General features: G+C 41.2%; 1 protein-coding gene across 1 annotated transcript; it reads right to left on the bottom strand.

Annotated features, from left to right (window-relative positions):
- Nucleotides 1-12961: 12961 nt before the first annotated feature.
- stard8 (StAR related lipid transfer domain containing 8) lies at nt 12962-104531 on the bottom strand. Its single transcript, XM_073058124.1, has 14 exons — nt 104161-104531; nt 60955-61026; nt 57952-58033; nt 49464-49527; nt 44606-45921; nt 40614-40787; nt 34409-34568; nt 33027-33225; nt 27436-27646; nt 25902-26016; nt 23153-23374; nt 20350-20567; nt 18426-18602; nt 12962-17401 (listed from the first exon to the last, which is right to left on the bottom strand). Exons 1-14 carry the CDS (start codon nt 104261-104263, stop codon nt 17305-17307), a joined length of 3210 nt encoding a protein of 1069 aa, XP_072914225.1. The 5' UTR covers nt 104264-104531; the 3' UTR covers nt 12962-17304.
- Between the last annotated feature and the right edge of the window lie 17365 nt (nt 104532-121896).

The following is a 121896-nucleotide window of genomic DNA, read 5'->3' as shown; positions in this document are numbered from 1 at the left end:
CATTTGCGCCAGGGACTGATGCTCTTGTTGCTGTTTCTGCAATTTGTTCTTTTTGCCCATGTGGGAGCAGCATGTTTGATGTTTTTTTCTTTGAATGGGCTGCATGGTTTTCTTTGTTTTGTGACTGTCTGTGGGAAGATGAATCTCGGGGTTGTTTACTGCATAGATACTTTGATAATAAATGTACTTTGTACTTTATAGACCAATCTACAACTTTGTACCATGACTAACCCTGTCAATAGACAATAGGTGCAGGAGCAGGCCATTCGGCCCTTCGAGCCAGCACTGTCATTCACTGTGATCATGGCTGATCATCCACAATCAGTAACCCGTTCCTGCCTTCTCCCCATATTCCTTGACACCGCTATCTTTAAGAACTCTATCTAACTCTTTCTTGAAAGTATCCAGAGAACTGGCCTCCACTGCCTTCTGAGGCAGAACATTCCACAGATCCACAACTCTCTGAGTGAAAAAGTTTTTCCTCAACTCCATTCTAAATGGCTTACAACTTATTCTTAAACTGTGGCCTCTGGTTCTGGACTCCCCCCAACACTGGGAACATGTTTCCTGCCTCTAGCGTGTCCAATCCCTTGATAATCTTATATGTTTTAATCAGATCCCCTCTCATCCTTCTAAATTCTAGTGTATACAAGGCCAGTCACTCCAATCTTTCAACATATAACAGTCCTGCCATCCCAGGAATTAACCTTGTGAACCTACGCTGCACTCCCTTAATAGCAAGAATGTCCTTCCTCAAATTTGGAGAACAAAACTGCGCACAATACTCCAGGTGTGGTCTCACCGGGGCCCTGTACAACTGCAGAAGGACCTCTTTGCTCCTATACTCAACTCCCCTTGTTATGAAGGCCAACACGCCATTAGCTTTCTTCACTGCCTGCTGTACCTGCATGCTTACTTTCAGTGACTGATGTACAAGGACACCTAGATCTCATTGTACTTTCCCTTTTCCTAACTTGGCACCATTCCGATAGTAATCTGCCTTCCTGTTCTTGCCACCAAAGTGGATAACCTCACATTTATCCACATTAAACTGCATCTGTGATGCATCTGCCCACTCACCCAACCTGTCCAAGTCACCCTGCATTCTCATAACATCCTCCTGATATTTCACACTGCCACCCAGCTTTGTGTCATCAGCAAATTTACTAATGTTACTTTTAATCCCTTCATCTAAATCATTAATGTATATTGTAAACAGCTGTGGTCCCAGCACCGAGCCTTGCGGTACCCCACTAGTCACTGCCTGCCATTCCGAAAGGGACCCGTTAATCCCTACTCTTTGCTTCTTGTCTGCCAACCAACTTTCTATCCATGTCAGTACACTACCCCCAATACCATGTGCTCTAACTTTGCCCACTAATCTCCTATGTGGGACCTTATCAAAGGCTTTCTGAAAGTCCAGGTACACTACATCCACTGGCTCTTCCTTGTCCATTTTCATAGTTACATCCTCAAAAAATTCCAGAAGATTAGTCAAGCATGATTTCCCCTTTGTAAATCCATGCTGACTGGACTGATCCTGTTACTGCTATCCAAATGTGCCGCTATTTCATCTTTTATAATTGACTCCAGCATCTTCCCCACCACTGATGTAAGGCTAACTGGTCTATAATTCCCTGTTTTCTCTCTCCATCCTTTCTTAAGAAGTGGGATGACATTAGCTACCCTCCAATCCTCAGGAACTGATCCTGAATCTATAGAACATTGGAAAATGATTACCAATGCGTCCACGATTTTTAGAGCCACTTCCTTAAGTACCCTGGGTTGCAGACCATCAGGCCCTGGGGATTTATCAGCCTTCAGTCCATCCAACATCATTTTCTGCCTAATGTGAATTTCCTTCAGTTCTTCCGTGACCCTAGGTCCTCTGATCACTATTACATCTGGGAGATTGTTTGTGTCTTTCCTGGTGAAGACAGATCAAAAGTACCTGTTCAACTCATCTGCCATTTCCTTGTTCCCCATAATAAATTCACTCGTTTCTGTCTTCAAGGGCCCAACTTTGGTCGTAACTAATTTTTTCCTCTTAACATATCTAAAGAAGCTTTTAGTATCCTCCTTTATATTCTTGGCTAGCTTACCTTTGTACCTCATCTTTTCTCCCCGTATTGCCTTTTTAGTTATCTTCTGTTGCTCTTTAAAAGTTTCCCAATCCTCTGGCTTCCCGCTCATCTTTGCTATGTTGTACTTCTTCTCTTTTATTTTTATACTGTCCTTGACTTCCTTTGTCAGCCATTGTCGCCCCCTACTCCTCTTAGAATCTTTCTTCCTCTTTGGAATGAACTGATCCTGCAGCTTCTATATTATTCCCAGAAATATCTGCCATTGTTGTTCCACTGTCATCCCTGCTAGGGTATCCTTCCAGTCAACTTTAGCTAGTTCCTCCCTCATGGCTCCATAGTCCCCCTTGTTCAACTGTAATACTGATACTTCCGGTTTTCCCTTCTCCCTCTCAAATTGTAGATTAAAACTTATCATATTATGGTCACTACCTCCTAATGGCTCCTTTACCTCGAGTTGCATTATAAAATCCAGTTCATTACACAATACTAGATCCAGAATTGCCTTCTCCCTGGTAGGCTCCAGTACAAGCTGGTCTAAGAATCCAGCTCGGAGGCACTCCACAAACTCCCTTTCTTGGGGTCCGGTACCAACCTGATTTTCCCAGTCTACCTGCATGTTGAAACCCCCCATAACAAACATACCATTACCTTTGCGACATGCTCATTTTAACTCTTGATTCAACTTGCACCCTATAATAGGCTACTATTTGGGGGCCTGTAGATAACTCCCATTAGGGTCTTTTTGCCCTTACAATTTCTCAGTTCTATCCATACTGACTCTACATCTCCTGATTCTATGTCACCCCTCATAAGGGACTGAATTTCATTCCTCACCAGCAGAGCCACCCCACCCCCTTTGCCCACCTGTCTGTCCTTTCGATAGGACGTATACCCTTGAATATTCATTTCCCAGCCCTGGTCCTCTTGCAGCCATGTCTCTGTTATTCCTACAACATCATACTTGCCAATTTCCAACTGAGCCTCAAGCTCATCCACTTTATTTCTTATACTTCGTGCATTCATATATAATACTTTTAATCCATTACTCCCCTCACCTCTCACATCGATTCCTATTGCACTTGGCCATACTCTCTGATCCCTTCCTGAGCTTTCTGCCCCGTTAATTCTGTTGTCTTTCTTAACTTTTCTTATTCTCTCTTTCCCTTTAACTCCATCCTTATATTTCCAGTTCATCTCCTCCCCCCCCACCCCCCCACTACTTAGTTTAAACATACCCATGTAGCAGTGGCAAATCTGCCTGCCAGAATGCTGGTCCCCCACCTGTTAAGGTGCAACCCGTCCCTTTTGTACAATTCATCCTTACCCCAAAACAGATCCCAGTGGTCTAAGAATCTAAATCCCTGCTTCACGCACCAGCAACTCAGCCACACATTCAGATCCCCTACCTCCCTGTTCCTGCCCTCACCAGCAGGAGGAACTGGAAGCAAACCGGAGATAACCACCCTGGAGGTCCCGCTTTTCAGCTGTCTTCCGAGTTCTCTGAAGTCACGCTGCAGAATTTCTTTCCTCTTTCCTCTAAAGCATTTTCAAATGTTTTACTAGCATTCCCTACCCTACCCTCGCCAATCACCTTCAGCACTTCCTCAGAAAACTCAGTCAAATTAGTGAGACAGGACCACCCCCACACAACTGCAAGTAAACCTTATCCCTAAGAATCTTCTCGAGTAATTTCTCTACCACTGATATAAGGCTTATCAGCCTATAATTTCCTGGCTTGTTCCTGTGGTCCTTCTTAAACAAAGAAACACCTTTGGCTTTTCTCCACTCTTCTGAAACCTTGCTTGTGGCTTAAGAGGATACAAAGAATTCTGTCAAGGCCCAATCAATCACTCCCCTTGCCTCATTTAGTATTCTGAGATAGATCTCATCAGGGCCTGTGTATTTATCCACCTTAATGTTTGTCAATACACACAACATCCTTCTTAATACCAACATATCCTATCAACATACCCCTCTCTTAGCTTATTATAATACATGTCCTTCTCGGTGAATACTAATGTGAAGTACTCATTAAGGACTTCACCCACTATCTCTAGATCTATGTATAAACTCCCTTCAATGTCTTTAAGTAAACCTAAACTATTTCCCAAGCTACTTTCTTGCTCCTAATATACGGATAACATGTCTTGGGACTCTCCTTAGTCCTACTTGCTGGTCATTGCTCTTGTCTACATCAACAGCGCTGAGGTTGGGAGGGTTGAGTGCTTCAGTTTTCAAGGAGTGAGCATCACCTATACCTAACCTGGGCCAACCGCATAGATGCCGAAGCCAAGAAAGCTCACCAAGGTGCCTTCTTGCTCAGGAGGCGAAAGAAATCTGGCACGCCTTCATTGATTCACCCCATCTTTTACCAATAACCACAGAAAGCATCTGATCTGGATACAGATAGCTTGGTACAGCAACTGCACTGCCAGTGACTACAAGAAACTTCAGAAAATTGTGCACACATCTCAGTCTCCCCTCCATGGACTCTACCTGCACTTCTTGCTGCCTCAGCAAAACGGCAATATAATTGAAGACTCCAACACCCCAACGATTCTCATACCACCCGTCTCAAGGGCAACTTCTATCCCGCTGTAATAAGGCTATTACAAGGTTTTCCATATAAGATAGACTCTTGATATCACAATCTACCTCATTATGATCTTGAAATTATTGTTTTCCTGAACTGCCCTTTCTCTGTAGCTGTCTGCATTGTGATTGTTTTACGTTGGTCTATCTCAATGCACTGTGTGAATGATCTGATCTGCATGAATGGTATGGAAAACAAGCTTTTCACTGCACCTTGGTACCTGTACCAATAATAAACCACTTACAATTCCAAGGACATTTCCTGGCCTCTTTCAGCCTTCCTAATTCCTTCCTTAGCTTGTTTCCTGCTTCTTTTATATTCCTCAGGTGCTTTGTCTGATTTCAGCTTCCTAAACCTTGTATGTGCTTCCTTTTTCTATCCACAGCTGGTATTTTCAGTTCATATGAATGGTATACAGATCAGATAATTATAACTAAATTGGGAGTACACTGTCCACAAATAGAAACACACAACTGCAGAATGACACATCACCAAGCTAACAATACAACTTTACTACTCTAGTATAAATGCACAAGAAGTTTTATGTATCTGTACCAAATGAATGCAGGATATTGGCAGCTAATACCATTAACTTGCTGAAAATAAAAATCTTTAAAAAAGAAAAACAAGTTTTAAATATTGGTGGTGTTTCTTGTCTGGTAGGTTCACTTACTCTCCTTGTGGACTGTAGCATTCTAACTGATGGCAGACTGAATATTCCCATTTCCATATCTAATAAACTACTATTTATCTAGTAAACTAAGTAGATGGCAGAGCAAACTTGATGAGGTGTTTGACCTAATTCTGCTCCTGTGTCTTAAGGTTTAAAATAAATTGTACTGGCCAGTTATTCCAGTTAGCAATGATGAACCAAGAGTCTCCTTGTGAGGAGATGTCAATGATGCCTCATTAAGCAAGTGGCCAACATGCAGGATGGTGCAGCTTGTGGAATTCTAGTGACCCCAGCTTCACTTTCACTTCTAGTTCTCCCTGTGAGTTTTCTCGGGTGCTTCAGATTCGTCCCATGCCCCTAATACATGGGTCAAATAGTTTCTCTATTTGCCCCTTCTGTAGGTGAGTGGCAGGAGAATGTGGGCAGAAGAACGTGAGAGAGAATAGATTACCAGGACATAAGTAAGGGTTTGAGAGACTGCTGGGAGTTCTGACAGACGGCATTGGCTTGTTGTACTGAATGGCTTCCTTTTTTTGCCTTGAGAATCTCAAAATCCACTTGATTTTACCATTCCTCTGCTTAATAGTTTTGCCTGCATGCTCTTACTATGATGTATGTTTTTAGGGGTCCACACAGTCCACAGAGTTTATACCCAAGTTTATATCTTATATCCATTGGTGCTTTTACACGTACGCCCCATCACCATCACATCTCGGCATTCTGCAGTCCAGGTACATCAACAAACTCATTACTGCCTGACTTACCAGCAACAGAGGCCATCTGCTTGCACAAAGGCTGCGAGATTCTGATAACTATTGGCGCAGGGTTTGAATATCACACTATGTAACATTTGTGTGTATGTAAAATTGTTTAGTGCCATTTTAAGAATTAAATCAGGTAACTTGATAACAAATTAGCAAAGCCCAACAATAATGGCAGAACATTCCAGCTAAACTTCCTGCCTACACTGAGAAGATGTCATCTCGGGAGAGTAGACAAACTTTGCCTTGTCTTGAACACTTGTTAGTTAAATCAGATAATTTCCTATCTTCCATCATCTTACTGAGTAAGTGAGAAAAATATACTGACACATACAGGGTGGTCAGAGACACATACAGGGTGGTCAGAAGCTCAACTGTTCAGCAGACAGTGAGTGCCTCCACTAAGACAATCAGTTGGGAAGTCAAAATGCAGCTAAGTAGGTTCAGAGGTTCCATCCAGCCAATAATGTTCACTTGATTGCTGTTACTGTGTTCTACATCAGGTGGCAGTAGAGGACCATTAGTTCAAGGATTGGGCATCAAGAAGCAAACAGAAGCCATTGAGTAGAAAAACTGAAAGAAAATACTGTAAGATAAAGGAACAGAATTAGGCCAGTTGGCCTGTTGAGGCTGCTCTGACATTTCATCGTGGCTGATCGGTTTCCCTCTCAGACCGTCTCCTGCCTTCTCCTCAACCTTTCATGCCCTGACTAATCAAGAACCTATCAACCTCTGCCTTAAATATACCCAGTGACGTGGCCTCCAAAGCCGCCTTTAGCAACAAATTCCACAGATTCACCCCTCACTGGCTAAAGAAATTGTTCTTCATCAATCTAAATGGATGTTCCACAATTCTGAAGTTGTGTCTGCTGGTCTTAGACACCCCCAACACAGGAAGCATCCTCTCCACATCCACTCCATTGAGACCTTTCAACATTCAATGGGTGTCAATGAGATCCCACCTCATTCTTCTGAATTCCAGAGTGTACAGGTCCAGAGCCATCAAACTCTCCTCATATGATAAGCCTTACAATCCTGGAATCATTTTCATGAACCTCCTTTGAACTCTCTCTAAAGTCAGCACGTCCTTTCTTAGATAAGGGGCCCAAAACCTGCTTACAATACTCTAAATGTGGTCTGACCAATACCTTATAAAGCCCCAGCATTACATCCTTGATCTTATATTCTAGTCCTCTCTCGTTTGTATGCTAATATTGCATTTGCCTTCCTCACCACCACCTCAACCTGCAAATTAACATTTAGGGAATTGTACACAAAGAATCCCAAGTCTTTTTGCACCTTAGATTTTTGAATTTTCTCTCTATTTGGAAAATAGTCTACATTTCTATTTCTTCTACCAAAGTGCCTGACCATACCCTTCCCTACACTATATTCCATCTGCCACTTCTTTGCCCATTCTCCTAATCCAAGCGTCTCTGCTTCCTCAACACTACCTACCCCTCTACGTATCTTCGTATCATCCGCGAATTTTGTGAGGGAATAGGTTGCAAGTAAGAGCACAATTCCTTTTCTCTCTTTCTGTTTTCTACAATCTCCCAAATGAAACCTTCAAGATAAAAATTAAAGAGAAAACTGCTGGAAATACACAGCCTAACAGTTATCTTCATCTAATTTTGGAAAATGTGCCAGATCTTTCTTCACCTGTTGTGACCTCTGTAATATCAGCCCCTCAGAAAATTTGTCTTCTCAGAACAATTTTGACCCTCTTCTGCAGTACAAATCCATCTTTATATTTTATGCAGAGGCTATTAATATTTTAATGAAAATCTTCCAGGTCATTTGAGATGCAGTGTAGTGTTCTAAATATGGAAAAATGAGTTGCAGATGAAGCCAATCCTTTTTGACAAACTATAGAGTGTACAGGCAACATCAGTCGGCTTGGTGATATAGCAGTTAGCATTAACACTATTACAGTGCCAGTGACCTGGGTTCAATTCCCACTGCTGTCCTTAAGGAGTTTGTACATTCTCCCCATGAATGTGGGGTTTCCTTCAGGATCTCTCGTTTCCTCCTGCATTCCAAAGACATACAGCTTAGGAGGTTAATTGATCACATGCTTGTAAATGGGCAATCCAGGTTCATTGGGCCTGTTGCTGTACTGTATTTCAAAAAAAAAGAACATTTCCCAGATCTGGAGCATCTACTGGGAAATGCCGATGTAAAAACTTTTTCCCAATGTTTCATTGTCAACTGATTACCTGCGTCAGCCTTCAGTCAGAGCAATGGAAAGTCCTGGCTGCAAGCTTTGTTTCATTTCATATGAAAAACACATGCATAAGTTCCTCTTCTTTGGGATAATCTGGAAAGCCCCCAGAAAGAGATCTGGCATAAACAAACTTGGAGATGGGGAATGAGGAAGGTGGGGGTACAGAGCATAAGAAACTCTTAAAGAATGCCCAAAGTCTTTTATTTTGATTTTCATGGGAAATGCAGAATGACAGACCAAACCTGGGTGCAGTAGCCTAGAAAGAAGCTGTGTGTACAAAGATGTAAAATGATTGATGCTGAATCACACAGAAAGTCAAGTTTAGAGGCTAGTGGCACAGGCTTATGCTTTAGAAAGAATGATTTAAGAACATACCAGGAATGGGAAGAATAAGCAAGACACACAAAATGCTAGAGGAACTCTACAGGTCAGGCAGCATCTGTGAAAATGAACAGTCAACATTTCAGGCCGAGACCCTTCTTTAGGACTGAGAAGGAAGGGGTAAGAACAGAAAGAATAAGACTGTTCTGCCAATCAGTGTGAGTAGAATTGATATTTTATCTTCACATTTGGTTTATTGTATCATGCATCAAGCAACAGCAAAAAGCTTTTGTTGTATGCCAGCTAGAGAGATCATTCCAGGCATAACTACATCAAGGTAGTAAGAAAAACGGGGATAAGTGAACTGAGGACATGATGGTAGATTTACAGATCAAGAATTCACCTAAATTACATAAAATGTCTGTTCAAGAGTGAGAGAGAAGCTGCCCTTGAGATGAGTAGTACGTGTTCAAGTCTTTGTATCATCTGCTCAATTAGAGGGAAGTGAAAAGATCTGAATGTCATTTTCCAGCCATTTCAATGCTATTTCTCAATGTTATTTTCTAGCACTAATCATGTTTGTTGATAGAATCGAAGTTGTAATTTGTGATGGATTTGTAATTTTTGATATTGATTGTAAATACTGTACCCTGAGTATGCAGGGAGAAGGAACAGTATCAGCCTTCTCAGGGTTCGTATCGACCTGTGCAGCAACATACAAGTGGCGTCATGTTGCTACTTGAAGAAAAGCAGCGATAACAGAGAAAGTTAATTTTAGAGATGACACAAAATCTTTTTTAAACGGTGTGGGCTTTAATAAGCTTTCCTGGCTAGTTGTCAGAGATAACCATTAAATGGAATTCTGGTAAGCTCCTGGGGGGAATCAGTCACTAGGTATCCATGGTTTCACTTTAGTCTGCTGGCAGAAGTCAGAGAGGAGACTCCAATCATATTTCGATCCTCCTTAAACGTGTGAACTGAACTGAGGAAATTCAGATCAGTTTAAGAGCAAACTGAAATCAGCCAGGTTAAAATCGGGGACAACTAACCGAGTGAATCAATGACTGGCTTTAGTACAGGAGGCAGAGTCTGTCAGTGAAGAGTAGCTAGTCACTGCGGAGGAAGATGGACAAGGGGGAAATGGTATTGGTTTGATCTTGTGGTAAGAAGGTGGCTGACACAAATCAGTACAAATGCATTAAATCACCATTGTTAGCAATACAACAATCCCATAAGAAATTATTTTCTCCCTTAATGGGGGGCAATAGTTTTCCACATATAGTATACGCTGTACATAGGTAGACATATATACATTTTGATAAACGTACTTTGACAAGAATCAGTATGGGGACCATCAAAATTCACATAAGCAATTGAGACTCTGGAATCAAAATAAGTTTCTGGTAAGATGGCAGCACACTTGGTCGTGGGAGCCTCTCCAGGTCCAACAAATGGTGCAAATATTTGTCCTAAACATTTTTCTTGTGATTGCAAGACTCTGTAGGATATTGGAAATACAAAATACTCCAAAGTCTGGTTGATTGGCAAGACCAACGTCGGGGGAGCTGTATGGCTTCGATTGTTGGGCAGAGCAGGTACTCAAACCGCAGCCTTGCCTGGTACAGCCACGCAAGGGAGGAGGGGCCGGAGGAAACAGAGGTAACGGGCTTGCTGGAATCCACATTGTGTTGGGAGCTGGCCCCAACAGGCTGCCTCTCCTGTTACAGCTGGTCTTAAGTGTTTGCCTCCTGGAAGACAAGCTGGTTTGCCTTTGTTTGCAGCTGACCCAGTGCAAGGTGAAGGCCTGTCATATGCTTGTTCTTGAAGAAACATGGCTCCACGACAACATCCCATGCACCAGCAATCTTCAAGACACTGAAGGACTTGTGCTACAATTATTTTGTGACTGTATGAGTTACATGTGCGTATAGGTACTGTGTTTTAAACCACGGACCTGGAGGAACGCTGTTTCATTTAGTTGTATACATGTGTATGGTTAAATGACAATTAAACTTGAAAACCCCTGATTTTCCAATTTCCAAATGATTCTCATTGTAGTGGAGATGCTCCATACTGGGGAGCACTGCAGCAAATTACAGAAATACATTAATAACCTCACAGAATGGGGAAATAGAATTAGCAAATTAAGTTCAGCACTGAAAAGCAGGAGACTACACTTTGGTCAAAAAGAGTTCAAATACACCAATCACTAGAAGTTGCAACAGATATACTAGGATAAGATTAAAAATGTGAGGGAAGCCAGAGCAGAAAGAGATGGACTGAGCCTATTAACAAAAATCTTAAAAATTATGTAAAGTTTTGCCAGAATTGAGTCAAAGGGAAAGGATCCACTTGGGGAGAACAACATAACTACCATCATCATTTAAAAAAACATAGAAATGTAGAAAACCTACAGCACAATACAGGCCCTTCAGCCCACAATGCTGTGCCAAACACATCCTTACCTTAGAAATTACCTAGGCTTACCCATAGCCCTCTATTTTTCTAAGCTCCATGTATCCATCCAGGAGTCTCTTAAAAGACCCTATTGTATCCGCCTCCACCACCATCGCCAGCAGCCCATTCCACACGCTTACTACTCTTTGCGTAAAAAAACTTACTCCTGACATCTCCTCTGTACCTACTTTCGAGCACCTTAAATCTGTGCCCTCTCATGCTAGCCATTTCAGCCCTGGGAAAAAGCCTCTGACTATCCACACAATCAGTGCCTTTCCTCATCTTATACAACTCTATCAGGTCACCTCTCATCCTTCATCGCTCCAAGGAGAAAAGGCTGAGCTCACTCAACCTGTTCTCATAAGGCATGCTCCCCAATCCAGGCAACATCCTTGTAAATCTCCTCTGCACTCTTTCTATGGTTTCCATGTCCTTCCTGTAGTGAGGTGGCCAGAACTGAGCACAGTACTCCAAGTGGGGTCTGACCAGGGTCTTATATAGCTGTAACACTACCTCTCGGCTCCTAAATTCAATCCCAAGAGGAGGCACAAGAGACTGCAGATAATGTAATCTGGAGCAACACACAAAAAATGGTGGAAAAGTTCAGCGTGTGATGCAACCATCATTATAAAGGTAGCTTCTAAGAAATCCAGCAAGTAGAGAAGAATATTTATTTAAGCGGAGCAACACACACAAAATGCTGGAGTAACTCAGCAGATCAGGCAGTATCTACAGAGGGAAATTAACTGTTGACATTTTAGGTGACTCGTCAGAATTATGAAGGATCCTGATGAAAGGTTTCAGCCCGTTACATCCGTTTCTCCACTTCCCTCTGTAAAAGCTGCCTGACCTGGCGAGTTCCTCCAGCAATTTGGGTGCGTAGCTCAAGATTGCCAGAGCATTTAAAAGGAGAGAGGAGAAAAAGACTGTTGCATTTACAGTAAAAAGGGGAAGACAGAAGGACATTCAAGTGGAGCATAAATGCCAGAATGATCTGTTTGGGTTGAATGCTGTTTCTGTTTCCTGTGGCAAGGTCTGAAGCCCCAAAAGAACTCGGGCTTTACAGAGAACTCCATGTGAGCAAGCAGGTTGTGGGAGACCAATGAGTCTCCCTCTTTCAGTGGCCCAAACACATACAGCGTTTTTGCCGCTTGGCTCCCTAATTTTTTTTTACACCAACCGCTGTCTTATTGAACTTAGAGGGGAGGAACAGAACAGAACTATCCATCAGCTCCACATAACTTGGCTCAGCTGGTGGCACAATGACAGCAGCGCTGGACTCCGAAACGGAGGTTCCCGGATTCGAATCTAGTCGGCTCGTTCCCGAGTACACTTTCCATCCGTGCCGGGTCGAGTGCTGAGCATGCAACTCGACCTCGTAAGATTAAAAAAAGAGAAAATACTGCAAAATGTCTGTGTGAGGAGTGGCGCGTCACACAGTCTTTCATTCCGCGCCTTGTAAGGCATGAAATTGCCCGACGCTGGCCTCTCAGGCCTGAGTCGACGTCGTCGTCATCATCCACATAACTTGCGTGCGTGCAAAGTGTAATACTAATGTACACTTTTGTCCATGTGCTATCTTTATGAAATGTGAGGGGGGCAGTGAGGAGGTGTTGACAAAATTACTGCCTTTAATACAACGGATAAGCAGTACAATTTCTTTTCATGTACCACAACTTCTCACACATATTAAATGTTCCAGCAGGCATCTTTAGATTAGAATTTTTGCCTGATATCTCATGCAGAGATCACTTGGAGCCACCCTCCTGAACTTACTTCGCTCCACAGGGATCAAAATACTAAGATGTTGCAAAACCAAGAACATTACTCAGAGTAAAGGAAGACTTTTGAGTCAGAAGCAAAATTTATTAAAATGACCTGTACATTTCTGAGCAGACTGTTGAGAAAAAATATATTTTTCATATATGACAATATAAAAAAAACTTTCCATACAATTATTTCTCATGGGTGCACATATTTTGCAGGAATACAACATATGTACAGTTGGCAACAAAACTCATACATTTAAATACCTGAGATCAGACATATTCTCAATATTAAATAGCTATCTGTGCCATTATGAGTTCTTACAGACGTGCCATTCCCTGAATACTCTCTCTCGCACACACACTCCTCACTGATACAATACCCCACTTTATTCAATATCTCCAAGGAGAACATACATGAGTTCACGCAAGAGCATTCCGTATGTCCATTTTGCTTCCCCGCATGTGAATTCAATACTGTAATAGTAATGCTGGAATTATACTAACTGTGGATACTCTCTGTATATTTTCTATCTGTTAGCTGCAATGAACAAAAGAGCATGCAAACTGCACTTGTGATATATCTCTACGCTACGCCAGCTCTCTGCTGAGAGCACAGTTCTGTACAGTTCACTCATGGAATGCCAGTTAAATAAAAAACAACTTTACAATGTCCCTTTTACATAATGCCCTTTGCATTTCTTCATTTTATGAGCAGTTGGTAATGTCAGAGTTCAAAAAGAACTGAGGCTGAAAAAAGCCCTTGTTAGATCCACTAGGTCATGAACTCATGATCAGGCACATGATGATGTGCATATATAGTTCCTAAAATCATTCAGTGAAATCTCCAGTAAATCTTACCATATTTCTTTGAGAGCTGCCTTCCTTTGTCTGATATTTCCATAAATATAGAGATTCATTGTTACATTATTTCACATTTCTTTAATGCAAACTTTAAATACCTATTCACAGGATGAAGACATTTACTTTGAGAAGCGGTTCAGATCTAATCAGGAGGCTACAAATAAATTTTCCATGTTATCACAGTTTCTCATTAATAAAAAGAGCTCTTGTGAATGCCGTTGTTCCTAATGACCTGAGATTGTAAATCTACTCACTCATCCTCCCTCTTCAAGCCTCCTTTAAATAGTTGGCCTCGCTTTTACTTTGAACCAATTAATTTATCTTCATTGTGCTTAAAAGTTCAACCTATCTATCCTGAGGTCTTTTAGATCATCTTTTGGCTCTTAGTTGCACGAACAAATAAATTTGGGAACTGCAATAAAGAACTATCAGTCAAGCTCACGGTTCTTGTCATTTTGTAACCTGAGGGCCAAGCCAAGGATTTGAACCTGGAGCATGTGCACTTAAAAGTGAGGGGTAAAAACCTGACAAACTATTTTGGCTCTGAACAGCTGCTCAGTTTAATTGAATTGAAGTGAAAGTAAAATTTCCAGGTGCTAAAAGAACCAGAGAGGCAATCACAGAGGGTAATTAAAACAGTTTGTAATTACCACCTCACTGAAAATGATCACTACTCAGTAGGTTCATAGCCAAGGATCACAAGATGCTCTGTCTTAAAGCAGCAACACTATTAAATATTACAAGCACAACTGCAAATTACATTCCCAACGATGGTGGAATTAACATGAATCCATTGTGATGTTAACTCTGCTCTCAAGTCTTACATAATGAAATTTTACTTTATGCCCATCACAAAAAGGCCAACCTGTGAAATTCGGTCTCTAAGAGCTGTGCCTCAGTCCTGGAAGTGGTATCAACATAATCATTGGGTTAAGCCAAGGCAAAAATACCTCAATAACTGATTTATGAAAGAAAATTGAAAATTAAATGTGAAGGCAATGCATGAAAAATAAAATCATATTGGGGTGGTGGGTGGGGGAGCACATTCTCTGCATAATCTGACAATTCAAATGCAGGTGAAAAGCTCTTCAAGCTCTCAAGCAGCAGATCTTTTCTAGTCCTTAAAAAGGCAGCATTAAAATATTTATTACAGAAGATCTAACCTTCTGGGGTTCACGAAGAATTCACCCACCTGGTCGAGGATATCGTCAAAGCCAGGGCAAAGCAACATGGAATTATTTACAACACCAAACTAACCAGTGGCAAAAACAACTAAAAATATTCACAGAATCTTTGGAATGGTAGGATTGAGAAATCCAGTACAAAGTTTCTCTCCTCCAGTCATAATATCATTTAAACAAAAAAAAACAGCAAAATAAATAACTGGAATAGGATAAGTAGCAACAACAGGAAAATACCACTGAATTCCGCTATTGGGACTCAAAATACCCAACTCTGTGGCCTGTGTTATTTCTTCTCTTTAAAGATACAGGGTGGGATGGTCTGCCTACGGCAAGTTAAAATAAACAGAAACTTGGCAAATTTTAAAAGTTAAGTCAAGCAAAATGTAAAAGAATGTCAACAAACTTCCAGCAATACTCTCCCATTATGAAAGACATCCAAAAGCAGAGGGAGCAACAGGATTTTAAGTGCCAGGGAAAAGTTGAGGAAATCCTTCTGTTTTCATTGGATGAGGAAGGCTAGGGGTCCCATAGTTTCAGGCAGTTAAGGGCTTAGATAAGCTGTTTATCTCCAGCGAGTTGGATGGAGGGTGGAAGGCCTATGCGGAGATCCAAGAGGGAAGGGGACATTAGACATCCCTTAGTGTTTGGGTTTAAAATCGCAAGGACCTGAAGTCTTAATTGCCTGCCCCAAAGCATAGAAATATCAGTTTAGATATAATCAAAAAGTTATATACCTGATACTCTATGTTAAGGTACCCTGTGTCTAGAAAGGCCAAGGTAAAATATTAGTGCAGTACTTTATAGAAATAGTAAAATATAAGCTTGAGGTTAAAAATAACCTCAAATAGTTTAAATATCCAGATTTACTACAGCGAACAGCTTGTGTCACTTCAACTGGTATTTGCTCACAGCAAATGCTCTAAACCAGTGGTTCCCAACGTGGGGCATACGCCCCACAGGGGGTTAATTTGATTTTTAAGGGGGGCAATTCGAGAATGAGTTATTAACAGTGAATTTTTTCTAGTAAGTCTGTGTGAGTATGAGTGTGTGTGCGAGTTAATACATATGTGTATATACAGTATGCATACATAAAAATACTTGTGTGTATGTACATGTGTAATTGCGTATGTACTGTATATATAGTGTATCACCATCATTACAACCATCAAATGGCTTTCATAATTAAATTAATGAATTGACTGATGTAGGAAGGAACGAATGAACAAGTCCAAACGCGTAAGAAACTCGTATGAGTTCGCGCCAATGCTGCTTTTTGCAGTAGCTTTCGGTTCTTGGTGGTGTGAAGGTGTGTACATTGTGTCATCTCTTTTAAACGGTGTATCTGTCTTTGTATGCTGTAGAAACGAATCGGCATTGTTTTATTTATTTATTATTATTTTAATATCACTTAATGTTCTTTTTTTTACAATTTCTTAGTAATTTCTTCCTCAGAACTTTAACAGTCCTTTGGTTCTTTTATTTTTCTCTTTCATGAATGCCATGTTCTTTGGAAGCTTGTTTAAACCAAGTTAATGGTCTTTTAGGCTTCCTCCAGGTGAATAGGAGATCACTTTTTGAATAATAAGAATTATAAATCACCACAAGGGGCATCAGGATTTTAGAGGTGATTAGGTGGGGCATGGCCAAAAAAAGGTTGGGAACCACTGCTCTAAGCATACTCCATTTCCGCTTAGCAACTTTTCACATAGCCCACAACATATTTTAGCCAACATCTCCTCACATATACTGTAAATAAAAAAAATCCTGAACATTAAATCTTATATCACTTTCATATTTCCTTTTTCCCCCATTGTTTAAAGGCCTCAGCTGCATTTCAAGCCTTTTCCTTTCACGTATATCTTTTTACCAGATGAATATGTTGCAAGCAATATCACTGTTTTCAGATTTACAACAATTCATACCAAACCAAGAGGGATAATAAAGTTAGAGCAACTCTGAACTCAATTTATGATGCTCAACTTCTTTGTTCCAAATGCATGGGTGCAAGAAATGCCAGGAGTTACGGGGTCACATGAACAGACAAGAAAATTAAACCAAGATACTCCACAGAAGAACCCTTTCTTCTTCTGGGGATGTCACCATCATAAGAACTATTATGTTGATACAATAATGACTAAACAGTCAAGGAGAAGTTCAAAGATGATGGTTGTTGTCAGGATACTCAGCATCTTAAATAAACAGTAAGAAATGGGTCGCAGAGCCACCTTCATCTGAACCAGTGCTATAACTTGTCTGGTCGCTATAGGTTGAAAACCAATCACTATTCAATGACAGCTGCCACTATGCACACTCAAATAAAACAGCTTTCTTCTGTCTGAAGTGTCAGTTCAAGTCCGATTTTGATCTTTAATCCTTATGAATTTGATGGCCGAAAGGAGTCCCGTATCCTAGCAACCTCTACAGCACAAAGGTATCCAGAGACCTTGTTGTACCACTCAGGAGTCCTTCCCCTGGAAAATACATAGAAAGGAAGAATACAAGAAACAATGAGTACAAGACTCACAAGTAGCCTAATTTTCCCATATTATGTCCATCTATATTTCAAACACACTCCTAAAGTTTCTCCTAACATAACTCCATTCACCCGATTATTCCAGACAGTCATCATTCTCCAGGTAAAGTTATCTTCAGAACAGTTGTCTTAAAATTAGTTGGCACTATGTCTTCTGTATCTTACATATGTGGGAGCAATGTTCTATGGTATCAATGTTTTGAAGTGAGTACAATCTGCATTTTTCTTCAGAATATCTCCATAGTCATGGTTGGAAAAAAATCAGAAGTCCAATCCCAACATATTAAGAATGACAAGGACAGTCCTGCATGGTGATCAAACACCAACATTTTGTACAGCAAACATGACCCAAAGGTACAGGGCATTTCACAAACTATTTCAGTAGTGTTTGCTTGCACTATTAGGGCTGTAACAATTCATCATTTATTTATACAATTCGGTTTTGAGCATCAGAAGACACATTGGGTGCTGAGCATTAGGCTTTATTGACAGGCTTTATCTTCATGTCAATAAAGATTACCATGAAATAAGTCCCCACTACCTTAACCAAGGAAGAAACTTTGCTCTACAGGACAAGAGGTAGCTATTCTAAGAGTGTATCTCAGACACGTTGATTCGAAGCTGAGTAAGCTCTATTTCTCTTCTATTGCAGTACTTGACCCTCAACATTAACGAACAAAAAATTCTAATGAGTAAAATGTTTTGAAAAGTATATGCACATTGTTATCTGACACAGGGATAGACCTCACACAGGTCGCTTATCATTCTTCGATATAGAAGTAACTTCACTGAATCAAGTGAACTGAATGTGAAGTGCTGATACTTTGTCAGCAATGGTTCTAACTGACAGGTGACCCCATTCACTAAAACCTCCTGCAGCCAGCACCCACTGCCCGGGTTCACAAGGAGAAGTTCCCTGTAATTCATGAAGGCAAAAGGAAGAGGAAGCACATAACACATACCTTAAGTCAGTTCGGGAGATGTACGTGAGCCGGGATCTACCTGAACCACAAGGCTCCACCAGGTACTGAGAGTTCAGTACTACAGCTCTTACACCTCCTTCCAAGTGCACTGAGTCATGCTCAACGGAGACTGCTACCATAACGCACATGTCCTTTGGCAAATCAGCTCGCCAGGTCCTGAAACAGAAGCAAACGATTCAAATATTGTAGTGGATTTAAACTGCATAATCAATTCAATTTTATAAAATGCAAGCATCTCTATTTACTGATAACAAAGGAATGTGTGAATTCAATCAGATGCCACTTGGCCCTTTTCAAAGACAGTTGGTGGATACCTTGGACAAACAGTGAGGCACATTGTACTTGGACATGAAATGTACATGAACAAGGCAACATCAGTTCATTAGTACTTAAAAAGTACTTAGATACATAGCTGTTATGGTGTAACCTTTAAGGCTAAACACAGTAAAAGGAATTAGATTAAATAAATCTCTCCAGGGCATCTTCTGATGTTGTCAGTGCTGGAAAAACAGGTTTGCACTCCAGGTTTTTATTGTACATGTTCACTGCAGAGATTTTCGACATTTTTAAATTATATTTCAAGTTTTTTGCAATGCTGAGGTTTAGATGAATTCCTCCAAATGAGATCTCATTTGTAAAATATTGACTTTAATTCTTTGTAGGTTTATAAATTTCCTTTATGATAACTGATGAGGTGCCACAACATACTAAGTAATAACTTACAATCGAATTGCATAGAGGGAGAGAGCGTTCAAAAGAAGTGAGCACCACATTTTACACGCCACAGTTCCTGAGGAGACATTGGATTGTGCATAATTAGGCACTTGGCAAGGACCAGTTAAAAAAAATTTGGGTTAAAGCAAACAGCCATTGTGTGAGAGGGCCAGTACTGGAGTGGGGAGGTGAGGATTTGGCATATTGAGGCTTCAGTGAGAAGAGGCATAGGGCATAGGTAGATTTTTTTCTTCTATTTATTCTTTCTTTTTGCACATCTAGAACATTGGGGGCGCCAGGCAGGATGCTGGAATGCTCGTCTTGCGGGATATGGGAAGGCAGGAAGACCTCCAGTACCCCTGATGATTACACCTGCAAGAACTGCATCCAGCTGCAGCTTCTAACAGACCTTGTTAAGGAGTTGGAGCTGGAACTGGATGAACACATGGATGTGGTCAACTGAATCAGAAAATTTGCAGGTGACACCAAGATTGGGGGTGTAGTGGACTTCGTGGCTTGCAGAGGGATCTGCACCAGCTGGAAAAATGGGCTGACAAAAATGATAGAAGGAATTTAATGTAAACAAGTGCAAGATTTTGCACTTTGGTAGGACCAACCAGGACAGGTCTTACACAGTGAACAGTAGGGCACTGAAGAGTGTCGCAGAACAAAGGAATCTGAGAACACAGGTACATAATTCATTGACAATGGTATCACAGGTAGATAGGGTCTTAAAGAAAGCTTTTGGCACTTTGTCCATAAATCAATGTATTGAGTACAGGAGATGGATGTTATGTTGAAGTTATACAATACATTGGTGAGGCATAATTTGAGTATTGTGTGCAATAACTAGAGGGAAATTACGCAATTGCTTATCAAGAAAACACGGAACAGGTAAGCCATTCATTTAGCCTGAAGCCCAAACCTAATTACTCACAATCAAATAAGGGACATGCAAACACAACTATACCAACTGATTTTTCTTGCAGTGGCATGTATAGCAAACTACTCATTAGCACAAAATGAAACTGCTCAACAGTCTTGTTCAACCATTACTTGTGGTAAGTGAATGTCAGTGACGTCAATCACAAGGTTCCTCAGTTTGGTCAGCTATGAATCAGGAGTGCAGTGTGACACACTTGAAGGGAATACAAAATTGCAATGTTGCCAATGCGTTAGCTCATTGTACCTCAGAACAACAAAGTCCCTCCTGGGATGTGGCGCCATGCTGTCCAGGACATAATGGTAAATCTCAGTATTTTTGTCCAAATGCTCCACAATTTTTCCCATCAACACATCATCATCCCAGAGATGTCGCTCCCGGAGCAGACGGTGTAACACCGAGCTCGGGGCTGCTTCTACTTCCGTTGTCACTTTCCACAAGCGGATGGGATATCCGTCACCAACCTGTCAGAACAAGGAAAACCAGAATATGGTCACCGTACTTCACATATAAATAACCCAATAAACAAAAGACAAGAGTCACATCAGTGACTGGAGAATATCACTGCTAAGAGCTACTATGCAAAACAAATTTTGATTTAATTGGATTCAGTCTTCCCTCATTTCCTTCTCTCAAGATTTGACTCGGGCTCTCCTGGAAAGGTCCAGATTGTGAGACTTGCCTTTTCTCTTCTAGCAAAATTGCTCTTTAAAATAAAGGATCAGTGTCCTAAATCATGACAATTATTATTGAACAATTTAAATAAATACTTCAGAGCATGATCATATTTAATGAATTTCTTGGATCTTCTCCATTTGCACACTTTGAGTAATTCTATGTTTATTTCACTGTCTGTCCCATTAAAACTTATCAAGAATCTCTACTACACAACCCCAAGGAATGTGGAACATTTTTCTCTAATGGACTCATATATAAATATAGAAGGGCACTGGACAGAAGACATCAACCACATAACTGCTAATTATATAAGTTTTCTTCCAATGTCTGAAGATAAGCACCCTTAGTCGCTACAGCAGTGGTACAACAATCAAAATCAGTGAAGTACGGTAAATAGATAATGAGAAGGCTATATCAATATATATCAGTAATACAGTCCTGTTAAAAGATGTCACCGTGACAGACACAAGGCACAAATAGCATAAAAATTGGGCCTCTTTAAACTTCATTTGTTGGATTTGTCTACAAAATTACATCAAATTACTAAAATTGGTTTCCAGTTTGTCAATGAACCCGAGTTAAATGTTGGGGAGATAAGGACATAATGGAATCTTTTATAAAACAAACTTTAAACAGAAGGGTCATATTTAAATAGGGAATATCAGATATTACTACTGTTCTTTGCATCAACCTATTATACAGAGTTTATATAAATTGAAATAGCTACTGTTACTAACATGTTAACGCTCGGGCAATTTTGAATTTTAGCTGGATTTGATCTTTGCCATTCTCCTTCTCTCATTTTCCTTACAATCTTCTTTATAAAACAGGGCCCACACCGGGGGAAGACACTCTTAATTGTGAAAACTTAACTTTAGACATTTACTGAAACTCCTCACCAAGATGGTATAAATTTGGCTAAAGAGTGATGAGTAATCATTAATCAATAGCTGGGCAATAGAAATATTGTGAATATGTGGAAATAGGATTGTTCTGCTTGGTTAAAGTCCTGCATGCAACCCACCAGAATCATTACAGTCGGTAATGACGCAGAGAGACTGCTCTTTTAAGAGCTCAGTATCTGCAGACAATTTCACTTTGTTATGGTCAGTGATTTTATCTGATTTTCACAATCAAAATGTCTGAGATCACCCAATGTCTTCCCAGAGAAAATAACAAGATAAAAGGAAAACTGCAAATGATTCAAACACAGTGGGATTTTCCCAGTGAGTAAGAAATGGAGAATTTTATTATTTACTAAAGAGACAAAGGCTTTTACTGATTCCCCATTTTTTGATAGTTTTCATGTAGTGGATCATTCATCCCAAAGCTCAGTGGCTGTTTGGACAACACACATCCATTAGAACACTCAGCAAAATCCAGCATTTGTACAGTAAATACATATGATGAATGATCAAAGACGCATTCGAAGACCCAGTCTGTGACAGACAGGGTGGTTCTGGTTCGTTACTATTGCCTTGAACTTGGGACAGATTAAATTCCGTGACAAGGATTCCTGATCCTGATCTCTATCCATTGAAACCAGATGAAATGGAATGCAGATGATACAGTGTGAGTAAAAGACGAAGCACTTAACAAAGAGGAAGAGAACTGAGATTGAGAGCAGAGAACTGGATGATAAATTGGCACAATTCATAGCATCATTCCAGTACTACTCTGGTTAACAGTCCAGACGCGAGCAGGAAGGGAAAATATTATAAACAACTTTGATACATTTTAGAACCAGTTCAGAGCGAGACTGATAAAGAGCTATGTGAAATTAGCCTTTCATTTTCATTGGAGCTAACAGGCAGCATAGTGGAGCAGTCAACAAAAAGAAAACGAAAATGCTGCAACCCAGCACCTTTTTCTGATTTGCACAATCTGGAAAAAGTTCTTAAATACACGTGGTAGTAGATAACTTGTGAGTATTTTTATTCAGTGTGAATTAAAACATAGCTTGATGACCCAACACACTCATACTAAGTTTTAAGAAAACAGGCCCAGATGTTTAATCATAAAATAAAAACAGAAAATGCCAGAGAAGCTCAACAAGTCAGGCAACATCAGTTAAAAGAGAAGCAGTTCACATTTCAGGTCTGAACTGAAGTGTGATAGTCATTTTCAATCATTTCCTGAAATGATACCCTAGATGCTAAGCATGTAAAATAAAGTTACAAATGCATACACAAACATGTAAAATGTCAAATCAAGATTTAAGTGGGATGTTTAACTTTCTTTTAAACCTGTAAATTCCAATAAGGATGGAAAAGCAGACAACAAAATATTGGCCTGAAATAGCCTAAAATAAAGCAAAAGTAATAATTATGGCAATGAAAGACATCTTATCATGCAAAACTCAGTTTAATACCTTTTTGTAAGAAAGTTCTGTGTTCACAGGTCCTACGGTGCTGGTCCAGCCTTTAAACTTATCTCCCACCTCTTTTAGTAGAGCCTGGATTGTATCCTCCATGTGGGCCATATAATCCTTGACAATGCCTCCAGCATGTCTCCTGAAGCCCTCTGTAGATAACGGGTGAGCATCAGCTGCAATATAGGAGTTCCGAGACTGCACCATTATATCATGGGGGATCTAATGGAAAGAAGAACTATAATGTAAAATCATCTTAAATTTCAGAAACTCATTCGACATTCTTTCAAGTCGAAAGTTGCAGGTCACTTCTTTAAACATTTTGAATACTTTCTATTTAAAGTGTACTCATATCTGACTACAACACCACATAAAATAGCTAGAAATTCCATCCAGAGTGGTTATTACTGAATACAGTAATACCCTTTGTACATTTTTCAATCACAGTGAAGGCAAATGAAACACAGGGTCACACAAACACAGGCCCAAATCCTGAATAAAACACAGGGTCACTCAAATGCAGGCCCAAATCCTGAATAAAACACAGGGTCACTCAAACACAGGCCCAAATCCTGAATGAAACACAGGGTCACACAAACACAGGCCCAAATCCTGAATGAAACACAGGGTCACTCAAAGACAGGCACAAACCCTGAATAAAACACAGTGTCACTCAAAGACAGGCCCAAATCCTGAATGAAACATAGGGAACACAGGGTCAATGGAACACTGGTACAAATCCTGAATGAGGATCAAGGTCACTCAAACACGCACAAATCTTAAGGCTGCTTTAGTATTGTAAAAGAAAATCAAAAATCTGCGGATGTTGACAGGTGAAAAACAAAACAGTAAATGCTGCGAAAACTTGCCAGGTTAAGCAGAATCTGCGGAAAGGGAAACAGTTAATGTTTTAGGGTAATGTTAACCGTTAACTATAAACCGTTCCTCTTGCTGCCTGATCTGCTGAGTTTTTTTAGCTTCCTCTGTTTTTATACTACCTGTAGCAAGCAGAGTGAGAGGTAATGAAATCAGGGTCTTCATTTAAATCCAACCTGCCCAAGTCCTAACTTTCTCCTTCAACTTTATCAGGTTCTTCCCACACCTCGAAATATTGAACAAAATTCCTAAGCACTTCATTGTTATTCCCTTAAGTCTGTGAGCACCCTGGTGGATAATGAGGTAGAAAGCTTAATATCATTATTCAACTAGAGCACAACAGACCAGTTGTTCTGATATCAGCTGTAACGAAGGTCTAATAGAGTATTTGATTATGTTCTAGCCAAAATCAGTAAGAGGGAATCTGCAGGAGTAGTATTTCTGAATTTTTGAAAGGATGGTACACAATAGGCCATTAAATCAAATACAGCCTAAACAGTTAATGTGAGCGGAAGATTATTAAACCTGTTTTAAAAGAAAATAGAATATCCAGATGAATGGACCAATTTGAGCTTGGCAAATTGTTACACAAGGGATGCCACAGGATCAATGCATGTACTCAGATATTTACACTCAAATGTAATGTGTCCACATTTCCAGGCAACACAAAGATGGAGAGCAAATTGTGCAAATAACTTGGACAGAACATATCCAAATTAAGTGAGTGAATGGGAAGGTATGTGGGAAAATGTGATGTTACTAAGTTTGCTGAATAGAACAGCAAAACAGAAATGGAGATAAACGAGAGTGCAGAAACTGGAGTCTGAGTAAAGAACAAGCTAATGGAGAAACTCAGCAGACAGAGAGGGAGAAGGAATTGTCAAAGCTTTGGATCAAGCCCTGCATCAGGACTCAGTGTGGAGAGGGAGGAAAGCTGGTATAAAGAGAGGAAGATGGATGAGACAGAGGCTGGGAGGTGATAGGTGAACCAACAGTGGGCGAAGGATATTGGGCAGACGGAGTCCAACTCCAATTGTCTTTTATTATTTCCTTTCCTTGTCTGCTTCCACTTTGACACCGAGTTGCCTACCTTTCCCAATTCCGCTCCTTCCCCTCCCCATTCTACCCATCATCCTTTGTCCCGGCAACAGAGAGAGCCAAGCACGGATATTTTGGTATGGAAACTGGGAGCTCAGGAAGGCCACCGTGGACAGAGTGCTGGTGGCCTGCAAGTCAGTTGCTTTGTCTGTGCTTGGTCTCACTGATACAAAAGAGGCCACATTGGGAGCACCAAATAAGTCAACGAAGTTGGAGGAGGTGCACTTAACTTTATCCTCACCTGGAAGGACTATTTATGCTCCTGGTTCGAAGTGAGGGAGGAGGCATAGGAATTTAGAGAAGGAACAACAGAATAGAAGCTGAAACAGTATTTCATATTGACTCCAGGATTAGGGCCAATTTATATAGAATGTTGTGAATCTTTGTAATTCTCTACAAATAAGTGTAATGGAGGCCAGTTATTGGATGTAGTTATCAGCCGTAACCTTACTGATCGGTGACTTAAGCTCATGGGACTGCATGGAGGTATCCTTGTTTCCAAGTTCCCATGGTGGATAGCCTAAAAGATAGTTAGAACCAGAGAAGAAACAAGGCAGCAACTGCGAGAGCCTACGTAACTAAAACACACAGCACGTACTGGTGTTTAAAACTGCAGAGAAGAAGTAATAACCACAAAAGGCCTTAACTAAATCACATAAGTACAGTAATGTATTCTTTACTAACATCACTCAATTCATATCGAAATATTTCTTTACTGTTAATCCTTCACTGTAGAAATGCCAAGGTCTGAGCCCTAAAATTTGTTTTGAGGTACCTGGAAAAGTTTCTTGCACTCTGTGATCATGTGACCCAATCCTTCAGTTGCTGCCAGATTCTCACTGAGGTCCCTCTGATCAGGTTTACTTAGAACAACTCTCTTTCGGATCATCCTATAACAAGGCCAGAAAAAAAAAGGTAAGAATTTTCACAAAACATAGCACATACATAGAACTAAAATGTACCAGTTACACAAATGATCACAGTAATACGCAGCTTCGACTTTTTACATCTATGTGCACAGAGATGCAGGCCGACTTTCCGTGATTGATACTTTTCTTTGTATAATGATACAAATTTTATCAACCTTGGTCTGTTACTTCTAAATTTCTTAATCAACAGCAATCATGAGAGGAAGGTAAAGTTTTATGTTAAGCCACAATTTTTATCTTCTCACCACATATCTGACTGACTTCCCTTTAGTCTACTCTTATTTCACTGTTTTCCCTCTCCCCACTCCATATCACTGTCTATCCCACTGTTCTTGTGAACTAGAAACAATTAAGTTCAGTCCAGACATGGATAATGAAGGTTATCTTTCAAGAAGGAAAACTCTGATACCTAACCTCTGCTGCCTTGCAGCTATTACCACTCATGGGGACGGCTTCAGGAGTAAACCCCAAGGAAGCAAGGAGCTGGAGTCCCTAAAGCAGTCCTACGTTGAGTTCAGTGCTGACTAGCAACTCCTGTGACGCTGCTAGCGCAAAACTGTACCAGTCTCTGCCGTTCCTTTGGATTCATCAGCTGGGTGGAGAGGGGGCACCTGTTGCACGGTCAACAGCTCGTTCTCCATATCACACTTCCTGGCTTGCGACTCACGTAGACAGGTATGACGCCACATCCAATGGTCAACCCCGACCAACAGAAGGCCTCATATGATGCCCTTCTCCATTAATGTCCTTCTTGATTTTGAGGCCAGAACCAGTGGACAAAACCACAATGCTCACAATGTTATAAATGTTGTAGGTAGATTGAATTATCCATTTTTGTATTTACTTCATTTAGCAGCGTTCTCCCTTGCCAATTTTAAAATTACGTATTTGAACCTAGAACTCACGGTCAAGGATGACTCTCCAATGAAGCATTGAATTACTAATTTCATAAAGTCCTCATTTTTATTTCATTTTTGTGGGTAGCAATATGTAACTCCTCTCTGAGCTTTTAAGCAAGCACATTGCAAAGCACTCACTATCAAGCCCAAGAGAGTGAAGCAAATCAAGACTTAGCACACCACACTGGTTCACTTTCCTAAAACTTAAACATTTTGGAATTCCTTGCTATCTACAGGCTTTTAGAAATCTAGTAAGATGTCAGCTAATTACTGCATGATTTATTTTAACTTCATTCTTATTCTTTACAAACTCAGGAACTGTAAGATGCCCTTTGACCCACCAACTGGATTTCTTAATAGCCAAGAAAATGGAGTCAATGATGATGGTATAAGGTTTTGTGGTAAGAACTTCTTTCCTTCAGAGTATAGCAGGACTATAGTAAGCTATCAACCACAGAGTTTCAGTCGACATGGAGCTCACCTTGGAGAGGAAGTTTCTTTCTTCAACACGTTAAGGTGAAACAGTGAGGGTGCAAGGCACACAGCCAGATTTCCAGCAGTCATCTGGTTTTGCTGCACAGATGCAATGTCACTTAGGAAGTACAATAGGGACTGAAGAACCTCACGGTTCTGATCTGGCATCAGCAAAATGGCAGCCTGAACGGCTTGGAGACGTTGATCCATTGGCACATCTGAGGAAGGGAAAGAAGAATTTATATCAATCTCCACATCATTATTACTTTAGCGTTTGAAATCAGGACAACTCCATCAATTAACTACTTCCAAGTATGGGGTGAAACTACAAGATGAACTTTCAAACCCAGCAAGGGCCCCTCCATGCAGTTCCCAAACCCAAACCCTCTACTGCTCAGACTGACAAAGGTCAGATGTATGAGAATACCACCACTTCCAAATGACCCAAACTATGTACAATGCCCAACTTGAAAATAATCACCCTTTCTCTCACAATTCTTGGGACTTCACCAAATGTGCTGTAGCAGTTTCAGATTGTGACTCACTTCTACATACAAAGAATCAGTGACGGGCCAACGAATGCTGGCCTTGTGAACACTCATGAATGAATAAATACATAGGGAAGTAACTGTCAGAAATCATCTAAATAACCATGAACTTTACTCAAATCTAAGACCATAGCAATGCTTGGGACACAGGGAATGACAAAACAATATTCTGCACATGGATAATGTGGCTGAACCTGCAAACAAGGACTTCATCTCTAGTGGCATTGATTCACTACTGCCCTCTGTATCATAAACTATAAAACACTGGTTAGCTTTGGGAATTTTAAAAAGTCTCGGGCACTGAGTCTGGCTCTACAGCTCAGAAGGGAAGGAGGGAGAAGAGGTGAGTTGAAGAGATAGGTGATTTGTTGGTAGGGGAACAGAAAGGAAGCTCTGTGAACAAGAATGAGAATCCTGGATGCTACATTGTCACCTGGGTGCCAGAGTCAGGGACATCTCGAATTGAGTCCACAGCATTCTTAAGTCGGAGGGAGAGCAGCTAGAGGTCATATTCCACGTCAGTAACAATGATACAGGTGGGAAGGATGACAAGGTTCTGCAAAGTGAGTTCAGGAAGTTAATGGACAGAACCTCCAGGGTTTCCAGGGTGTGACTTCAGGATTGCTACCCGTGTCATGAGCTAGTGAGGCCAGAAAAAGGAAGACAATACAGTTTAACATGTGGCTAAAGAGATGGCACAAGGAGGGCTTCAGGATTTTGGATCTTTAATCTCTCTTCCAGGGATCTGTACAGAAGAGGCAGTTTGCATCAGAACTGGAGGAGGACTAATATTCAAGTGGGAAGGATTGCTAATGAGGCACAGGGGGTTTTAAGTTAGGATTTCAGGGAGATGGAAACCAGAGCACCAGAACATATAGTGGAGTGGTTGGGTTTTGGAGAAGAATGTTGTTAAACTTCATACAAAGTCAGGAATCAAAACGTTGAGCATGGTGGGACTAATGTTCTAAGATGTGTATATTTCAATGCAAGGAGACTGTTGGAAAGGTAGATGAGCTTAGGACATGGATCAGCATGGGGAATTATGACACTGTGGCCATTAGTGAGACTTCATTGAAAGAGGGGCAGGACTGGCTGCTCAGTGTTCCAGGATTCTGTTGTTTTTGACATGATAGAGCAAGAGGGATTAAAGGGAAGCATTACCAGTCACGGAAAATGTCACAGTGGTGCTCAGTCAGGACAGACTGGAGAGCTTGTCTAATGAGGCTTTATAGATAGAACTGAGGAATAAGAAAGGTCCGGCCACATTAATTATATTATAGATCACCCAACAGTCTGTGAGACAAGTGCAGCAAATTTGTAGAGAGATCGCAGACTGTTGCAAGAAACACAAGGTTGTGATTGTAGGTGATTTTAACTATCCATAGAGATGTCCCAACTAGAGAGAGAGAGATACTAAATCTCCTATTAGGGAATGAGTCAGGGCAGGTGACAGAAGTTTCTGTTGGAAAACACTTTGCATCTAGTGATCACAGTGCTATTAGTTTCAAGGTAATTGCAGAAAAGGGCAAGTCTGATCCTCGAGTGGAGATTCTAAATTGGAGACGGCACAGTTTTGATGGTATCAGAAAGGGTCTGGCAAGTGTGGATTGGGACAAGTTGTTTTGTGGCAGAGGTGTACTTGGTAAGTGGGAGGCCTTCAACAGTGAAATTTTTGATAACAGGTTTAGGGAACTTTGGTTTTGAGAGATATTGTGGCCCTGTTTAAAAAAAGAGTGCATAGTTTGATGCACCATCAATAACTCACTCTGAGACGTAAGAAGCGAGGTATCGGCTTTTATTGACTGGAAGAATGAACAACACTACATCCTGGAGAATGAGGCCAGACTCAGGCCTCAATCGCCTTTATACAGGGGTCTGTGGGAGGGGCCACAGGAGCAGTCAGCGGGGGGTCTGTGGGAGGAGCCACAGGAGCAGTCAGCGGGGGGTCTGTGGGAGGAGCCACAGGAGCAGTCAGCAGGGGGTCTGTGGGAGGAGCCACAGGAGCAGTCAGCGGGGGTCTGTGGGAGGAGCCACAGGAGCAGTCAGCAGGGGTCTGTGGGAGGAGCCACAGGAGCAGTCAGCAGGGGTCTGTGGGAGGAGCCACAGGAGCAGTCAGCGGGGGTCTGTGGGAGGAGCCACAGGAGCAGTCAGCGGGGGTCTGTGGGAGGAGCCACAGGAGCAGTCAGCAGGGGTCTGTGGGAGGAGCCACAGGAGCAGTCAGCAGGGGTCTGTGGGAGGAGCCACAGGAGCAGTCAGCAGGGGTCTGTGGGAGGAGCCACAGGAGCAGTCAGCAGGGGGTCTGTGGGAGGAGCCACAGGAGCAGTCAGCGGGGGTCTGTGGGAGGAGCCACAGGAGCAGTCAGCGGGGGTCTGTGGGAGGAGCCACAGGAGCAGTCAGCGGGGGGTCTGTGGGAGGAGCCACAGGAGCAGTCAGCGGGGGTCTGTGGGAGGAGCCACAGGAGCAGTCAGCGGGGGTCTGTGGGAGGAGCCACAGGAGCAGTCAGCGGGGGGTCTGTGGGAGGAGTCACAGGGGTCTGTGGGAGGAGCCACAGGAGCAGTCAGCAGGGGGTCTGTGGGAGGAGCCACAGGAGCAGTCAGCAGGGGTCTGTGGGAGGAGCCACAGGAGCAGTCAGCGGGGGGGTCTGTGGGAGGAGCCACAGGAGCAGTCAGCAGGGTCTGTGGGAGGAGTGACAGGAGCAGTCAGCGGGGGTATGTGGGAGGAGCCAGAGGAGCAGTCAGCAGGGGTATGTGGGAGGAGCCACAGGAGCAGTCAGCAGGGGTATGTGGGAGGAGCCACAGGAGCAGTCAGCAGGGGTATGTGGGAGGAGCCACAGGAGCAGTCAGCAGGGGTCAGTGGGAGGAGCCACAGGAGCAGTCAGCAGGGGGGGGGTCTGTGGGAGGAGCCACAGGAGCAGTCAGCGGGGGTCTGTGGGAGGAGCCACAGGAGCAGTCAGCAGGGGTCTGTGGGAGGAGCCACAGGAGCAGTCAGCAGGGGTCCGTGGGAGGAGCCACAGGAGCAGTCAGCAGGGGTCTGTGGGAGGAGCCACAGGAGCAGTCAGCAGGGGTATGTGGGAGGGGCCACAGGAGCAGTCAGCGGGGGGTCTGTGGGAGGAGCCACAGGAGCAGTCAGCGGGGGGTCTGTGGGAGGAGCCACAGGAGCAGTCAGCAGGGGTATGTGGGAGGAGCCACAGGAGCAGTCAGCAGGGGTCTGTGGGAGGAGCCACAGGAGCAGTCAGCAGGGGTCAGTGGGAGGAGCCACAGGAGCAGTCAGCAGGGGGGGGTCTGTGGGAGGAGCCACAGGAGCAGTCAGCAGGGGTCTGTGGGAGGAGCCACAGGAGCAGTCAGCAGGGGTCTGTGGGAGGAGCCACAGGAGCAGTCAGCAGGGGTCCGTGGGAGGAGCCACAGGAGCAGTCAGCAGGGGGGTCTGTGGGAGGAGCCACAGGAGCAGTCAGCAGGGGGTCTGTGGGAGGAGCCACAGGAGCAGTCAGCAGGGGGTCTGTGGGAGGAGCCACAGGAGCAGTCAGCGGGGGTCTGTGGGAGGAGCCACAGGAGCAGTCAGCAGGGGGTCCGTGGGAGGAGCCACAGGAGCAGTCAGCAGGGGGTCTGTGGGAGGAGCCACAGGAGCAGTCAGCAGGGGTCTGTGGGAGGAGCCACAGGAGCAGTCAGCAGGGGGGGGTCTGTGGGAGGAGCCACAGGAGCAGTCAGCAGGGGTCTGTGGGAGGAGCCACAGGAGCAGTCAGCAGGGGGTCAGTGGGAGGAGCCACAGGAGCAGTCAGCGGGGGTCCGTGGGAGGAGCCACAGGAGCAGTCCAGACAGGTATATGTAGTTCACCACAAGTAGGTAAATGCAGGCAGGATAATTGAGGTACTTGAGGACTATAAGAAATGCAAGAAGGAAATTAGGAAGGCTCAAAGAAGGCTTGAGGTTGCTGTAGCAGATAAAGTGAAGAAGAATCTTAAGGGTTTCTACAGATATATTAAGGGTAAAGAACAATAAAGGACAAAATTAGTCCTCTGAAAGATCAGAGTGGCAATCTATGTGTGGAGCCAAAAGAGATGTGCAAGATCCTAAATGGAATTTTTGCATCTGTATTTACACAGGAGACAGACAGAGTCCATACAGGTAACGCAGAGGAGGTGGTGCTTTCTGGCTTGAGGCAAATTAGGGTGGGTAAAGTCACAGGGTTTGACAAGATGTCTCCCTGGAACCTGTGGTAAGGTAGTGCAGAAATCGCAGGGGCCCCAGCAGAAAAATTTAAAACATCCTTAGCCACAGGTGAGGGGCCAGCAGATTGGTGGATAGCAACTGCACATTGTCCTGCTATTTAAGATAGGCTCCAAGAATAAGCCAGCAAATAATAGGCCTGTGAGCCTGACATCTGTAGTGGGGAAGTTATTGGAAGGTGTTCTAAGGTACCAGGTGTATAAGTATTTGTATAGACAGAGACTGACTGACCAGGGATAGTCAACATGATAGGCTGTATCTAAAATAGAGAGTTTCAAGGAAGTTGCTGTACCAGGAAAGTAGTGGATGAGACTAGTTCAGCACTGACTAAATGGACCAAAGGGTCTGTTTCTATGTTGTAATCTTCTATGACTCTATAAAAACTGGAATTGCATCTCTAAGGCATACAGTAATAACCAATGAAGCTGACACAAGTGAAATCCTGTCCATTGGTTGTGTGGGATCTATGAGATCTGTGTGCACGACAGCCTTAATCCAGTCCCCAGTGGGCGTACCCCACTGTAAAATTTAGTACAAAAATAACAGTTATGGAAGTGGAAAGTTCACAATGGCAGCATAGAACACCGATACTTCAAAGAAGAGGGAATTTCCAAGCCAACCACAACATAACTGTTTTTACTGGTTCAAAGTACTTACTTGGAAAGCATTTTTCAAGCTCACAAACCCCCCCATCTTGATACAACTCAATTACACAGAGAACAGTCCTCTGTGGGTTCTTCAGAATGCATGACTCAGATACACAAGTTATATTATAACTTATTTTTAAATCAAAGTAGTAAAAAAAACATTTTCGCTATTACACTCACATTGATAGATCTGTAGAAAGGTTTCTGTCAGCTTGCTGGTAAAAATCGGCTCTGGAAGATCTCGGAAATACTGTTTTAACAAGTCTGCTACATCAAATGCTGATTGACCCTGATAATTGACATTGTCAGGATTGTTTTCATTCATCTGTCTGAGGACCTGGATTCGCGATTTCACCCCCGACTTCCTGAAGATACCGACCTGTGTACAAATTAATAAAATTAGACATCCTCATTCTCTAATCAATGCAACTTTCTTACTGAAGAAAACCTTTGTAAATATACAACACTGGTAACAGGCAAGTGGACAATGCCCTCACTTGCTGGTAGTTCATTATGAGAAGTTAATGGACATCCAAATACTCAACAGTAAGTACATGAATGCACAGTTCCAACAATGCTAGAGAGGTTATCACACTTTTTCAGAATTTGTCTTTGGGAACCATAACCAAAAAACAGCAGTTTATACACGCAACATCCTCTCCTGTGACTGGACATATGTAGAAGGCATGAATTAATATAGAGCCTTATCAACATATGCAAGGGGCTGATGAGTTAGCTGAAACATGTTGCCTATGAGTTGTAATGGTTCATAGCTGGCTATTGTTTTCTATTCAATTTCTCCCAATGCTTTTTTTTCTGGTCTTCCCTAATCAATCACCAGCTACAATCAATTAGGAAATGTTCATGAAAGGCCTTTACCCCAACTTCAGTCTCTGTCATCCAGGACTTGGGCACTATGAGATTTATGACACCACTTAGTTTTCACCCTTGCTTTCCTGCTTCCAAAATTAGCTAACGGCTGACCACTGGAGCCTCAAACTCATCCCATGGGAGCTCGTACCTGTATACCGCAAACCCAAGTACAGTCCCTCCCAACTACCTCACTATTGCACTGCGATGCAGTGAACTCTCACAGGTGCTGTAAAAAAAAAGAACATACTAGCAGTATAAGCTTATTGTTTGTTGGTGGTTAATGAACATGTACATGAGGCACCACCTCCAACTATAGATGTACTTCCCAAAGTCTTAATAATTATTCATATTCCCTTGATGAACGGAAGGAATACAATAGGCTCCTGGGCACACCATGCAAACACTGAAACATTCTTAAAGTTCTGTTGTTCAATGGCTTATAAAATCATTAACTAAACAGCCAGCCTCTATTGAGCAAAAAATTATTTTTGGTAGATATATTCATAACTCAACGACCCAGAAGACATCTAATGACCTGAAAGATCACAGGCTCTTTACAGACCTTCGACAACATAGTGAAAACAATGTAATATATATATGTAACTGCTGAGATTAACCAAATCTAAAGAGAAAGCCTATTGAAAAACAACGCAATTGGTTCTGATTTGTAACAGAACACAGAAACACACCTGGCCCATGCACTGACTACGCAGGTAGCGCATGGCTTGTTGAATACTTTGAGGTAGTGGCTGCCCCGACCTCTTGACATTTACTAATGGTGGAACACCAAATACATTTTTGCCTCGGTAATCTGGTTCCTTGCTTCTTTTCATGAATTTGGGAACACCCCTGCAGGAGCAAATAAAAGCATATAAATTAATAAAACACTAAAATCCTGTGAAGTGATTGAAAACAATAAACTTAACTGCTGACAATATACCCCCTTTTATATTACTTTTCCATTCATTCTTGTTCCTGTAACCCGTCGCTTTCTAAAATTGCTTCTCACGATTCTTTCCAGTGTTTTTATTCTTCTCAAGTTCTCATCATACGCCATGTGTGGAATTGGCTTATTTGCCAGTCGAAAGCCATTTCTGCCATATCTGTCGCTGATCAGTTAAAGGATGCAGCCTTTGGTTGATTTGTGTGGCACAGCACCAGCTTCCGGTTCCAGGTGCCTTGGAGTTATAAGAATAGCAAGTGTGGGAGGCTTGGCCTCTTTCCTCTCCTGGGCTCACATCAGGCTGAAGACATGATTCATACTGAAGGACCATTGAGAAAGAGCATTACAGGAAGATTCAGGCCCCCTGCATTTGTTCAGTTAAACATTTGTCTGTAGCATGTTTAGGTCTTCAGTCTTATAATTCAGTGAGATTTAATGCAGTACCCATTAAGTTAATGGGTGACTGAATGTTCAGTATTGTAGTTTTGTGTAGTTTAGATGAGCACCTGTTAAGCATTCCATTGTTCACTTAAATAAATAATGCACCCATTCGCAATCTGTGTCTTTTGTTCCACTCTTTGGATCCTTGAATCTGCCTCAACATTACATCATAGGAAGCGTGTACAAAATGAATTTCGGCAGCAGTTTCCTCAGGGAGAGCATCGCACAGCATTGGACGTTACTGATTTTCTCCGATATGCTTTCTGCTCCAGGCAGCATGGGTAAGATTCCTACATCAGGCAGAGTACGGACCAAGTAAAGCACACGGGCCCACCCGTGCTCCCAATGTTCCTCCAGCAAAGACTGGTACTGACAGGTGGTACGGAAGGTAGAAGGTCTGTGAGACCCCAAAGTCTAAAGACTAATGGGAGATCAAACATAAATGTATCATCTCCCTTTGGGGGTCCACTTAATCTCGTAGCCGGACACAATCTCCATCTTTAAGGGCTCCTGTGCAAGGCCCACCACTAAAGGTGGATGAAACTTCAAGGATGCCAATGTCCCCTCCCACCTATCTAACATCAGAGCACAAACTGTGCAATAGGGATTTAGGCCCACCGCCAACAGATTTTCTTTTTCAGACACCAAGCAACAAGATAACGTGGCCAGGTACTGACTGCAACCTCAGCCCATTTTGTAGCTGTGACAGAGTTGAATTTCGAGACTGCCAGCCATCTGATTTCTAGGCTGTGTCCCGTGGTTGTGGACCAACCCATTCCTTTCTCACAGGCTGCTCGCCTTTGTTTACAATGCACCCTTCTGACTGCTTTAACACAAAGAATTCCTTTCCAAGATGTTTCCACCCTTTGTGAGCTTTCAAACAATTTAACTCCCTACCTCAACACTCCCAGCTACTGCCGTGTTTCCACATTTCCCCCCCTCACACAGCTGTGATTTGACACAACCTCTATCCTTTCACGGAGGAAGCCATCTGTAAAATTCCAAGGGTCAAAGGCCATGCTTGGACTGACTCCAAGTTCTGTGGATTCCTGTTATTGTACGCTCTCTGCCTGGTTGCAGTAAATGCAAAGAGACACAATAGCAGGGCTCATATCCAATTGGATGCTTTTTTATCCTCAAGGAAGCACAAGGGATGAGTCCTCTCAAATCGCCAGGACACAGGCCAGTGACACTATGCGTGGCTGGTTCCTGTAAGCACTGTGGAGATTTGAGCAATCAAACGAGCAAGGAAGGGACGGTTCCGGCAATTGCACAAATAATCTGATTGTACTGTCACTCTGAGGCCACACAGGTTCAAATTTTACCAATCACCAACGGGCTACTTCTCACAATAATAAAACATGGAGTAAGCCCCCAAGATCCATGTCTCTCATACATTTCCTGGAGGTGAGGTTCACATCCTAAGTGAAAGACGTCTGGCTGCAGAACCGTCCCATCTCCTAACAACCAAAGCAATCATCATTCACAGTGCTCTAGGGAAGGACTTCCAGGATTTAGACACAGTGATTATGAATAAACAGGGATACATTTCCAATCCAGATTGGACTTAGAGAGGAACCTATGGCAGATGGTGTTCCCATGATCCTGTTGCCCTTGGCCTTAGTCGTACAGGTCACAGGTTAGGGAGCACATTTCAGAATAGCCTTTAAAAAACCATTTGTTATTATGTAATCTATCCAATTAATGAATCAGATTCTTGTGTGTCTGTATAAATGATTTATATCTCTTTTTCAAATCTCTCTGGCCTTCTGTTGCACTGCATGTGATTCTTTCAATGATCCATATAGGTTTCGTGTTACTTTTATAACAATTTCATAGAGAGCGTATTTGAATGGTACAGTGTAGAAATAAGCTCTTCACCCATCAATCCACGCTGACCATCAAGCATCTATTCACCCAAATCCCATAAGATCATGTGACATGGGAGCAGAACTAGGCCACTCAGCCCATCGAGTCTGTTCTGCCATTCCATCATGGCTGATTTGTTATCCCAATGCTCCAAGTGCAGTCTGACCAATGCATTATAAAGACTCAGCACAAGATCCTTGCTCCTATATTCTACTCCTCTCAATGTGAATGCCAACAGTGCATTTGCCTTCATTACTACTGACTCACAAGCAAGTTAATCTTTAAAGAATCCTGCACAAATACTCCCAAGTCCTTTTGCACTGTTTTTTTTTAATTTTCTCTCCATTTAGAAAATAGTCTATACCTTTATTTTTTCACAAAAGTTCATGACCATACACTTCCCTATACTATATTCCATCTGCCACTTCTTTGCCCATTCTTCAATCTGTTGAAGTTCTTCTGCAGACTGCCTGCTTCTTCAATATTATCTGCCACTCCACCTATCTATCTACCATCTGCAAACTTAGGAACAAAGCTATCAACTTTGTCATCCAAATCATTAACAAATAACATGAAAAGGAGTGGTCCCAATACCAACCATTGCAGAACGCCACCCATCACTGGCAGTCAACCATAATAGGCCATCTTTATTCTGACTCTTTGCCCCTTGCTAATAAACCAATCTTCTTTCCATGCCTGCATCTTTCTTGTAATACCACAGGCTCTTATTTTAATAAGTGCACTCATGTGTGGTACCTTGTCAAAGCCCTTCTGGAAGTCCAAGTAAATCTCAACCACTGACTCTCCTTTGTCTATCCTGCCTGTTATTTCCTCAAAGACTTCCAACAGATTTGTCATGCAAGATTTCTCCTTAAGGAAACCATGCTGACTTTGGCCTAGTTTATCATGCAGCTCCAAGAACCCCAAACCTCTTCCTTAATAATCTTCCCAAACACTAAAGTCAGGCTAATTTCCTTTCCTCTGCTTCCCTCCTTTCTTTGTGACATTTTCAATTTTCCAAACCTTTAGATCCAAACCAGAATCTAATGATTCTTGAACAAATGTTACTAATGCATCCACAATCTCTTCAACTACCTCTTTCAGAACCCTAGGCGATAGTCCTTCTGGTCCAGGTCACTTACCAACCTTCAGACTTTCAGCTTCCCAAGCATCTTCTCCTTTGTAATAACAACTACACTCACTTCTGCCCCCTGACACTCATGAAGTTCTGGCATACTGCGAGTGTCTTCCACAGTGATGACTGCTGCAAAAGATTTATTAATTTAAGTACCCACTACTACTTCCCCAGCATCATTTTTCAGCAGTCCAACATCTCACCTCTTTTTTTAGTCTTTATATATCTGAAAAAGCTTCTGGAATCCTTGCTACTTTTAGCTGGCTTAACTTCATACTTCATCTTTTGTCTCCTTATGTTTTTTTTTAGTTGCATTCTGTTGGTTATTAAAAGCTTTCCTATCCTCTATCATCCCACTTTTTTTGCTATATAATATGCCCTCACTTTTGCTTTTATGTTGGCTTTATTTTCCCTTATCACCCATGGTTGCCTCACCCTCCTTTTAAAATACTTCTTCATTGTTAGGGTGTATCTATCCTGCACCTTCCAAATTGCCCCAGAAACTCCAGCCACTGCAGTTTTGCCATCATCCCTGCTAGTGTTCCCTTCCAGTCCACTTTGGCCAGCTCCACTCTCATGCCTGTGTAACTTCCTATAACTCCACTGTAATATTGATACATCCAATTTTATCTTCACCTTCTCAAACTTGATCTTTTACCTTAGACTCCTTAATCAATTTGGTTCATTACACAACACCCAATCCAGAATTGTTTTTCCCCTCGTGAGCACCTCCACACGCAACTCTTTTAAAAAAACATTTCACAGATATTCTACAAATTCCTTCTCTTGGGATCCAGCACGAACTTGATTTCCAGCACGAACTTGATTTCCCTAATCTACCTGCATATTGAAATCCCCATGACTATCACAACATTGTCCCTCTTACATGGCTTCTCTATTTCCTGTTGAAAATTATATCTCATATCCTAGCCTACTGTTCAGAGGGTTGCATATAATTCCCATCAAGGTCTTTTTATCCTTGCAGTTTCTTCACTCCACCACAATGATTCTCTATCTTCCAGTCCAATGTCACCTCTTTCTAAGGATTTAGTTTATTTTTTTTTAAACCAATAGAGCTATGCCAACCCCTCTGCCTACCTGCCTGTCCTTTTGGTACGACGTGTATCCTTGGATGTTAAACTCTCAACTATGAGCTTCTTTCAGCTAACTCTCAGTGATGCCCACAACATCATAACTGCCAATCTCCAACTGCACTAACAATCATCGACCTTTTTCCATATTACGTGTGCATTCAAACACTTTCCATCCAGTATTCATCACCCTTTTCGATTTTTGTCCCCATGTTATACTTCACCTCATCCTGCTGAATGCAGTTTTGCCCCATCGTCTGCCTGATCTTCCTCACAGTATTACTACAGACTGCACCAATTTGTATGCCAATTAATCCATCCTCAGCCCTATTATTCCAGTTGACATCCCCTTTCCAACTTAGTTTTAAAATCTCCCCGATAGCTCCAGCAAACCTCTCCTGAAGGATATTGGTCCCCTCACGTTCAGGTATAACTCTAGCCTTTTGCACAGGTCATACCTTCCCCAGAAGAGATCCCAAAGATTCAGAAATCTGAAACCCTGCCCCCTGCACCACTTCCTTAGCCACTCATTCATCTGTACTATCATCCAATTCCTGCCCAGACTATGATGCAGTACTGGGAGTAATCCAGAGATTAGTACCTTGGAGCCCTGCTCTTCAGCCTCTTCACTTACTCCCTATATACACTGCGCAGGACCTCTTCCCCCTTTCTACCGATGTTCACCACAACCTCTGGCTGCTCACCCTCCCCCTTGAGAATCTTCTGCAGCCGCTCTGAGACACCTGGACACTAGCACCTGGGAGGCAACACACTATCCTGGTTTCTCTTTCGCAGCCACAGACCCCCTGTCCATCCCCCTATCGAGAGTCCTAACAGTACCGCCCTGCCTAACTTTACCCTTCCCTGCTGAGCCGGCCTCACTGCCACTGCCCCGATAGGTCACCACCCCCCCCCCCCAACCCCAGCAGTATCAAAAGGGGCACACTTGTTGCTAAGGGGTACACCATTTTTATTTCCTGCACATTACCCCAACCCCCTCCAGATTCTACCATTCAGTTACACTTAATGGGCAATTTTACAAAGGCTAATTAACCTATCAAATCCTGTGCCTTTGCAACGTAGGGGAAAGCCAAGAGTCACAGGGAGAACATACAAACTCCACAGAGACTGCACTGGAGTTCAGGATTGAACCCAGGCCACTGGACTGTGGGACAGCAGCTGTAGTAGCTGTGCTGCCACCTACCCTACGATGAGCTCTACCTGCTGCTTTCCTCAGATGGCATTCACTTAATTTCCATTATTGGTCATTGCAAGTCTGACTTAGCCACACAAAAAAATTCAGACAAATGTAGAACATTCGAAAGTCTCCCTCAGCTCTGTTGCCTGAATTCATGCGCCTGGCCGATGCAGCAAATAAGACCCCTACCCACCCTGTCGGAATCCTAGCTACTGACCAGTTCCAGCCCTGCTTGCTGCGGACGCTGTATTTCTCCATGATGGCAGTCAAACGCAGCAAGGAGAATCGCTGCAGGAGGTTGAGCTGAGCTGCCGACTGTCTGTTGATTTCCATCGAGGCAGAATTCAGGCTGGGGCGGTGAGAGTTCTGGAAACTGTGCCAGCGCAGCTTCCTGAGGAAAGAAAATGCAAAGAATAGTGAACATCAAGCACCATAACCGAAACAACATGTGGCATCCCTGCACAGATACCACAAAGGACCCCAGTTTCAATATTCCTACCAACCACCTTTGACATCACATTTGTATCCTGGTGGGTGACACAGCAAGTTGCAAATTTTCCCTGCCACCTTAGGCCTCAGTTTGATTTCCAGAACATCTTTTGCTACTCTTGTAATGGAATCGCAATTTTTTCTCTTCAAAGTGACCTCCTACACAGGCTAGGATATTATTAATGTGAGTTCCAGCCTAATTTTGTCTCCATATGACAGGCCGCCAGCTATCTTCAACAATGTCTGTGCGAGAATAGCGTGTCTTTGTTACAATTGATTTTTGGAGTAATAGATTATCTGCTACGAATGTCCACTGAGTTAATGAGGTGCCTTTCTGCCAGGTAATTGACCGAGGAGGCGAATCTGTGGAATTTATTGCCATAGATAGCTGTGTAAGTCAAGTCCTTAGATATATTTAAAGTGAAGGTTTATAGGTTCTTGATTAGTAAAGGCACCAAAAATTATGGGGAGAAGACATGAGAATGGGATAGTGAGGGAATAATAAGTCAGCCACAATGTAATGGCGGTGCAGATTCAATAGGCCAAATAGCCCAGTTCTGCTTATGTCTTATGATATTGGTTATGATATTAGTAAGGTTACAATGCATCCCTTAGACTTTCTACCTGCACTTTCAGTGTAAGGAAAGGTACCTGTTAGAAGAACATTATAAAGTACAGGATATAATGCAAAGGGCTACAAAGTGTTGCATGCCATCCAGGAACAAATGAATTGTCATCTGCTTATCAGTAACGTCACTAAGCACAAGGTACTTACTAACATACGAGTGATCCTGGTGAATCGCAATCTCTTGAATAAACACACACTACAGGACAACTCTTCTACTGACTCTTATCATTTTCCTTTTAATAAATAACATTTAAAAAAAAGGAAATATTATATTCAACCAGCACCAGTGAATCATTGAAACCCATATGCAGAAAAAAACAATAATAATACAAACTATGAAATGTATCCTAATGGAAAGTTGCTGTTCTGTTTTTAATTCTCTTCACAGCTATCACTGTGTTCTTCTGGAAGCTGACTTACACTGGGATACCTCGCCCAATTTTATCTTTCCAAAGTGTGAATACTGGGATAGGAGACCACCAGGACACCCAGACAAAATCTGTTCTTGTCTCTCTATTCACTGTCCACACGGGTAGAGTTTCAAAGAGGCATCAATGGGCCGTGACCAAGGATAGGAATCCTGACTCATTTTCCTTCCCGTCATGCCCACTGCAGCAATAAGATCTGGGAATAACTATGGCTGCTCCCATCTAAAATGAGCCAGTTAACACTGACTACATGCAAGCCATCTTCAAAGCACTTTTGAATCAAACATTGTTGAATTAGACAATTACATGAACCAGCCAGAAAGAACAAGTGAATTATACAAAAGGAACAACACAAAACGTTGATGGAACTCAGCAGGTCAGGCAGCATCTATGGAGGTGCATAAAGAGCTGATGTCTCAGGCCGAGATCCATCCTGATGAAGGATCTCAGCCCAAAACGTTAGCTCTTCATTCCCCTCCATAGATGCTACCTAACTGTTGAGTTCCTCCAGCATTTTGTGGGTTACTCTGGATTTCCAGCATCTACAGAATCTCTTGAGTTTATGAATTATATAAATTTTACATTTTACAGCATTTATCCCCAAGCACTTCAGAAATATAGGATTACTCTCAGACACACACTGCCATTATAAGCCATTTTGCACACAGGAAAGTACCAAAAACTAAACCAAAATTATCTCTGGTGGTGTTTACCTGCTGGAATTCTAGCCAGGGCAGTCTGTCAAATAGTCATAGAATCATACTACAGAGAAATAGGCCCATTGTCTAGTCTAACCATCAAGTACCATCTCTACAGCTGTTATTTAGTAGTACTTGGTCCGAAACCGTCTCTGCCCTGACAATTCAAGTTGTTGCCCAGTATTTGAGTACCTTCCTCCTCACCACCTGCTCAAATCATGTGTTCCAGACCAACCAACAAATACATGGGATCTTTAATATTGATATGAAGGCTGTAAACAGAGCTCATATGCAACACAGTGTTGCCAAACAGTAACAGTCTACACTCACTTGTATTAGAAAATACTTAAGATACTTATGACTTGTGTGGATTCATTATTAAGCTACAACTTGCTGGGATTTTCTATACTGCACTGTCAACGTACAATTCCCATTGACTACCAGGGAATTGACTCTTCTACCCAACATCATCAGATCTTTCTCAGCTTCTGCCCAACACCGAGCTTCTCAGGGAGCCTTGTAGAAGAACACAAAAGTGCTGGAGTTCTCTACAAGTCCACTGGGTTTCTTGCCCTTGCCTGCTCTGATCTAGCTTAGAAATAGGAGTCCATTCATTTAAATGAGGTGAAACATCCGGCAGTAAGGCTCGTGAATGAATATGATTTACACATTTCTGAGTTATTAGTTGCTTAAAATATTGTTAACTTTTGGTGGATTTTATACATTTTTATTTTTGATTATTTTAAGATGTTATTTGGTACACTTTTTTCTGTTATTGATTGGACTGTTTCAAGTATTCACAGACCTTGCCAGGTTTGAAAGCTGGCAAGTCCAGGGGTCATGTTTGGCTTGTTTCGTGCTTGACTTTTTCCTCAGCTCTATTGTGGACAGAGCTGTGGCTTGTTCCCACAGCAACACTGTACCACATGACGCCCTGCTGGTTTGCCAGTTTGAATTGCAAGAGCTTCTGCAAGCATGTTCACAAGATAAACCCTCAAAAAGCAAGCCATGTGTCTAAGTGGCAAATGTGGCCGGCTTGCCAGAGGAGAATCAGTTTGGCGCCCTAATTGTACAATACTTGAAAGGAAGGAAACTCGAGCTGTTTCTGTTACAGCAGGGAAACTTCCCTCCAGATTTTCCTTTCTGCTGCCTTTCCGTAAGGGCTGCCTGAGCTGAGCTAATGTTGTGTAACACCCAGATAGAACAGATAAAATCTATTCTATTTTAATACTCGAGCACTATATCATGAGCGGCATGAGCAATGACACACTGAATTAAGCTCCCGTCAGCTAAAGAGTAGGGTGTGGAATCACTTGAACAACGTTTCACCGAGTGGTAACTCTTCACACAAAAGCTTCAATTAGTTGGTCAACTTGTTAGTTAACTTTGACTCTCTTCATACGGGGATCAGAAGGCAACTCAAGCAGGAATGAGTAACCAGAGATAAGAAGGAGAAAAGATTGCTAAGCCACAATTTGACCAGTTCACAGTTCAATGAGAAGCTATGCTGAACAATAGAGTCACACACACACACACACACACACACACACACACACACACACACACACACACACACACACACACACACACACACACACACACACACACACACACACACACACACACACACACACACACACACACACACACACACACACACACACACACACACACAGCTACAGGATCTCAGCAGGTCTGGCAGCATCCATGGAGAGGATTAAACAGACCCATCTCAAGCCGAGACCCTTTACCAAGACTCTGATGAAGGTTTCGGTCCAAAACATCAACTGTTTATTCCTCACCGTAGATACTGCCTGACTTGCTGAGTTCTTCCAGCATTTGGTGTGTGATACTCTGGACTTACAACATTTGCAGAGTCTTTTGTGTTTCTGAATAACAGAAATAGTCTACAAAATGGCCTGTGTTTGATTTTTGTGACTATCAACAGAAGTTCAGAAGTCTTTACCTGCTTGGTCTGGTTAATGAAGCCCCTACTCCAGAATCTCTCCGTTCCCTCATCTCCATTTCTTCCACTTCATTCAGTGAATTCCCAGTGCTATCAAAATCACTTGCAGTTGTCCCCACATCAGACATTGAGCGGTCTTCAAAGTTCAAACCTGGCAAAGGAAAAACTGTTTCTCCAGTAGAGTCAGACTCAGTGTCGTTGTAATCAGTGCATATCATTTTTGACCAACTATCTACTCTCTGCTGTAATCCATTAACATGCTTCAAAACATCATCTAGTTGTTTAAAATAGTATTCTTGTCCACTAACACTGTTATATGGATGGGTTTCAGGCACATTGTCATAAAAACTTTGCCTGCTGTCCATGGAGCTGCAAGAATCTCTTCGTCCCTGTAGACTCAATCGTTGAACATTGTTGGCACTCCCACACAAAGACATCCCAAAGGAGCTGTTTCCTGATCTCCATTTTACCAAATGGTTATCAGCACCAGGACACAAGCTTTCAATGGAGAGAGCTTTGGGAAAGGTTCCTAATTTGTGATTTGTTGGGACACGAACAACATAATCTTGATGAGAACATGGATCATCATTTCTATTATAACTGGAAGAAGCTGCAAAGCCCATTTCATAGTCTTCCAAGTAGAGTCCACAATGGCTCCTCCTAGATTTACCTGAACAATGTTCTAGACATCCGCAATCAGCCAGTGAAGGAATGTCAGATGGAGATACATTATTCACCAAGCCCTTGGGGCTCTTGCTCCCAGTTTTCAGAGGACTAGAGCAGTCTAATGGATCATGGTATTGCTGTAATACTGTTATGATACTTTTTGTCTCTTTGTTCTTTGAAGCCACTTTGGATTTATTCCGAAGCGTTTTAAACCGAAGGGATTCAATTCGTCTGAGAAAGCTCTTGGTCCGATGCTTTCTGGGGCTTTCGGTAACGTCTGGAGTGGTCTGATCGTCAATGAAAACACTGCTATCGAGTGTGCAGTTGCGAGCCTGTTCTGCTGCTTGGGAATGAGCCAACAGGACTGTCTCAGGATTTTCACTCGTTGCCAGCTGACTGTTTGAAGAGTGACCCCCCAAAACTTCCTGGATGCTCCCAACACTGCTGTTGCTGCGCGCGGAGCTGGCTTCGCGATCACTGAGCTCGGAGAGAACACTCTCACGACTGGCAGACTCCTTCATTACCGAGCTTAGGACCTCGGCTCGGCTCATCCGGAAGTCAGCAACTGTCAGGCGAGACCATCTCCTGCTCTCCCGCTGAAATGCCCAACGGTCACTGATAGCACAGGCATCTTCATCAGAATCATCCCCCTGGAATGATAACAGAGAGTTAAAAGGGCTACATCACGAGGATAAAAATAATGAAACAGAGGTGGTGAATATGATCCTAAATAGCATCTGATAACTGAATGTTACTCCTCCATTGTAAAAGGCAGTGCCCTTAATCACCTACCATGTCTTTACTGGCATACTTATCCAATCAGACTCTTAAATGCTTTGACAGATCATGAAGGCTTTATTCAGTAGCTTGCTACCAACCCCACTATCCCCCATCCCATCCGCTTTTGCGACATGGTTTATGTAAGCCAAGTATGGAAAATTACCACAGTCATCTTAAAAGGAGATAAAGTCATTCAACTCTTGGTCAAAATAACTTCCCATACCAGATTACTGGAGATCCCCTCCCTCCTCCTGACTATACCACTGCTCTATGACTAAAAAGAGAAGCCTTGCACTCAAGAAGCATAACATTTCCCATGTGGCAATCTTGCCACCCATTTATAGTTTCTGATTCCTTAACCAACTGTCTAGCAACACTAGACCACAGCAGTGCTGAACCATACCTTTAGATACACAAGAAAATAGAAACCACTTGGACCCTCAGGCCTGCCTCATCATTCAATGTGATCATGATTGATCGATACTTGTCTCAATTATTCTTCTGTGTCAAATCCATGTAACCCTCAATTTGATGATCTTTCAAATATTTATCTCTGTTTTAAATACATCTAATTCTCTGGCCTCACAATGCTCAGGGTCAGAGAATTCCACAGATTCACTGACTTCTGTAAGAAGAAATTTTTCTGCACCTCCATTTTAAATGACCAGACCCTTATTTTGTACTTATGACCCTTGTTCATGACTCTCCCACCACTGGAAAATCTCCACCATGTCAAACTTATATGTTTGAAATAATACTATAATATTACAATGTTGGCACGTGGCCAAGTGGTTAAGGCATTGGTCTAGTGATCGGAAGGTCACTAGTTCAAGCCTCAGCTGAGGCAGCACGTTGTGTCCTTAAGTAAGACACTCAACCACACATTGCTCTGTGACGACACCGGTGCCAAGCTGAATCGGTCTAGTGCCCTTCCCTTGGACAACATTGGTGGCATGGAGAGGGGAAACCTGTAGCATGGCAACTGCCGGTCTTCCATACAACCTTGCCCAGGCCGTAATCGACATTGAAATCGATGGACAGCCGAAGAGGAGGATAATAATATAATAATATTGAGATTGTGATGGACCTTAGGAAGACTAAGCCCACACTGCTCCCTGCTACTATTGATGGTGAGGACATGGATGTGGTGAGGACCTACAAGTACCTGGTGGTGCACCTGAATGATAGGCTTGAGTGGAGCACCAACACAGAGGATCTGCACATGAAGTGGCACAGTCGTCTCCACTTCCTGAGGAATATGCTGGCATCTCCTTCACACGTTCTACCAGTCTGTTGTTGCCAGTTCAGTCTTCTATACTGTGGCATGCTGGGGCAATGGCATCAACACGGGTGATGCCAACAGGCTCAATAAACTGATTAGAAAGGCTGCCTCTGTTACAGGAGTCAAACTGGACTTACTGGAGGCTGTGGTAGAACAAAGGACCTTACGGAAAATCCTGGCAGTTCTGGACAATGTTTCTTACCCTCTGCATGCCACACTGGCTGAACAGAGGGGCACTTTTAATAACAGACCAAGACAACTGTGCTGCTCCAAAGAGCACTACATGAGGTCATTCTTACCCTTGGCCATTAGGCTCTATAATGAGTCAACCTATAGCTGGAGAAGTGATGACCCCCCCCCCCCCTCCTGTTAGACTGTTTGAGGCAACTTATTTTTTTTTTTATTTCTTACTTCTCTTCAAATTTTTGTATATCTGTGCACTTGTAATGTTATTGTGACACTGTAATTTCCTTTGGGATCAGTAAAATATCTATCTATCCATCCAGAGTAATCATTTCCTACTACCCCCCCCCCCCCCATTCACCTAAACTTTATAATCCAAACTTCTCGTCTATTTTGATAGGACAACCCTCTCATCCCAGGAACCAGCCTGCTCAGGTTTCTTCAGACTGTTACATTTTTATACATTTATACATTTTTAGGTAATGGGACAGAAACAGAGAGACAGTACACTGACAATGGGCAAGATGCTTGTGTTGATGAGCAAAGGGTTCTAGGGGTCAAAGTTCACAGAGTGGCTACACAGGTTGATAGGATGGTTAAGGTGGTATATGGTGTGCTTGTCTTTATTGATTTCAAAAGTCAGGAAGTTACTGCATGTTGCAGCTCTATAAAACGCTAGTTGGGCCATATCTGGAGTACTACATACAGTTCAGGTCATCCCATTATAGGGAGGATATTGAGGCCCTGGAGAGGGTGCAGAAGTGGTTTACCAGGAGAGGGGGTAATTTCAAAGGAGATGTGAGGGGCAAATTTTTAAAAATTATACAGAGATTGGTGGGTGCCTGAAATGCACTGCCAGAGGCTGTGGTAGAGTCAGGAGCACTAGAGACTGATAAGAGATGTTATCAGACACACGAACTTGATGAAAATGGAAGGATATAGACATTGTGAGGGCAGTAGAGATTAGTTTAGTTAGCCATTCGATTACTAATGTAACCGGTTCAGCATAACATCGTTAGCTGAAGGACCTGATCTTGTGCAGAACTGCTCTATGTTCAATGGGACCAAAGCAACACTGAGCATTCAGCTGTGGTCTCAACAGTACCCTGTACAGATGTAGCAAAACCTCCCTATTCTTAAATTCTAACCTCCTTAAGGTAACAGAGAACTTGCCATTTGCCCTCCTGCTTACTAGTTGGACCTGCCTACTAACTTTTTTCATCCATATACCAGAAGTTCCCTCTGAACTTCTCTCATCTGTGTTCTCTATTTATGTACTAGCAGCCAAAGCTGAAGGGTCTTAGCCATGTACCACGCTGGGGGCGGACAGAATTAAGACTACAAAATTAACCACAGGGCTTGCCATTCTGCTGTGGTGGAAAAGATCGTGGCTGTGCTTAATTTTTCAAGGATTGCCAACTTCACCATTACAACATTGTGGTTGTACATATACAAAATCCAAGCACAGAGATGCTAATCCATCCAGGCATAGACAAGTAATGGGAGACCATTTCTTTAAAATCTTGAATGTCGACAGGGAGTAGCTGCATTGGCAAAACAAATTGAGAATGGGATGGAAAATATATCATTTCCTTCACAGGTGTAATACTGGAAAGGGTGGAACAGGATCTCAATGTTGTTTAGGACCCAAAAGGGTCTCAATTCTTTGTCAAGATTCAAAAGGTATGATGGTGATCCCCGTTATGATACACTGCCTACAGAGATGAATAGTTATTGGTAGTCTGATAATTCAATTCCAAATGTTGCTCTGGACTCAACAACTTCATATAGATTCTGTTCCCATAACTGTGATTTTAACCAATTCAGCAATGTTTAATATATAGAAAGTTTCTAAAAGAATTTTAAAATTATCAGTTTTAGATTTTGAACACTTAGATAATCGGAAAATAGAGCCGTGAATCAGTGCAGTCATTCATGTTTGCTTACCAATTTCCTGGTAGTGTTGGTATCAGACTTTATAAAGGTATATTTATTCAGAATTACCAGCCGTCTGTGGAAAAAAAATAAAGTCAAGTTAAATGAAGGATACCTCATCATAAACTGCTTTACAGCAATGACTTCAGAGGCACACAAGACCCCACCTGCTAGTTCTCTATAAATTGGGACTCGTTTGCACAGTAAGGATAGAATGTCACTGAGAGCCACAGGAGTCAGCGAGACATCCCCCACTTTACATTATTCCCTCTTGCTTTGACTTTGCTGTGGTATAGCAATAAGTTTACTCTCAAGGGACACCAAAAGAAGCCTTTATTATTATTTTGTATCCATTTTCAATCAGGGCTCATTGAACAATAATCAGAAATCAAAGTCAGGGCAAAGTCCAATTCTGTTATAATTAACTTAACGAAGATAAGATAACCCAGCACAGATCAAAGAAAATTTGTACTTTTCTGCTCTACATCACCCTTTGGTAATCAGCACCCACTAGTCATCTGAATACACTTTTGTGAGAAGTGCATGAATTGGGTGGATTTATTTTCAAAACATAATCCATGGTGAAAGACCTATTTTCTAAGGAAAAGGAGAGAAATTCAAGTATTAACTTCCTGAATACTCTGTGCTCTCAGAAAAGGAACATAAATTTTACTCATGCCCCTTTCTCTTCCAGTTTCTATCTTTATCCCTTTGGCCTCCTGCAGGTTATTTCTGATCCCGATTTTTCAAATAACCAACTTTAATGAGCTAACCCACTCAAATGGATAATTGAATAATTATTTTCTGCCATTTTAGTTTGTCTTGTCAGCCATACTTTTGATAATGGGGGGGGGGGGGGAAGAGGAAGAAGGTGGTGATTACGTTCTTCAGCACCTCCTTTTGCACAAAGCAAAGCCCAGCAATGCAGCACTCAAAAATTGTGAAGAATCCCAAAGGTTCAAGAGCTCACGATGGTTGACGAGCCTGTTAGCTGATTACAAATGCTAGAAAAATTGGTTTTGATACAAAGTGGTACTTCCTGATTCAAACACTCATCAGATCCCTGGACATATGGGACTAATACACCCTCGATTAGAAGTGAATATGATATCTATAGATGGTGTCTCACTCACTAGGTACTTCCACCAGCACCTGATTGACTGAGGAAGCCCTTATGAAGTCCTTAGTGGATGAAGCACTCCTGGAGTGGAATTTAGTGCCTCCAGAAACAATAGCATGTGGATTGACATTTTAGAAACACTGCATAAATAAAATGTATCAGAAATTTGAGTATATACTACACAAAATGTCTCACCCATTTGAAACAGAACATAGAACAACACAGCACAGGAACAGGCCCTTCAGCCCATGATAAAAACTCAATAAAAAAACAAAATCAATCCCTCCTACCTACACAATGTCCTTATCCCTCTATCTTCTTAATATTCATGTGGCTCATGGTTAAATTTTGCCAAGCTCACAACCCAATGATCTATGTGAGTTTTCCAAAGGGGAAGTAACGGCTGAAAACACACAACTGCCTCAGGGACCTTTGGCATTTTCGGTAGCTCCTCATTGCACTGATAAATAACTCAGCTCTTTGACACACAGACCTAAAACAAGTGCTCCTGCACATGGTGCACCTCAGCCAAGTCTGTGGGCAAGGCAGCAGCACCCAGTAACCAGTTAATAAAAGTGAGATGCTTATCAGTGCAGAGACATGCTCACGCCATGATCTGAAGGACATGCGTAAGTGCCCTGTTAAGCCTGTCAAAGTTAATTTACAGCATGCAGACTAGGCTGAGAGATGATGATCGAGGAATAGATATCGCCTTAAGCATCGTGCACAGGTGCTGCTGATTTTTGACCATTTTCATTTGGCTGAGACCATCCCCTATTGGTAAACAGATGATACAGGAATATTAATCATAAATAAACCTCAGAATATAATACCACTGCAAATTAACAGACATCGGATTTCAACATAATTGATGTGAATTATTTGCTGACTGCAGAGGAGAGGTGCCTTGTGACAAAGCCACAGCATAAAGGAAGAAGTAGACTTTGCTTAGATCAAGATTAAAAAACTGAACTAGTCTCCTGATACAGAAGTACATAGAAATAGACCATAATAACAAAAACTGCAAATTATCCGATTAAAACTGGAGACGTGGTCGATGAGATGCACAGACACATACGAATATTGAAATCTTAGCACTAACAAAGAGCAGCTGCACAAAGACAACACAAAAACAACTGCAGATCCTGCGAAACTGAAGTAAAAAGAATCACTATCCGAATCAGGTTTTATTACCACTGAGACACGTCATAAAATTGGCTGTCTTGTGGCAGCAGTAGAGTGAAAGCCAAAATATACAATAGGCTACAAAAAATGAGGATGTGGGAACACATCACTCCCATACTAGCTGCTATGCGTTGGCCTCCTGTATTTTTTTTTAAATGATTTTCAAGCTCTCTTACTTGTTTTTCAAGCTCTTAATGGTCTAGGACATCACCAAAACATTTTTTTATAATCTCAGGTCTTCTTGCACCGACCTCAAAAATATAAACAATCTCCTTCAAAAGATAATTGGCAGGTCAGCTCCTAAACTTAAATTCAATACCTAAAACTAGAAGGAGCAGACTCCATTGATGCTTTTAACCACCACCTCAAAATCTATTTATTTAATCTTGCTTTTAACTAACATCTTTTTGTCTTTTATTTTCATGTTTGTATTTTTTCCCATTGCAAAGTATTTTGAACATTGTCTGTATGAAAAGTGTTCTATAAATAAAGTTATTATTATTATTGTAAACTAAATAAATAGTTCGAGGAGAATAGTGAGGCAGCGTTCAAGGACTGTTCAAAAAGCAGACGGTAGAGGGGAAGAAGCCATTCCTAAAACACTGAGTGTGGGTCTTCAGATAGATCTTCTGAGATGTTGATGCCCAGGGACTTGAAGCTGCTCACCGTTTCCACTGCTAACCCTTCAGTGAAGATGGATGTGGGTTCATCCAAATTCCCCTTCCTGAAGTCTGCACTAAATTCCTTGGTCTCGCTGACATTGAGTGCAAGGTTGCTACTGCCGCACCACCCAGGTCGATCTAATTCCTGTGCACCTCCTCGGAGATTCTACCAACAGTGGTGTCATCGGCCAGTTTACAGTACGTGCTGGAATACAGTCAGCATGTCAGGCAGTAATTTAGAGACAAAGGTTCAGGGATCACAAGTGAGACAGTCTGACTTTCATTTCATTAAATTATTGACTGTTTTATGAATAATAATAATAAATTCATTATCCCACCCGAATTCTGACTAAAATCACTCCAAACACCATTACATTCTTGCTTCAGTCAGATGTCTGAGACTCTGGTTTGAAGCAAGTGCCTTATGAATGAAGGAAAATCAAGAACCAACGATGTGATTATATGTTTTAATGTGGAGGTAGAGAAGCCCCTCTTGATTGGCTAAGTACAAGCTCACAGGATTAGCTCGGGGTACTGACCCACTAGCTGAACATGGATATTTGGCACTGAACACTTGAAAAATATCCACCCGCCATAGTAGTGCTGCAGTAATTTTCTTCTCCTGCCAAAGACCGACCACACAGCAGATGTCATTGACACCAGGAAAGTAAATCATTTGGGTACCCATCACTAATAACCACTTGCTACCTTGGTCCCAATGCACAACTGCTCTCCAATAACAATTACTGATAGTAATCGCCTTGGATCTGGAGTACTTGAAATCATTTGTGGAACTAGTTTCATTCAATATACTTGAGAATAGTTGCATTTTCAGAGAAGCCCCAGACACCTCAGGCTCTCTAAAGAATATAGCAAAAGTCCTTCTGCAATGAGTGAGATAAAGGGAAGAAGCCAATTTGGCATGTAGCTAAAACAACCTACGTGCAAACCAATTTAGCAGAAGTACAAGAAATGGTCAAGGCAGGCAAACATACCACACAAGGCAACTCAGTGCAAGGAACAGGATCATGATATTATTATGCATGCATTAATCACACTTTCCAATTATACTCCTGGATAATTACGGTGCCTATATAAACTTTTCACCCTGCACCCTTTGGGAGTTTTCATGTTTTATTGTTTTACAACATTGAATCACAGTGGATTTAATTTGGCTTTTTTGACACTGACCAACAGAAAAACAACACTTTTTCATGTCAAAGTGAAAACAGATCTCTACACCAGTGATCTCAATTAATCACAAACATAAAACACAAAATAATTGATTGTATATGTATTTATCCCTTTTAATATGACACACCAAATCATCACTGGTTTTAGAAGTCACATAATTAAATTAAAAGGCGATCTATTTTTGGAGACCTGTGTGCAATCAAGGTGTTTCAATTGATTGTAGTAAAAATACACCTGTATCTGGAAGGTCCAACTCCTGGTGAGTCAGTATCCTGGCAAAAGCTACATCATGAAGATGAAAGAACACTCCAAGCAACTCCACGAAAAGATTATTGAAAAGCACAAGTCAAGAGATGGATACAAGAAAATTTCCAAGTCACTAAATATCCCTTGGACTACAGTTGTCAATTATCAAGAAATGGAAAGAATATGGCACAGCTGTAAATCTTCCTATAGCAGGCCATCCTCAAAAACTGAGTGACTGTGCAAGAAGGGGACGAGTGAGGGAGGCCACCAAGAGACCTAGGACAACTCTGGAGGAGTTACAAGCTTCAGTGGCTGAGATAGGAGAGACTACGCATACAACAATTGTTGCCTGGTGCTTCACCAGTCGCAACTTTATGGGAGAGTGGCAAAGAGAAAGTCACTGTTGGAAAAAAAACTCACATGGAATCTCAGCTAGAGTTTGCCAGAAGGCATGTGGGAGACACTGAAGTCAGCTGGAAGAAGGTTCTGAAGAAACCAAAATTGTGCTTGTTGGCCATCAGACTAAATAATATGTTTGGCATATCGAAAACATACCATCCCTACTGTGAAGCATAGTGGTGACTGCATCACGCTGTGGGGATACTTCACTGCAGCAGGCCCTGGAAGGCTTGTGAAGGTACAGGGTAAAATGAATGTAGCAAAATAAAGGGAAATCCTGGAGGAAAACCTAATGCAGTCTGCAAGGGAACTGCGACTTGGGAGAAGATTTGTTTTCCAGCAAGACAGCAACCCCAAGCATTAAGCCAAAGATACACAGGAATAGCTTTTTTAAAAAAAACAAAGTTAATGTCCTGGAGTGGTCAAGTCAGAGTCCAGACCTCAATCCAATTGAGAATTTGTGGCTGGACTTGAAAAGGGCTGTTCACTTACGATCCCCATGCGTAAGCAGTTTTGTATAGAAGAATGGGGAAAAACTGCTGTGACCAGATGTGCAAAATTGATAGAGACCTATCACACAGACTCAAGAGTGTAATTGCTGGCAAAGGTGCATCTACTAAATACTGACTTGAAGGGGGTGAATGCTTAAGCAATCAATTATTTTGTGCTTTATATTTGTAATTACTTTAGATCACTTTGTAGAGATCAGTTTTCACTTTGACGTGAAAGAGTATTTTCAGTTGATCAGTGTCAAAAAATAACAAATCAAATCCATGATAATCCAATGTTGTAAAACAATTAAGCACAAAAGCTTTCAAGGGAGGGGGAACACTTTTTATATGCACTGTATATCTGAAAATCTATGACTTTCCCTTGCATTTTGTTGAAGTGCTTACTAACAATGCCAAAAGGGTCTTTATTTTAGTCTTATGTTGAATCGTCCCACTGAAAGTCTCACTTGGAAGCTTAACTGCTTGGAGCACTCATTCAGAGTGATAGTTTGGGCTAATGAAAGGTCATTCCCACTTCTTGTGAAACTCAATGAAGCAGAAGGCAAACTTTGGCACCAGCAAACCTCAACTTTCATGCTCTCTGAGAGAAGGAAGCTTTGCTGATACTGAGGAAGGAGACCAGGCACAGCAGAGAGATGAGGAAGTGTGGGAGCAGCTGCAGTTGCAAATTCCTTATTATATTTTGAACTGATCCCATGACACTCACATTGTCTGTCAGCAAATTCTAACGTGAAGCCACCTCAAACTCACCACATTCATTGAAAGTCACATGTAAACTCCACTCCTCAACCACCTGTTCCAATATCTCTTCCTCTTTTCCTCCTCCAGATAAATCAGAAGAGGAAGAAAAAATATCTAACCCACCAATAATTCATGGCATGTAGCTTCAGTACCTCCACAGCACTGGGCAAAATCTACACCAGAGAAATGGCATTAGGTGATCCATGTTAAGCAAGTAAACAAGAGCATAAGGTTGACAAAGACACATCCAATGGCTTTGTTAATCAGTTATTTGCTAATTTAATTCTTCATTGTACATTATGATATATTGATTTGATTACCTTAATATATATTTTTGTTGATCTTCAATAATAATCAATAAAAAAGATTTTAAAAATGAAATGCAAAGAGAGCATGATCTAGGTGGTGGAGGTCCCTGATGATGGACGTTGCTTTCCTGTGACAATGCTCTGTGTAGATGTGCTCAGTGGTGCATTACTCATAATGTATGGACTTGACCATAAACAGAAGAGATACTGCAGATGCTGGAAATCCAGAACAGCACACACAAAATGCTGGAGGAACTCAGCAAGTTAGGCAGCTTCTATGGAAATGAACAAACAGGTGAAGTTTCAGACTGAGACCCTTCAAAGGGTCTCATCCTGAAACTTCAACTGTTGATTGAAGACCATAATGCCATAAGATATAGGGGCAGAATTAAGCCATTTGGCCCATCACAGCTACTCTGCCATTTCATCATGGCTGATCTATTTTCCTCTCAGCACAAATCTCCTGCCTTCCCCCATAACTTCATACTCTAGCTAATCAAGAACCCATCAACCTCTGCCTTAAATCCACCCAATGACTTGGCCTCCACAGCCACCTGTAGCAATGAATTTCACAGATTCACCACTCTATGGCTAATGAAATTCTTCCTCATCTCCACTCTAAATGGATGCCCCTTTATTGAGGCTGTCTCCTCTAGTCTCAGACTCTCCCACCATAGGAAACATCTTCTCCACATCCACTCTATCGAGGCCTTTCAACATTCCATAGGTTTCAATGAGATCCCCCTTCATTCTTCTGAATTCCAATGTGTACAGATCCAGAGCCATCAAAAGCTCCTCTTACGATAAGCCTTTCAATCCCAGAGTCATTTTCTGAACCTACTTTGAACCTTCTCCAATATCAGCATATCCTTTCTTCGATAAGGGGCCCAAAACTGCTCACAATACTCCAAATGAGGTCTCATCAATGCCTTATAAAGCCTCAATGTTACATATTTGATTTTATATTCTAGTCCACTCAAAATGAATGCTGACATTGGATTTACCTTGTGCACCAGACTCAACCTATAAATTAACCTTTAGGGAATCCTGCACATGGACTACCAAGTCCCTTTACCCCTCAGATTTCTGAATTTTCTCTCCAATTAGAAGACAGTCTTCGACCAGAATGCATGACCATACACTTTCTGATACTGTATTCCATTTGCCACTTCTTTGCCCATTCTCCAAAACTGTCTGTCCTTCCATAGTTTCTCTGATTCCTCAATACCCTCTGCCCCTCCACTTGTCTTTGTATCATCTGCAAACTTAGCCACAAAGCCATCAAATTCTGTCATTCAAATCATTGACACATAGTTTAAAAAGAATCGATTGCAACACAGACCCCTAAACACCACTGGCAGCCAACCAGAAAAGACTCCTTTTATTCCCATTCTTTGCCTTCTGCCAAACAGCCACTGCTTTATCCATGGTCTCAGCTTGTTATGCAGTCTTATGTGTGGCATCTTGTCAAAGGCCTTCTGAAAATCTGAGTACACAACATCAACAGATTACTACCCCTCCAGCATCATTTTCCTGTGGTCCGATATCTACTCTCATCTCTCTTTTACACTTTGTGTATCTGAAGAATCTTTTGGTATCCTCTTTAATATTATTGACTAGCTTCATATACTTTCATATTCCATCTTTTCATTCTTCATGCCTTTTAGTTGCCTTCTGGTGGTTTTTAAAAGCTTCACAGTCCCTTCACTTACCACTAAGTTTTGCTCAATCGTATGCCCTCTCTTTGTCTCTTATGGTGGTTCTGACTTCTCTTGTCAGTAATGGTTGCGTCATCCTGCCTTTAGAATACTACTTCTTCTTTGGGATGTATCTATCCTGCACCTTCTGAATTGCATCCAATTCTTGCATTGGTACAAGGAGATAACAACAGAGGCATCAACCACGCACTCTGCACCAGGAGGTTCTGTACTTAAGTATGTCATTTGTGCGGAGTGCCAGACGACAATCTTCCAAATCCCACAAGTGTTGTCAATTAAATTCAGCAAAGAAATTTCATATAAAAGATTATGGCATACAAAATAATAACGTGGTACTATTCTGTGGAATTTCTAGCCAGAAACCTTTAGAGGAAAAAAAAGACTAGCCACAATTAAAAAGGTTCACAATAGTTACCTGCACACAGATTTCAAAGAATCCTCGTCAAGAAAAATGTGATCCTTCTTGACCGCTGTGATGTCAATGGGAAACTGGGAGTCTGAAAAGCAAAGGAGAAAATCATTCATCAATTTGTGCCTGACTTACTCCCTCTGCTTAGTTGCAAAAAACTAAACTTGCCTGATCCAGCTATGATTGAAATTTATTCAATCATATCAGGATTTCAACAATCTTTCAGAAGGTAACTCCCTGAAGGAAGGCCCAATTATTTTTCCTTGCAGTCATCAGATTCTGCATGATCCATCAACTTTACCAACATTTTCTCCCTTCTTCAGGTGCTGAAACACACTGAGGTTCAATTTTCAAATCTTCACAGATGAAGACGTGACCATTTTTCACATCAAAGCATCAACAAAGATGACAGTTTTCTAAATACATCAATTATGATCAGTGTTTTAAAGATTCTCTTCTGCAAAAAGAAAGTGTGTTGTATACCTGGATGCATTTGCATCAGATGAAGGGCAAAGTTAGAGGCTTTTTCCCAGGGCTGGAATGGCTGGCACGAGAGGGCACAGTTTTAAGGTGCCCAGAAGTGGGTACAGAGGAGATGTCAGGGGTAAGTTTTTTGCGCAGAGAGTGGTGGGTGCGTGGAGTGGGCTACTGGCAATGGTGGTGGAGGCGGATACAATGGGGTCTTGGAGCTCAGAAAAATAGAGGGCTATAGATGAACCCTTGGTAATTTCCAAGGTAAGGACATGTTTGGCACAACTCTGTGGGCTGAATGGCCTGTATTGTGCTGTAGGTTCTCTATGTTTCTAAGTCAGGGAGTGAACTCCAGTGAATGTTAGCACGGTACACAATTGTAAAAAAGTGCATGGAAAACTCCACTCTCCCCTACCATGTGCTGAGTCAATTATTTAGAGAGAGAACTGTACTATACTTAAAGTGCTTAAGCTGGATTCTCATGGGATCAGTTGGTTATACAACTGTCATCAAAAATCTAAAGAGTAGTAAATGCAGTAAGTAAAGGAATTGTAACTCCATTAATGTCACAGAAATCATTTAAACAGGACCAGTCTTGTTTAGTGCAGTGCAGATGAAAGAGACTGTCTAGTGCAGTTGGTGTCTCAGCATGCGCTGATGAAGTGAGGGAGCAGCATGAACACTGAGCAGCCATGCCAGAGCAGATCTCGAGATAATGAAGGTTGCTTAGTCCGGCAGTGACTAACAACGTCTGAGGAAAACCAAAAGGCCAATATAAGCACAACTTCATTTCTGAGCTTCCAGTTCCCTCCTGCTGCCCCCAACCCAGTTCAACAGAGATTTAACAAGCCCCACTCAACAAAGTCAGGCAGCAATAACTGGAGTTTTTTTTCTGGGATGAAAGTAATTTTCCCAAAGGGAGCAACAACATGTGCTTTCATTGAGGGGCAAGCTGTTAGCCAGAGGGTGAAGGTTGATTAGCAGAGAGGAGATTTGCTAAAGATCATTTCCCAGCATGCTTTACTTCCAGTAATTGTTCCCTGCTGACCCTCCCAGGGTCATTTAAAGTTACTGTCAAACTTTTATTGCACTTCAAATGTTTGCTTTAATTAAATATATAAAGTCCTCACAGAAAAGTTTGAATAGAATTTTAAAACAGGAAGCTCCGTTATAATAGATAATAAATATTGAAAGCAAACGTAGTCGTAGAAGTTAACTATTTGTGAACTTACTTAGTTCTGGTTTATAAGATCTGAAAAAATTGGAGAAGGCACACTGTGCCTTTCAGGGATCTTTATGTCACAATGTATTAGTGCTGGAATCTTAATGCAGCAGATGAAGCAGGAAGACTCTTCTAAGTAATCTACCAATCTAGCTTGGCCCCGGCTTACCTTCACTTCTGCCTTTATCTTTTTAAAAGCAGGTGAACTCTGGCTGCAAATGAGGTAACTCTCCCCAAGACAATGTGGACTGCAAGATTTACTAACAGTGGCTCTGCTGACCTCTTGGAGGCATGGTCCAGGAGGCCTTGTCCAGGTGCTCGAAGATGAGCATGTATGTAGGTCTGCACCCCGAGTAGCACAATAACCTTTAGAAAATACCACATTGACTAAAGGTGGCTGCAGAATTCAACGCAAAGTGTTTAGTGTTCAGGATATGCCCGTAACATCAATCAAGCTTTTGTGTTATAATGGATACTGGGGAGATATAATAGGTTGCAATAAGTCAACTACGTGCCCACCTTTGAGAAATTGGCAAACAAAAAGGCAAGTGCAAAAGCGGTAGTCTAAACCACATTCAACTTTAAGTTATTGAATAAATTATCAAGAGTAAGTGTTTTGTGCAATAATTGTCTATTAATAACATTAAAATTGATTTGGGGGAAGTAACCTTGCCTTTCACAACTTCTTGAAGGAGTTAAGTCGTCTGTGAGACGTCTGAACTCAGATTCACCACTGGTCTTTCGTAAGCTTCAAAAATCCCCCAAAAGCCCTCCAATTTCAACAGAAGAACGACAAAACTTTTTCATCTGTCTGGGATTTCTGCGCATTTTCCATCTGAATTTTCGAATCATGCATGAATCAACTGGCTGACAAAATGAGGGAGGCAAGATGGAAATTCTGAGTTAGGATTTGTATGGGCAAATTAACTAGTTGCTTCATGAACTCATTCGCTGAATGGACTTGGGCTTTACTGACAAGGTTGTTATGTCGTAATTGCACATGGGGAGGTAGTGGAGGGATGCCTGGGACCGTTACCACCCTTGTGGCCTGAAACTATTATGTTACATTTCAGAAATATTCTCTGGGACAAATAAGCGAAGGGCAACAGAAAGGAAAGGAAGAGACACACAGACTGTTATTTGGAGAACAATATCAAACATCCTGGGATAACAAGTGCACCATTGTCCTCATGCAAGTTTATATTTGGTAAATTGAAACAAATTTCTCTCAGTCTTAGGACCACAGTTTCCCATTGGTCCTCTCCCATTCAGAAACCAAATCAAACAAATAAATAAGGAATTAAGAGCACACCCACCTTCGTAGAGCTGTGCATACTGAGGAAATCCTGCTGCCCGCAGCCAATCACATGCATCCTTAGCTTCCTGCTCTGTAATAAAGAGTTCAGTAAATTCATTCTTGGAACAACAACGTTTCACTTTACAGTATCAAAACCGAAGAACAAAATAAGCAAAGTTTTTCACTTACAGAGAGATGCAAGGAGTCTACTGCACAGATCAGATCAATTGGCTTAGCTCACCCTTAGCTCCACACAAGTTCTCCCACTGCCTTTGTCTATTTTCATCAGAATACTCCAACTTTCCTTTATTCACACTCCCCTTCCCCTATATTTAGCTTGTCTTTCATTTGCTCTCTGTCGTTCTGCATTCCTCAGTGAACTGAATTGAATTGACTTTATTTCTTGCATCCTTCACGTACATGAGTAAAAATCCTTATGGTACATCTCCATCTATGTGCAATCACAGTAATTTATAATAACTAGAACTGTCGATGTAATATAGAGTACGCTCAAATCAGCACGAGTTCGTCAGTCTGATGGCCTGGTGGAAGAAGCTGTCCCAGAGCCTGTTGGTCCTGGCTTCTATGCTGCGATACCACTTCCCAGATGGTAGCAGCTGGAATAGATTGTGATTGGGATGGCTTGGTCCCCAATGATCCTATGGGCCCCTTTTACACACCTGTCCTTGTAAATTGAATTGAATTGAATTGAATTTCAGTTTATTGTAATTTAGAAACCACAAATGTAATGCAGTTAAAAAATGAGACAACGTTCCTCCAGAATGATATAACAAAAGCACAAGACAAAACAGACTACACCAGAAAATCCACATAACATTTGGCAATCCCCAAATCCAGAGTCCGAAGAGGCTGCTGCATATTAATGTCGCGCTACCATCTTATCACGTTCCCCGGAAAGGAGCTCCAAATCCACCAGACAAAACAAGACTACCCAGACACACCAAGTCAGGAGACCAACTCTACCACCCAACAAACTAAAGATTAAAGCTACAAGACCCACACAAAACCACAGTTACATATAGTTACAGTTAACATATAGTTACAACAGTGCAGACATTACCATAATTGTTAAAAAAAAACAGACCATGGGCACAGTAAAAATAGTCCAAAGATGTTAAAAGACTATAAGTTGAAAAGAAACCACCACACAGTTTCCACAAGTCCTCAGGGTCCCGATAGACTTGTCATCCCACGCAGGCGACAGAAGGGAATATCCCGGCTATGGACTTCAAGGCACCGCCTGACTCAGCTTCGCAGACGCAGCACACAATGCAAGCGCCCCGACCCCAGCTGACTCCGAGTCCGTCGAACCTCCGAGCCTCTGACCATCCCCTCCGGCACAGCCTTTCCAAGCACCATCCTCTGCCGAGCGCACTACAACGCCCCCACCACCGGCAACGCGACCCCGAGGACTGGGGGCCTGTTCTTCTCAGCAGAGACCCGGACATCACAACAGCAGCAGCAACGAAGAAGGCCTTACCCTGGAGATTTCCAGATGTTCCTCCGTGCTCCCACGTCCGTTTTTCATCAGATTAGGATTGTGCACGGCACCCCGCTTAACAAATAACAGATATCATCTCTGGAGAGGCTGCTGCAAACTGCGTCGCGCCACCGTCTTGGAAGAATCACTCCTGAATAAATGTCCTGAATCATGGGAAGTTCACAACTACAGATGTGGTGGGCTGTCCACACCACTCTGTGCAGAATCCTGCAATTAAGGGAGGTACAGTTCCCATACCAGGCAGTGATGCAGCCAGTCAGGATGCTCTCAATTGTGCCCATGTAGAAAGTTCTTAGGATTTGGGGGCCCATACCAAACTTCCTCAACCGTCTGAGGTGAAAAAGGTGCTGTTAATATTCTTCATCGTGCCCTTAAAAACACACAATATTTTCACTCCTTTCTCGGGACTTGAGCAATTTAGAACACTTTTCCTGTCTAATGCCTGTCTTATGGAACCTTATACTGTTTTAAAGCCAAAACCTTACGATTTCTCTTCTCACCTCCTTTTGCTACTGTGTCAGATTGTACACAGGTTGCAAATTCCCTATTAGCTCTTCAATTGTCCCAACACAAACAATTTTACTACAGAGGAATTGGACTCTTCCTGTCTTAGTGTCGTTGTTGAAAACCAAGATTCCAGACCACTCTGAAGAACATATATAGGTTGGTCTGGGTTGTCAGTATTGTGAACATCAGAGATATCTGACCAACTGATTTTTGCTTGCATGCACAAAATATAGTTAGGTGTGGAGATACTAGTGACTGCACAATGCAATGTAGATAGATCCATCCATACAGGCAGAATGCACAGTAGCGTTTTAAAGAGCACAGGTGGAATTACCACAATCTGCACAAAGATTTACCACAAAAGCCAACAGCTAGGCAATACTATGCGATTAAAGATTTTTGGGATTTTTTTTTATATTTTCTAAGCTTCTCCTCCTAACTGGAGGTGACTGATGCAATTCCAAGACATCGGTCCATCTCGAGCATAATCTCAAATACTGTCCCAGAATGTGCAATCATTGAGGGACAACCACAATGTTCACTTCCCCCAAGGTGCATGGAACTGGGAACGGGATTTTTTTCTTCAGCAAGGGGACCACTACACAGTGGAAACTACAGAGGCAAGAAGTGTGACGGCAGAGGGATTAGGATCTTACCACAATGAAAACCAGTACCCAGAGTCACAGCACAGAAGTAGGAAGGGCTCTGACAAGAAGATTAAAAAAAACAATAAAGGAGTAGAGAAAAGAAGATGCAGTTTAAAAAAAATGGAGACATATATTAGCAGATTCGGAGGTGATAGAATAAATAAAGAAGCACAGGAGCAGTACTAACTTCTTGTCTTTAAGAGTCTGCCGCCATTCTGAAGGACTGATTGGGGTAAGTAATGGATTTATCTCAAAGGGCACAATCTAGTCCTGTAGTATTAAAACCAAACTGTTCTGGCAAGACACCTTACCAAATATCCTTGTATTGAAAAGGCCTAGATAGAGTGGAGGTGGAGAGGATGTTTCCTGTCGTAGACGAGTCTCGGACCAGAGGGCACAGCCTCAGAATAAAGGGACATCCACTGAGAACATGATAATGAGGAATTTCTTTAACTAGAGGGTGGTGAATCCGTGGAATTCATTGCCATGGTCGGCCATGGAGGCCAAGTCATTGAGTGTATTTACAGTAGCACGTGATAGGCTCTTGTTAAGGGTTACAGGGAGAAAGCAGGAAAATGGGGTTGAGAGGAAGAATAAATCAGCCATGATGGAATGGCAAAGCAGACTCAATGAGACGAATAGCCTAACTCTGCTCCAATGTCTTATTGCCATACTAAAAGCATTACTTTAATATGATCATCATTTGTGCACGGTACTTAACACTGGGACTATTGTCATATCCAATTCATCTAACTAATACAATTCTAGTAAATATTTCCCATGCCACACTCCGCACTAATAATACTACCAATAACACTTCTACTCTGTAACCAAATAAATTACACTGCCGGATCAGATGGGAATGCTGGTTGGCATGGACAGGGTGGGCCGAATGGCCTGTTTCAGGGCTGTATGACTCACTAGATGGAAGAGTAAGGAAGTCATCGTGTAATGTCTTCCAACCGCAGAACATTTCCAAAGAGATAGGTAACCAGATACACAGAATTGAGAGCTCAAAATAGAATATTTTCACACTAGTTAAGCATTCATACTACTGAGGACACAGCTCATATAAATAAATGGCATCAACTGGATGGCATTTCATTAAAGGAAACCTCGGTTTCTCTTGGCAAGGATTCAGTGGAAAGGAGATGCACAGTATTGCATGTGGAATTTGGAAAAACTAACAGCTTACCTCATCCAGCTAAGAAAGCAGTCATTTATCCAATTCCTTTCCCTTTCTCAGTGCACAAGTACACTTAACTGTTGCCAGGCAATTAATGATGTAAACAGTTACAATTTCCAATAACTGCCCAGGGATGAGGCCTCTACAAATGCAAAAGGAAATGTACTTCTTGCTTCACACTAGCATTAAAAATATGTAATGTATATATCCACCATCACTGCACCAGCTTAAGAGGCACCATAAGAGGGTTGACAGTATCAAAGCCGCCACTACATTTTGGATCATCTCATCTCTGCTAACTTTAACAGTATCTTTTTTTTATGCAGTCTCTGAAACAAATATACGCTTTATTTCAATATGGATCAAAAATCTTGGAGTCAGTTCAGGAATAATTCCCAAATCTTCAGCCTTCAATTTGGGAATTCTGGTCACAAATTAGTGGATGATTTTTCTAAGCTGTTACAAATGGTCCATCATCTCTTTACTTTGCTGCTCATACACTGAGTGGCAGAACTGGGGCATTTTTCACCGTGAAGTTTCCCACAATTAGGTCTTTTGGAAAAGTGAAGAACACAGCCACCAAAGGGACTTTCACAGAAGAGTAATGGAGAGTTTGCTCATGGTGATTCAAGCACCAGAAGCAATCCTTCAGCACTACAACCGGTTGTTTAATTAAGATTCTTACAGAAAGGGATAATAAAGAAGGTACACCAGCAGTTCTACTTCATTAGCTGTTTGAGGAGATTTGGTACATTGCCAAAGACTCTTGCAAACTTCAAGTCGTCACTTCTTATTGTCATTTCAACCATTACTACTGGTACAGTACACAGTAAAAATGAGACAACGTTTTTCAGGACCATGGTGCTACATGAAACAATACAACAACTACACTGAAACTACGTAAAACAACACAAAAACTACACTAGACTACAGACCTACACAGGACTGCATGAAGTTCACAAAACAGTGCAGGCAGTACAATAAAGACAATAGGCACAGTAGAGGGCAGTAGGTTGGTGTCAGTCTAGGCTCTGGGTATTGAGGAGGCTGATGGCTTGGGAGAAGAAACTGTTACACAGTCTGGTCATGAGAGCCCAAATGCTTCGGTGCCTTTTGCCAGATGGCACGAGGGGGAAGAGTTTGTATGAGGGGTGCGTGGGGTCTTTTATAATGCTGTTAGCTTTGCGGATGCAGCATGTGGTGTAAATGTCTGTAATGGCGGGAGAGAGACCCCGATGATCTTCTCAGCTAACCTCACTATCCACTGCAGGGTCCCATCTGTGTCCGGTAGAAAGCATTCTAAATGGATGCATCACAGTATAGTATGGAGCATCCCCAATCCACAGGACCACAAGAGGCTGTACAGGGTTGTAGACCCAGGCACAATCCTTTCCACCAAAGCCATCTTCAAGAGGCGGTACCTCAAGAGGACGGCATCCATCATTAGGGATCCTCCCCATCCAGGACCTGCCTTCTTCTCATGACTACATTTGGGGTGAGGTACAGGAGCCTGAATCCTACACTCAGTGATGCAGGAACAACTTCTTCCCCTCCGCTACCAGATTTCAGAAAGGTTCGTGAATCCATGAACACCATTTCATTTTTTTTTTTGCACTATTTACTTATTTTGTAATTTATAGTAATTTTATATCTTTGCACTGTACTGCTGCCACAAAAGGACAAACTTCATGTCATACAAGACAGTGATAATAAATCTGATAATTGAGGTTTGATGGCAGTGTTTATGCAGTTACCTTTATCACCACGTGACAACAAACAGCTTGCTCAACTGAGTGAACTGTGACTAGCCCAGCAGATAGCATTATAATCTAAACAGTACGATGACTTAGAATACTGATGCAGAATGCAATTCTGCTTGGTTACAAAATAATCTTTAAACCTATAAATTAAGCTGTACAAAAACCATGGAGACCACACTTGAATTGTCACCTTGGAGGCCTCTATCGCTCTCTGTACCTTGGCAAAAATGTGCACCACTGCAACCAAAAGACTATTCCAAAACTGGGGCCCTTTAAAGCAGCTTTGGTAACTTAAGACATCTGACCTCTCTGCATTGTGGATTGGTTAATAGCAGTGACGCATGCTGTAGTTTCTTCAAATAAGGGTTTCTTCAAATAAGAAAGGGATAATAATGGAACGGAATATGGCTTGACTTTATACTCTCTGGAAACTGGAACTTCATTACTTAAACCCACAAACTCATACTATCTCTAGCACTCACAGCTCAGATAACAAATGTGCCTACAGAAGCAGCTCTCGGCTACATAGACTAGGAAACTGCTCGTACTCATTGCTGTAAAATGGATGGATGTTGGATCAGAGGCTCATTGGGGCTCAGCTTTGCTGCCTATTGATGTGCATCAATGACATCTTCAAAACATGATGCCTCAAAAAGGTGGAATCTATTATTAAAGTTCCTCACCTGCCAAGATGCCCTCTTCTCACTGCTACCCATTAGGGAGCCTGACGGCACACATTTAACGATGTAGCAACAGCTTCTTCAACTCTGAAATCAGATTTCTGAACAGACCATGAACACTCCCTCACTTTTGTTCTCTTTTTGCATTACATATTTATGTTTCTTCTTGTAACAGAGTAATTTTTATGTATTTCACTGTACTGCTGCCGCAAAGCAACAAATTTCATAACATGTCAGTGATTAAAAAAACCTGATTCTCCATTCTGATAAATGTCTGTTGATATCGCAGCGTCATTTTTTCCTGTCAGCGATATATTAATAATAAAGTTAAGTAATACAAAAAGGATTAGAAATATGGTTTAGGTGAGAAAATCTAGTCCTCATTGCCCAATCTCAAATCTGAAGAATGACTCAGGTACTAAGGGAAGCTGATGTCCAGTGACCTTCCCATTACAGCGAATACAATCATCCTTGAGAGAGAAAGGCAAGAGAGCAAACAAACAACAAAACAATGAATTCAGCCAGTGAACCTGAGCAGGAACAGGCTTGCATTAGTTGGTTACTAGTGAACAATGGCCACCTATATTTAAGACATTTCATTTACTGTTATAAAAATAGGAGTTGAAACCATTTTCCTGCCTCCCTCAGTTCAAGTCACACATTCAAGAAACAGATGTCATGGGAAAGGAAGCTCCAGATGTTTATGTAAGATTTAAAAGGATGCAAACTCTTATCAAGAGTTGTTAGAGGCAGTTGAGGACACCACAAGATTGTTAGCTACATATGTGGTCTGTAAAAATCCCAGCTTTCCATAACAGCAGGCCACTGGGATTAAGCATTGTACTTGGGAAGGCTCCTGTTTCTGTATTCTTCAGTTTAGTCTTTTCCTAATCTTTTTGCTATCATACAACTCACCATGAAAACTACTTAATGTAAGGTAGCCAGAATTAAGGCAACAAAATTTTCAACTGGATATATTCCTAAAATTCATAAAAAGAAAATACTGCAGCTCTATAAGTACCAAAAGTGCTTTGCATGAATATTAGATAACAGACAAATAAATACAACTCAAAGTTCTCGACAATAGCCAAATAATAAACAACAACAATACTTGTCATCAATATTCTTTTGTCATGTCTATTTTAATTTTTTAAATATTTTAATACTTTTTCTCCTTCCACTCATTTTATTTTTCTCTCAATACCTACTTAGCTTTAGAATTGACTATTCTCTTCTGTTGGAAGAGATCAATAGGCGATAAAAGGTCCCAGCATCATAGCAAGGCTGGTAAAAGATGTCTACTGAATTCATGAGGGATATAATACTAAGAGAGTCCTTTCAATGTCAAAATGTTGACAAGCTTTATCCCCCAGTGAGTAGTGAAAAAACAGACCACAGCCAGAAGGAGAGAGACAGCAATCTCTCACAAGCTTTCACTGTGCTAAATGTTGGTAGCCAGGATAAGAGCTAAGAAAGAGGCCATGAACAAAACTCAGATTATGAACTCATTTTGCACATTAACAGCATAAGTGGCCCCAGAGAGCTTTTAAGAACAAAACAACCTCCTAAATCAGACCCTGATAGTTGCTGTGAATACAGAGGGATTTGGAAAAATTGTAAAACACCTCAAAATATGAAAATAGATCTAGTGCTTTCCCAGCATACGTGATGAATAAACTCTTCTGAGGCTCCCAGCCAGGTAGAGGTATCGATTTTAACCGATGTTTCAATGACAAACTCAACTATCTTCATTAGGGATGGCAGAATTTGTCATCGAAACGTTGATTAAAATTGATACCTGTACCTGCTGGAAGCCCAAGAGGAGTTTATACCTCAAAATATAATAACCCTTTCTTGACAAAAAAAAGCTACAAGAAAACGTAGAACAAAGAAATCTATGGCACGTTACAGTCCTTTCGGCCCACAATGTTGTGCCAACCATGTAACCTACCCAAGAAGTTGCCTGGAATTTCCCTACTGCATAGCCCTCTATTTTTCTAAGCTCCATGAACCCTTTCTAAGAGTCCCTGAAAAGACCTTATTGTATCCACCACTACCACCCTTGCTGCAGTGCATTCCATGCACCCACCACTCTCTGTGGAAAAATTTACCTCTGACATCCCCCTTGTACTTACTTCCAAGCACCTTAAAACTATGCCCCCTCATGTTAGCCATTTCAGCCCTGGGAAAAAGCCTCTGGCTATCCACACGAACATTGCTTCTCATCATCTTATACACATCTATCAGATCATCTCTCATCCTCTGTCACTCCAGGATGAAAAGGCAAAGTTCATTCAACCTATTCTCATACGGCATGCTCCCCAATCCAGGCAACATCCTTGTAAATCTCCTCTGCACTCTCTCTATAGTATCCACATTCTTCCTGTAGTGAGGTGACCAGAACTGAACACAGTACTCCAAGCAGGGTCTAACTAAGGACTTGTATAGCTTTAACATTACCTCACGGCTCTTGAACTCAATCCCATGGTTGATGAAGGCCATCACACCATACGCCTTCTTAACAAAACTGTCAACCTGCGCAGCAGCTTTGAGTGTCCTATGAACATGGACTCCAAGATGCTGCTGATCCTCCACACAGCCAAGAGTCTTACCATTAATGTTATATTCTGTCTTTAAATTTGACCTACCAAGATGAACCAGTTCACATTTATCTGGGTTGAATTCCATCTGCCACTCCTCAGCCCAGTTCTGCATCCTATCGATGTCCCACTGTAACCTCTGAGGATCCTCCAAACTATCCACAACACCCCCAATTCTTGTGTCATCAGCAAACTTACTAACCCCACCCTTCTACTTCTTCATCGAGGTCATTTATGTATTAAAAAAATCACAACGAGGAGTCGTCCCAGATCAGATCTCTGGGGAACACCACTGGTCACCTTCCTCCATGCTGAATAGGACCCATCTACAACCACCCTTTGCCTTCTGTGGGCAAGCCAATTCTAGATCCACAAAGATGGAAATAAGATTGCTAACTCACTCTTTCAATGGATTATATGCAAATTACACCTATTCAATTCATTCAATAAGTGTTACTTGAGCTCATTCACCACAAGGTATGATCTACAAAAAATCAACTGGCAAAATGACAGAACATCTATCCTTGGACCCTAATACTAAATCTGTCCTCCCTGCAACGTTGTTCTTCAGTCTTCGCAGCTCAGAAGCCAGTAAACAACTTCATTAGTGAAAATCTATTCTTTTAATCAACTACTGCATTGAAGCTTAATATTATACAAATGTGCCATTAATCTTCACTACGGGATATGCTAAGCCAGGAGATCCTTAGTCTTGAGGGAGGATTCCAATTACTAGTTCTCAGTGCAGATCTCCTATTCATACAGAGTAGGAAATATCAAGGATATATCAAGGAGAAAATAGACACTTAACCAAGGACAAAGGGATTTCTCAATTATGTTAGCTGCTTAAAATAGGATCATACCTCATTCATACCAAACTTCACAACAAAGATGTGAAAACATCCTGCTCAGAAAGCTGGTATAATACTCAGTTCTACTTAAATTAATATTTGACCTTGGTGTGGTTTGAAGAATAATGTACTCCAGTACTAATTTCCCTCTCTTTACCCCTGGCTTTCTCCTTCTGTGCTCTGAGTATTGTCTACATTCAGAGCCAAGAAAATAATAATCATTAAACCTAACACCTGCAGAAGGGATGTTACCCGTTCATTATTAGATACCCACAATTAGGAATGTCAGCTTGAAAGATGTTCCACATCAGATTTTTAATTTAAAGTCAGGCACTCAAGACATTGCCCATATCAAAAAGCCTTGAAATCCGTGAGATCGTTGAGCTCAATCATGCACAACTCCAGCAGCTCTCTGAAATACAATCTGAGAACTCGTCACAGCATTGAAAAGCTCCTGGTAGCTGACACACAGGCTAAGCCAAGAATCGAAGCTTCTGCTGAGATGAACAATCTTAGGACCTCCCAGCCCCACAAAATTTAATTAATTTTATATTTTTCCCATTTCTCTCATAAATAGGACTACCATGACTAGAAAAATATTTCTGAGGGGATTTTACCTTAACTGGTATTCACCGGACAGATGTCACCTGACCTGTGAAGTACGTCCAGCAAACTCAGACAATGGCCTTAGTCAGTCAAATTCTGATGTATGTGAAACTTTTTAAAATTTTTATTTCATAGCCTGGAGACTATGGTTTGTAATTTGGCGAACTACTACCTGGGTGCAGGTGAGACTTAAAACAGAGTTCTTATTTACGTTAATACCTTATCACCGTTATCTGGTCTTCAGAAGATGAAGCAGAGACCCGTTCAAACTGCCAACCACCCTGTCCAGATAATAGTTACGATTTTTATACATTTACCTGCCAATAAGAAAATACCACGCCTGTTTCCACGCAGTGCCGAGGTACCCGAATCAACAGGAAACGCAAAGATCACATTATTGTTTCTTGCCTTCAACAGTACCCCCGTCCCCTCTCTTCCCTGCCCCATTCTCACTCTTTCTCTCCCCCTCACCTCTCTCCTCCCTCTCCCCGAGCGAGTTTGTCGAAGAGGGGAAGGCTGGGGCTTGTTGCAAAGTGGAACCAGAAGGAAGCATACACCTGTACCGCGACAAGCTTCTAAAATAATATTTCCACTCGTCCCTGCCACGCTCGATACACATCAAATTCATCGGAAAGGTGGGGGATCATCGCTTGACATTGGCTACAGAAACTCAATCGGCAACCCTATGGACACACACTTCTGCACCGACACGCATATCCAAAGAAGAAAACAAGGATGCAGATCCATCCGCCGAAATCGGAAAATCAATGATTTTATTCTGCCTGACGAATCTTGATCCCGGTGGATGTTTAAAAGGGAATAACTGCAATTAATTCATTCCGATTTACCGCAGTCTGTCAAAATCATCCCACCATCCAGATTCACAAAGGTACAGCACTGAAAGCGAGCAGGTCAGAATCACTCCCGGTTCCACGCTTGTAATTTCCTGAGAACCTGGCGAGCGAAGCCGAGGGAACGCCGCCCGCAGGCTGAGGGGATTTGAAGGGATCTGACAGTGGTGGAAGTGACCTCACGCAGCCTGCATCTCTCACACACGCACCAGCGGCAAATCGGGCACCAAGGCACAGGGAATATCACACCCAGGGCTCCCGGAACTTGAGGAATCTACCGTGCTGTTATCACCAATCCCCTAAACAGTTAACGTTAGCGTCCTTATTTTTGTTTCCTCTAACCGGTCTCTCAAAGTTCTCCCACTTAACCCTATTCCCGACCTTTTCCTCACCTGCTCCCTCAGCACCACCTCTTTGTCAACAAGCACAACAGCGTCTCCACTTCCTGAGGAGACTGAGGCGAGCGAGGCTACACCGCCCCCTCCCCTCCGCCATTCTAACCAAACTTTACAGGAGCATCATCGAGAGTGTCCTGACCAGTTGCATCACCATCTGGTGCGAGAATTGCAAGGCATCGGACCACAAGTCCCTACAAAGGATTGCGAGGACAGCCGAGATGCTCATCAGGACCTCTTTTCCACCCATCAGAGATATTTATTCTGAATGCTGCGTAGGCAGAGCCCTTACCACTGTCAATGAACCCTTCCGTTCCTCCAACAATCTATTTGGCCTTTTACCACAAGGCATTAGGGCAAGAACTACTTTATGAGGATGGGAAGGTGCTTCTTAGCCCAGGAAGACTACTGAGTTCCCTGCTACTACCTGGGTCTCATCACAGTAGCATTATACCGTTTACTTTTTTAATTATGCCCTAAACCCATCTTATCATTTGTTAATTTGTTTGTAGCAATATTACTTTATGAATTAGGTGTTTGAGTTACATATTCTGTGTTGTGCACCTTGGTCCGGAGGAATGTTGTTTCATTTGGCCATATACATGTGTATGATTGAATGGCAATAAGCTGAACTTGAACTTGAAAATAGTTCTTTAGTTGGTGGATAGTGTTTTCCCATAGAAGGGTATTTGATGATCTAACTGTTGTATAAAAAAGATCTAACTAATATCTTTGTTCTTAAGTTCATAGAGGTCAATTGCCAGAGCTGTGAGAAACAAAATGCTAGCGAATATAAAAGGTCAAGCAACAGCAGTTTGTTCCAGAATACAGCATCTGAAAACTCTCGCATCTCCAATGCTCTCCATCCATTTTTTCCAACTTTGAATGTTTCATTCATCTTTGCTCCAATGGTGAACACCCCTTACTGCACCACCCCCCCCCCTCCCCCGATCACCTACTGATAGCTAAGCTATTCCTCATGTCATCAATGGACGTTGAATCTTTGGACACTACCTCACTTTTTAAAACAAAATACAGTACATCTGTTCTTCAATGTTTTTTAAATCTATCCAATATATGTAATTGATTTACTTGTTTGTTTATTATTGTTATTTTTCTTTGCTAGATGATGTATTGCATTGAACTGCTGCTGCTAAGTTAACAAATTTCACGTCACATGCCAGTGATAATAAACTTGATTCTGATCCTGATCTCAGCAAATATTTCCTGAACTTTCATTCTATGCCCAAGTTATATAACGAAGTTGGAGGTGTTCACAAAGGGTTGGAGAGGGAATGGGTGTGTCCATAATATTATGATGAGCCCATACACAATTCTATATATAATATACTCAGTTCAAAGTTTCTTTCAAAAAGGGCAAATTTAAATTCCTGTGCATTCCTATATGTAATAAATGACATAATGCAGTGATAAAACATAAAATTTGTACTGGAGAGAGTGATTACCACAGAGAAAAGTCTTTACCTTGCATACTTGCCCGACGTTGCACTGAGTTGGCAAGAAATATTGATGCATGTGATAGCGGTATTAAAAAGATACCCAGAAGTCTTCACATTCTTTATGCGTGAAGATCGTAATTCATTTAACCACCTTAGATGACGAAAGACGGAAGAAACTATGGAAAGGTTTGAATCCTAAATCCAAGACTAGGTTACCTAGCTTTGGGCTCTCAAGGCAATGGGTCCTAAAGACTTCTCTGGAAAAAGACCTTGAGCTGAAGGTTTAATTTAAATCCAAACTTGATAAAATAAAATATCTCTGAAGCAGGTTAGTTGTTGGGTTCAACAGGAAATTCAAACCACTTCACCATTACACAATGAAAGGATATGAAACCAAGCATTCAATCAGTATGTCCTTCAACAGCTTCCTCAGCAGATAAGCGTGTAAAAACAATGAAAAAAAAAACTCAAGCATAGAAAGTGGACCTTAAGAGTTCAGAATGAAGAGGAATGTCACAAACTACACAAAGAAAACTGTGGCAAATAGAAGTCCTACGTGCCTTAATTACTTTAGGGATTTCCAATCATTCCCAAGTAGCTACTGGTGTAGGATGTAGATAAAGTCCCAAATTTGATCTACGAGTGAACCACAGCAACAGATGAGGAACTAGAATAGGCCACAATCCTCCTAGTCCAAGAGGAAAGCAACTGTCAAGATTCCCTAAAGCAGTGGAAGAGCCCTGGTGACAGTAGCATTTAGTGCAAACCACTTTAGCTTTCAACTTCACTTCACTTCACCTTAACTTTCAGCATTCTACACAAGAGAGAATCTAGGCCACTTTATGTAAGTAGAAAGGCAGAGTTTAGAAATATGTACTGCTATAATCAAAACTTACTCATATTGTATACAAGTATGAATTTAATATATTTGGTTGAATCTATGTGAAAGAGCTAGTTAAATTTTTATCATCACTTTCACTCATGATAAAGGCATTGTAACCCAATAGTTGAGAAGCTGTTTCACAATGGCCAATGAATGGCTTCTATATCAAAAGAATCAGAATCACTGGCATGTGTCATGAAATTTGTTACTTCGTGGCAGCAGTGCATTGCAATATTTAATAATAAAAATGATAACTTGCAACAAGAAATTGGTGCAAAAAGAGAGCTAAAAAAGATAAAATAATGAGGTAGTGTTCTTGGATTCATTGTCAATTCAGAAATCTGATGGTGGAGGAGAAGAAGCTGTTCAGTGTGTGTCTTCAGGCTCCTATACCTGCTCCTTGATGGTATCAATGCGAAGAGGACATGTCCTGGGCAATGAGGTCCTTGCTGATGGATGCTGCCCTTTTTGAGGCATTGACTTTGAAAATGTCTTGTTGCTGGGGAGGCTAGTGCCCATGTTGGCACTGGCTGCATTTGCAACTTTCTGCAGCTTTTTCTGATCCTGTGCAGATGATGATGCCACTAGTTAGAATATGCTCCAAGGTACATCTGTAGAAATTTGTCAAGATCTTTGGTAATACACCAAGTCTCCTCAAACTCCTACTAAAATAGAGCTACTGTTGTGCCTTCTTTGTAATTGCATCAATATGTTGGGCCTGGGATAGATCTTCAGTGATGATGACAATCTGGAACTAGAAACTGCTCACCCTTTCCACTGCTGATCTCTCAATGAGGCTGGTTTAATGTTCCCTTGAGTTCCCTTATCTGAAGTCCACAATCAATTCCTTGGTCTTACTGACATTAAGTGCGAGGCTGTTGTTGCGACACCACCCAACTAGCTGATCTATCACCATCTGAAATTCTGCCAGCAATGGTTGTGTATTTGGCAAATTTATCAATGCCATTTGAGCTGTGCCGAGCAAAACAGTGGTGGGTGTAGAGAGAGCAGAGCAGTGGGCTAAGTACGCATCCTTGAAGTACACCAGTGTTGTTTGTCAGTAAGGAGGAGATGTTCTTTCCGATCCACACTGACTGTGGTCTCCCAATGAGGAAGTAAGAATCCAATTGCAGAGGGAGGTACAGAGGCTCAGGTTTTGGAGCTTACAGATTAGTACTGAGGGTATGATGATGTTTAACCAATATCATAATTTATATTCGTAAGGCCTACAAATTGTTATTAACTTGCAAGTAGCAAATGAGCAGCAAAAGGAATGTTGTGGTACTAGAAATGACACCTTTGTGTCATATTAAACATATTTTAAGAGCCATTTTAGGATGTTTATTGCAGTGTAATACAGAGGGAGAAATTTATCATCTTTCCTCCAAGGACCCCATCTTACTGAGCATAGTAAGTGGAACTTAGTTCAAGTAGTCAAAGTGCTACACCTGCCCATTTACCTCCTCCCTCACCTCTATTCAGGGCCCCAAAAAGTTCTTCCAGGTGAGGCAACACTTCACATGCAAATCTGCTGGAGTCATCTATTGTATCGGGAGCACTGGACACACGTGCACTACATTGGTGAGACCTATCGTAAATTGGGGGGGGGGGGGGGGGAGGGTGGCGCTTCATCGAGCACCTCCACTCCATCCACCAGAAACGGAACTTCCCAGTTGCCAAACATTTTAATTCAGATTCCCATACTAATGTGTCCGTGGCTTCCTCTTCTGCCACGATGAGGCCACCACCAGTAGGGAGGAGCAAAACCTTACATTCTAACCTGATGGTATGAATATTGAATTCTCCTTCCAATTAAAAAAATTTTTTCTCCCCCTCCCTTCTTCTATTCCCAACTCTGACCTCTTACCTCTTCTCACCTGCCTATCACCTCCCCCTGGATCCCCTCCTCCTTCCCATTCTGCTATGGTCCATTCTCCTCTCCATTCAGATTCCTTCATCTTCAGCTATTTACCTTCCCTATCCTGGCTTCACTTTCCAACTTCTAGCTATTCTCCTACTCCTCCATTCTGGCATCTTCCCCCTTCCTTTCCAGTCCTGAGGAAGAGTCTCCCACTTATATACCCCATTGTTGAGAAATAAAGAGGAAGAAGGGTAAAAAAGAATAAAAATCAAAGGAAAAATTGTTTGGATTCAGAGTGAAAAGTGAGACAAAAATAAGAAGAAAATCTGTCTAAAGGTAACTTTGATCCAATCTTTTAGATCATCTTCCCTTGAGACCAGAGAAGTTGAGAGGCTTTTGGGAACCTTTCATTTTAAGTAATAATCTCAACCTTCCACAGTAAGTGAACTGATAATTAATATGCAAATACTGTAATTTAATGAAACTCACAAAAACTATTAGGACAAGAAGGTATTTCAGCAAAGCCAAATGAAAAAGGTGAAATTATTCAGCAATTTGTCAAAATTCATAATTTACCAGAACTTCTTTCCTAATGCAAGTTACCGGACTCAATTTGACTCAATTTTAACTGCACATCCATTAAATTTTAGAGGCAATTTTTGTCCAGACACAACTTATCAATCAATAAATTATGAACACATGCATGAGCACAGATATATGTGTCTACATTAAACACACATATAAGTGCACACAAACACAAAATACACACTCTCTCACACAGACATGTGGACTTGCACAAACATACAAACACATGCAGGCACATACATACTCTTACATGAGCATTTACACATTCAAACAAGCACGGATGTACATATACACACACTCTCGCACACACTAACTCACAAATGCACAGAGGTATGAACGAGAACTGGCTGAAAGCGATCTTTCTTGGCAATGTCAACCGTACTGCATAGAAAAACAATTAGCAGCATCTCTGAAAATTCCTTGGATCTACTACTACACCCCACAGACTGCATCTCAAAGAAACCCCAGCTGGAATTCTATCCAGATGCCTTGATGAAAATAAGTATTCATTCCCTGAGAAGTGAGACCCACCTTTAAATCGACCAATCTGTTTTATGTTTCCTCCCCCAAACACACAAGGAGTGACCTCATTCATGGGAAGTGGAAAGAAGGAAAAAAAGTTTTCATTTGAACATAGTCATTGAGCCTTTATTCACACAGCTTGCTTCTAATTACATGGGTCATCCTGGCGCCAGAGTTGAAACCCAGCCCAAAGCAAGCAGTGACCCAGAGTTTAAAATTAGATGGGCAGCAACGGCTGTGCACTGTAGAGTCACACCCCCATGCCCACCACCCCCGAGGCAAACAATCAAACACGTGTATAAACATACACAGGAACATAGGCACACACACACTCAGTGCACAGGCAAAAAGGCATACACAGAAACATACATACACACAAACATACAAAAATGCATTGACATAATACACACACACACACACACACACAAAATCCATTACATAAGAACAGAGGAATTTTTAGGAACAGGAAAAAGCCATTAATCTTACGAAAGCATTCCTTCACTTCAGATCAACTCCACCTACTTCCCTCTTGATCTATGTCTTTTACAGAAATACATTTAATATATTATTCTTATTTATCATTGTACCATCACACATTCCCCCCCCCCCCCCACACCCATCATCAACAGTTCAATTTTCTCCTCCAACCACAAGGAGTTTTGCTGTAGTTGGGCTATAATGCCTTAGAAGAACCGCCCTCTGGAACCTCAGTGACACACCCATCCTTCCAGCAGAAGCACACTCCACAGCGGCAGATTACTTAACCGCAGGTCCATGCTGCTCTCCTCCTTTTGATAGTATCAACCCACCTTTCTGACCTGTTACGGCTCTCACCATTTTCTAGATGTTTTAATAGGAGTGGGTCGGTGGGGGGGGAGAAATTTTGGGGTAGAAATATGGAGCATTGTTGTCACTGATTAAGGCACCTTTCTGACCATCAGAATAGCTCTATTTTAAGTGAGGTGCTAGAGGCCAACTGTTGTGGCAGATGCCCTCATCACTTTAAAAAAAATACCTGGATGTGTGCCTTTTTCATATAAACTTAAAGGGCAGAGACTATGATCTGGGAAGTTGAATTAGTCCAAAAAGCCCCATATTTGGCTAGCATAGAAATAATGGGCCAAATGCCTCTGATAGTGCTGTAAATTTCCATGCATTTCTAATTTCGCGTTCCTCATATATTTAAGCACTGGGCGTGCTGCAAACTCGAAATTTTCTGAGAAGTCTATTCAAAGAAATGAAACATAAGGAAAACCTCTTATGAAGCGGTGATGTGTCCTTGTGAAAAAGTGTTTGGGAAAAAAAAATTCTTGATATTCTACCAGAACGGACAAGCCTTCCCAGGCAGTTTCCTTCCTTACTCAATCAGGCCTATTTGACGGTGGGCAGCTGGGGGGCAGGGAAGGAAGCGGCTCAGAATATTTTTGGCAATATTCAAGTGAACTGTCTTGTGAATCATGGGCCTCTGAAAATGTGCACTGCAGACAAAGCTTCATAAATAGGAAACAGTCCTGGGAAGCACAAAGAGGGAAGAAGGCTTTCTACAAAGAATGGAAGAACTTAAGAATTTAACTCTTTACTTGCATTATTACCTTTGTTCAGTTAACAGCTTTTAGTGGCTTGAAACAGGAAAGTGTGGGTTTCTCCCACATGGAGACTTAAGGAAATAAAATGGTATACCCACAAGGCACACACAGTATTCCAACCTGGAAATGTACCATTCATCATCACTGGAAATCCCTGCCCAGCAAAACAATGGGAGTAGCAAAGGTCCACAACAATTCAAAAAGACAGCTCACAACCACCTTCTCAGGGGCTTGTACCCCGAGGCTGGAGAATGGAACTCAGTAGTACTTCTTTTTCATTTAGAGATACTTAGTGGAACAGACCCTTCCAGCCCAATGAGCCACACACTGCCCAGCAATCCACCTATTTAAACCTAGCCTGATCACAGGACAATTTCCAATGACCAAATAACCTACTAACTGATCCAATTGATAGTGTAGTTGGAATGATGGCAGAGCTAGTAAAATCAACAAGGGTGACAGAAACAGCAGCCGACAGTTTGGCAGAAGGATATCCGTGCCAAGAGTAAAACAACGGCACAAGACCCTTGAGCAACATAAACTGCATCTGCGTTGCATATCATGCGCAACTCAACTCAATGAAGTTGAGATTTTGATGATATAGTGTATCATTACATTCCAAAGCACTGACTGGATGCCAAGTTTTTTTGCCTGAATGAGTTCAACAAAAATTCAAACATTTTTCCTTTCAAAATAAAACATTGGATCTTCGGTAGATAGGTTGCCCTATTCTGAGTATTATTTCACTCTATATTACATAAGGAGCAGCCTGAACAATCCAAACAGGTGAAGAGATACAGTATTAGAATATTGAAGTATATGTCCATCTTCATTGATGACAATCCACCAATCATTAATTGAAAGGGCAATGAAGGGATGGGGAAATCTGCCCACTCATGTTACTGTTCATTCAGTGAAGATGCAATTTTAATCCTCTGTCATTATGTGTACAATGCAATGTAAGTTGCAAATATTATCATGCCAGAGTGTTCCTGAAGAAAACTCAAAGACTAGCAGTGAAAATTCATGCAAGTATGAAGATAGGCTTTGAAGCGTCTGCTCATAACCAACAGTCTGTTGGCAGAACGATGGTTGCCAAAGGAAGTCTAACTTGGAGATATGAAAATAATTATAGTTTTAAAAAAAGAGGAGGAATCTGTCACTACCTCCTGTCTACCCTATATTTCCACGGTTTCTGGAAGGATCGTCAGGATCCCAAAGAAACATCAGATTATTACCATCCACAAACCCATAAGGAATGTCAAGTCACAGCTTACGTGGGCCAACAATAACCTAGGACTCAGGTTGGCTGGTGTTTACAGGATTCCCTGTGAATGTGGAGCAGTGTATATCAACCAGACAGGACACATGGTGGAACCCACATCAAGGAGCACAGGAGGTGTATCCATTTGGAAATCGGTGGTAACAGAACATTGCATTTGCAATGGCCATAGGATTGACTTCAACGGCACAAACCTACTGTGCTGCACCAATGGCTTTTGGGACCGCCAGGTAAAGGAAGCCTTTGAAATAAAACTAGGGCAAAAGAACTTTAACAAAGACGAAGGTCTTGCTCTAAGAAAGAACTGGAGTTTGACTGTAAACAAGGTGGGAGAGAGGAAACCTGATTGGATCAGGACTAATCAATGAAGAGGGACTGGCTACAGGGATATAAATACCACCAGAATAGACATGCCCAGGCATCATCCCTGATGAAGATGGTGGTGATTGTCATTGAAACATCCAGTTATAATCAATACCTGTACTCAGTTGGAAGTACAAGAAGAACTTAATTCATAATTATACTTAATTCGGAGTCTTTTTTGTGAGTATGCAATCAGACATATTCATTGGGGCTGTGCTAACCTGGTCCCGATTAGTAATTCATGTGGAAACAGATTTCCATATAATTAGTACACACTCCAATATTAGGATGAGACAGATTGGGATTGGAGCTTTCTTCTTTGTATGCCAAGTAGTAGTAATGATGAGCATATGACTAGTGGTGTGACTTAGGGGTCAGTGCTGGGCCAGTTGTTTGTCATTTACGTCAACAATTTGGATAGGAATGTACAAGGCATGGTAAGCATGTTTGCAGAGGACTCTAAAATAGGTGGTATAGTGGACAATGCAGGAGGTTATGAAAAATTACAGGGCGATCTTGATCAGCTGATTAAGAGGGCCAATGCACATTAAATTGAATTTAAAGTTAGATAAGATCAAAATGTTGCATTTTGGAAAGTCAAATCCAGGTAGGATGTTCACAGTGAATGGCTGAGCCTTGGGTGGTGTTATAGAACAGAAGGACCTCAGAGTGCAAGTATACAGTTCACTACAATTAGAGTCACAAATAGAGAAGTTGTTAAATAAGGCATTTGGGCATGATGGCTTTCAATAGTCAGGGAACTCAGTAGAAAAAGAGGTTATTGTGCTGGTGAGATAATACTTGGACTATAGTGTTCAGTTTTGGTCACCCTGCTACAGGAAAGATGTTATTAAATTGGAAAGGGTGTGCAAAAGATTTATAAGGATGCTTCCAGGATGTGAAGGACTAAATTATAGGGAGAGGGTTAGACAGGCTAGTCCAGAGAGCATAGGAATCCGACAGCTGATCATACAGAGGTGTATAAAACATGACACACAGAGAGGGTGAATGCACTCAATCTCCTCCTCCCCCCACAGCTGGAGGATATAGGTTAGAGGATATAGGTTTAAGGTGAGGGGGGAAAGATTTAATAGGGACTTGATGAGCCTTTTTTTTTGTTCCACAAATGGTGGTATCCTTGTGGAATCAGTTGCCAAAAGAAGTTGTTGAGGTGGGTACAGTAATAAGTTTTAAAAGACTGTTGGACAGATACATGGATTGGAAAGGTTGATAAGGTTATGGACCAAATGCTAACAAAACAGGACTAGCATGAATGCAGCATTCTTGGTTAATATGGATCAGCTGGGCCTGTCTCCATGCACTGACTCTGTGACTCCAGGTTATTAATGATGCTGGTGGGAAGGGTTCACCTCTTCTAGCTTGATTATATTTACATATCAATCAAAGCAATAACTTCCAATCCACAGTTATGACAGTAACCCAAAAATCAGGTTGACAATCATATTATTCATCTTACTTCGTGTTTCAGTGGCCTTTTACATTAGTCCCTCACTTCCAGGCTCCTTTCTTGAGCTGCTTTCAGGTGGTTTCGAGACCACATCTAGTATCTGCCATTTTACCACCCCAGAACATCCTAACAGTAGGCTTAAAATAAAAATATAAAGGAAAACTCAGAAAGATAAACTAAAGGGTGAATCAAAAAATAGCTGCTGAAGTAGTGTACTGACAGTTAATAGGGAGGGTGAAAAAGGAATGAGAACATGAGGAAAAAGGGGAATTGAAGGAAAGTGAAGTCAAATAACAGATGAAAGAAACTAAACACAGGAAAAACAGAAAAGGAGTAAAGAAATGTCCAAAGGATGGAAACAGATATATACAGTGGTGATAAATAAGCACCAAGATCTGTTTTCAGAACTGTTTTCAAGCATTCAGGTTTGCAGACGCCAGAAACTGCTGACAGTGAAATTGAAATGGTTTCGCTATTTCAGTAGGTGGGGAACTATGAAGAATTTGAAGGTAATTACAATCATCTTGAATGTTATAATGAAAACAAAGATTTGGAGAATGCAATCAAAAACATTGTATGAAGGCAGTTCATTATCTGCACCAGGTGCCTGTACTAATTTTCATTCATTTACAGTCAAGCAAAGAACACGACAGTGTGTTGGTTGTCCCTCGTATCCAACAATGACAGTGAAACTGTGTGGGAGAGGTTGTAAGGTGGAGAAGTAGTTACACTGGGACAGTTCCACTCTCTCAACCTCAGAAATCCAAGTCCAGTTCTACGAGTAGTCATCACAAACTGTGGTTACAGTGGATAACCATGACTTGTCTTATCTGTGCCATATCATGCCTTTTGCTTTCCATGGAGTATTTTAGAATCACCTTCTTGGCCATTGGACCTCACCGTTAATCTCATCTGCCCAGTCCACCAGACCCAACTTCACATGCCAGGACAGGCACATCCTTTTCTCATTGGGTTACGAGGCCACTGGCTACCCTCACTTAGTTTAGACCCCTGTCGACACAATGGTTGTGGCCACAGTTGCATGCAAACACTCACTTGTATCCTCAGGTGAGAGCTGAGTATCCAGTGGAGAACAAAGGTGAGTGAACTTCCCCAGAATGGACATGAGAAACCCCTTCACCAGAGGTGCTACCCCTCCCTGGACACCCCACACTGGATGAATTCTTCGATCAATTACTAGTAGGAACTAATACACTGGTCTGTAGTACTGTAGTAGTATTGGTAGTGTTCCAATTGGTTCTGTATTTTATTTAATTTGTTATTCAGTTATCTTCTTATACCTCTTAAACTATTTCCACTAATTAGGGCAGCTGCTTAATTGGTCCAATATGTACTGGTCACGATGTGTTCCAATCAACCAGAATCTGCTATATAAAGATACAGACAGGAAGCAATGAAGATAATGGAAGGGGACAGGGGAAGATGAAGACAGGTTTATATCAAGGCACATACAGCAGGAACACAGACAGACAGACAGAATTAGTCATATTACTCCTTCCTTCCTTGTGCAAGGTGGTTCAAGGTTAATTTTACTCCTGAATAGATTTTGCAGATTAATCATGATCTATGTTCACAAAACATATATGGTTTCAATGTAATGTTCAACTCACAAAACAATTCTCACAAATATCAGTTCATTCTGGAAAGAGAAGGTTGAAACAAGAACCCACAAATTGTTGAAATTCCAGCTCCAAATCCTGAAAAGCTTTGGCCTTTATGGTTGGTAATTTTTATAACCAGAGTCCATGACATCCATTGATTTTGTCAGTGGTCCCAATGTTTGACCTGGCTGAACAAATTAATTCACATATACACCAAGTAAACTGGAAACATTAGAAGGGTACTAAATGAGCCAAGAAATCAAACAGACAAAGGGCTGTTCCAAAATCAATGCAGAGTGTCCCAGAATAACAAGGATTAATTGCTCTTTCCAGTTGAATATGATCACTAGTTATATTAACCACCCAGCCCCATTGAACAACTCACTTATAGTGAAATATATAACTTATTAATTATCAATGGAATGCAAAGCCCAGCAGAGCATTGAGCATGAATAAATAAAAACACTGCAGTTTGACTAATATGCAATAAACCCTAGCAAGGATGGGAAATGGAAATATTCATCTTCTGATAAAACCCAGACTGAAATCACACAAACTGTCTTCCTGTTCTATCAGCTACAGATCAGAATATTCACAGTGATTAGCCCACATTCTGAAGAATTCACATCAGATTTTCAATGCCCTGACAAATAAACCAGAAGCCCATATCAATATACAGTAACTACCCCTTATCCTGTTGTTCGAATGACCTCCCTGCAGACAAGATAGATTTATTATAGTGAATTCAAATGTAGTGTAACCCCATAATTACCATACAGTAGCAGTGTTTATTGACATAGAATAGGCAACAGATGGAGGAAAATTAAATTATATACAAGACCATACAAATTGGTTGTTTAAAGAGATGCTACTTTTGGAAGTTGCCAATGAATCTGTTACCCTCATTCCATTGACAATGCATTCCAGATCACAACTAAATCAGTAAGTTCTCATCTTCTATTCAGTGTCCATTTTCAGCCGATTCAATTTCTCCAGCTAATTAGGGTTCATTCTCTGGGATGCCACAACACATTTGTTATTAGGACCCCTGATAATAGAAATAGGAAGTAAACCAATTCTCAGTGTCATTGTGAAAGTCTTTGCCCAATCAAATACTGAACTAAAACAGCCACCGCTGCTTTGATTTCCAGCATCTGCAGATTTTCTCTTGTTGGTGATTGGACCGAACAACCATTGTACACAAATTTCTGAGAAATTGAATAATGTAAAGTAAAAATAGTGCAGTTAAAGGGAGATTCAAGTATGAAAGACACTACAAATAAACTCAATTATTGCTTCTTGTAATCCAGATGACCTTTACCATCACAAAATTCTCAGAAAGCCTCAAATCCAGTTGTCAACACTGGACAGGCGGAGCATCATAAATCAGAGTTCTTCACATATCAATGTAGGAATCAAATGTTGCATTATGATATGTGACTCCAACTATGCTACAAGCTAATTGGAATGAATGCTAGCAATCTAGCTGACTTATAAGGTATACTGGCATTGCTGGCAAGGGCAGCACTTTGTGCCATTCCTTAACAAAAAGGTAGCAAGTCACTGCTACAACCATTCTGCCGAAGGCACACCCACAGCTGGTAGGTAATTTCATAGAACACAGTAGAGGCCCTTCTGCACACAATTTTGTGCCGAAATATATAAACCTGCTTCTTAATCAACCCTTTTCTCCTGTATAGCCCACAACTCTCCATTTCAGGCCCAGTGACTTTGAATTACAATATTTTTGCATATCAAGATAGCATATGGCTAGAAGGGGAAGCTGAAGACTCGGATGTTTCCATACCTCTGTAACCTTGTACTCTAGGTGGTAAAGACTGTGGGTTACGGGCTGAAGCTGAAGAAGCCTTGGTGAGTAACTGCTGTGTTTTTTTTTCTAGATAACATACCCTGAACCACAGTGTGCTGGTGGTGAAAATTTAACAGTCAACATAAACAAGAAGCCTTTTACACTGGGATATATACGTGTACCTGGGTGTAATACTGTAGTAACTAAAGGTCAGTAACATATTTGAAGACTGCTTTCAGTGGTCAAGGAGTCCAAATCTATTCTAGCAAATCAGATACCAAAATTAGAGTGGATAAAACAGTCAAATTGGAAATAAGAGTCAAATTCCAGTATATAAAATGACTAATGATTAATACATGTAGAAAAGTTATACAAATCAAACCTATAAAAATATCCAGAAAAGTTAAGATTTAAACTATTAAAAAATCCACAAATCAAAGCTTAATTACTGGGTTTGCACCTCAAGGATGTGTGCTTGGCCTGCTGTTCTACCCTCTACACTTGTGACTGTGTGGCTAGGTACAGCGCAAACACCATCTATAAATTCACTGATGAGACAACTGATATGGGCAAATTCTAAGATGGTGATGAGGAGGTGTACAGGAGTGAGATCTATCAACACAACCTTACACCAGTGAGACCAAGGAACTGATTCTGAATTGATTCAAGGAAGGGGAAATTCAGTGAACACCCACGTTATTCAGGGCTCAGCAGTGGAAAGGATGAGCAGTTTCAAGTTATCTGGGTGTCAACATCTCAGAACATCTATCCTGCACCTATCGTATTGTCACAATTATAAAGAAGGTACAACAGTGGCTATAGTTCATTAGGAGCTTCAGGAGATTTGGTATGTCACCAAAAACTCTAGCAAATTTCTACAGATGTACTGTGGAGAGCACTCTAACTGGTGGCATCTCCATCTGGTATGGTGGGACCACTTGACAGGATTGAGAGAAGCTGCAGGGGTTGAAAACTCTGTCAGCTCCATCATGGCAGTAGGCTTCCCACCAATGAGGACATCGTCAATAAAGTGGCATCCATCATTAAGAACACTCACCACCCAGGACATTGCTATCATCAGAGAGGAGGAACAGGAGCCAGAAGACATACATTCAACATTTTAGGAACAGTTTCTTCCTGTCCACAACGAATGGACTATGAACCCATGAACATCACGTCCCAATTTTCTGCTTTTTGAACTATTTATTTGATTTATTATATATATTTATATTATATATATTTATAGTTTATATAATATACATTTATAGTTTTGATGTATTGCACTGCTGCTGCAAAATAACAAATTTCAGTGATAAAAAAAACCTGATACTGATTCTGTTCAATTTCTAATTTACAAAATCCTCCTAAAATGCCTTCAGATTGCATATGGGCAGGAGAATCTAGAGAACGGATACACATAGAACCATGCTAGAACATAGAGAAAATGAAAGAGTTTAAAGAAAAGCAACTTCGCTAATGTTCATTTCAGATTTCATTTATAGGAAGGCAATACAATGTACTTTTTACCCCAAAAAATGGTCCTATGACATCTCCTTGATATGCAGCAATGTTACATTCACACAACAATGAACAATGCTCAATGTCCTTATTCAATACAGGCATTTGTTCTTACGTGCATTGCTGCAGAACCATGGGTTATAATGGGTCATTACTGCTCTGTGTAGTAATGACGTCAACCTCTTGCATGTGCATTAGAAGCACATTTAGCAACACAATTAGTGGCAATTTCCAGCTCTCCCAAATGAACAATGAGAACACTCAAACAGCTAAATGGCAGAGTTTAGAACCAGAGGGAAAACTGGCAAAATAAAATGATTGGCAAAAAGAAGGAACATGGTCCTTTGTAACTTTTAGGTAAATCTTGTAACAATTTGTTACTTGATCTCAGGGAAATAAATCAGAATTATTTTCAGATAATGAGTGGGCTAAATCCTTTAATCCCACTCCCAAGTTGATTTTTTCCATTCAAGAGCTGCTCCCTGGAAAGTTTTAAGGAGCAAATATAAACTTCACTGATTGCAAGCTAGATATTATGAAATGTTGAACACCGGTTAAAAAGACTTTAAAAAATGAATTGCTGCCCCTCCTTCATACAGGCACAAACTGCATTCTCCTCTGGCGACCTTTTGACTGCAAGGAAATTGGAATCAAAGAGCCCACTCACAGGCTAAACTTCTCACAGGAAATTGGAAAGAGACGCAGAGACGGCCCATGAATTACCTATTGACAGGATCCCGGAACAAGGGCCGCAGTGTGTGAAGCCAAGGATGACAGCCGCCTGCTCATTCCTTCAGCATCTGAGAGCCTCATTGTTGGTATAGGGCTTGTGTGGAGTAAAGGACATGCCAATTTGATGCAGCAAGGAAGACGCTGCTCAAACGAAAACACATAATGCACTTTCCTCTCTCCTTCCCATTTCAAGTTGATTGACATCGGACCTGTACATTCACCCAATGGCGCAGAGGCCACCCTGTTTGGTACTGACATGATATAGCAATGGGACCGTTGCTTGTGCTTGTAATTTAGCCAACTGCTCCTCATAGCCGCCTGTGTTGCAACAAGTACATGGCAAGTGTGAAATGAGAGCAGAAAATGCTGGAAAAAGGTTAGCAGGACATGCAATATTCATCTCTCCAGCCCTGGTGCAGAATCAGAGACATAAAATATTGACTGTTCCTACTTCCACAGATTCTGCCTAACCTGCTGAGACTTAAAAATTCATATTTCTAGCAGCTGCAGTTTTTTTTTAACTTCGTAGGGAGTTCAGTTGTAGATAGAAATGGACTTGGCTGCGTAGCTACCTAAATTTGTGCAGCTCAAACACAAATGTATGTAAAAAAAAAAGTGTTTTTACTGGGTTAAAGCTTGTACCTTATCAAGGAGCAGAAAAAGAAAAGTATAGCTCTCAAGTGAAATGGGATTTTGACAAATAAAATTTCAGGCATTTGAGGTTCTAACTATATGGTGGTCCACAGCTATTGGCCTCACTAGGTATAAACCGTCCTGTTCTCAGATGGGGAAGATAAAGAATAGAGACATGGAATAATACAGCATTGGATCAGGCCCTTCAGCCCATCTGATCCATACCAGTTTCCTTCCTACTAGTCCCAGATGCCCACATTCAGCCCATAACCCTTCTAGTCCATCCCCTCCATGTATCTATCCAAATGCCTCAAATATTATGCCCACCTCAACTCACAAACCTGTGTACAAAAGTTACCTCTCAGAGCAACACATACAAAATGCTGAAGGAACTCAGCAGGTCAGGCAACATCTATGCAAATGAAAAAACAGTCACCGTTGCAGGCCAAGGAGCTTCTTTCGGGCTGGCACGAAACACCGAGTGTTTATTCATTTCCATAGATGCTGCCTGACCTACTGAGCTCCTCCAACATTTTATGCTTGTTGCTCTGGATTTCCAGCATCTGCAAAACCTCTTTGTGTTTGAGTTGATCAACTGAACAGGGAATTTTTATTTGTAAATCGCATGCTCCTTTTTTCTATATAGATCCCAAAAAAACGGAAAATTGTAAAGCACTAAAAGCCAAAAATTCAAACCCTGAAATGTTCGCTGTTCATAAGTAGACATCACCCACTCCTGAGCACTTACTTGAACCACCTCTCCCAGCTACTACAGCCAGTAGTCTTTTTAGATAAGTCACTATTAGCTTTGCACAACATGATGGAGCAAGATTTGCCCATTCCGCTTATAAAATTGCTCAAGCTGTGCCAGGTACGTTGGGGAGCGACGACAGACAGTAAACTTGAGGTCTTGCCAGAGATGTCCGATTCAAAGTTAGGACTCTGACTGGGCCAATCGAGGATATCAATTTTCTTCATTTGAAACCACTCCATGGGTGTGTGGAGTGTGCTGTGGGTTCTTGTCCTGCTGAAAGACGAACATCCTCCCAAGTTTAAGCTCTCTGGCAGAGGCTAGCAAGTTTTAACACAGGATCTTTCTGTCTTTAGCAGCCTTCATCTTCCCATCAATCCTAACCAGATTTCCAGTCACTGCTGCTTTAAAGCATCCCCATTGCATGATGGGGATACTCCAACCACACTTTACAGTAGGGATGGTGTTATCTGGCTGATACACAGTGTTAGATTATCATACGTACCGCTTAGCATTGAGGCCAAAAAGTTCCACTTTAATCCTATCCGACCACAAGACCTTCTACCACATCTTTATAGTCTCTTCTAAGTGATTCTTTGCAAAGTCTTCACAGGCAAGGTTATGCTTTCTGTTTCAGCAGTACATGTGGCGTAACTAACCTGGCACAGCTTAAGCAATTTTGCAAAGGAGGAATGTGTAAATCTTGCTCCATCACGTTGTGCAAAGCTAACAGAGACTTATCCAAAAAGACTACCGGCTGTAATAGTTGCAAGAGGTGGTTCAACTAAGTTCTGAGCAATGGGGAATGAATACCTTAGAAATGCAAACATTACAGTTTTTGTATTTTTAGTTGTTCACGCTTTGCAATTCTCCATTTTTTTGGACTCTAAAGTGAAAAAGGAGCATTAGATTCTCAAATTAAAACTCCCAGTTAAATTGATCAAACTCCCTTGTTGCAATACTCATTTATGTGAACAGAGGTTTGGGGACTGGGTATTTTTACAAGGCACTGCAGTTACTTTATAGCTACTGCGCTACACTGCTGCCACAAATTTCACAACATAGGTCAGTGATAACAAACCTGATTCTGATCATAATGTCCCCACTCCTAACCTTGATACCCTGTCTGATGAAGGTTGGCATGTTAAAGGCCTTCAACACTACCCTGTCTATCTCAGTAGTCGCTTTCAGCTTCTCTGTTCCACAATGTATAGGTACCTGAAGGAAATCTAGCTCATCCTCATCAGTACAATTCTTTTTTTTTTAAGATTCCATGAGAAACAAATTCTCAACTTTGGATATGAGCTCACTGTGTAAACCTCCCTCTGACCCAACTTCAAACGGCAACCTTAGATAAATTGGAGAATGCCTAAATGCAGGAGACAGACAAGGTGAAAAAGGACAGACACAAGAATAGAATGAGGGATATTATTGGATGTGATAGAACTTTCCCCTGAATCCAAACCATTGTATACATGACAAGAGTGCATGACATTGGCAATGGGTGCTCAAAATAAACAAAATTCCCTTTTCCATTTCAATTATCCTTCAATTTGATGAGAAAGGATTTCCTGTTAAAATAGGACAACCTTCATTCAGTTTATCAGTTGCTTATAATGAGCATTATGGCTGAGTGATAGGAACAAGTAGTAATAGAGAAGCAGCCTAACTTTTCTAAACCCTCCCTTATCCTGCCTCGTGCAATGAATTTCCAGAGCTTACACAGTCACACATTTTCAATATATTAACCTCAAGTCCAGTGCATCCTAGAGACTGTACTCAGTAAGGTTATAGCAAATTACAGTCCTGAACATTGTAATATTTTAAGTGCAATGTTACACAGCTCAAAGCAGACCCTTCGGCTGATCATCATACCTATCAGTACTATTCTCACTTTATCAGCAGCTTACTATGCTGTAACAATTTAAGGTTCATTCAGATACTGTGCAAATATAAATCCGTTATCATCTTTTTTAAAACACTAGAATAGTTTACAAAATTAAGCTGATTTCCTTTTGCAAGTCTTTGTAAGTACTATGTAAACAAATGCTTCCATTTATCAGAATACTCATAAGATCGAAAGCAAACTTCCCCCTCCCACTATTACTTGAGTCACTGCACTGTAAGCACTTCAAGATACTATTTATTAATGATGTCTACATTGTAAATACATGCTGGTATTCGTGTACTTCTAACTTTATTTTATACAAATCTTTATTTGTTATAATTGTTTAAAGTTGTTTTTTTGTTGCATGTCAAACAAACACATGAAGAAGAATCCCAAAGGCTTCTACAGATATACAGTGTTAAAAGCAAGAGGATGGCAAAGGACAAAATTGGTCCTCTTTTAGATCAGACTGGTCATCTATGCATGGAACCAAAAGAGACGGGGGAAGACCTTAAAAGGAGTTTTACATCTGTATTTACTCAGAAGATGAACATAGAATCTTTAGAAGTGAGGCAAAACAGCAGTGAGATGATTAACTGTATACAGATTACAGAAGAGGTGGAATTTACTGTCTTGAGGCAAATTAGGGTGGATAAATCCCCAGGGCCTGATAAGCTGTTCCGTCAGACCCTATGGGAGACTAATGCAGAAATTACTGGTGGCCGAACAGATAAATTTATAACGTCCTTAGCCATGGGTGCGGTGCCAGAGAATGGGACAATAGCTAATGTTGTTCTGTTGTTAAAGAAAGACTCCAAGAATAATTTCAGAAATCATAGGCCAGTGAACCCGTCATCAGTAGTGAGCAAGTTATTGTAAGATAACATAGGGGACCGGATATACAAGTATTTGGATAGACAGGGACTGATTAGGGATCGTCGGCATGGCTCTGTGCATGGTAGGTCATGTCTAACCAATCTTTCAGTTTTTCAAGAAAGTTACTGGGGAAAATTGATGAAGGCAAGTCAATATATGTTGTACACATGGACTTTAGCAAAGCCTTTGACAAAGTCCTGCATGGGAGGTTGGTTAAGAAGGTTCAGTCGCTTGGCATTCAAGGTGAGGTAGTAAATTGGATTAGACATTGGATTTGTAAGAGAAGTCAGAGAGAAGTAGAAGATGGTTGCCTCTCTGACTAGAGGCCTGTGGCTGCTGGGGAGGGGGAGGAGGGGGGAAGGGGGGTGTTAGTGAACAGTGAGGAAGACTACCATAGCTTGCAGCAGAATCTGGACCAGCTGGAAAAATGGGATGAAAAATACCAGATGGAATTTAATGCAGACAAGTGTGAGATGTGTTACTCAGTGAGGAGTAGGGGTCTGAGAAGTGTGGCAGTGTAGGGTGATCTGGGAATATCGATCATTAATTCCTGAAAGTGGCATCACAGCTAAGTACGGTCATAAAGAAAGTTTTTGGCACATTAGTCTTCATAAATTACAGTATTGAGTACAGAAGTTGGGATGTTGTGTTAAAGTTGTATAAGATGTTAGTGAGGCCTAACTTGAAGTATTGTATGTAGTTTCAATCACTACCTACAGGAAAGATATCAAAAGGATCAAAAGAGTGCAGGGAAAATTAGCCAAAAATTTGCCAGGACTTGATGGCCTTAGTTATAGTGAAAGGTTAGGACTTTATTCCCTGGAGCATAGGTGAACGAGAGGAGATTTGGTAGAGGCATATAAAAATAAGGAGTATAGATATAGTAAATGGAAGCAGGCTTTCTCCACCAAGGTTGGGTGAGACTAGAACTAAAAATGGATTTTGAAAAAATGTAATCCAATTCTCAATTGCCATAGATCCAGGGAAAATAGTTCACTGCCCATCATCTCAATGACTATTGTTTAGGGAATTCAGAAGTGACAGCCTGGTGCAGAACAAGCTGCTTTTCCACTGCCATGGTATTACTTTTGGTTTGTAGTGTAATGCAGTGTAGTGAAGCTTTACTCTTCACATGGGTGGGCCCTGAATGATTGCTGAAACTGGGGGTACAATCCTTACCCAACTCACAAGGTGACCAACTTGCAAAAAATCAATGGAAATGCCAGTTATGCACCTGTGTCCACCCTATGCGCTCACCCAAAATTTTACTCTCCACTGTATCCATTGTAAAGTAAACATAACCAGTGTCTCTGAACCCAGTATTCAACTCAAACCCACCAGTTTCCTATAAGCCAAGTTAAAACTGGCTCCTGGTGAACAAAAGGGAAAGAATTCCATTCTCCCATAGGTCTGATTTACACAAGAGAAGTGTACAAATCATCACTTGGTTGAATGGTCAAGGTCAGTAGGTGGAGGGGAATATTTTAATATTCCTTCAGATTCTTAGTGAACTTTCAAAAAAGATCTTGGCTCAGATAATATATTCTTCTCCCCTCTTTCCAACTGTAGATTGCCCAAGCTATTGTATGTTATTGTTGTTAAGCTATTGTTGATCACCTGCATCTGCATTTCACAAATAAAGAGGGTCAGACTGTTGGTGCATGACAACATGCATTGATTTGTTACACGTATGGCAGGTGTGACTAGGTTTAAACTCAGATGATGTGCTCAATAGTCCACCATTGTAACAATCTTAGCTCAGGTATTTAAAATTGCCCACTTAGCTGAGGGTAGAGCTTCTCTCTTTTTCTCTCCACATTTGCTGCCTGACCCACTAAATATCTCCAGATCTTTCTGTTTTTATTTCAGATTCTGAACATCTCCTGCATTTGATTTTTGCTTTATTCAACTCTAAAAGCATAGAACTCAGAGCACATGGTGCTTACACAGATCATGTTGTCTCACCATCCTCTTACCAACTTGGTTACATCATGACTTTCCCCTCTGGGAAGACAATGCATGTAAACATTCCCTGCATAGTTACAGACGGTCAACAGAGATTCAGTCTGTTCACTGTCTTCTTTAGTCTGTCTGACATCCTCAATTTTGCACTTATTCCTAATATTTATTCCTTGAACTAAGGAACTTGCAACCTCTTTATTTAACTCGATTCTATTCCGTGATTCTGAAAAGTATTTAACTCTAGACATCAGAACTAGATTCACCCTTATATATTATAATCAATGCCTTCAGTTGTGCCACTTGCTGACATGATGATTTCTAATTCAAACTAAGTACTTGTTTGGACTGCTTTCCCCCACACCCCAATGACAGTTTTATATTTCCATTCTGGTCTAAATCCTCCAAGTCTCTCACTTAATTCAACGTTATTTTCATTATCTCAAGCCTTCAATTACTGCCTCTATATTATCCCTTCCACTCACTGCTCTGTTCTCCCCTCCACAAACACAAGATCCTTTAAAAGCAGAATAAGGTATTAAATGAATTATGAAATAAGTAGCAAGAATTGGGAAATGAACATTGATATAATTGTGTATTGAAATCAGAGATGAGTGTGTCTCGGATGATTTTTAATCATCTCTCACATAACAGAACATCTATTTGTGGAGCACAACATTGTAAAGAAGCAAAGGGGATTATCAGAGTCATAATAAAATGAAAAGAGATCCACATGAAACTAACTGTATTTCTCTGGTGCCATCATACAGTCCATCTTAACCTGAATCTGTGGCTGACTGAGAGAATTAAAATCAATTGAGCACACAGAAGTTGGGCCAAAGTCCAAGCAAGTTAACTTAAATGACCTGAACAGAGAGCTAAAAGCAACCATGGTTCATCCAGGAATACGTCAGACAGCACAGAGACATTGAAGTGAGGTTGCCAATATAGAGAATAACACGGGTTTTGCTGGCAAACATGTGGTTTGGTTCTGCACCTCCAAGGGGTATCATCTTGTTAAGGAAAGAGGTATCAACCCGGTTAGAACTCCAGAGGCAAGAGTGAAGAGGCGTGGGAAGAGACGTCACTGCTGATAATTCTGTCTCTACAACCAGAAGAGTAAATGCGAAACCAAGTTAAGAAAATCCCACTGAGTTGGATTATGCAGAAAAGATGCTGGTACGATTAATAATATAAAGAAATGAAAACTATTTTAAGATAAAAGCGGGAAACAGAAAGCAAAATGTGAAGACTGGAAGTGAGAAGAATTGTCCTTCACTCAAGCCATTGCTTTTGTGACATTTTATCATGGTTGGTCATGTAAGGTTCCATAACTTACAGGCAGTAACACAGAATTTTGAGATAGTCTCTTTGCTGCCAGTCGCTGTATGTTTACTAATCTTTATATTTACTATGTTGCTTCTAAATCATATGAGAAAATAAAATCCACCACATGGAAAGTTGCTGTTTGACTTGAAATGGTTTGGACACAAGTTTGGTCAAACTATTGGTCACAAGTTTTAAATGCCAGTCTGGCCCGAAGCAGAGTGATAAAACATTAGTAAAACCAAAGCACAAAACATAGCTGAAAGAAGTATAACCAGGATGCTAAAAACACAACATTGATCACTATACACACTTAACGAGGAAGGGAAGCAATAGCAACACTCAGTTCTGTGATGTATCCTTGCTTGCTTTCACTGAGTTAAGTAATACTGAGGTCAACAATCCTTGGGCAACTAATCATTCTTTTCGATGAACATCAGGAAATCATCCAACATGAATCAAATCGCAGTGAGACAGAATTTCCAAACCTGACTCCTAATCATTTGTAAACACAAGATTATACAGATGTTGGAAATCTTTTGCAACACATACAAAATGCTGGAGGATCTCCTAGGTCAGGCAGCATCTTTGGTGGGAAATAAAGAGTCAACATTTTGGGAAAAGATCCTAAACATTTGTACTTTTCAACCAAAATATCAAATACTCTTCAGGAGCAAACAAGCACCCAAAAACAACAGAAGCATATCTGCTATCATGCAAATGAAATCTGTAGACCTGGCATAAATTAAAGTTTCAGATTTGAATCTCCTTAGTCAATATGTCAGTGGTGTATTTGTTTATTCAGGTTTGTTTATCACATTAAAACATACAGTTAAATGTGTCATTTACATTAACAATTAATAAACTCAAGGTTGTGCTTGTGGTAAGTGTCGTCACACATTTCTGCACCAATCATCATGCTCGGCAGAACCAGAGAGAACACAAAACAGAATGTACCAAGCAACAAAGAAACAACAGATTACTCTTATCATCTAAACCATCAAGAAATACAATTGATTCACGTTAATTAGGACACCACAAGACAAGTACATTTTGGCCCAATTAAGTGGCTGTCCCAGTTGGCCAAAGTTTCATGTATATAGTTAAAAGGTATAAAAAAAGACAAACTACCAAATACAGAACAAAATTACAACAATACCAATACCTCTACAGTACTATAAAACTTTGTATTCGTTCGTAATAGTTATCGGAGGAATTCATCCAATGATGATTACATACTCAAAATCTTCATTTTCATTGTAACTTTCAAGATGATCGCCAATACTTTCAAATTTTTTTTTACAGTTGTAAATTTGAAGTCATAACATCATTTCATTTTCACACCTGTCATTTCTGGCATCTCAAAGCCTGAGTGCTTAAAACCGCAGTGAGCAAAACAGTTCTGAAATGTCTTACTGCTTGGTTCTTGACAACTACCAGTGACAAAAATCACTGCTTTTTGAACACAAACACATACAACTGATGCTATTTAAAAACTGTTCACTCTAAGCACAGTGCTGTGCCTAACGGCCACACAAGTGCATGCAACTGATCTTAGAAACTGTTCAGAAACAGTCTCCTGTCCCAATTAAGCAGCATAGCGTCCTAAATAAACAAAGGGAATCCCAGCCCTATTCTAGATTAGTTTTTGCTTTTTTGAGTTTTCCCAAACAAGTGGCTGCCTCAATTTGAAAGTTGAGATTGAAGTCAGGTGTTTCTATCACAAATAAATAAAAGGCTAGTTGCTTTGAAATGCCTTTGCGATTCGTTCGAAATCTCAGCTGGAGATCCAGCCTGACAAGGGATTAAACACAAAGATTCTTCCTGTGCTTCAACTCTGTGCAAGTGGCTACAGGCAGATGGAGTTTAACTCATACCAGTGCAAAGTGGCACGTTTTAGAAAATTAAACATATACAAAGTGAATGACAGGTCATGAGAAATATTGTCAGTCAGAGAAATCTAGGGGTGCACGTACATAGTTCCTGAGCGTGGCAATTCAGGTAGACAAGGTGGTGAAAGAGGCACAGGGCATTCAACAGACAGGACACTGAGTACTGGAGTTGAGACATCATGTTACAGTTGTATATGACGTTGGTGAGACTGCACCGTGAACATTCTGTAGTTCTGATCACGCTATAGGAAGGATTATTTTTAAAAGTAGGGATTGTACAGATTCACAATGATGTTGCTTTAATTTTAAGAGGAGGCTAGAACTGGAGTGAAGGGAGTTGAGGAGTGACAATGTTCCAGAGCAGGGGCTCCCAACCTTTTTTATACCGTGGAGCCCTACCATTAACAGAGGGATCCGTGGAACCCCAGGTTGGGAACACCTGTTCTAGAGGTATACAAAATCATAAGGGGCTTAGGTAAGATGGATTATCATAGTCCACTTCCTGAGGTAGGAGAGTCTCAAATGAGAAGGCAAAGATTTTGATGTGGGAAAGGACCCGAGAAGCAGATTTTTCCCATACAGGGTGGTGGGTATGTGGAAAACGCTGCCAGAGGAAGTGAAAGAGACGGGTATCATTACAATGTTTAAAATACATTTAGGCAGGTTATTGGTTAGAAAATGTTTAGCAGGATATGGGTCTAATGCAGGCAAATGGGACTAATTCAGGAAGGCATCCTGGTCAGCAAGGACGTGTTGTGCCAAAGGGCCTGTTTACACATCATATAACTCGATGACTATTACTTTTCCAGATCCTATCAGAAGTTCGGTAACTATCACCAGTTACAGACTAAACTGTGAGCAGAAACAAGTCAAAAAATATTTCTTCCTAAAATCCCTATGTAATAAAAAGTTATATGCATAGAAAAAAGGGATTGTATTGTCCCTTTTTTATACCAACCTTTCAATTTCGAGATTGGGATTCCCATGCGTATAACATGATCCTGTGGGTGCAAAACACAGCAGCCTTGTTGATGTGATTAAAAGGAGGGAAAGAGCATGCAATGGAGACAATATTTTAATGGGGTGGTTTATATCAGGAGTGATGTATGATGAAAGGAGTGTTATAATGACAGTGGCATGTATTCAAAAGTTTATTGATGGCAATACGTAGCTAAAGGACTATGAAAAGGGGTAGATATAACAGATTATTATCAGACATCTGTATAATGACGGTGAAGTTTGCCATGACATTCATGTAATGAAGATGGTGACTGTATCATAACTTGACAGTGCCACAATGAAGATGGGTAGCGAAAGCATTCTATAACAAAGAATTCTTAGTGCTACAAGCGACCGCACTTGGAGTCAACTTTCATTTTCTAGAGGTTGCTAAGGAGCAGGTTACTAAACCACTCTGAGGACTATTTGCAACATTACCCTGAACTCAGGCCAGGCTCCTGCCCAAGGCACAAATGAGCTATATAAGCTTTATCGAACCGTAACAAACTCCACGCCATCCTAACAAGAGCCGGAATGGGGAAATGGTTTCCCCATCAGGGAGATACATGTCTACAGCTCAAGCAAAACCAGAAGCTGCCTTTTTCTAAAGGTCATCCTGAGAAGCGGGGGAAAGGAGCGGTGTCTAGTGGCATTAAATTTGCTGTGATTACTTCTGCCAAGCAGAAAATGAACTCATCAAAAACCCCTAGGCTACGAATTCAATAGTTTATTTAGTTTTGTCATAAGGTTTAAACTTTCAGTTCCTCTTGTCACCATGGGAAGTGCAGCATATCTGCACATCTGATCTTTAGTCTCACCACTGATCTCAGCACATTTATCAAAGTTCAGTGTTTTTGCATCAGAAGCCTCCAGCTTGTTGAATATGTCATACAGGCACCACCTTAGTCTCTCCGCATAATTATTCTGCCAATGACCAAGCTCCAAAATTTGCCATTACTTAATAATGTTTATTCGTCAACATCCCATGTGCTTCTCTTTCAACTTCCCGTACTATGACTTTCAATACTAGGTTGGTAAATTTGCATACAATTGGTATGACTCATTACAAATTTTTAATATGCACATGGCTATCATATAACTTTAGCCCCATTTATATTTCAGCAATTTGATGAAAATTTAACAACAGTAGGAGCGTCAAATTGATCCCTAATTCAGTAGGAGGATTAGTTTTAGTTTACCTTCCAGAAATCACAGAAATGTTGGAGAATATGACCAGCCCTAGTGACTGGGATGCAGATTTTCCCAAGATTCAGCTTCCGTTCGCTGCCAGTCTGACAATGCTCCTAATGCAGTATCAAGTTGCAATGAGTCCTGCAGTTTATACTTTTCCAGCACTGTGGGTGCCAGAGCCATCAGCCACTTTGGCACAAGATACACTCACGGAAATTGGACATCTTCATCTCAGTTACAAATTTCCTGAAATTGTTTACCCCCTTTATCCTGGCGGAGCCTATGTGCATTTAATTATGCAAATTTCAAAAGACAATCCCTGTCACTGAAATTAAATGCTGCAGCGTAGGGTATATAGTATGTATCTTCATCAAAAATGTGAAGATAGTAAGACTTATCCTTTCAGCATTCCAACACATGCTCTACTCTAACTCCAGCCTCAATCCACTCTTCAACATTACTGTAAGAATTCTCACGAAGGATGTTTCTTATCTCCAAGTAACCACCACTGATATTTTCTTTAATTGCAAAAATGACCAGGCATCATTTAGTTAATAATGTACTTCATATTGATCGTCTAGATCATATCCTTTGATCGCAGCTGAATATTTGGAGAATATTATTCCTTCTTGTTGATATAAACACCATATTTCGTACTGATGCTTTTCTTATATGAGTGCAATACACAGTGCCTTCAACTTTGAGTATGCTATCACTTTGGATCCCTCACTTTGAGAAACAACCTTCATAAAGATGACATAAGTAGGGGAGTTCTTATCACCTGCCAACATCCATGGTGAATCACAAATGAAATATTGCAGATCTTCTGCAACAGACTGGAAGCATTTTGATCTGCGAAATGTCATCACCTCTGCAAACAAAGTAATAGAACTCTTCAAACATGGCTTCAGGTCAGATTCCAAGAACTTGCGTAAAACTTGAAGCACCTAATTGTGAGTACTGAGTCTCCTGAGACAACAGAAGATTTTGTGCTCTGTACCATCTGATAGCCGGGTAACTGCATTCTCCTTATTCTCTTTTGACACCATCAGAAACCTCTCCCATCCCGGAGCCTCTCCTCCTCATTATAAAGTTGAATTATAGATGATTGCCTAAAGGTAAAAGTGGATTTACTGACACTTCAAATGAGATTTCCATTATGACTAACCTGAAACCCTCTGAAAATGAATTCATAGCTTTAGGCCTTCATAGTAACGAGCCTTAAGATAACATGCTTAAATGACAACAGCAATACAGTATCTCTGCAGATATAACCACTCCATACAAAAGACAGGAAAAACTGCACAACTGCATAATTAGTTCCACTTCCTACCAATATCTTCCAATGAAATTTGCAGCGTGACTTGTGTGCTGGTCAATATTTTCCAGAGTGCCCTATAATGTTGCCAGAGATTGACAGATGTCATTAATGACACAACAACCTTTTTGTCCTTTGTTTTGCTTCTCCTCCAATAAATTTAAGGTAACCTTGGCACTGCAAGTCCCTTTGGCCAGAATGAGAGATTAAAATATTATTTGGGTGGAGACTCAGTCTAGTGCAAAGCCACACTGAGTTCACTTTTGGATGACTATATGGTTAGCAGCCAGAATAACCAGACATTCATCTCCCCAGATAGCATCTCAGTGACCTCAGCACTTTGTTCCACTCCTTTGCATTTCTGATTTCTGACTATGTCTGTTTATTATTACATTTTAAGATGATGTCTAAGATTACAGTGATTATATTCAATGCAGATTATACAGAAATATACCTTCCAAATTTTTGATGAGTTCTCAGGATTGATCAGCTTCCTGAATTTGATGAGCTCTGTGGAAATATCTAACATCTTGTTTGTAAATTCCCACTGTATTCCCCACATAATTAGCAGCAAGTTCATGATTTCTACATATTCACATCCAAATACTGAAGCCTTGAACTTGCTCTTTACCATTCTTTGCCAGCCTTTTCTAGGCTGTACGCCCACTTTGGGTTATTTTATGTACCAGTAACAGAGCACATGTTACAGTAATTCCCCATCAGTCACACTGAAAAGCTGCTGGATGAAATTGTACTTGCATAGACCATCCTAAGCATTAAGCTGGTTTGACAGCTGACTAAGTTGGGAAGGAGGAAGATATGAGCTACCTACAAATGCTTCATGGGTGAAGTTTATTCTAGCACTCTATTCATATCCCCCTTTATCAACTCATGATCTTGTCTTTCTTCATTTGAGGCCAAATCATTGAGTATATTTAAAGCACAGGTTGAAATATTCTTGATTAATAAGGGCAGCAAAGGATATAGGGAGAAGGCAGGAGAATGGCGTTAAGATGGAAAGTAAGTCAGCCATGCTCAAATGGTGGCACAAACTGTCTTATGGACCACTGATGATTGGATCAGCTATATGACGGAAGTTAACAGAATGGGTTTTGAAAATGTATATTCAAACATTTTTTAAGTCAGCAGCAAGTATGGAAAAATGCTAGTTGAAATATCAAATGACTACAAAAAATTGTGGATACAGCCCAACCCATCACAGGAAAAGCCGTCCCCACTATCGAGCACATCTACAAAGAGAGTTGTCACAAGAAAGCAGCATCCATCATCCAGGCCATGCTCTCTTCTCACTGGTACCATCAGGAAGGAGGTGCAGGAGCCTCAGGACCTACACCACCAGGTTCAGGAACAGATATTACCTTTCAGTCATCAGGTTCCTGAACCAGCATGGATAACTCCACTCACCTCAACACCGAACTGATCAATGGTCACAACCTATAGGTTGCATAGACTCACTTTCAAGAACTCTGCAACTCATGATCTCAGTATTATTTACTAACATATTTATTATTCTTAGTTTTTTGTATTTACACAGTTTGTCTTTCACATATTGGCTGCTTGCCAGACTTTGTTGATGTGTAGTTTTTCATTGATTCTATTGATTTCTTTGTTCTACTGTGAATACCTGCAAGAAAATTAATCCCAGGGTAGTGTACTATTTGGTGATGTACAGTACTAGCACATAAATAATAAATTTACTTTGAACTTTGAATATTTCTGTGCAATTAGAATATAGGCCCAAATAATCAATGTTTTTGTTTGTTCATCTCAGTAATACTGTCTTTTAGACTGCCTCCAGTTGTTGCACTTGGAAGTGCATTTTGAATTACCGGTAACTTAGTTGCTTTAAGTATAACATTATGGAAAGCTGTCAGAGGAAGCATCACTCTCCGTCAGCTGCGGATATTAAAAGCAGGAGGGAATCACTGCGTATTTTTCAGAAGAGAATTGTGCTGTCCTGGTTAACATTATCATAATCAATATAAACAAGACATCTTGGTGCACATTTCCAACATTTTTCTACGGTGAAAATTGGTTTCTGTATGACTGGAATGAACTACAGTAATTTGTAAAACACATATAGTTCAATTTCAGAATGCTTGTAACTAGCCACATGCAAGTCCACGTACAGAACATGGGCGAAAAACACACACTGGAGAGGATCACAACTTAACCTGATCCCATTCTCACTGGAGGTATACCAACTGCCTGTAAATCTCTTTAGATGTCCCTGCATTGTAATCTGGAATGGCTGAATTCCACCCTTCTGTGATCAAAGATGCCAAAGCCAATAGAAAGGACTTAAATCCTGCCCCTCCAGAGGCCAGCCAACAAACACAGAACCCTTCAAAGCACTCCAGATCACCCAAAATCAGCAATATTCAAAGTCTGTGGTGAACATCCTGCAGTGGTTTACAGTTTGATTAAAAACTTTCCAAACTGGCAGTTTTAACAAGCTGGTTGTAAGTGAAAATGAAACACCAGATGTTGCAAGTTAAACTACCATCTTGACAAACCAAAATCCTTATAAACATTCTGAAGGTACTTTTCAAATCAACCGCACTTCAACACTCCGCCTTACAACTAGATTATTTTATTTTTGAATCATAATAATATTTTTCGTATAAATGCTGAAAGACCAAAAGTTGTGACATGAAAGGTGAGAATGGGAAGTGCGTAGGGGTAAACCACGCGGCCAAACTAGCACAGGCACTGTTTTATAATGAGGTAGAAGATTAGTCGTTATTTGACATTACAACCCGACTGTGTATTTCAAACGCGGTACTGTCAGATTGACTCCGCTTCGAAGCTGGTACAGTATTTCAGTGCCAAGGGGCAGCAGTGTAGAACAGTACAGAGCGAATGCAGAAATTCTCGGGAGCTCTGCATCGGATGTGCTGTTACATACACTGTATAAACTTTCAGCCAGAAAAAAGGGGCTCTCAGACACTATCATAAATTCAACATGCTCCTATCAAAAGCAGAATCTAATTACTGTATGCGCCTTCTTTTTCTATATTACCAATCAGCTCATTTGATAAAACGAGTTGTAGAAAGGCTGAATCTGTTCTTACCTATCGCTCCTCGGTGGCTCATTTTGTTGAGGAATGTTCTGAAGTTTTTTAAGTGGAAGCTGCGGGACCTCCTGAAGGCGTTGGGCTGTTCGGAGCCATCCATTACCGCCGATATCGCAGCTCCCGAGCCGGCGGCGAGCGGGTCGTATGCCGAGTGTGTTGCGGAGGACAGCGCAGGGCATCGTCCGCGCCGGGGAGCGCGAACGACGAGGGTGCCTGCCTCTCCGTCCGAATCCGCTCGGGAAAGCCAAGGGGAGGAACTGAGTCAGCGCCCAACGCACTTCGCCTTCATTGGAACAAACGGTTTCTTTACGCAGCTGCGGCGAGTTTGCAGTAAGGCTGCAATCTGAAATCAACAACTCAAAATGAGATCATGTGTCATTTCTCAGCTTGGGCCTCCTACACGCCCACTCACGCAAACCCGGAGGGGATTTACCATGCAAATTAAGGTACCCAACTGTACCCAAGATTAAAATAAAAGAGAACCGTAACACGGAAGATGGTCATTTGGCCTCTGGGGGCTATGAGCTAATTATTCCCCTGATCTTTCCCCGTATCGTCATCATTTTTTTCTACAATTATTTTATTTGTATTGTTTTCCCCTTTGCGACGACCCCCATTTCCTCTGGGATACAGGTCCATAGTTGGAGCTGTTGTTATTCTCTCCCAGTACAAAGTTGTTGGTGGACAACAGAAGCGGTCATTCCGTGGATGACCTTGCCTGAAAGGTTGACTCCATAGATTCCCCTCCATAGATGCTGCCTGACCTGCTGAGTTCCTCCAGCGCTTTGTGTGCCATTTCGATGGTGTATTATGCCATCTGTTAATTGGAGACCCTAGCTGTTTTCTGTGTGGATGTGGGAGATCCCACAGCATCACTTTGAAGAAGGAAATTGACCCTGATATCCCAAACAATACCTATCCCTCAACCATTATCCATAAAATGGATTTGCCCAGAGATTAAATTGCACCTATTTGGGTGTATTAAACTCTCTAAAAAGAGGGAACCAAACAATATTTTATTGGGTAGATGGCTTCAGCAATACTCTGTTGTGCACAAAGGCCACAGGAGAAATGCCTTTCCATTTAGACATCACTAATGTGGATAAAATGATGGATACCAGGCAGCTCCAGTGTCAGCCAGGGTGGAAAGCAGTGCTGGCATCCTGGAGTGAGAGATGCCCAAGAACAGGGAAGACTGAAAGGAAACAGAAGGACGTTTATCATAGAAGTGATATTGTGAGGCGGCAAGGACAATGGATGTGTCGGTTTAGCAGGTCGGGGAGGAGGGATTGGTTTGGTAGATCAGTGGATGGCAGGAATTAAGTTACAGAACAACAGACAGGTAATTGACATTGAAGACCGGGCAAGGTGAAAGATTAATAATTGGAAGGAATCAAGCAAGTTGGTAGGGAGTTGAAATTGCTATGGATAAGTAGCTGCCCAGGAAAGTAGTGGATAATCCAAAGGGTATAGGACTGCATCAATATACCAACTGCAGATCCGACGACATCCTTTGGAGCCAGCCATGTCAGATTGCAGTTATAATTTTAATAACTATTCCATAAAGGAGTATAGTTTCCATATTATGACTTGTCTACAAAAGCAGAACAAATTTATTCCAGCAGATTACCACCTATATCATCAGTAAAAGTAATAAATAAATAAATAAAGTGAGAGGAGAAATCATCCACAGCAGAATTGATTCTTTGCTGAGCTCAGTTTGAGTTGCATCAGGAACTTTCACCTCAAGGTCTTTTTACAGCCTTGGTCCAAGCATACATAAAAAGGCTGAATACCAGGGGAAAATTAAATTCATTTCACTTCAGTCTTAAGTTTACACCTGGTGTTGTGGCATCAAAGGGGCCGGTAAAATTTAAGAATCTTGAGAAAATCTTTCCACAACTGGAGTTATGCCTCATAGGACCATGAGCATCACTAAGGTGCTCCATATCATGTTGTCAACAACACAGCCTAGCCCAATTCTGACATCCATTCAGACCAGCAAGGGTCAGGATATACCAAAAGTTCAAGAGTTTAATACAGTTCATTTCCATTATCCACTGTTAGACAATACCCCAATCTTGAACAATGCATAAGTCCACATCAAATTTGAGAAATAACACCTTTCGTTTCTCTCATTTGTTGCTCATTATAGATCAGTATTAAAGTATAAATTCATTTAACACCATTAATATTTGATCTTCAGGCTATTAACATAACTTTTTAAATGAGTGTCTTAAATCAGTCTCAGATGAACTTACATTAAACAGTGGACACTGGGCAACAGAGATTTTGTTTCCTGAATACTTTTGGGTGTATCTTATGGATTTTGGGCTACTGATCATGGAAATCACCATGAAATCTCCCCATCATGCACTATTGTTTGGAAATTGCCTATATTTGTTATTTCAATTCATAATTCAAGTCAAATCAAAATGTCGCCCACAATGTAAGCTGGAAGGTTTTCTATCTTGTCCAGGCATACCCGGGCATGCTTAGGCAGGACAGAAGCTGCGTGGCAGGACAGATTTTTAAAAAGGCTTCTACTAGGAATGCAGCTCGGATGGATACAGCAAGTACGGTTGTTTCATTTCCAAATGGGACAGCCGAGCTAAAGAATCTCATAACCTTCAAAAGAGTTGGCCACTTCACAAGCAGTTGGTTCCAGGCCTGAAAAGTGTGGTACATAAGCTGCTTGTAGACCCAACAAATATATTTTTGCCTCCTTCTTCATATAAAACTGGGGCTTATGAAAAATTTTGTGAAAGCGATGAACGAGGAAGGTGAAGGATTTTGAAATTTGAGACAGATGTTTCCCAGAATAACATGATGCCAGGACAAAGGAAGGTATTTTTGTTGGTCCACAAATCAAACAGGCCATCAGTGATAGGCAATACAAAGCACTTCTCATGGGACTGGAGAAAATCACATGGAAGGCATTCAAGGATGTTGTTGAAAATTTTCTTGGCAACTACAGAGCACCAAACTACATGCAGCTGGTTGAGAACATGCTTCAAGCAGACAATGCCATGAAGTGCAACATGTCACTGAAGATTCACTTTCTTTATATATATTTTTTTTTTGGCTTAGCATAACAAAACTTTCAATTACCAGATACATTTACATTTCTTCCCCTCACAGATATCAGCTATCAGAACACATCCATCAAAATATAGACATCACCACAACATCCTATACAAAAGCCCTTATTAGTATAGCAGACAGGTTTACATCTACCTATTGCAGAAAAGGTTGCTATGTTTTATAAAAACTATTTGTTTTTGAGTATACCATACGTGTTAAAAAGTCCAAAGGAATGTATTCCATGATTAATTCACACCACCCAAAAAGTCCAGGGGCCTTATCGGATATCCAACAAAGTAAAATGTTCTTCTTCACACAAAAATCAGGATGTTAAAAAGTTTTTTCTGATGTGCATTAATAATATGTCTGCTGGGGAAGCCTAAGAGAAAAGACACCGGGTCCAGTTCAACCTCCATCTTCAGAATCTTTTCTGTGTCACCCAAAATATCACTCCAGTATGCCTGAAGTTTAGGACAAGTCCAAAAACAGTGGGTGAAAGTTCCAGTATTTACTTTACATTTAGAACACATTGGAGAAACCCCCGTCTTAAATTTTGAGAGATGATCTGGAGTCAGACGGGCTCTATGCAGAATTTTGAGTTGCAATGCTTTAGTTCTATTACAAACTGAAATTTTCTTTGCAAAAGATTCACATTCTGCATTCCCATTTTGACTCCTTCCCTCCAAATATTGGCGCTGTTGGTGACGAGCACAGTGAAAAGTTTCAGCAGGACATTGTGGTCATGGAGAAGTGGTATCAGGGCAACTGGAATCCATTAGTGCTGGCTGATTATTGTTGGCCACTTAGCGAGAAACCTCAGACACTGAATACAAATGAAAATCATCAACAAAACAGGTTTGGCTGAGTTGAACTATTGCAATGTGTCAGCACTGTTATGCAATGAAACACATTATATTCAAAAAAAAAAGTTAATTTCCTGTTCCTCCAAATTCCTATGTGATACGAGTAGTCTGACATTAGATTTGTGTTCAGCTTCAAGTAGTTTGTCATACACAAAAAAACTCCTGAGGAAGCAACACTTATGAAAAAAAATTGTTGTCCAGTGTTTTCTGTGTTCATGCCGCTGAAATTCTCATGCAACTAGAAACCAGAGATCCATGAGCCAGTCCTTTTCGTTGGATCAGAGGTAGAGAGAGTCAGCAACTTTAAATTCCTTGGTGTTATCATTTCAGAGGACTTGTCCTGGGCCCAGCACATAAGTGCAATTGCAAAGAAAGCACGGCAGTGCCTCTACTTCCTTAGGAGTTTGAGAAGATTCAGCATGACATCTAAAACCTTGACAAACTTCTATAGATGTTTGTAGAGAGTATATTGACTGGCTGAATCACAGCCTGGTATGGAAACACCAATACCCTTGGACAGAAAATCCTATAAAAAGTAGTGGATATAGCCAAGTCCATCACAGGTAAAGCTCTCCCCACCATTGAGCTCGTCTACACAGAGCACTGTTGCAGGAAAACATCCATCATTAGGTACCCCACCAGCCAGGTCATGCTCTCTTCTCAATGCTGGCATCAGGAAGGTGGTACAGAAACCTTAGGACTCACAGCATCAGGTTCAGGAACAGTTATTATCCCTCAACCATCAGGCTCTTGAACCAAACTTCACTCGTCTCTCATTGAAACATTCCCACAACTTATGGACTCACTTTCAAGGACTCTTCTTCTCATGTTCTTGATACTTATTGCTTATTTATTTACTTATTGTCATTGTTTCTTTCTTCTCGTATTTGTACAGTTCGTTGTCTTCTGCATACTGGTTGACCACCCAGGTTGGTGTGATCTTTTGTTGGTTCTATTAATAAAGTTATTGAGTATGCCCGCAAAATATGAATCTCAGGGTTACATATGGTGACGTATATGTACATTGATAATAAACTTATGTTGAACTTTTAAAAAAATGTTCTTGTAAAAAATAAGCACAAACACCAAATTTCACCTCAAATATTATACGAAGTGTGTTAAAACATTTTTAGTGTATTTGTGCAGTTATAGGCTGATTATCAGCAACATTCCCTTTGGAGTTGGATGGCTAGTGCTGTCACTCATTTATTTTGCTGTATTTTAATTAATGCTGTTTAGTTTAAAATACAGAATAGCTTTTAAAACTGTTATTCAAAAGAATAAGGAGATGACATACGGCTCAGCAATTTATACATTGAATACTTTTTCAGCCAATTCCCATGCAACCAGTCTGTTCATACAACTGGCACCCCCCATTCCTCATCGATACCAGATGGCTGAGAGTATACTGTAGTTTTTGTTTCTTTACTTTAGTATTCAGTTTTCCTCCTTGCTATATGGTTTCCTCCAAGTGCTCTGTTTTCTTCCACATTGCAAAGACGTACATATTAGGAGGTTAATTAGTAATAGTTAATTGTAAAATTGTCCTGTGATTAGGCTATGGTTAAATAGATAGGTTGCTGGGCGGTGCCACCCATTGGGCAGGAAGCACCTGTTCCATGCTGTATCTCTAAATAAATAAATAGATTGCTGCAATACAATCGAAGTCACTGGCAATCTACCTGTATAGAGATGTGTTTTTTTCCTGGATAGTGAATATTCCCAGGATAGTAAATACTATAATTTAAAAAATGCATATACCCTTAGTTACCATAGCCTCCACTTGTGCAAAGGACCATTAGATATAAAGGAGAGCTCGCATATCATATCAGATGATTTTTCTGCTTCACAGACTATTTATCTTATTGAATTCCTGGCTTTGATCAGTTAACTCTGCATACACCAGAGCAGGGTTTCCCTTACTGGGATCCACAGACCCCTTGGTTAATTGTCAGGGTCCACAGCATGCTCTAGATGGGCATAGCATGGCTCAGACTTGGGTTGTACACTGATTCCAACTAGATCTTTGATGAATATTCATCATAAGGAAAATATTTGCAACTTTTGTGTATTTAATATCAAGTTCGTGAACCTAATGATGAGTCAGATATTTCATGATAGCACCTGCACAGAAGAAAGCAGCCGTGTAAAAGGCATATAGTTTAATACTCCCAATACTTCCAGTGTATTCAAAATCCCACCTGAATTGTCCAATGTTGACCAACTTCATAATCCCCTCCTCAGGCCTTAGAGAGGTTTAATCAGTGCACAATATAATTTAATTTGCACTCACAGAGTAGCTGCGATTCACATTGTCCTTCATGTCAATGTTTACTTTGTGCTCAACCCTCCAAAGGTTAGTGAGTGAAATTTTATTTTCCAAATTGATATAAAGTAGATAGATTGCTCCTATTACCCTAAGATTATCATTATGTTTAAGAAACAAGTTGCTGAAAGAAGTCAGTAGGTCTGGTAGCATCTACAGAGGAAATGCACAATTAACATTTGGGGTCAAGACTTTTCACCGGATAACCACACTATGAGAAATTGTGTATAAGTGCCACCAACAGAAAGTAAGCCACTGTGTACCTGCATTGGATTGAATTCCCTCCCAATAGTTAAGAATCCTATTTGCCTTAAGGATTTTTGATTTCGAGAGAGTTGACTCATTAGGGTGTATTTATCCCTGGATTTAGTCAGCCCTTCAATCAAAAGACTGCCTTCATGTTGCAACTCAGGCAGTGATTCATGGTAACCTTACTTGACTAGGAAAGCCATCGCAGTTGAGACCAATTCAGCTAGGTAAATGTTGCCGGGATCATTGGTGTGGAAATGTTGGCACTTAGCTCTTCTTTCCCCACACGTACTTTGGCCAGTTCTTTGAACCTACAGTTGCTGCAGCAGAGAGCAACAAAATTAGTTCAGACCAGGGATCAAAGCGACTCAGTATTAAATCATTCTTCAGCGTTTGATTCAGTGAGCATCATGTTCACCATGTGATAAGTGCTATAATTAAATTGAAGGAACTCAAAGTTTCATGTCAGGCCTGCTTAGCTGCGGTCTGGAGTGATCTGTACAGGGACATAATCTGATACTTTTCAGACTTGAGCCACACATATTTGCTTGCTTTTCTTAGTGAAAATTAAAATCCATGCTAATTTTGTCCCTTCATATTGAAAATTGCAATGGTCATTGTGATTACACAAAAAATATTATGCACACCACATTACAGAACTGATATTAGATCTATGGAAGGCGTAAAGAAAACAGCTGGCCAAATGATTGCAAACAGACGAAAACCTACAGATGCGGGAAATCCAGGGCAACACACTCAAAACACTGGCAGAACTCAGCAGGTCAGGCAGCACCAATGGAAATGAAAAAACTGTCGACATTTCAAGCTGAGACTCTTCATCAGGACTGAGTTGCCCAAATAATTGGATTGGATGTAATTAAGTTTGTGTAATTTTCTCACTGGAACTAAAGTGGTCGAGAAGTGACAGGATGATGTAGAACATGCCATCCTATTCAAAAACATAGAACTTGTGGATAAAGACTCTACTGGAAGGAGAAAGCAATTATTTCATTATTAAACAGGTTTCTTAGGTGAGCATTTGAAGCAAGATTACCCTCAGATATAGTATATGGATAATTCGAACAGCCCCCTAGAGCAAGTGAAGCAGATGGCTCACAACATTTTCCTCCACAAAGATTTTCTTTATCCCATGTCAACCTCTTGCAGACAAATTGATGGAGACTAATCAGCAAATCTATTACCATGTTTCTGACGGTCAGGTAAGTAAAAGCCAAACTAGATGAATCTTTATGCTTTTCATTCATTCATTCCTTTTCTCTTTATTCCCCTGATAGAAAATAGGAGCAGAGGAAAGCCATTCATTTCTTTGAACCTGCCCCACATTCAATATCATCAGAGCTGATCCTCAGTCTTAATGCCATGTTCCCGAGCTCTCACCTCACTCCTGGATGCTTTATAAATCTACAATTTATCTTTTTAAAAATATTCACCAACTTGGCCTTGGTAGACCTCTGTGGTAGCAAATTCCAGAGTTTCAATATCCTCTGAAGAAACCTGTTCTCATCTCAATCGTAAATCTCATGTCCTATAACACTCTATTTCACTTAACTCAGCCAAGAGCAACATCCTTCCTACATACTTCTATCTTGGCCCATTAGAATTTTGCCTGTTCAATCTGGATCCTTCCTCATTCTTCTACGCTCATGAATAGAAATCTTAGAAGCTTAACGTGGGTGGTGCAGTAGTTAGTACTGCTGCCTCTCAATCCTGGCCTCAGGTACTTCCTGTGTGAAGTCCTTGTGACTGAGTGAGTCTCCTTCAGGTGATGGATTAACTGGCTTCTATAGGTTACTCCTTAGAATAGGTTTATGATAAGAGGAACCATGGCAAAGTTAATGTGCATGTGTGAGGTAGGAGAAGTACAGGGTGCAGGGGAGTATGGGAAGGGAGAATGGAACCAATGGGCCAAATGGCCACCTCCTGTGTCATTGTAAGTCAGTCAGTCTGTCCTCATGTGACAAGCCCACCATGCCAGAAGTCAGCATAATTTTCCAATCGCAGTTTGAACAGGCTGAGGGTGGTAGGACTGGATCATGCCCATCTCCTGGAGAGTCGTGCCTTCAAAGATAAAGTACTACATAATAGACTCATTCAGAAGATAAGGATGCATGGAGTGGAGGCAATGTATTAGCATGGATAGGGGATTGTCTAACCAATAGAAAGCAGAGAGTTGGGATAAAAGGGGGTTTCTCTGGTTGGCAGTCAGTGGTGAACGGAGTGCTGTAGGGCCCACGACTGTACACTATATACAGTACAGTAACAATTTGGAAGGAACCAAATGCAGCATATCTAAATTTGCTAATGACACTAAATTAAATGGAAAAGCAAGTTGTGCAGAGGATACAGAGAGTCTACAGACAGACGTAGGGAAGCTAACTGAATGGACAAAAGTCCGGCAGATGTGGTGAATGCGAGGTCATCCACTTTGAAAGGAACAATGGAATATCAGATTGTTATTTAAATGGTGAATGATTGCAGAATGCTGTTGTGCAGATGGATCTGGAAGTGCCTGTGCACGAATCACAAATGATTGGTTTCACAGGTGCAACAGGTTATCAAGAAGGCAAGTGGAAAGTTGGCCTTCATTGCTTGATGGATTGAATTTAAGATAGGGAGGTTATACGGCAATGGCACATGATACAGACTACCGGTAAGGCTTCACATAGAGTACTGATGCATTTAACGTCTACTTACTTGAGGAACGACATACAGGCTTTGGAGGCAGTGCAGAGGAGGATCACTGGGTTGATTCTGGAGTTATGAGGGTTAACTTATGAGGAGGGACAAAACTCACAGGAATTCAGAAGAAAAGGAGCGGATCTTATAGAAACATATTATGAAAATGATTGGTCAGTCAGAGGTAGAAAAGTTGTTTCTAATAGTGAATGAGACTAGAATTAGAAGGCATAACCTCAAGATTCAGGGGATGAGAAGGAAATGCTTTTCCCAGAGAGGTGAGGAGGAACTGCTTTTCCCGGAGAGTAGTGAATCTATAGAATTCTCTGCCTACCGGAGTAATAGAGGCTACCTCATTAAATATATTTAAACCAGGTAGATGGACATTTGCACAACAGGGTAATTAAGGACAATGGGAGAAAGGCAAGTAGGTGGAGTTGAGTCCTCATTCAGATCAGACATGGTGGAGTAGGCTTGACAGGCAGATGGCCTACTCCTGCTCCTGTTTCTTGTGCTTGACTCTACCTTCATAAGAACTCCTGTGGTGCCCTGTTTGAAGCTGAGCAGATCTATTCCCAGTGTTTGGTTAGAGCAATAGTCTGGAAGGCAGAACAAATGGGATGGATTGCTTTTAGTCAGGGGTTGGTGGGAGACAACTGGGAAAGAATAGAGGAAGATTGAAGTTTACATTTTTGTTTTATAGCACCTATAGAACACTGCCTGCCCCATAAGATATCTTGAAAAAATTATGCACGTTTTTCTGGCCAGTGATCCAACTCCCATGGTGTTTCTCACCTGGTCAACAAACATCACTGCTCAGATCCTGGAATAAGATCGCCACTGAAGCACAATGACACAATTAGGCCCAATTTTTATTTAAAGTGGGAGCCTGCTACCTCTCTCCTGGTGCACTAGTTGTCAGTGGTTTAGTTAAAAAGCAGCAGGATCAATGAGATTTACTGGAAGATGTTGTTTCCTGCTTGGCATTGCAGCCTGCAGCTTCTCCAGCAGTGCCCTTAGGTCGCTGCAGGTTCATCTGCCAGGGATGTCCATTCATCGATGTTTCGCTCCCTCAGCCCTGGTACATCTCTTGGTGGCAGAGCAGTGCCTGGGACATCTCCCTGCCAACCCTGTAGCTTCCAATGAGATTAGCCAGTCCGCCAATTCCTGTCCTTCCTCCTCAGCCACAGCCAAAAGCTGCCCTTTTCTGCTTCTTCAGCCAACTCCCTGGTGGCCCTCCTGGGTTTCTCTCCAGTCACTCCATATCATGGAGTAACCTTGACGTCAATGTGCCGATGAAGCCCTGGCATCCTACCACCACAGGGTAGGTGATGGTCCTGCAGCCAGCTCCCTTACACTCAGCTGCCAAGCCTGAGTTCTTCAGCCTCTTCCGTTCATGAGCAGCATCACATTATGTAAGAGGCTGTCTTTATTTCAGTTGTGTCCCTGCCCAGTTTCTTCGAAGCATTGTGGAGAATAATCAGCGGGAGTGGGTGTCATGGGGGTTGGGGAGTGGTGTTAGGATGAAATTAAAATAAGGCACTTCGTAAGAACATCATGTTCGAAGATCTATGTATTTATTACACTACGTTGCTCAGTGGGAATCTGAACACATGGGGTTTTTTATTAAAATTTACAGTGGATTTTTTAACTGTCCAGTAAGCATTAATTTATATTAAAAGAAAAAGACAGCGGGTGTTTGCCAAGTCACTCAAAAGGAACTCCATCTGCACGGTGACCTTTTCCACTGGCTGATGCCAGGGCCCATAGCCCAAGTCAGTATGTAGTTTCCCACCATCCCCAAGCCAGCAATGATTTTCTCAGAGGTCTCAAGTAAAAGGACTATCACTCAGAATGTTTCCTGCGATACTTATCAATCTTGTCTCCACTTATCATTCTTGTCTCCTTCCTTCCTTTCAGCCTCCAAACAGACCATACATTGTTGTAAATTGTTTTTTTTTTAACACATATTCTGCCAGAAAAGGAACTGTGTCAAACAATGGTGATAATCATTGGTTTGATGGACGTGTGCTTTCGGTTGGAAGGGCGTGTCCCACATTATTGACCAAGGTTAAAATGAGCAAAATGTACATTGGACATGTGATGATTTAGGGAGCAGTAATGCTGGATTTTAAAAGCCAACAAAGAATAGTAGGAAAAGCAGGGAAGGGGAAGTTATATTTTTCATGTTTTTATTCAGAATCCTTAAATGAAAGAATGCAGTTTCATTACAGCATTCAACTGCTCTGGATGAAAAGTTTTACGTTACCACTCTCTACTTTGGCCCGCAGACAGCTGCCCAAAACTCTGATGCAACTGGAATGATTTTCATTGATTTAAGATTGTGGCCAGGATTAACTGGCTTCTGAACATCAAGGGGATCAAAGAGGAAAGTGAAGGAGATGTAAAATGAATCAAGAACATTGAAGGGAGGAGCAGATTGAAGGGGCTTCTGCTCTGCTCCTGCTTCTCCTTAGTTCATATGAACAGCTTAGAGAAACGTGCCAGTTCTAGTTGTTTACGTTTGTTAACTACACATAATACTAGCATTTGACACTTCTAATAACTACGATATCACATAATCAGAAGAAAGACTTTTTTTAGTTAGCAGTTTATCATATTCATTCAAAAAAAATCCCAAAATGATTTCACACACATACCGAAACATTTTCAAATACACTGACTACTGGGCTATCGACATTGTTATATTTGATCCATAGAGAGGAACGCATCTAATTAAATAGCACAATCTTGTGTTTAAACACTTAACTAATTTTCTCAGGGAACAATAGAAAAAACGATCCTGCACAATAGGCAAAACATTAAAGGAAATGAATGAACAAGCATAAAAAATAAGGCTAGCTTTTGTCCAGTTTCTAAGTAGATTCAAAGGTTCAACAAAGGTTCAAAGGTTGATTCATTATCAAAGTATATATGGAGTATACATATGAGATTTGTCTTCTCCAGATAGCAACAAAACTAAGAAAATCACGGAAGTCATTGAAAGAAAGACATCAACCCCACCCCGCACAAAAAAAAAGAAACAAAAACTTGGGTGCCTCAAACCCACAGCCCCCTCCCTCGCACAAAAAACTAACAGATCGTTCCGCACGGAAAATGCCAGCTAGAACATCAAACTCCAAACCCCCCGATCCTCTCAGTCACACACAAAAACCAACAAATCGCTCCGCATGGAATCTTAATGTATAATTGAAAATTTAATTCTGCTTTCAAATACATTGAATATACATTGACATGGCTTACACAAAAGGAATACTATCTTGCGTAGGTTAACAATGGAGCAACTAAAAACGTGTGGGAGAGGGTTCAGAACAAAGAAAATTAAAGCAAAATAAATAATGTACCACAGCTTCATGGAATGTAGCTCCACCATCATTGTCCCAAGCAAGAAACTAAGAAATAAAGAACAAGTAAGGCTGCTCAGAGTTAGACTATTCTTGATAAGTGATACCAGAAATGCAAATATCTTCTTTCAGATGACATCACTGTTTCACAGTCAAAATCCACTGCCAACGTTTGTGAATGACGTTTAATTAAATTTAATGTTCTAACTGGGGTCCAGTGTGCCTGAAAACCCTTTGCAACATTTTTCTATGAATGTACTAATAAATGAACAGATTAAATTTTTGATAAACGTTCTTAAAATGAATTGCTAACATTGGCTCTTTCTATATAGATTCTGGCTGAAGTGCTGAATACTTCCAATATTTTTTTATTTTATTTCAGAATTCCAATAATTACATGTTTAAAAACAACTCTTGGATTATCACTATGGAGATTTGAATCAAAATTTACCTCTTCGTACATTAGCATCATCCAGCTAAATCATTGGTGGAAAGGCAGGTGGGCAAATGACAAAAGAAGGTTGATAAATCCCATTTGATAACAGGGAATCCAGTCAGCATCATAGAAAACAATATGATTACAAAGCAGACACCACTATGACGCTCATGTATCATACAAAAAGGGGATGTGGTTGAAAATTATGATTTAGTTCTGTAAAATTTAGTCTCAGTGATGCCGATCATGTAACTACTGGATTGTTTATGAATTTCCTTGCTTCATTTTTGGGAAGAAAATCTGCCATGTCATTAAGGGACTGGAGGGGAAGGAGGTCAGTAACTTTAATTTCCTTTGTGTTATCATATCATATAACCATATAACAATTACAGCATGGAAACAGGCCATTTCGGCCCTTCTAGTCCGTGCCGAACACTTACTCTCACCTAGTCCCACTGGCCCGCACTCAGCCCATAACCCTCCATTCCTTTCCTGTCCATATACCTATCCAATTTTACTTTAAATGACAAAATCGAACCTGCCTCTACCACTTCTACTGGAAACTCATTCCACACAGCTACCACTCTCTGAGTAAAGAAATTCCCCCTCGTGTTACCCTTAAACTTTTGCTCCCTAACTCTCAAATCATGTCCTCTTGTTTGAATCTGCCCTACTCCCAATGGAAAAAGCCTACCCATGTCAACTCTATCCATCCCCCTCATAATTTTAAATACCTCTATCAAGTCCCCCCTTGACCTTCTATGCTCCAAAGAATAAAGACCTAACTTGTTCTACCTTTCCCTGTAACTTAGGTGCTGAATCCCAGGTAACATTCTAGTAAATCTCCTCTGTACTCTCTCTATTTTGTTGATATCTTTCCTATAATTCAGTGATCAGAACTGTACACAATACTCCAAATTTGGCCTCACCAATGCCTTGTACAATTTTAACATTACATCATTATACATTGGGGAGACCCACCGCAGACTGGGAGACCGTTTCGCCGAACACCGGCACTCAGTCCTCCAGCAGTGGCGGGATCTCCCTGTGGCCACACACTTCAATTCCACAGACCATTCCCACTCCAACATGTCTGTCCATGGCCTCCTCTACCATCAAGATGAGGCCACACGCAGGTCGATGGAGCAATACCTTATCTCCCGCCTGGGTAGCCTCCTACCTGCTGGCATGAACATCCAACTCACTGACCTCTGTTGATACCCCTGCCCCCCACTCTTACCCCCATCCCTATCTATTATTTTAGTCTGGTTCTCTTTCTCTCTCTTTTTCCCCCCTCACTATAATCTCTCCTCCCAGCCCTAGCTTTCTTTCTCTTTTATTTCCCATAATTCTCCACCTTCCCCCTAGCCCATTTCCCTCCAACCTATCACTTCCCAGCTCTCTACTTTATCCCTCCCCCCACTTCTTATCCCCCCTCGACCATCCCATGTTACTTCACTCCTGATGAAGGGTTTCGGCCCGAAACGTCGTTATTACCTCCTCCCATAGATGCTGTCTGGCCTGCTGGGTTCTGCCAGCATTTCATGTTTTTTTATTTTTTTCTTGATGCTCTGATTTATAAAGGTCAGCATACCAAAAGCTTTCTTCACCACCCTATCCACATCAGATTCCACCTTCAGAGAACTAGGAACCATTATTCCTAGATCATTCTGTTCTACTGCATTCTTCAATGCCCTACCATTTACCATGTATGTCCTATTTGGATTATTCCTACCAAAATGTAGCACCTCACACTTATCAGCATTAAACTCCATCTGCCATCGTTCAGCCCACTCTTCTAACTGGCCTAAATCTCTCTGCAAGCTTTGAAAACCTACTTCATTATCCACAACGCCACCTACCTTAGTATCATCAGCATACTTACTAATCCAATTCACCATCCCATCATCCAGATCATTAATGTACGTTTGTTAATGACAAACAACATTGGACCCAGTACAGATCCCTGAGGCACACCACTAGTCACCGGCTTCCAACCTGACAAACAGTTATCCACCACTACTCTCTGGCATGTCCCATCCAGCCACTGTTGAATTCATTTTACTACTTCAATATTAATACCTAACAATTGAACCTTCCTAACTAACCTTCCGTATGGAACCTTGTCAAAGGCCTTACTGAAGCCCATATAGACAACATCCACTGCTTTACCCTCATCAACTTTCCTTGTAACCTCTTCAAAACATTCAGTAAGATCTGTCAAACATGACCTTCCACGCACAAATCCATGCTGACTGTTCCTAATCAGACCCTGTCTATCCAGATAATTATATATACCATCTCTAAGAATACTTTCCATTAATTTACCCACCACCGACATCAAACTGACAGGCCTGTAATTGCTAGGTTTACTCTTAGAACCCTTTTAAAACAATGGAACCACATGAGCAATATGCCAATCCTCCGGCACCATCCCCGTTTCTAATGACATTTGAAATATTTCTGTCAGAGCCCCTGCTATTTCTACACTAACTTCCCTCAAGGTCCTAGGGAATATCCTGTCAGGATCTGGAGACTTATCCACCTTTATATTCCTTTAAAAATACCAGTACATACACCTCTTTAATCGTCATAGTTTCCATAACTTCCCTACTTGTTTCCCTTACCTTACACAATTCAATATCAGAGGATTGGTTCTGAGACATGGCAGTGCCTTTACTTTCTTGGAAGTTCGTGCAGGTTCAGTACGTCACTTAGAACTTTGACACATTCCGGTAGATCACAGTGACTGACTGCACCATGGCCACATCTGGAAAAACCAAATCCCTTGAATGGAAAATCCTACAAAAGGTAGTGTATACAGCCCAGTCCATCACAGATAAAACTTTCCCCATCACTGAGCACATCTACAAGGAGTGTTGTTGCAGGAAAGCAGCATCCATCATTGAGGACATCCGCCATCCAGCCATGCTCTCTTTTTGGGAAGGTGGTATAGGAACCTTAGCTCCCAAACCACCACGTTCAGGAATAGTTAGTACCTTCAACTATCAGGATCCTGAACTAATGTGGATAACATCACTCACTTTAACACTGAACATTACACAACCTCTGGACTCACTTTCAATGACTCTACATAACATGTTCTCAGTATTATGAATTATTAAGATTATTATTATTATTATTTCCTTTTCTGTTTGTAGTGTGTCTTATTTTGCACATTGGTTGTTTTTCAGTGTGTGCAGTTTTTCATTGATTCTATTATATTTCTTTCTTCTATTGTGAATGCCTGCAAGAAAATAAAACTCAGGGTTGTATATAGTGACATATACTTACTTTGATAATAGACTTAATTTGAACGTTTAACGTTGAACAATGTGACCCTAGATACACCAATTAGTTGACTGTTACTGCCTTCTTATTTCACAAACAATCAAAGATGGACCACAGTACATGAACAAAAATATAAAACTTCTTGTTTAGAGATGCAGCACCATAACAGGCCTTTCCAGCCCTTGCCGCACAATAGATCCAGGTGACCAATGAACCTAATAACCTGTACATTTTGGAATGTGGCAGATAACGAGAGTACCCAAATGAAACCCACGTGGTCACAGGGAGAACATAACAACACCTTACAGACAGCAGTAGGAATTTGGCACTTTAACACAGGAATTGAACCCGTTTGTTGGCCCTGTAACAGCAGGAATTGAAGACGTATGTTATCACTGCAATGGCAGGAATTGAACCTGTTTGTTGGCACTGTAACAGGAGGAATTGAATGTGGGTTGTTGGCACTGTAACAGCAGAAATTGAACCCATTTGTTGGCACTGAAACAGCAGAAATTGAACCCATTTGTTGGCACTGTAACAGCAGGAATTGAACCCAGTTGTTGGCACTGTAACAGGAGGATTTGAAATTGTTGGTTGCCACTGCAATGGCAGGAATTGAACCCGGGCTGTTGGCACTGTATCCGCAGGAATTGAACCTGTTTATTGGCACTGAACAGCAGGAATTCAACCCATTGGTTGGCACTGTAACAGCAGGAATTGAACCTGGGTTGATGGTACTGTAACAGGAGGAATTGAACCTGTTGGTTGCCACTGTAACAGCAGGAATTCAACCTGTATCTTGGCACTGAACAACAGGAATTGAACCAGGGTTGTTGGCACTTTAACACAGGAATTGAACCCGTTTGTTGGCACTGTAACAGCAGGAATTGAAGACGTATGTTGTCACTGCAATGTCAGGAATTGAACCCGTTTGTTGGCACTGTAACAGGAGAAATTGAACGTGGGTTCTTAGCACTGTAACAGAAGGAATTGAACCCGATTGTTGGCACTGTAATAGAACGATTTGAACCTGTTGGTGGCCACTGCAACGGCAGGAATTGAACACGGGCTGTTGGCACTGTATCCGCAGGAATTGAACCCATTGGTTGGCACTGTAACAGCAGGAATTGAACCTGGGTTGCTGGCACTGTAACAGGAGGAATTGAACCTCGGTTGTTGGCACTATAACAGCAGGAAATGAAGCTGGGCTGTTGGCACTGTAAAAGGAGGAATTAAACCGGGGTTTTTGGCACTGTAACAGGAGGAATTGAACCTGTTGGTTGCCACTGTAACAGCAGGAATTCAACCTGTATCTTGGCACTGAACAACAGGAATTGAACCAGGGTTGTTGGCACTGTAACACAGGAAATGAAGCTGGGCTGTTGGCACTGTAAAAGGAGGAATTAAACCGGGGTTGTTGGC

The sequence above is a fragment of the Hemitrygon akajei genome, chromosome 10 (assembly GCF_048418815.1).
Source record: "Hemitrygon akajei chromosome 10, sHemAka1.3, whole genome shotgun sequence".
In the NCBI taxonomy this organism is placed as follows: domain Eukaryota; kingdom Metazoa; phylum Chordata; class Chondrichthyes; order Myliobatiformes; family Dasyatidae; genus Hemitrygon; species Hemitrygon akajei.
Note: the sequence above shows the minus strand (reverse complement) of the source record. Positions and strands in the feature narration are given on the sequence as shown.

Bases quoted from the DNA above. Each gene is read 5' to 3' on its own strand.
- stard8 (XM_073058124.1), bottom strand. From the start codon at position 104,263: ATGGATGGCTCCGAACAGCCCAACGCCTTCAGGAGGTCCCGCAGCTTC. The intron at 26,017-27,435 runs GTGAGCTCCATG...GCCTTGTTATAG, and splicing joins AAAGAAACTTCCTCTCCAAG to GATGATCCGAAAGAGAGTTG. The intron at 17,402-18,425 runs GTATGTGTTATG...TGTATTTTCCAG, and splicing joins ATCTCCCGAACTGACTTAAG to GGGAAGGACTCCTGAGTGGT.